The following is a 144,179-nucleotide window of genomic DNA, read 5'->3' as shown; positions in this document are numbered from 1 at the left end:
TATGATAGTGGCCTTTCTTGCACCAAGCAATATTATCAATTACAATTTGTCATAGGTACCGGATGTCTACTTAGTTCATAAATCACAATACATTTAGTTCAATCGTTTTTCATTCTACATGACTGGGACATTTCAGTAAAATTTTCAGTTTTTAATAAGTTTAGGACGTGAAAAACAAATTTAAATATATTCTAAGTATTGTATAATATACATATGCACACTTTTCATGTAGTACTAAACATGAAAAGATTAGTGAATCTCAGAATTTTAATAATAAAATAATATTAATATTAATAATTAATTTCATAGTACATGTTTTTATAATACACGTACCAATAAATTAGTAGTCAACTCAAATAATATAGGTATTCAGTATTGTATTATTTGTATTGAATATAACTTCAAGTAACTTCAATATAACTATTTATTATTTATATAATTATATCATTTCGACACTGTAACGGTGTCAATTCATCATAAATATGTATACACTATTCATTCTTCGTTAGTGCCTATAACTATTATAATATTTTTGTTATTTCAACACCAATTTATTTATTTAGTATCGTTTTATCTACTTAGTTATATAAATATATAATTACTTATTTAATTTGTTATAAAATATTAGTTGTTGTGTTTTTAATTATATATATATATGATCATATTGTATAGGTAATACACTAACACGAGTACACGACTTTATTAATTACTTTTTCATTTTTAAGATAAAATGATTATAGATAACTTATATAACTTAATTGTATATTTGATAAAGATTTCATTATCTACACTTAATACCTACCTATGTATTTATTTTTAAGCCTTGATCAATTATTGATCTAGGTTGTTTGAAATCATATTTCGTGTTAGAAGTTTAAAAACACTAAAAAATCACACGATTTTTTTTTTTTGAAAGATAATATTGGTATTATCAACCCGAACTCAACAGTTGAGTTATTAGTTACTAATAATGATCAGTGGAGTAATTTGGGGGTGGGGGACTGGGGAATTTGCCCCAGTCTAGTATTTACATTAACCTTAAGTCGGCACATTTACCGTGCCAGACTGAACTCTGAAACTACTTATCAGATCTTCTTGATTTTTTTTTTAACGAAAGAGTATTTCACGGCGAATGTTTATATGAAAGAAAATTTTAGGTTGCTATTGGTTAATCGGGCATGTTTGTTGATTTGTATTATTATTTTTTGTCAATATACATATATATAATATACAAGAAGATCTGATAAGTAGTTCTAGAGTTAAGTCTGTATAGTTATAGTCTCTGTATTTATATATATATATATAAATTAATGTTTGTGGGTAGATTAGACCTCTGGGAAGAAGATTAGGTTAATTTATAAAGGGTTAAATTTGTTTTTTTTTATTCATCGGATTTTAGTACTGTTAGGTTAGGATAGGATTTTGTATAAATTGATTAATTAATCCATCGAAGGTGGAATTAAGTAAAAACGACAAACTTGGTATAACTTTGATACTTTAGAGTTAAATCATTCACTTACGTACAAACAGCACATCGGGGTCCGCGATCTCCCGCAGGTAGATTGCCTACCTGATAATGTACTGCTGCGAATCAGAATTTTTATTCCGGGCAACGGAAAAGTTAAGATAAATTTTGACCATACACCGAATATTAAATAACGAATTGAACAAAGTTTGAGTCATATAGAGTTGATACATTTAACGGGCAATGAAGTGCGCGGGATCAGCTAGTAGATAATATATTATATAATATGGCAAACAACGAGCTGGCAAGACATTCATTCACTGATGCTATCATAGTTAATTTTTTCTCTTACCGGACATTAAAAAGATATTTAAATGAACACTCATTACTAATAGGAATAACAATGCTTAAACTATCAACTAAATCTAATGAAGTTAAACGTACCACCAATTCCCACCTATATTGGCCCTTAAGGGAATTTCCTGGCGTATGTAAACAAGAAAACATGGACATCCATTAACCCCCCAGAATAAGACATATATGTGCCTCACATCAACATTAAATAAAAAGAGAAGATCTTCCTATATATGTATCAGATTAAGTACCCTCCTCGGTCCTCTGCAGTCGTCACGACTCACAATGAAACATATCATTACCGAATGCAGGACGCATGGGTCGAGGAAAGAATCAAATCGGTAATTTTCACTACCCACCACCGTTCAGAAACTCTTAAGCCGGGACCTACAGACAACATCCTCAAATACTTGAATAGTTTAATTCAAATCAAGATGACATCAGTAAAATATAATATTATAATGTAAAATATACTTAATAATTTGATATATTACATTTATTTTTTTTGAAAATAGCTACTTTAGGTAATTATAATAATTTGACCCTAACTCTATATATCAAAAACCATTGTTCCGTCCTATCCAATACAATGCCCTTATAGTTGCCACGGATAACTTTTAATAAAGTAATGTAGGTATATATTTGGGTACCTACTTCCAGATCATAAATAACAAAAACAATATCTATAGATAAATGGCTATATCTGAGTCATAAGTAAAACTGGAAGAATACAAACAACGTCATGTGTCCGTGTACCTATTCTCTTTTACACTTTTCACAGCGGCTAATCAAAATGTCTTTAATATAATATTCGCCTATTAAAATCTATACATACATTAATACAGACATAATACCTATATAGTTTCAAACTATTACGTTATCATAAAATATAAAAAAATTTTCATATTCATATTAAATTTGTATATTTATGAGACTACGAAACACGTATACGTAAAGAAGTATGTACAATACACAATATACCTATACATATAATAATATATGTAGAAATTCTATTTTTGTGTATAATAGATATAGGTATATTATAGATACCTTCTAATATACGACAATGCAAAATTGATAAAAAATTGTGTAACTATATATACATGCTTTATAATTTCCCAAAAAGCGTTTGTAGCTTATCCAATATACCCTCCCCCACCCCCTGAAAAGCATATTAGACTAACATATCTACAGCAAAAATTTGGCAGCGCGTACCTATTATATATGAATATGATAAACGTGGACTTATTATATTACAGGTATTATAATTTTACCGTTGGGCGTGAGCAAGTGCCGTTCTGTAGCCCAAAGTACCGCGGCACAAAATATGTTCCTATATTATAATATCTATACTTGCAGTATAAATACTGCACGTGAAAATCAAACTTACCCGAAGACGAGTGTGCGGTACCACCGTGATGATGTGACCCGTTGTTGAAGTTCAACTGCCTCGAGAACAGAGCGGGGAAAATGTTGTGCGGGTGGTGTGGATCACCACCCGACACACCTTTTAGATCAATCGCGGTGCCCGTTACTGTACGCTGGGTCGAAAAACGTCGACGGTGCTCCTCAAGGGTGCAAGCACGCGGTAGTGGTGATGGGTCTGATGCAGTGGTAGCGACGGGGGTACTTACGCGAATGCACTGTGTGACTTGGCGACACGGTCGTAACTTTTATTGAAATTGGTATTATAGGTATTATAGGTATTATATAGATACTCGACTATATATATATATATAGTGGCGGTTGCCGCTTCGTGAACAAACGAATCAAAATACAAAAGCAACGCGTAATTTATTTATTATTTTACGGGCAGTTATAATTATACTTTTATTTATGCAAGCGGTGACATTTCGGGTTGGACAAAAAATTTCAGTATTGAAAAAAAAATAAAAAACTCTAAAATGCTGGTCGGACGGTGATTATGATTTAAATTGAATTGGTTTGGGATGACCGGAGTGTCCGATTAACGAAAGAGCGCGTCATCCGATGCCAAACTAGAAGTGACTAACGAAATTACGGAGTACTAGTGATCGGCTGACTGGAAAACAGGGACCAGCGGCCGGGATGACTGCAAACGGGCTGGCAGGCGGGGGGACCAATGAGAAGGGGGCAGGGTGCGCAGCGCTGCGACGGCATTGGCTCGGCTCCTCGCCGCCCGTGACACGGCTGCCATGGTTGTTCTCGAGGAGACCGCCTTTGTTTTTGTGGATCCCCTAAACGATAATAGATTTTGTGTGATAGTTTTCATGGGACGTGGCAGGACGTGCGTTTTTTTTCACTTCTTTTTTCTTTATTTTCGCAATTTCCCATAAACTATATAGGTATATTATAAGTATATATCAAAGTCCCTATACTCTCACGCACACATAATACATATTACATTTATTATTATTATATTTATATAGGTATAATAAGTATACCGTTCCTACAGCGGGTCCTGTTAATTTTGCGTTCGCTTTGATTATTTTCAACATGGTTTTTTCTTAGTTTATTTATATAGAAACAATCATAATAACAAAGCACAATGCTTATATAATATGTATGTACCATGCATAGATGCACTGTACCTATCAGTACCTTTCTATAATACTAGCTGATCCCGTGCACTTTGTTACCCGTAAAAAATGGCAATACTTAAAAAAATTATGATTGTTAAACTCCTTTTGGATGTAACTCGATGCACTCACAGCCACCCTTTTAAGCAATCCGACTATACGTCATCGGATCGCAGACAAAGTGCAACTCATCCACTTTGGTAGTCAATGAAAGCTTATCTGATCTGCCCGAATAAATAATGGCAACCAATAATAAATAAATACTAATTTATACTAATTTTCTTAGTAGGTACACGGTGAAATTATAATATTAATCGCTACCCTCAACATTTCAAATTGATAGCCCTAATAGGTTCGGCTCTGCGTTTATTATGAATCAGTCACTCAGGACAGTCTCGTATATAATAAAATATACAGATATACCCACCGTGCAAGAAACCGTTACAAACATTACAGAATACTATAGTATACTATATTATTGATTATTTATACTATACCTAAATATAAACGTACGTAGTTTTAACTTAAAATATTATGTTGTATTGTGTACCTACATAGTAAAGTTATAGTGGATATGGCGTAATGCAAGCGTATATGATTTATGATTTATGAACATTTATTTGCATTTTATAAACACGATAAAATTAACAAAATATTTTGATTTGTTTTGAACTGTATAGGAACATTTTCAGTTTCTAATTTTAAAAGTCTTTTTTTCTATGATTGTCAATAAAACTTTATTTTTTGTGTAAAAAAGCTTGACACTTTAATACCTAGCTCCTGCTATATATTGTTACAATGACATTTAAAAAATATTAAAAACCCTTAGCCACAGTTTTTTTTTATAAGCATTTAAAGTTCAAATCTTGACAAAATACGGATAAATCACGAAAATTAGCAAATAATTTTGAGTTGAGAATTTATAAAAATTTTCTTTTTAAATCTAAGATTTGAAAATGTAATACAAGATTATCCATAAGTTTGTCTACCTTTATCAAAAAAAAAAAATATCTACAAGAAAGTCAAATTATTTTATAAATTATATCGTGTATAGAAAATGCTAATATAAACATTCAGTGAAATTTTCAAGTATCTACAGTTATTCGTTTTTTTAATTACAACAAAATAACAAAATCGCTACATGAGAAACCGAGTGAATATCCAATCATGATAAAATATGAACTTCAAACGCTTATAAAAATGTAATTTGATTTACTTGTAGCCTTACATTTTCAAACCTTCGATTTAAAAAAAAAAATTTTTGAATTCTCAACTTAAAATAATTTGCAAATTTTCGTGAACTTAAGTTTTAACGTAACTTAACGTATTTTGACAATATTTTAACTTTTAATGCTTATAAAATAAACTGTGATTTAGGATTTTTAATATTTTTCATCGGTGTTTGAAACAATATATTAGGAGCCTTCTTTTAAATTTTCAAAATGTTTTACCCAACAAATACAATTTTATTGATATTTATAGAATAAAAAACTAAAAAAAATGGAAACTGAAAATATTCGTAAACAGATCAAAATAAGTCAAAATATTTTTTAAATGTTATGATGTATAGAAAATGCTAATATAAACATTCAGTCAACATTTCATCTATGGTAATTTATTAATATTATGTTTATGAAATCCTAAGCCTTAAATAAAGAAATAACTTTACCTTGCTTACTACCTAAGTCTTATTAATCAAATAATAGTATACCTACAGAATATTAGTAATATAAGCCGTTTATTGTATACCTTCAGGTGTCGTTATTGAAAAATCAAATGAAGGTGGTTCGCTTACCACATCAGACGGGTACAAACTATTGTATGACATCTAAAAAAACATGTTTTTTGTATTAGTTTACTAAAAACCAAATATAATTGGATATGATTTTTTTATTTTGAGAGTCAAACATTTAATAATACAATGATTAACTTACCCTAATTTAATTGCAGACTTGTCATATACTCGATGAACGAATAGGAAGAAGAAATAGGTTTATTATTGATTTACTAATAACTGAATATAGTAATCAAGAAAAACAATTAATGTAACAGAAATATTTAAAAAAATAAACCTATTTATTATTTAATGACACAAAATATTATACTGCACATATATTATATAGCTCTTCACGCTCGACTTCAACCAAAGGCATACGAAGAGCGATTGATCATAATATGTATAAAATGTGATATATATATAGCAAGGGTAATGAGTGGCAATTATTACAATTATATTTTGTTCAATATTTTCTTGTAATAATTTTACTAAATTATTATCGACCCCCCTTCCCTCACCACCCGTTAATTTTATTTCGTGAATAGATTAACCTGACCACTTTACAAAATTTGAAATATCAAAACACAAATTATCTATATTTTATAAACGTTTAAGCATGTAGGCTTAATGCGATTAGTTTATATTAGTCATATGAGTTTGTTGTCATATTTATGGCTCGTAGTATATTTATTGTAGAATAATATTTAATTACAAATATAGCCAAATAGGTTATACCTTTGTTCTTTTGTAATATTGTAATCCTATATAATATAGTTATTAATATTATGCCACAAATGATACCACCTAATTATATTTCTGAAATTGTCCACTGGCCTTTTACAATATTACAATTTGTCTGTATACCTATTAACTATATTATTATTATCATATATTAATATACTTGCCCAACGCGTATATGGTATATGCTATGCCGCTATGCTACTTATTATTAAATGTTGTCAAATTAAAGTACGCAGTAGGTATAATAATTAATAACATAATGCTTTATGCAATGTAAATGGACTCAATGTAGTCTGTACCTACCAGCTACCACTTTTTATACTTTATAATAAAATCAGACAATCAGTATTACTGTCAGTGTTGTCTAGTGTTTTAACTATTGCAACTAACTTTTTAGGTTCTGAACGGAGTGATGAATGTATTAATTTTACAATGATGTAAGTGTGTGTGTTTTTTTTGTGTGTCTGTGTACACGATATAAGAAGTCGAAATAATACTTCGATTTTCAACTTCAGTATCTTGTTTGATGGGAAAGGAAATCTAGTTAGTGCATTGGGGAGGTGCAAATTTAAAAATAGTAAATTCAGTAGTTTTCAAAAGTTATAAATTAATATTAATAAATTAAGGAAAAACGGGACTTTATACTCAAAATGTTTATATAGTTTCTATAAATATCAATAAAATTGTATTTGTTAGGTCAAAAAGCTTGAGAATTTAATACTATCCTAATATTATATTGTTACAATAAATTACAGTTGATACAAGGTAATACATGATTCCTCATAAGTTTGTCTACCTTTATTAAAATAAAAATGTATACCGGAAAGTCAAATTAAATTTTCATGATTTTGCCATTTTTGGTATAGAACCTTCTGAGTGAGTTTTTTTAAATCAGTGAAAGTACTTAGATTTAGAATTTGAGTGTCGGTAGATGAGGCTGCGTTGGATGCTTCTTGATCTGCTAGTTCATTTCCGTCTATTCCACAGTATGTCCAGGATGGGCAACGAAGTGCACTAGATCAGCTAGACAGTACAACTGTATATTGAGGAATATAATAAGCGTGTACTTCTCTATTATAATGTTACTACTTTCCTAGGTATAGCACTATAGCCTACAACAGTAATAATCTTTAGCTCATTTACGTTTACATAATATGGGTGACTTTGGGTCTAACATCATATTGGTGCGGTAAACGTTTCCATGTTTTTCGGAGGTTTAGACTTCAGATCATAGGTTAACAAGACCTCAATCAGCTGATCGAGTTTCGCTCCCATATTGTTCTATGTTATTACTTATTTGCGTAGCAATAATCATACCTATATAGTAATATTTTATTATAAATCAACAAAATAACTTTGAACACAGGATAACGACATTTCTCTTTATCTTTGACAGGATAAAAGACTGTCCATGAATGTTTACATTGTTTCCTCGTTTATAATTTGTCATAAGTTATAAATTAAGTGGGAGTGCGTAAAATAGCCAAAAATATTTCAATGTTTATTCATTAATTAATAATGTTAAACAAATAACAAAATCTATACAGACTATACAATTAAAAAAAAAATACAAGAAATTGACTGTTCTACTTCTAGTCCAAATCAACCAAAGTTAAAAATTCTTAATAAAAACTGAATAAAAACAATTGTCATGGCATTATTGATTTGGGAAATTCAGAGAGAAGAGATAGACCACGTTATCCTAAAGTCTGAATTAGCAGTATTTTAAATAATTATAATTTACTGGAGAGAAAAATCATATTAAAATAGTTGTGATCATTTTATTTCTTAATGCAGCGGTGCAGCTTAGGGGCTGCAACCCCCACCCGAAATTCCAGAAAATCTTAAATTATTATTAATAAAATAGAAAATAATAGAAAATACATAGGCACTATATACGGCATAGTATTACGTTATTTCCATAATCAAACAATATCACAAAGACACAACTTGGATAGCTTCTTCAGCAAAAAAAAATTGTTATCACTTATTTTGCAGTTATTATATTTTTTTGTAATTGATCAACCGATCAGCCCCCCCCCCCAAAAAAAAAAAAAAAAATTCGGATACGCCACTGTCTTAATGTGTTACGGTTTCACTCATATTAACAATATTTTCGTACACAAAATCGGACTTAAAAGTACTTAAATATTTTGGTTGTGACTTGTAAGCCATCCAACCAATCTGCTTGCGAGTTCCTTCGTTCCCATCTGCACAATATTTCTGATCGATTGACATCTTATGTATATTATGTTTAGCCGTCTGCCCTGTAGAGCGGGCCGATGAATTAGCTCAAATTAGCACGGTTTTTCAATGGTACAATTCTGGCTCCTGTTAATATACGTTATTAGTGGCTACTCGCTTTTTTTTACTCAGTTTCGCTCCACTACAACTGTAGCGTGTAAGTGATAATAATATAAATATAATATAAAATATCCTAGGCTGACAAATCGTCTCCACTCAGAATCGTTTCTCGAATACAATGATATTATATTATTTGTATTATTATACATCATTGAATTCCAATTTAACACCATCCATTACAGCAGAGGTATGATCAGGAATTTTGGAAGGGGGCTTTAGCATTGTCAATAAATTTAGTCATATCTAAAAAATATTTAAATAGTTTATTAACTAACAACTATAACTACAAACAGTTGACGTGAAAAAATTTGTAATTTTATTTCGAGACATTCAGATACCTACGTTTAATAAAATCACAAGCCTGAAACTTTAAGTATTCAGATTTTTGACTGACAGAATTTGTTTTCACTAATTCTGAATATTTTAATTACTAATTTGTAACTACAATTTTAAATTTTGAAGCACTAATCACTTGATATGAGATCAGATATATCATATCTTTATAAACTATATATATTCCGGTGACGCGGAAGCCGGTGTAAAGTACCTAGTGGTTAGGCAGTTAGGCCTGGTATCATTCGAGGTTACGTGTGATTATAATAGTCACGACACCAATATAAAATAATATAGACCGATAAGGATTATAAGGAGATAAATGATAAAAAGCTACTACCTACCTAATAAAATTATTAAAATAATAAAATTAAAAAAATATCAAATTATCAAATTATCTGATTGAAAATTGAAAAATATAATGATACAATAAATTACTATAATTATATGTAAGTACATGTATATTTGTCAAGTGTCCAAGTGGGGCCCCCCAACCCCCAACCCCTTGAAGACGCCCATGCATTACAGTGACCCACTAAACTTGTAACCTACTGCGGAGCGACACCTATTTATAACTGCATTTTTAAAAATAGTTGTTGTTAAAATTAAAATCGAAGGATATAAAATAAAGCCAATTGTAAAAATTAAATAATTCGTTTATTTACCTACATTTCATTGTTATTATACCAAACATGTAACTAATGATATACATATATGATTAAGTACTAACACTTATTGCAGTTATTGAATTATAATTTATAACTCAAATTTTATTATTTCATTAAAGTTGTGTTTTCGTAAGCTAAATATAGTAAAGTTTTGAACATTTTATTAATGAGAACAACTAAATAATCAACAGAAACTAACGATTTATTTGCAAAACATTGTTCAATTATACTTAACATTGCGTATAAATTTACATTCCTAATTCATTGTGCATTGTTATAATTAAATAAACCTTTGATGTTTAATTCAATATATTACCTCAAATTGACTAGATTTAATGTTAAGCGTGGTTGATATTTTAATTACGACATCTTTCGAGCATTGAAGTTATAACTTCATTGACATTTTCTAGGTAAGAATAGACTACAGGTAATAAAGATTTGGCTATTTATAAACTATTATTTTGCTCGTAATTACAAAGACAACCATAGTTTACAAGAAAAAATCAATTATATTTCGTTTTTCATCAGAACTAAAAAATTAGGAATGTTGTTACTTGTTCTCTACAATGTGTTCCGGGGGGAAGTGACCGGACGACGTCATATAAAAGAATACCCAAAATGATGAAGAAATACCCTTTAAAGAGAAAGTCTAACTTTTTTATTTTTTAAGTTATGGGCAGTTAACTTTTTTTTATCAAAACCAAACATATCACACATTTTTTTATGTATCTTCAAAACTATTAAACATTTTGACGTAATTTTTTTTTTATCCTTAAGCTATTTAAGTGTTCTATCAACCAACATACGCAATTAAACCAGAAATGTGCAAATTATTTTTAATAATTTGAAAAAGTAATTATTTTTTATCAAAATTAATATTTTTAAAAGTAAATCACGTATAACTCCAAAAAATTTAGTATTTACCATGGTTTTTTTTCTTATTTTCTTATTCTATTCTTATTCTTTATTGATATCAATTATTTAATAAGTAAGTTTATTTTTAAAGACAAAATAGAATATGATTAACGTAAAAAAAATTAATTAAACATAACATTTATTTTCTTATTATTTATTTTTATTTTTTAACTACTGTGTAATTATACTGTATTTTTTCGTTAATCATATTCTATTTTGTCTTTAAAAAATAAACTAACCTATTAAATAATTGATATCACCTCTAATGAGTTTATGGCTCATTTAAACTCAATGTTTAATAAAATTAACCATTGGCAATAATTACAATCATAACAGGCGTGTACTGTTTAGCAGCGTATAATTCTGCAATCATGGAAGATACGAAAACCAAACTTTTATTTTATTCTAGGTATTATTCAGTAGAATAATACCTAGAATAAAAAAAACCATAATAAATACTAAAACTTTTGGAGTTATACGCGATTTACTTTTAAAAATATTAATTTTTGATAAAAAATAATTACTTTTTCAAATTAATAAAAATAATTTGCACATTTCTGGTTTAATTGCGTATGTTGGTTAATAGAACACTTAAATAGTTTAAAGATAAAAAAAAAATTACGTCAAAATGTTGAATAGTTTTGAAGATACCTACATAAAAAAAAGTATGGTATATGTTTGGTTTTGATAAAAAAACTAAATGAATATTGCTCGGACATAATTCAAACTCTTGCCAAAAAAGTTGATTGTAATGTTATTATTAATTCAGCAGACAGACTCACCATAAAGAAAAATAACTCAGAAATTCTAATAGCAGAGATTAATTCTTTGGAAATGAAAAATGATCTCCGCAAAATAAAAAAATAAAGTTAAATGCAAACATGCGGTTGCTAATACCTGGTCTTCGGATGTTAAAATATTTCTTAATGAGACACTCACCAAATTTAAAAGATTTTTTTTTTGATCTAGAGCCCGGCAACTAAGGCCATTAGCTATTTTTTGTTTGTAGCATTTTATGTTGGTAGGGGGAGGAACACGTGTGTGTTTGTTAAATATTTTGTTTTGGCAGAATTTTTGATTTGGGCACCTGCAGATATCTGCCGACGCCTTAGACCGCTCGGCCACTCCGTCCCCCATTTAAAAGATTGTTATTTGCGAAAACTAGGACTATATATGCAAAGAAAAACAATACAAATATTTTTGGACCAATAATTCTGAAGTAAGGAAAGAAGATGGCTTAAAAATAATAAAAATTAAATCTGAATTAGATATTAATAAATTGTAAGTATATAATATTATGGTAATTCATTTTATTATTAAAATTGTATTATGAATGTAAAGGCAATAAATGAAATAAACTCGATAAATAATATTAACTCCATAGTTGTAGAAAATAATAATATTACTTAAAATTATATTTATGAAAACCCAATTACATTATAAGCTTTAAATATTAGAAGTATTATTAGAATTATTAATATTAGATTATATATTGATCACAAAAATATGGCTGCCTGTGGCTTGCTTGTGATTTTAAATTTATATTAAATGGTTATCAGACACTTAACTCAATAGGTAAATTTAATAAAAGTGATGGTGTAACTAAATTAATTATAAGTGATTTAGAGTTATAACTTATATCTTATTAATAATACTAATGATAATTTAAATAAATTTATAATAATATGTGGTGATATTAATATAGTTATTAGCAATAATTCTGTTATAGCTACAGAATATCAAAATATTTTATCTTTTAATAGATTCGTTTCATGTATTAATAATTTCACTCGGAGTTTCAATAACTCTGTTTCTAACTCGTGCATAGATCATATTCTTACAAAAAATATAGAAATTAATGACATCAGTTCATATATAATAAAGTGTAACATATTTCCGACCATTATGCCACAGCGCTTTTTATAAAAAATATTTCTAATATTAAATATAGCATTAATGATATACCATTTTTGTTTTTTCTTCCGAGTTAATCGAGGGACGGAGGAGGAATCGCGTTAGCATTACTTCTCTTATTGATGATATACCTAAGACTAAGTATAAAATTGATTTTATCCATTTGAATATGCTTATAAAAACAGAAAATTGGGATACTATCTTTATGGTACAAACATTGATGAATCATTTGATAGGTTTAATGATAAAATTATTGAATTTATTATATATATCTTCTAGTAAATATATTGTAAGCAATTTCAAAAATAAAAATAAAAAGATTTAAGATTGGATTTCTCTAATGGTTCATTTGTCTCTATTAGAAAAAGAAATCAATTAGCTTATACCTTAAAAAAAATACCTTTTGATAAAAATTTTAAAATAAAGTATAATAAAGTTGATATTATTGTGAATAAAGTAATTTATATATTTACCTATTTACGTTGAACCTTGTTTTAAATTTTCAATCCTTAGCTATAAAATTTGAACATTTTATAAATTTTTTACAAAAAAATATTATTAAATTTTAAATTTGATAAATGTTGATGAACATTCAGTAAAATTTTCATGTATCTACAGTTATTCGTTTTTGAATAACAATAAAATATGAAAACCACTACATGAGAAATCGAGTGAAAATATGAATTTAAAACGCTCATAAAAATTTAATTTGACTTTCTTGTAGATATTTTTTTTTGATAAAGGTAGACAAACTTATGGATAATCTTGTATTACATTTTCAAATCTTAGATTTAAAAAGCAAAATTTTTATGAATTCTTAACTCAAAATAATTATGTATTTTTTGTGATTTTTCCGTATTTTGTCTTTGAACAAGATTTGAACTTTGAATGCTTATAAAAAAAAACTGTGACTAAGGATTTTTAATATTTTTCAAATGTCATTGTAACAATATATAGTAAGAGCCTTGTATTCAATTTTCAAATTTTTTTACCCAACAAATAAAGTTTTATTGACATCCATAGAAAAAAATACTAATAAAATTGGAAACTGAAAATGTTCCTAATATTAGTTCAAAACAAATCAAAATATTTTGTTAATTTTATCGTGTTTAGAAAATTCTATTATTAATGACCGGTGAAAATTGCATGTGTATACGTTCATTTGTTTTAGAGTTACACCAAAAACCAAAATCGATTTTGTGGAAAACCGATTTTGCGTAAAAATTCCCGTTTTTTCTTAATTTGTATGTGTTTTTCCCGGCGCTTTTGAAAACTATTGAACATTTTAAATTTTGACCTCCCCAATGCACCAACGATATTCACTTTCCCATCAAAGAAGATACTGAAGTTGAAAATCCAATCATTACTTCGACTACTTATCGTGTACTCATCACAAAAATTAAAAAAAAAAAAAAACACCATTGTAAAATCAATACATTCATCGTTTCACTCAGAATCTAAAATGTTGATTTTACACAAATAGATATATTAAGATTATCGATTCATAACATATTATGTAATTTTGTAAATTTTTTTAGAAATATGTATTAAATTGTCAACAATTGATATATAATACTCCCCATCACAAGCTATGCTTATAGGGGAGTTGCAAATCTTTGTATTTTATCTTATAGATATACCATTTTTACATGTCTCTTTGATTTGCGTAATATAGGTACTATTATTATTATTATTATTATTTATGGTCAATTGTTATAGAGTTACACCGAAAACCAAAATCGATTTTTTCAAAAACTGATTTTGCGTAAAAATTCCTGTTTTTCCTTAATTTTTATTTTGTTTTCTCCTGCGCTTTTGATAACTATTAATAATTTTAAATATTTAATGCACCAACTAGATTCACTTTCCTATCAAACAAGATACTGTCGAAGAAAATCTAAGCAGTTTTACTGCCCCAAAAGGTGATGACAGACACAAAAAACACACACATATCATTATAAAATCAATACATTCATCGCTCCGCTCAGAATCTAATTCATTAATATTGACACGGTATCAGTATTATGTTATTTTGACAAATCCAACAGGAGAATAAATTTAATAATGTATAGTTATTGTATTAGCTAATAATAAAAATATTTATATTAGATGTGGAGGGGGTGTGGGGATTTTTTGATTGTTGAAAAGATCGAAGGGCTTGAGCTCCCGCCAATGTAATTCTCTAATTGCACCTATGCCTATAACTTACAATATTATATCAATCGAGATATTTAAAACAATATTAATTGTATAAACATGGAAAGCATTCATAATAATTTATTCGGACATTGAAATGTATTATTTATGATGAATCTGAAAATCTCTACAATAGTTACGACTTACGTTACATCTTTATGAACACAATCAGACTATAATAATATCGTATATTCATATACCTATATGCTATGATGTTATAAAATATTTTATAGTTAGCCCACTTCAAGCTTTGGGAAGAAAAATGTATTTATATTCTAGAACATTTTATATACGTATGTCGTTTTTTCCGAGACTATACCTACAGCCTCCACAAAATTAAGTATGAAAGACGTGTTAAACATATAATTTCGAACAATGTTTTATACAATGTTTTCCATTTCATTTACAATAGGCACCTAAATAATTTATTATATATACATGTGTAGTATACGCCACACACCGTGTGTGTGTATTATATAATTATATATTATATTATGTAGAGGTGTGTATATTATTGTGTAGTGACAATACAAAAATAAATTCACACTCGGGCCGTCTATTAAGTGGGCTGTGCATGGGGCGCCCGGTAAAAATAATATAGCAAAAATCGCTAAAAAAAAAAAAAAAAAAATGAACGCCTATTATTGCGCGACATCCGACCGGGTGACCGACAGACGCGTGTCGCGACGCAGGTTGTGCCCGTGCGGTTTGACAATTGGCTGGGCGCGTTCGGGCTCGCTATAAACGTGCGGCGGACACGTGCGCGCGGGCGCGATACTGTAAATATTAAGACGGCGAATTTGTTCGGTTTTTATTGCCGGCACGCGCGCTGGGAGGGATGTTGTCGTGTGCGTCAATCCTGCAAATCGAACGGAGGCCCCTTGACTGTTGGTCGAGTGGGGTGCTGCAGCGGCGGGTCTCTTGTCCATCACTTGTCGAGCCCCACACAACAATAACCTACGATAATAATAACATAATAATAATAATAATAATAATAAAATATTATAATATGTACTATATGCGTATAGGTACGTTATAGTAGGTATATATACATCTACCTATAATGCGCACATATATACACCATATAGATATATGCAATGCACGTGTCATTATACGTACCTACGTATACGTTTTGCTGCAGCAACCCCCACGTGTAATAGGTATGCCTATAATATATTATTTACTATAGCTGTAGGGTCTGTCGGCGCTTCATGATTTTCAATTGGCCAATGACCATAATATTAATACCCCGCGGGTACTAGTTGTCGGAGTTGGGCGAGTCATCACTGATCAGTGACGTTGTTATTTTGGGCTGATAATGACAAATTAATCGCTAGCATGCGATGTAAAATATTGTACAAGGTACGTTCACCGAAGTCGTTTTTTTATTGGCGATATAAAATATTACTATTTGAACGTAGCTTACATTTACCTAAAAAGTCCATTATTTTTGAAATGTGTAATGAATAATTATACTTGATGTTAAAATAATTGGCCGGATTATGTATATTATATATATTTTTTTTTTTTATAGGGTAACCCGCGGCAACATAGGCCATTGGGTGTGGGGGAGGGCACTGTAGGTTTTTATATTGGGTAGGTTGGTACACGTGTGTGTTGTGTTTTGGCAGAATTTATAATGGGGCACCCGTAGGTTTCTGCCGTGCCCCGGGTGGGAGGATGGCGGCACTTGTTCTCCGGACACCGGTGGTCGAGGATCGAACTCGGACCGGCTGTGCCGAATCCGTCGCGTTAGACCGCTCGGCCCCCGTATATTATATTGTATATAAATATTCACTGACATTGTGTGAACTGAATATAAACAAAAACCTAACTATTAAAACATTAAACTAATGCCTAATATTTTTTTGTTGTAGTGCTCCACCTATTTTAGTTGGTAATATTATAAAAGCCAAAGCTGCTATGTCCGCACGAATCACGTACAACACGCGTGACGTCGTGTACTCGTGTGGTGTCAACTCCTTTATAGCTACATTGTTTATATATACATATTATATACCTATTACTATATTTACTGCACCCATATTTGTCATAACACATGATATACTAACTGTGTAGGTAATAATATTATGATAGAAATTACAGAGTTTCCAATATTATATGAAACTTGTGGAGAAGAACTCCCAACCACCTACTTACTGTTATTATCTCAATGATGAATAAAGTACCTATATAATGCAGCTTCGATAAAATTAAATTATACGCAGCATATTACATCCCCTTTACACTATTATTTTATAGGCTATTGGTTGTTGTTAGTGAATGCAAAATACACCCATCGTCGTTGGGTTCTCCAGAGAAAAAATATATGTGAGAAGAGAAACAGACTTTACAAGAATTTCACAAATAAAGAGAAAAAATATACCATCACGATTTGTAAGTCGCCAGAGTAGTATATGTTTGTATACCATTCAATATTCTTTGTCCGATTCTCCAACATAAGCATACCTATATATTTATATTCACGCATACTTCAGTGCTACTGTAGAAAAAACACTTCAAACAGTTTGGACATCTGAAGAAAAATAATAAATAAACATATGAGGACCATGTATACAAATATTTATTTACTCAGTAGACCACCACGATGTTTACTCGTTATCTCGCTTTTTATAGTTTAGTGAAAAATACGAAAACAAATATCGCCCAGTCCGGCGAGTAGATATAATAATATTGTATTTTTTTTTTTTTTTTATATAAAACAAAATGAGAACATTTTTACGAATTTGTATATTTTGTTAATTGTTAACAACTATCGTCGTAAAAAGTTTCATTTATACAATTTAATTTGGAGTATAAATACATAATGAAAATTAAATTGGTCATTGAGTAGTAAAAAATCCAAAGTGCAACAACACGATAGGTAGTAAATTGTTTATTTAATTCGTGGTTTACAGATCATAAATTACTTTCCATTGACGTAGGTATATATAACATACATAATAATATTTATGTGTGTAATTTTACAAACACATCTTGAATTTACAAAAGCCTTTATTTAATATATAGTAGGATTTAAAATATTATGCGTGAGTTGTGACACTACAGCGGTGTAAGGATATTGTATTTCACAATATAAAAACACATCAAAAGTTTTGACAAAAAAAAAGTAACAACATGTTGCTAAAACAGTATTTTTTTTTTATTCAACTCTTAAATAAAATATGAAATGGGTTGCTCTGGTTTTCGTCACATGTCTAGGCCCATTATAATGGATTTTTGATAGAGAGAAAAACGCATTCGACGACAATAGAGGAAGTACACTGGCGGGCACTGTGATCAGAGACCCTTTTACGAGAGTGCTGCGGCTTCTAGCAGCAGAAAAACTAATACAGTGGGCGTACATATTCAATTTGGCTTTGTATAACATGAGTAACCAATGTAATAAAAAAAAACCCTTACAAAAGACCCCGTTTCGTCCGTTTTGAAAACATAACATATGACAATGTGTTCTTTTGTGTCACAAAATATAACATATTCGAGTATAATAATATGCAACTGTCAAATTATAGAGTCATTAATTTCAGGGTTCTTGTTTTATAAAATCGAGATCTTTAAAAATAAAACAAATATATTATTGTACTTATAGACGAACTATATGAGCGTGTATAATAAAACATTATAGTTATACTTTTTTTAAATTTCTTTCCGTACAATATATGTAATATTATTTACTTCATTGAGAACAATTTTTTCTCGTCTTAAATAAACATCTACTTGTCATCTTTTTATTTATCTTAGATGAAAACCTCAATTATCCATATTAGATATTAGATATCTAGATATTTTTTTATGTATAGACATTTATTTAATATTATAGTATAATAATATACATTTTTACATATTGTAAAAAATTCAAAACAATTGCATTGTTCGAAAATCATAAATCATAATAATGTAAGTTAATAGAAGATTAAAGTAATTTTAAAAATTCCAAATAATCATAAACTCATAAAATATAAAATATAGGTAATATTGATAGGTAGTCAATACACAGAATAGATTTAATCTATTCTGTGGTCAATATTCCATAATTTACTGTTGGCTGTTGCGTTAATTTTATGTAGCTACGTTTGATCGGTTGTGGCGGCAAAACAACCCGACGCTTTATATAATAATATTAATAATAGTATTATTGTTATACACATTTTATCATAGTGTATTTTAGCGTATTTCTGCGTATACTGCTTTAAACGAATTAATCTTTGTACACAATACCTTTATAATATAATAATCAATCATTATATTGTATAATATACTATTCGTTTAATACAAGTTACGTATAATATTTAGTAGAAATTACCCATGAAAACATTTATGGGTGGTTTATGTTTCGTACGCTGCCCGCACTCGACTACTACAGCTATTAGGTACCTGGTACATATTATTATAAATTATAATAATGTAATATATAGGGCTGCACCATTATCAATGTAAATTGTATTACTAATATGGTACTATATAATACAGACAGTATACATAATTAATATAAATATTAATATTTTAGAATCAGATTATCATAACATACAATACATCCCGTCAAAGCGGCCAGTAAATGTCATTATCATTCTCTTCACTCTTGTGTTCTTGTAACCTAACCAATTTGTTTATTATAATTTATAATATATTTTAATTTCTGGATAATATTTTAAGATATTTTATTTTAACAATTTGAACTAATCTACTTAAGTGTTCTTTAGTTCTTAATGTGTTAAGAGGCATCCAGTACCCGTGCACTCGTTGTCTCCGTTTTACGCACGAACGACATGGCACATTTTCGTTCAATAGTTTCAATAGTGCGCTCATGGCTTGAATATACAAAGTTATTGCAATAGTACTTCCACTATATCATTTTATCACGTTAAAGAATTAAAATGACAGCGTAAGGGGACGATCTATAACCTAATCAGAGGACTTAGTTAATTATTTTGATTCAGTGTATATAAGTGTTCCTTTGCGTAGAATAGGAACTGATGACGATTTAAGTATTCGGTTTCATCGACTTCCTCCTCAATTCCTTCCTCCAAAGTGGAATGTGCACAGAGTACTTTACTGGATAAACCAACAACGTGTATGAGGGATGGAATAATAGGTTCAGTAATTTGCTTAGGCATAAAATTCCATCGATATGGAAATGATTGAAAAATATGAAAAACAAAGTGGGGGCTGATAAAGCTAAGAGCGACCACATAAAAGACATACAATGCAAATTCGATTAAAAAATGTATGTGAAATATTTGGTTGGGGAAATTGAGTGTTGGTGAATTTTCAAAATATTTTGATTTGTTTTGAACTGTATACGGACATTTAAAGTTGTACAGTTATTTTTTTTATGAATGTCAATAAAAATTTATTTGTTGGGTAAAAGAGCTTGAAAAATCACGAAAATTATCAAATTATTTTGAGTTGAGAATTCATAAAAAGTAAAAACTTTTCTTTTTAAATCTAAGATTTGAAAATGTATTACAAGATTATTCATAAGTTTGTCTACCTTTATCAAAAAAAAGTGTCTACAAGCAAATCAAATTAATTTTTATGAGCGTTTAAAGTTCATATTTTTACAACATTGGATATTCACTCGATTTCTCATGTAGCGATTTTCTTATTTTGTTGTTATTCAAAAACGAATAACCGTATAAGCTCTTGAAATGTATATCATATGTTTATTTTATCGATTCCTAAATTTGATATTTAATGAAATAAATTTTCAAAATGTTTTGAGTTATTCACGGACAATTTCAAATTTCAATTTTTCTTTCTATGTATATCAATTATAAGTTTTATTTGTTGGGCCAAAAAGCGTCAAAATTTAATACAAGGCTCCTAGCCGATATATTTTTACAACATCAGTTGAAAAATATTAAAAATACATATGCATAATTTTTTTTTTTAATATTGCTATTGAAGTAATTTATTTTACTAATAGTATTAGGGTTTTCCAAATCGCTGCATTTATTATTATTATTTATTAATATTTAATTATTATAATAGTATATGGGTATATTTATATAGTTTATTATTGTTATTAACTTTTGACTCAATACTTACCGCTTTAAGGTAGAACTTTGTAATTTAATCACACCAGTTCCTTGATATACGTATACCTTTAGGCTACAGCTAATATATGTATAACGTCATAGTCCATGGGTATAGGGTATTTGAGCGCTGTGGCCTACATCAGGAATTTCGTCACGTCTACGATATTATAACACACGTCACATACATGACACATTACCTATATATATAAGGTATAACATATTTTATACGTATATACGTACCTACATTATACATTACACAAATATATATATATGTATACAGTGCGGCTATTAATTAATTTGAACAAATAAGCCGAATCGAGGGTCCAGTCGAACAAACTCTACCGCCATTACATCAGCCAGCACCCTCTGCAATCGAAGTACATTATTAGTGTCGAAAATGTGATGATGACAATAATAATACGGACGTGTATTTATATATATAAATGTTAAATAGGACTTGCAGTGCACATCACAATAATAATAATAATACGTACTTACATATATAGGCATATGTATGCGTATATACAGAAGTGACAAATCGGTGGGGATTTCGCGGGAGTTGTGAAAAGAAAACAGTTTGTGTAAGAGGACACTCGCTATACACGTTATAATGTTATGTAGTTTTGGGGTGTGAACTCTCGGATTAAAACACACACTTATATATGAATATACATACCACACTCTACAGTCCATCTACGCGACGTCGACCCCTCGCCACTGCTGGTCACAGTGGCGTTTGGCGTGCAGCGAGTAAAACAGGTGTAATATATGTACTGTTAGAGAAATATATATATATATACATATTTATAGCTTTACAGTGGGCGACAGATGGGCGACCCTCCCCCCGCGGCACTTTGATCACAATTTAAATATTTCCGATTGATTGTCATCATCGGCAGGGTCACAGTGTGTGTCCGTCGTCGCCACAACCCCTCTAACGAAACACCGCACCCTTCGTACGCGCACTTCATTATTATATTCAATGCACGTATAGTATTATGATATTGGCGAGATAATCAGCCACATTTTCGTTACTATATTCGCATTATATCTAGATCGGATCTACAAAGTATATAATATATTATGTTTATACGTGGTGGCAGGGTGACAATCAATCCTCGTCTGTAGCTATGATATTACCTATATAATATTTTGTGATTGCCATCTCAGATAATAGTTATATTATATGTCGCGGTCGTTTTTATTGAAATCATAATTATTTTCTAGGAGCCATGAGGAAAACGATCACCAATTATCTTACACACAAAAATAAATTGTCAATTATTGTCAATCCATTGAAAGAGATCCAAAAACAAACTTGAAACTGAGGATACAATTTCGGATGACCTAGATTAATTTATGATCGTATGTGTAAAACAAAAAAAAGTTGTTTCGCTGAATATATTTCTGTTTTTAATAAAAAAATGTATGCAACATTCCTCACCATAATTTTGGTTTTATAGTGATACGAGATATAGATATAACGAGTAATTATTATTATACCGTAATAGTATATTGTGAGGCAAGGGCGGGAAGTGAGCCATTTCGCCCAAGACTGAAATGGCCTTCCCGCGTGAGCCACACATACTATTTTTTGTCACGCCCCTGCGTTCATGGAAAAGGTTATGCAGGGATCTATGCAACAATTATAGACTATTCTACAAAAACAATTTCATGGAAGACATTTTATTTTATTTCAAAATTACAATTTTCACTTTGTATATTTTATTATTGTAACTGATAAGATTATTATACAAATTGCGTGAAATAAACTTACTAACGAGGGACGGAGTGGCCGAGCGGACTAAGGCGTCGGCTGCGACGCAGCCGGCCCGAGTTCGATACCTTGGCCGCGGGCGGCATTTTTCTTCGGGCAAGTCACGGTGTCCGGAGAACAAGTGCCGCCATCCCCCACCCGGGCATGGCAGATACCTACGGGTGCCCAATCAAAAATTCTGCCAAACTAAACACATACGTGTTCCTCCCCCTACCAACTTAACAACCTACAAACTAAAAAATAGCTAATGGCCTCAGCTGCCGGGCTCAAGATCAATAAAAAAAAAAAAACTTACTAACGCATCGTTCGACGCACTTATCTACGAACAGTGCAAATTAAATATGTTTAAATGTTTATGCGTCATGCAAGGAGGTTATACTATACATTTAAGATGTAACCAAAAGTTTATGTTTTGTAAGGACCGTGGTAGGTATACATTTTAGTTTCTGGTTGTGCAGGGGATACGCGCCCGGCGGCCGGCACTTTTGGGGATTTCTTCTTTTCCGCCCGGCACTTTTGGGGATTTCCTCTTTTCCGCCCGGCACTTTGGGGATTTCCACTTTATCGCCCGCTAGACGGAAAAAGGACGCTTTCGAACGCTTCAACCGTGGTCGAAAACCAAACTTTCGGTGCAGGCGTGACAAAAAAACAATTTCAGTATTCATATTATAAGCTGATATACCGGCCAAAATAATATTACGAAGAAAAACATTTGGATGCACTTATACTATATATTTTATACTGATTAACAAAAATAATATAGTATAACACATAATTGTATAAGATGTTAAACGATTTATAATTACAAATGTTATCACTTAAGGTAAATTTAAAATTACGAAATAATTTACAAATGTTCGTGGTTTTGAAGAATTTTGCAAAAATTTGAACTTGGAATGCTTAAAAAAATATTGTGAATGGATTTTTGATAAATAATATTGCTTTGAGGACAACTTTCGAAGAACCTTGTATTGAGTTATACAAAATTCCGTTTTTCCCTATTATTTTCAAGTAGGTATACTTACTGTAGAGTACCTACAATTTGTCCCTTTTTAGTTTTGACCCCTCAAAAGTACCAACTAGATCAAATTTTCTACTAGAAACAACGCTCAATGTTCAAGGTTGAAATATTTTTTCTATTGTGTAACATGCAAACATATATACAAATAAAAATATTTTAAAAAGAAGGTGGATACCGCTCTGCTAAACAGTGAGTTACATGTGGGTCACAGTAATGGATGGTAATAAATTTAAATTCAATGATAAATCATTGCATACGAATAACGATTCTGAGCGAAGACGGTCTGTCGACTGTCAGTCATCCCATATTATAATATTATATTTGAAATTACAACAAAATAACTATAAAATTATTATTCTTCGTTTAAATATCTAATTTCATCAAAATTTAAACTTAAAATAGCAATAAAAAAACCGTGTTTAATATTATTTTAGATTTTTTGGTAACAGTATGAACTACTCATTATAGATACTACGTTTTAAATGTTCAATCCTTAGCTATAAAAACATTGCGAAATTTCGAGATTTCAGCGAGTTTTGTCAAAATTCTAACGTCAAACGCTCATAAGAAATTACTGGGAATTTACGCACAACCTTTTTTATAATTTCCATTTACAACAACTTATGACAAACCATGTTTTAAAATTTTAAATATTTTTACTGGCCGAATAATTTTTTTTTGACAACAATTAAAAGAAAAACTAATAAAAATATTCTTATGTCTATAAATAGTGCAACACACCTCCTTGGTTATACGAACCAAGTGACTGTAGATATTCTAATCCTACCCAGTTAAGGAGTAGATGGTTGGCTATTCCTTTTACATCGATTGTTGGACCGATTTAAATAAAGTTTTCTAAGTTATATTTTACAGGTCCTAGAAACTTTTGACCTGCGTTCATAAACTAACATAATCGAACACGACTTAGCAACGTATACAATAGTTTATTAAAATAATGTCTAAAATAGTTATATTATTATTTATTATACAATACACTAAACCTGAGTAACGACTGATGTTGTAGAGGGTATGAATGTAGAGGTTTATTGAATATCATAGGAGTAGTGGAATACGAGTTGAAGCAATATTGCAGATTTATTATGATTTCGCATATAGGTATGACCGCAGACCGATATAGTCTCTACTTCGCGATTCTAACTTGACTGACTGGCTAAACAAATAATGTATAGGTTCGTACTCTACTTTCCTGTGTTCTGTCTATCTAAGCAAATTCGCCGTGTGCGACATAAATGACGAGTTAGTAATCTGTGAATTGTTACAATAGCTCCGGTGAAAATTTTAAGTATATATGGTTATAAGTTTTTTAGTTACACTAAAACACCTAAATTGATTTTGTTCAAAAACGGGTTTTGTGTATAAAAATCCCCATTTTGTTAAAATTTGTTTTTCTTCTTCCCGAGTCCCGACGCTTTTGAAAACTCTTGGGAATTTTCCATTTTGAGAATTTTAAAGCACCAACTAGATTCACTTTCCTGCCAGAAGTAACATAAAAATGTATTCGGCACACAAGTTATGTTGAAAAATAATTGGTAGCCTATCCAAAGGGACTCCTAATCCACTGGTCTAATAAGGTATTTTGTCATTTATTTTTTATTATTTCTATTATTATCATTATTATTATTATTTTAAAGAGCCAAATAATAAAAATAATAATACAAAAATAAGTTTTTCCTGGCGACGTGCTGAATGTCAATTATTTTGAAAACAATTTCGACTTTTCCTTGTCAAATTAAGTCTGTCGTTCCTGCGCGCGTACGAGTTTAAAATGGTTTTGAAAAACGAGCAAGAGCCGAGAATTTTAACGAAATTAACTCGGAGTGATGGCCATCAAGCTTACCTCTTTAAAGTTTGACGATTTTTCGCGTTCTTCATCACTCTTTCTCTCTCACTCTTTTTTATTTTTTCTTCACTCATCTTTTCCCCTCGTAGATTTTACGATATTCTTCCGTTTTCTGCTGCAGGATGCGTCTTTTGTTCAGTTACTACAATCCACTGTTACTGACTACTGTATAGGTTTACAAGTAAAAAGTTCATTCTTTGAGTTCACATACACCTATAATTTATTTAGTATTCTTGCTGTATTCTCGTAATTAGTTTACAATAATTTATATTTATTTTAACATTTAAACTAATATTGATTTCGGTAAATACTGCAAGATTTTAAGTTATAATATAATGTATATATATTGTGTGTATATAATTTTTACAATAAAATACAAGATAAATGAGATAAATGTTTACCTAATTATCTTATTTCTTTTTTAAGCTAGTAATTAAATTTAAATATTGTAGATATTACATGTATGTTAAATATAATATATGTATTACTATTACCTATACTATATAATATATATAGTATGTATGCTATTATAGGCAAAGTTAAGCGTGATTATCTATAGGTTTCAAATTGTGTTATTCCTAGTTACTACATAATATATATTATATATTTTATTGATTATTCAACTTTTAAATATTATTTTTATTATATTTTATTTGAAAATTGTGTACTCCCAATTCCCAGATAGTCATGTAATTTGATTATTAACATTATTTTTGTAATATAACATATCATAGTGATTGATGATAACCTTTTTAACAAGCTTTTATCAAAAATAACAGTCTTTTTTTTGGTACATTTATATAAATGTAATATATTACCTTAGGTATACCTAGGTGGCTATGCATATTAAATATACCTCACAACTAACAATTTTATTATACTATTTATTGCAACATTCGTCATTCATACAATTAAAACGTTTTAACATTGCAACAACGAGCAGTGTAATCAGTATAATAATTACATACATCATACATGTTTATACAAAATATATATGTATTTGTTCATCTTTTGACTTTGAGGCTTTGAGATGCGTCTTAATATTTCAGCCAAATATTATAGGTACCCTGATATTTTGCCCCTTAAATTCACCCTTCTTGCCAACATATTGAATAACAATAATAATTATAATGACTCCATCCCATGGGACTAAGTTTTGGAACGTACCTCCAGATATAATTTTAGACCAATAATATGCACATCATGATCAATTGCGACTGTGCCTATTTATGTGTGTGTGTGTGTAATTTTGAGATATTTTAGATAGGGTTAAAACTTATTAAAATCAGTCTTGTGTTGACATTCCAAAACATACAATCATAAACGCATCTCATTAACACATATTTTTAGAAATATCAACTAAAAATGAACAATATATTATAATGTGTTATGCCTAGTCCAGGAAAATAAAATAGCTCATTCTACTCGAAAAATTCTTAGCTTTTACAAAATATATAAAACCACAAATTAGTTTTTCGGGATTTTGACAAGTTTTGTCTTTTTGATTGACTATAAAATGTATCAATACTAGTCAAAATAAAATTGGAAATAAACCTACACATATTTTGCTAAATTTCTTAGTAATAAATTGAAATTACATGCTACCTACCGGCTACCTTCATAGTCAATTTAATTTTACAAATCATCTACCTGTATGAGGTTTTGTTTTATTATTTTTCCATTAATTGGTTTTTTTTTTAATATTGTCGGAATTATCCACTTTATATTATACATAGGTATAATATTGTAGCAGAGTATGCATTATATCTTATGTATTACATTATTTATTGGTATATAGAAAATAAACACATTATTTAATTATATAGGTAGGTATCTAACTTCACAAACGTATGTGGCTTACCTATTATATAGGCTATATATTGCTATAATAGTGTAATATTATACCATATCGTTTGGACAATTGATTCGACACTTCAATGCACGCTGTAATAGAGATACCTATGTCCTATATACAATAATAATTTATAAACGGTGACTACTGGCTAGGCATTAACTTAATTTGTCATTATATAAATTGAATGATGTTGGCGCCGCCGTAATGCGGTTGCAAATTATGTATCATATTTCGTGCGTGGGTCGTACACTCATATACCTATTATTATACATAATATTTAATATATAAAGATTCATCATCTTCTTGAAGAATAATTAATAAAAACGTTCATAAATTCATAAATATAGGTAAGTACCTACGTATAATCTAATATTAATATATTATTTTATGTGTAAGCTTAACTAATAATTACCTAATAACTAATATCTATTAATTCATAGTGGGTTTAACTTATATTTATATATCTATTAAATGCAACTATATACAATAAACCTACTACAATAACTATAATATCCGTACTTTTAAATGTTAACTAATAAATAATAATTTAATATTTTAACCTAAATAGTTAACTGTACACAGCGTTAATGATAAAATTAATTTTTGTTTAATTAAATTTCATTATTATTTATTGATAAAATAAATGTCTGTTAATTATAATATGATTTGCAATATTTTTTTTACTATTGATTCGTACATATGATATTGTGGGAAATTGTTTCAATTCATGAGACATTGTTATATTGAATTCTGGGGGATGCAATATGCAAAGAATGTAGGTATATATTGGTTTCACAATGTTTTTTGCTTTACTACCTATTTCTTCGCATACCAAAAAATGCTCAAAAAAGATTCAGGATAGATTTTTTAGAGATCGGAATCCAAGTACTACCTATCAATTGACACTTTTAAGAGGTAATTTTTCACGTTCTTATAGTTAATATATTATACAAAACGTAAGGAAAATATTAAGGTAATTATTAACGGTAATTGGTAACGCTAGAAAGCGTTTGAATTAAATGTAGGTACTCCGCTTAGAAACATTTTTTTTTTTTTGATTCGACAATAACCTTTAACTATATTTTATAATAGTACATTAATATTCTGCCTCGAGGTGAGCATCACGAAAAAATTCTCAATATCCGGTTTCAGTAGGTTTATTTTATATATATTATCTCATCTGCCATTGGATTGCTTATAATTATTTATTATGTATATAGGTAGTTTTTAAATTAAAGGTTAGGCCCCCTTTATTAAACCCTCTCCCTCAATGGCTGTTTGTTTACGCACCCGTTTGTTTGATAGCCCCCTACATATGTTCCTAGAAATTATCATTTAATGATAATCATACATTATAACTAAATATAATAGTTATTGCAATTAGCTGGAACTTGGGTTAATATTATGCTTAGGGCCATTGTTACGATGTCCGGTTAAAGTAGTTAACCAACACTTAACCGGCCGAATCCTGCCGATAATAAAACCTGTTATCAGTCGGTTAGCGTTAACCGACACTTTACTGGACATTGTAAAAACGGCCCTTATTAGTCCTGCATTTCACGCTCAACACGCAATATTCCAATTTCCCACTGTGGCTTAGTGTTTTTAAATTATTATACTTTATACCCAGCAGGAAGATACGTAGACTGTCTGCTTTTCATCGTGTTTATGTATAATATACAATTGATATTATAAAATAATATAAAATACATATAGAAGTTAACATTTATCTATATAGAATATGGACTACACGTATAATATGTAAACCTATTATAGTACTATACATAGTTTATTATAAACTTATACCGGCTGCATTTTTGATAACTACATTATTGTTTTCAACCGAATCTAAATGCATTTCGGTTGATCGCTGTTTTAAAATCAAAGTAAAATTAGTTGTCCGCATATAAACTAATGGACTGCGCCTACCACACCTCCTGCCTATAGTTCACGGGAACGACATAGAGAGAGAAAGAACCATGCGTTTGGGCATACCATGGACGACTATTTGCATTATGTTTTTTCAGCCATGTGTTTTACATGTATTCTATATCTATATCATGGCTATTGGCTATAATATTGATAATACGTATGGATGAAAAAACTTAATGTAAATGGTCCTCCACGATATGCCCAAACGCATAGTGTTTTGGTGTATATTCGAGGGTATACGGAGAGTTTACTGATTTAGCGTATATCCTAAAAATACCTTCAAAATTAATCAAAGACTTAAGTTTGGTAGAAAATAATCATTTGTTTAATAATAATAAACCATCATATCAATATAAATAATTTTACAATTATAATCACAGTTATGGATACTATCAATGGTATGGACTTATAGGTGAGGGACTATCGACTTTTTTTTTGAGATGGGGTCTAAGGTTCCAAAGCCTACCCATATACGCCTATGTGCTGACACACCTTAGAAAAAAATTACGAATACATCACGAATGATTAACCATAGGTTTCTAAAAATTATTGTGTATGAGAGTCGTATTTTATTATTGGAAGTTTTATATAGAGCCTATTTATACATAATATACATTACACAGATTACAAGGTAAGTTTACGTGAAAATTGTCTTCGTTTAAATGCGTCTTGCTGCTGCAGACACCTCCGAATGTCTGTCTTCACTATGTAAGCTCGTTTAACATATCTATAATATTATATATTTAATTGTAATATAGGTACCTATATAGCCCATATAAGGTACACATATCTGTTATTATACCTATATATATATATATATATATATATATACACACACGTTTAAACGACTCGTTCGCTATCCCTCCGGACACGCACGCCGCTTCGGCGCACACGCCGTCCAAATAATGTATTATTCATGTTTGAAAATTCGTATTTTGTCACACACGAACGTTATACTACATCTAAACCGTCGTCATCGCAATATTATACAGTACACACGCACACACTAACACATAATATATATTATATACATTACATAATAGATATATATATATGTACACATTATAAAGGTAAATGTGTGTGTGTCTGTGTGTGTGTGTGTGTGTGTGTGTGATGTACCTATATATATATATATATACTTGCGTGTATATATAATATACAGCCTGAGCCAGCAGAGTCGTTATCCGTACCGGTCCCCCTGCAGGTTTTGCTCAGAGCAGTGTCGTGTATATATATACGCTGTGTGTGCACACGCACTACACCGGTACCTTTTCAAATCAATACCCATCTACCCGGCGGAGCGACGGTGTGGCGGCGCACAGTGATGGTATACTGCACTCCGTTCGGGTCGAGTAGTGTAGCCGTGGTTGCCCGGGGTAACCGGTGCCCATCCGGTGACGCCCATTTTCACCCTTACATTCTCCCCCCCCCCCCGGTACCGCCACCTCGTCCACCCCGGAACCGGAGCTTTTCCGTCTCTCGTCTTCCACCTCGTCACCGTCACCGTCGCTCCGAGCGCGTAATAAATGATGATAATAATAATAATAATAATAATGGTGGCCGCCGTTGACTGCAGAGTACGGCGCCCTGCTGCTGTTGCTATATACGCGCGTATATAATATAATATATATGTACAAGGAATACGCGCGAATGTTTCTATAAATTCCGAGTTTCCCCAATGTATATATATTTATCTTTAGAAGGCGAAATTGTATTTTTTTTTTTTACCCTCTATCCTTTTTCTTACCCGTCTCTCGTTTTTCTCTACATCTTTTCACTGAACGTATATATATAACGTATATATACTCTTATATAATATATATATATGACTTATTTTTACCCCCAAGCAACGTGATCGTTATTGTAAGTTGCGACGGCGGCAGCGGGCGACAAATATATATGTATACATGTGGTGTGCGGAGAGGAGAAAAAGAACTCTTACGAAACCTAAAGCTGTGATTTATTTTTTTCCGCCGTAATTATGTTGTTGTATATATAGGTATATTATATAATATAATGTACCTTTACGAAATTGGAACGTCCGTAGCCCATTCTCTTTATTATAGGATTTTTGATTATACAAATAAATTATTTTACTATGATTTTCTCGTTATTATTATAAGGTTTCATAAGGGCTACGCAGGAAAAATTTTATTACATCACAAAGTTGATTATACTGTTTATTTTATAGTTTTATACTATTATTCCAAACTATTATTTTATGGTTATTCCAACTACATCGATTCAACTAATTGATTTTAGTACTCCCAACCATACATTTATTGTGTCACTACATTAACCTGAGATTATGGTTGGCCTAACCATTTAAACAGTTGTATCAACTACAATTTTTTTTCTGTGATTATTGTCGTATTATCGTTCGTAATATTTTTCTGTTTTCTTCAAGACGCTTTTAATACTATATTCTGAATTCCAATATATTATGTATAATTTTTGCTATACATATAGAGTCCTAGAACATACATAATGATAATATACTCAATATATACACTGTTGCGCTTATTGTTGTTTTTTCTCTAAATCACCAAAAAGTAATTTTACACATTAAATAATTCCTATTATAAAACAAGTAGGTAAATATAAATAAACTCTATACAGTATACCTTTACAATATTTACAATTTACAATGTACATTTAACATTTTCAAAATGTTATTGAAATAATATATCACAATATTATGCACAATATAATTGGGTTACAATTAAAAAATTAAATCCACAACTGCATAAATATACTTTAAAATATTTAATTTCTTTAGTCTCTATATTTCTCATGTATAGTCTATAGGTACATTACCTACATGAAAGGTGGATTGCCGTGTTTCCAATACATCGTATCTGAACAGTTAAAACCAATATGCCTATATATAAAACAAAAATATTAATTTGTCCATACGGTAAATATAGGTACGTGTCAGCCACCGACCTAGACACCGAGACTCATTGTGATAAAGAAAAAACTATTTTAACTCACAAAACTCTCCTAATATCAATAAATTATTGAAAGAAAAAAAATCCCTATACTTGACAAAAATGTGTACGTGCAATAGAAATTATTAAGAATCAATTATGGGAAAGGTGCATAGGTACAGTCACCGGCTAACCTGGTAAGCATCTATGAACGCTCTAATTAGTTTTAATAAACTCTGATTGAACCTCAAACTAAGTGATGCATCATTAACATAATAATATTTAATACTCCATAGCGGTGACACGTTTCAATAAACTGATCAATTCTGTACGGTTCTAGGCTTCTAATGATTAATACTTTAGATGTTTAGGTCTATGCTCGGTGCATTTTAAGATCATTAATAATTAATTAATTTTGAATTCAATGAGTAAAATAGGGTTTGTTGAGAACTTGAATACTCAATAATTTAGTAAAATTATTTGATGATGATACCTAATTATAGAAGGTGATTCACCAATCATGTTCACCCCCACTTTTTTCATTTAATAATAAATTTATTCAAATTATGATTATTGGAATTTTTAAATATATTTAGAAATCACATTTTCAAATTTTTGAGAGTTTTTGTACTGCTTAAGGAGTATTTCATGGATATACAAAATTATTATTTTCAAATGCAACCCGACTTTTTCACTGTAAATTATTAAGTAAATTGTTATTTTAAAAATATTGATATAGATACTTAAACCTGATTCAAAATTTTAAAGAGTAGTTTTTAGTTAGGTATCAAAATATTTATATTAAAAATACTATGTATGAGGGTATTGTATGGTCCTTAAAAATGTTTTTTTCAAAAATATAAAATGTATTTTATATTGGATCTAGTATTTATTACACCTAGACCATTTTTATAAGTTATAAAATATATTTATAGATTAAATACAACAATTTTAAAATCACCATAGCTCCTATATTTTATAAACCCATCATTATAGACCTATTATCTTTGGTTAACAAAGTATCAAAACGACTCATTCGAATTTTGATTTTGATACGTCATCATTTTCAAAAACATTGTCCGCTAAATAATTTACAGTACAAAGTTTTCATTTAAAGAAAAAAGGAGATTGTATATTCATCGACCATCACTCCTTAAGTAGTATATAAAATCTCAAGAGTTTGAAAACATGGTCTTTAAGTAGGTATATTTGAAAATTCAAAAAATCAGATTTTTAATAACTTTATAATTGAAGAAAAAAAGGGCGAGCATGCTTAATTAATCTTACATTCACACTACTTATATGGCAGCTATACCTATGTAAAATAAATATGTACTAAGCAAAATAATAAAAAGTGTCTCGGGGGAGGAAAATGCGGTCACCTTTTATCATTACAAAATATGGCAAATATGAATAAATGGAAACATAATTTGTGTCTATATTTTTAATAAAAATTGAACGAATCAAATTTTATTTGTTTTAATTAATAACAAAGTATAGAACATTTTAAATTTAAAACTAAATTGGTTTTCTGATTTTGACTGAATATCATACATTATATCTTAAAAAGTCTATATTTATAGGTAGCTTATAATTAGTAAGCTTGTAAAAATTAATAAATATATGACAAACAACCACAACTATTTGTCTATATAGGTAGGTAATTATAGGTATTATCATTATCGTTATACCCTATCTTTCGTATCGTTTATGAGTTCAATTATTATTATTTTCATTTCTGTATTTTATTATTGTTGTAGGTAAATATTATATAAGATGCCCTCCGTCTCAACCGCAAAGTCATCACCGCCTCATAATATTATAACTTTTAATCTTGATATCAACCATGGTGCCTCCGTTATGAGTTTCTTTTTATCGTGCTTGACCAACATCCGAAGTGCATCCGCATATGTGCTCTTACCTAATTATATCCTAATTAGACACCTATCATGCTTAAAAAAGGTGTGCCAGTTTCTAACTCTTCAAAAATTATTGTGGATTTATCCTAAACTTTTCTATTAAATTAAACTAATAATAACTTATGAGGAACCTTGTATTAAATTATCAAGTTTTTTGACAGAGCAAACATATTTTTATCGTCAATAATTGAATACATATTTGGAGATAATAAATAAATTGCTATAGTATATCTTCGGTTACATTTTGCTTTTAAATTACACAAAACCGATTTTGTCGAAAACTTGTTTTGTGTAAGAACTGTCGTTTATCCTAAATTTTTTATTTAATTTCCTCGACGCTTTTCAAAATTACTGTTAATTTCCTGTTTTGACCTCTTAAAAGTATCAACTAGATTAATCTTCCTACCAGAAAAGATACTGATGTTGAAAATCGAAGCATCATTTCGACTGCTCCTTATCATTAAATACAATATTTTTGGCCTAAAATTAATTTGACCAAAGTACCGAGTTACTATAATAGTAAAATAATTTACTTTAATAGCATTATAAATATATCATAAAATACACTTTGTAATATAGCCACATATAGGCTGACAAACCGTCTTCATTCAGAATTGTTATTCGTATTCAATGATTTATATAATTTTGAATACCGTACTTCAAAAGCGAAAGTGTAAATCTCCCTATAATAAATGGTTATTAAGAATCCTAAAAAAAAATATTTTAAAAATGTTGGTAGTATGTTGAAGTAAGTAGTTAGCTACATAGGTATATATGAAGCCATGAGGGGCCAACATGAATCTGGCACCCTTTCGACCAGTTTATTTTTTATATCAGACTAATTATTTGCAAACGCCCAACCCTGAAAACTAATTTGCAAAATGATTACATAACTTTCAGATCAATTGATCGGGAGAGGGAGGGGTATACTTATTCACGCACGTTCTAGTTAGTATAATAATGAAACGATTCCATTAAATTCTGTCTTGAAGACGGACGATGATTTAAATAGGTACGATTTATGAGTTATGACGATAACAACAAAGTCACAAAGTAATTAATTAATATTGTTGGCGACAGTAAACCTAACGAAGTGTGTAGGTACTAGTATAATACGACACGGATTTAATTAATTTATATTTTACAGTATTTATAAGTCATAATAGCTCCTTGTTGTGTCTTATACTTAAAAATTGCTTACAATACCTACTACGAAAAATATAATATATAACTATATATATATTTTATTAGATTTATAATTTTTCAAATATTTATTTAATTATAAATCTGTCTGCCATAATGTAAAAATATAATACCTACTACAACAGTCAACTAACCAAAAAAACAATCCCACATAGGTACCAATATAATCTTATCTTTTCCTCAGACCAATTCTCATTAATTTTATTTTAAACTTTAATTGTATCTATTACGTTCAACCATGTCTACCACTTAATTTAGAATAGTGTTTTAAAATTTCAAATAAGTTAGGGTTAGGGTAGGGTAAGAATAATATTAAATTATACTTTATACATAATAGATTTGATTAAAACTTTTTTTTCTTTTGGGGATATGCAGTCTGACACTCGGTCTTCCCAATCCCAAGATTCCAACAACAGTCAAGTAGGTCTTTAAAAATTAGACAGTGAAACTTTTGACCCTCCTCCCCCCCACAAATTAAACCACTGTAAACCTAACCTATTCTTAAAATTATAACGTTTTCATTTAACGTAATAAATTAAGCATAGGTACAATAAAATTTTTAATTTTTATGATTAGGTAACATCAAGGATTTTTAAATTTATTTACAAAATAAAATAACTGACAATAATACTTCACGATTTACGGCTTTTCAACATTAAATTGCATCGCTCATAATTAATCTCTCTCTGACTAGAACTATATCAATGCAGAATTGCAGACATAATTACAACTCTTTATAAAAATATATACGTTTGCTTTTCAATTAGACTCGACGACGTTGTACCAAAGTTTTGTAAGTGTATTGAACAATTTATGAAAAGGATAAAAGTTTTTGAACCAAAGTGGTTTATTTTATAATTGAAATAATTTCAAAGAAGAGCTTACTTTTGCTTCATATTCGTAAATGTCTACTAAATACAACACGCAGTACACTTTTAACGAAAACCAGTAATTATCATATTTTCATAGTACCTATAAGTACCTACACATTACATTTTGTTTGTATCATTATTGATGTATTGTACCATTGGGCATTGGATCATCGATATTATCTAGAGTGGGGAGGGTTCATAGATGTTTAATATTTGGTACATCTTAAAGACTTAAGTATAGATAACATATTATTATATTTTATGTAACTATAACAAACCCGTTAGTATACTTAGTTATATTAGACCATGCATTGTGTGATTTCCAAACGTTGTAAAAACTATAGTTTACTAAATTGTAATTTGCACCAAAATGTAATCGATTATTCTTTCGTTAATACCCTACGCACAGGTACAACTTTACAATTATCGCTAGTAGACTATAATATTATATTGAAATATTTATTCCTTATACACTTGTTTATGTTATATATAAATTACATATAAATCAAATAGAAAAATAAATTTCAATAGAATTTATTATAAAATAGTATGATTGTATATTATACATAATACATGATTGTATAAATTCTATCATTAAAGACGTACCTATGTATAGAATAAAGTATAATTTTTCAACAATAAAAACGAAAATTAGTATTCAATGAAGAACTGTAAAAAATTATACAGTGAGGAAAAAAAATAAAAGTAGAGTAAGTAGGTACCTAACAAAGAAAATAAAGTAAATGTATTCACCTATAAATACATAAACCAGATCTCGTTTTCATTTAATTTTAAAAGGAGAAGTTATATGACAGGCTGAACCAAATGTGTTCAAAAGTTTTTTCGATCTGGCTTGGAAAGAATACAGCTAAGTTCTACCCCCAAGACCTAAGGGTACCGAGAAAATAGAACACAGGGGAAATAGAGAATTCGACACCTTAGAAAAGTCCCTTTTCATACTATCTCATACATTAACCATACTCAAAAAATTGGCATCAAATGTTGAATTTGTAACCAAATAATATGCAATGATTATTAAATACATATAAAATATTTGCTAAAACTGCACTACATTAAAATATAATATTTTTCTAAAAAAGTAAATTTTTAACGCTTTTTTATCAACGGCATATTAAAACTAGGTAATCTCGTCAATTAAAAATACCTAATGTTTTTCATTGAAAGACGATTATAAGATGTTTGAATTTTATACATTTATCTATAACAACTTAAAATTATTATTAACTTAAAATATGGCTTTTCGTACTTAAATTATGATATTATTCTGATTGTGTTTAAAATGAGGTTTACTAACTTAACTTCACGGGTATAGAAGTAGGTATTATATGTAACCAGATTATTATTAAAATTGTACACGATTCAATAGATACAAATAATATAAGAACTATAAATATATGAAATGTTATAACTTATAAGTACTGTAGGACGCATGTATTGTATTACCTACGTAGTATAATAATTAATACTAATATAGGTACTATATAATACCTACTATATATATTATAATCGAATGTGTGTATTTGTATTATATGTGTGACGCGCAGGGTAGATAATAAAAACATATTATATAATATAGTATTTTATGGAAAAAAAAGAATAAATGTAAAATGTAACTAAGATTGAATAGACAGGAAAAAGGTTATAGGATCGACTTCAATTGTAAAAAAAAATAAAAAATAAAATAGATAGTAACAGTTAGAACGTATATTGAATGACTGTAGACATATTGTAGAGACGTACACGGGATTGTATTGCAAAAGGATTTGAAAGGAACAGAAACTAAAAAGGAAACTGATGAATGCAATGGCAAAAGGTAGCACTATAATATATATATAGATTAGGTATACGCAATACGCGTTACTTACAAGTGAAAAAAAAAAATCTGTAGATCGGCTAAATAAAGGAATAGACGAGGAAATGTAAAAATTGAATTGAACTATTAACAAGAAAATGTTGTACAAGTTAGACAATGCTCAAAGGCAGTTTTTATTGCAAATAGTATATTCTAAATTATTGAAAATAAAATTCATTATTAAGTATAAAAGCTACAGTTTGTCGTTAAATCAGATTTGAACTTCTATTATTCTTTATTGGAATGAAATACTATTTTATTATGCATACCTATAATATTATAAAAATTATGTACGAATAGTATAATTCAAGAGCTCTAAGAATATAAAATTATTTAAGTACCTATTACCTATAATATAATATTATAATAATGTAGTAGTTGAATTTAAATTGTTATAAAAATGTACCAATCATAAAGGTTATCCACCGTGACATTATCGGTCTCATAGATACTCTAGTCAATTTGTAGGCTTTCTGGTTTCTACTGTTTCTAGTTTCTACCTATTTTTAATACCTAGTTATTATATTATAATATATTATTACAAGTAAAAGTTTTATCAATAATCAATAAATGCTCCTAAAATGATATTGTCATTACTCATTAAAATATAAAATAAATATCAAATTACAACAATAGACTAAAACATGGTGTCAAAGTAATATACTAGTGTAGTCGTGTGTATCTAAAACGCGTAAAGTACTATGTTTCTAATTTCTAAACGTTGTTTATATTAATTATTTTTAGTCAATTTTTCATAGTTAAGTACCAAATTGTTTATTTATTTATTTTTAATTGTACTAATTGAGTTTTTTTATAGAAATGTATATTGAAAATATTAAGGTGATTATTATAAGAACTATAATAAATTTATTTAACGTTAAAAAAAATATGTTACTTATCTGTCACCAATTATGATATTGTCACCAGAGCCAATAATAGTGAGCAAAGCTTAAATAAAAAAATATTCCCACTTCAAACACCCAGTTAAAAATCCTCGAGAATCAAGCATGTCGGGTTAAACGTTGTTTTCTTCTCTATCTAATGCAACATTTTGAAAAAGTGACCGAATGCCCAAATTTAATAAGACACCCACGTATCCGATAAAGTTGCGGAAAGCATAATAAATATTTTCCAGTCAACGGAAACGTTTCAGGGAGCGCAGAAACCCTTTACCCTACCGCCATCTATCGGAATTTAATGCACACGCGAAACCACCCTTTATTTCGGTGTACACATTCTATTGATCCGGCACAACTTGGTGTCCGTATAATAAGTACCTACCACAAGCACCACTCGAATGGATTGTTTTGTTGATAAACCGAACGTTATCACATATCGTGTATAGATAGTATTATATAATCACAGCGCTCGCATTTCTACAGATTCCTACTGCAAAGTATATAGGTACGTATGATTATATTATATTCATAATAAATATAAAATCATTAAATGCTTTTAAATAGTACCTAACAATAATGGATTTATGCCGTGAATACGTAGGTAATGCATATTTTTTATCTACAGCCATATCATTCCCATCATCCTGCCTTTCAGGGAATGTTTTTATTTAGGGTGTGTACCTTTAGAGGGTGTCGAACCCTGTTTGTCCCTGTCAGTATTATTTTTTTCCAATCGATACGATTTTAGACAAACATAACTGTTTACCATGAACTAAGATAATATAATATTATATATCTTGGTTCGTGCTGTATACCAGCTACTACCTATGGATGTCCACAAATCACAAATATTATAATGTTCATTATGCAAGTTTTTGGATTATTAAAAATAAATAGTAATTAAAATGTTTTAAATGAGTATTTTATATATTATATTATAAAACACTATACCTATAACACTTTAGTCTATAACCTATAATGGATTTAGCCAGTTTAGGTATATAACGCGTACTACTACAATACCTTTATGAGGACAAACACAGTTAGACACTCTGTACCTATATATGGCTATTACCTATATAGGTAGTATACATAGGTACTTCTATGCAATTTCGGTTTCGTACAATCTTTATATACAAGTAGGTTATACCTACCTAATGAAACAATATACTGGTAAACAGCAATAACAGCTTTCATTTAATATTTAATCTTATTTAATATCATAAATATATGAAAATATATTATGTTAGTGGCAATAAATATTTGAAATAAATACAATAATTATGAGACAAAAAGATAATACAGTGATACCAATACATTAATAAATTTGAATAGCCCACTTATGTGGTAGGTGCCTCTTATGTAATACTAGCTGATCCCGTGCACTTCGTTGCCCGTTAAATGTACCAACTCTATATGAATCAACTTTGTTCAATTTGTTATTTAATATTCGGTGTATGGTGTTCAAAATGTATCTTAAATTTTCTGTTGCCTGGAATAAAAATTCTGATTCGCAGCAGTAATAATTATCAGGTTGGCAATCCACCTGCGGTAGATCGCGGACCCCGTGCTGTTCGTACGTAACTGTATGATTTAACTCTAAAGTATCAAAGTTATACCAAGTTTGTCGTTTTTACTTAATGCCACCTACGGTGGATTAATATAATCAATTAATACAAAATCCTAACCTAACCGTACTAAAATCCGATGAATAAAAAAAAACCAAATTTAACCCTTTTTAAATTAGCTTATCTTCTTTCCAGAGGTCTAACTACACACAAACATTCATTTTTGTATATATTATATATGACAAAAAATAATCATAATAATCAACAAACATGCCCGATCAGCCAATATAATATAATACACTATTATTATTTTAATCTGCAACAATTAAATAAATTTTTATTTTATTATTTAGTTAGTTTTTTTTCTGGACAGATGTCACCACTGTTGTATTTTTGACATCCAGATTTCCTACTTTTCCTAAAATTTTCCTTCACAATAACCTTCTCTGTGATATACTCTTTCGTTTAAAAAACAAATCAAGAAGATCTAATAAGTAGTTGCAGAGTTTAGCCTGTAGAGAGATTTTCATTTCACATTTATAAAATTAGATATAATATGATGTATTATAAAATATAATAAAATATTATCAACCGGAAATGTATAAAATTCAATCAAACACCGAAATATATTTTATTGGTTAGGTTTACTGTTTCGTTCGCGTACCTATTTCTATACTGCAATTAATGAGCTTGCAATTAATGACCTCGTTCAATCACTATACACAAGAAACTACAGTGTCTGGCCATGGATTAATGAAGACGATGAATAGTTTTCTAGTTGCAACGAAGTGCATGCGAACGTTTCCATTGATTTCAAATGAAAACGTTTTATAGCGCTGCACGTCATCCTGACTAAAATCTGTCAGCTGTATGTATAATAAATAATAATAAATGATTTTAAAACCTGTCGTGCTATTACAATAGTATGTGTGCCGTGGCGTGTACATTCGAAACCGACTATTGTTCAACAACCCTTTTGTGTAGGTTAGGTACCTACCTACCCTACGACCGATCGTCGTCGTGGAACATATTGCAAACAGTTCAACCCTATATATAATGCGGATAATAAAATATATATATATATATATATTATTCTATATTATTATATTATGATTATAATCTCACTTATGGTCTTTAATGCGGATCACTCGCGAAATCGTACAGGTATTTTATTACACATCCTCGGTGACATAACATAATATTATATGTACTTAAAAATACATTTAAATATATAAGCTCATCACGTCAACACTCAGTGCTTTAATGCTTCATATTATACGCGTACAAATTCAGATAATCTGCATAGGAATATATAGAGTTTTGAAAAATAATATATATCTATTATTTTATGTATGAATATATGATACACAAATGGAAAATCCAGAAGCTTAACAATTTAGCTAAAATATTAAACACTCAAACTTTATAACACTTTTTAACACTCAAAAGCCGTTATAAATCAATATACTATTATAAACTGCATGCGGTCTACAAATTACAATACAAAACGAGTATTGTCTATCATATAAAAGACAAATCAACTCGTGTGCAGGGATGTAGATACTGTCGCAAAAATAATATAACTTATGAGTACTATTCTGTACAATCAATGATGTTATCTATATATTCGTCTAGATGATATCATGGTACATTGGTACCTATACAGTATGATTCACCGTGCATGCTTATGCTCGGGGTCCTCCTCCCCATTTTTGTTTAATAATGGATTTATTCAAATTCTGATTTTTTGGAACTTTTAAATATAGTCCATACTTTCAAATACTTGGAATTTTTATAACATATAAAAAGCGTCTTGTGGCGATACTATAACTACTCTTCGATTCTGAGCGAAGTGGAGTATGTATTGATTTTACAATAATGTGTGTTTTTTTTTTGTGTCTGTCATCACCGTTTGGGGCAGTAAGACTGCTCCGATTTTCGTCAACAGTATCTTGTTTGATGGGAAAGTGAATATATAGTTGGTGCATTTGGGAGGTCAAAATTTAAAATTGCCAATACTTTTCAAAAGCGCTGGGAAAAATAAGAAAAAACAGGTAATTTTACACAAAATCGATGTTGGTTTTGGCGTAACTCTAAAACAAATTACCGTATATACATAAAACTTTCACCGATTGTTTATATTCACATTTACTATACACGATAAAATATCCAAAATATTTTAATTTTCAATTATTTTTATAGTTTTTTTTTCTATAAATGTCAATAAAATTGTATTTGTTTGGTAAAAAAGCTTGAAAATGTAATACAAGGCTCTTAATATATTGTTACAATGAAATTTGAAAAATATTAAAAATCCAGTCACAATTTTTTTTATAAGCATATAAAGTTCAAATTTTGACAAAAAGCGTAAAAATCACGAATTTTTTTTTTTTAAATATAAGATTTTAAAATGTAATAATTATTTTTTAGTTAAAAATGTATAAAATGTTCAACTTTTATAGCTAAGGATTGAAAATTTAAAACAAGGTTTCGCGTAAGTAGGTTACCTATTCTGTAACCAAAAAATCTCAAAAATATAAATACACAGTTTTTTATAGTTATTTTATGTTCAAATTTGGTCGACTTTACATATTAAATAACCAAAAATAACGATTTTAGTTATTTTGTTGTAATTTTGTATTATCAATTCAATTTACCGGCTACCGTATAAATAATAAGTAATAACGATATAAATATTATATATTTACAAATATCCACACTGACAACCCGTCTCCACTCAGAATCGTTTTTCGTATAGGTATACATTGATATTATATCATAGAATTCAAAATTTTATATAACCTACTGAAGAGCGACATCCACTTACCCACCTTTTTTTCTTCAAATTAATATCATCCTTGTTCAGTTATTCCCTGTAAATTGTTAGCTAGATGACTATTTTTAAAATGTTGATGTATCAACAAGGACTATCTTTATTAGTATAAAAATATTAATAACTCACAAACTCGTTCAAATTTTGATTTAGATGTGTCTATATTTTCAAGAGAATCATCTACTAGATAATTTACAATAAAAAAGATTGGTTTTCATTTGCAAAAACTAAATTTGAAGCGCCACATGACATCATTTAATTATAATTGGAAATATGGTCCAGACTTAAAAATTCCAAAAATCAGAATTTAACATCAATACTCTATATGAACTCATTATTTAAGAAAAATGGGAAAGAACATGTTTGGTTTATCATCCTTTATAGCCGTATAGGTAGAGTAATCCGTCGTTATTCATGGACCCCGGTTGAGTTTGACCACCCTTAAATAATAACCCATTTGTGTCATTGTTGTATACGATATTTAAAAAAAACTTTATTTTTTCTGTTAAATACTTAATAGTATAACATTATAATATTATACCTATATTGCACTAAAAAATATACTGATAACAAAAGCGAGTTAAACATAATATTATTAAATACAGACTTACATAGAGTCGTCGGTTCTTTCTGTTACGCTCGTATTACCTTGAATCTAGATCATAATAATATATAATATAGGCAACACGTCAACATTTACATAATATATACGCCGCACCGCAAGAATACAGATCAATATTATATTATAATAGTAATAAACCCAATTCGCGGAAAGAGTGGTAGAGTGGTGGGCATAGTATAGTGTTGGAGTGATGGTGGGGAGGGTAAAAGGGTTTTTTCCTCAAAGTGCAGGCAGGACATAGGCCCCCGCCGATTATTGGATTTAACGTTGTCGTCGTCGACGCCACTGGAGACGAGTGGTGATCGGACCACGCTGGGTTCACGTCGGCCGTGAAATAACCGTGGTGCGCTTGCCGAGTAAATCGAATTTGCAGATCGGTGGCTCGCGTACGTGCGGGGCGCGGTGGGCAAGACCGAGCTGCAGCGCATCTGTCGCGCGCGAAAACATTATTCCGTTAAGCGGATAATGAAATGAAATAAAATAGAAATAAAAAAAAAAAAATGCCCCGTCGTATGCACACAGGAAGAGGAGATATAGACTATAGACGACGAGGACGACGAGGACGAGGAGTCGGTGGAGCCGGGGGCGAAGGGATAAACTCGCACTATACATTTTATTATAATATATAACATGAGAGGAGCGGTGCTGGCCGAACTGTTGCTGCTGGGCATCGCCGTCGGGTTCCAACGGGGTCCGCACCATCCGAGGGCCGCCGTGTCTGGCGAACCGAGAATCGAAAGCCACCACCGCGAGCACCAACACCCCAAGCCCATGGGCGACACGAAGTTCACTCAAGACAAACCGATACTGCACGACAAGAGGTCAGTGACTACGAGTGTAAAATACGTATTACAATATAGGCGACACAATATGATAGATATAATAATAAGATACACAATAATAATAATAATAACAATAATAATTATTATTATTATTATTATTACAATAGGTGATTCATGTTGTGTAACGATTGCGCGATCCGCCTTTCATTTTCCACAATCATAATTCATAACACTTATATAGTAAGTTATATGATATACGATGTACCTTAGTAGGCCTTTGTTTAAGGACCCTTGTCATTCAAATTTCACGTTAGGTACACATTTGATGGACATTACACAAAGTTCTTATATATTATGTATTACCTATTGTATTAATTAAAACCCTTATAAAGTTATAAACCTATTCTTAATTTTTTGAATATATAGTCTTATTTTGATTGTTTGATATTTTATTATAATGTTAGTCTTGATACCTATTAGGTACCTACAATTTTTTTCAATTTCGATTAGGTATAGTTTCAAATTTTGATGTTAGCCTTTTTTAAACTGTTTGGTGTTTCTAATTTTGCGTAGTTATATTTAGTTTTGTCCAATTCTTTAAAAATGTTTGGCATGCTTATTTATAAAGTCATAATAAGTCAAGGCCCAAATTTGTATGTAAATTCATATTCTTTAGTATTCTATAAATTGGTAGGTAGGTACTTATCTATAGGTAATTTAATAACCAATAACTTAGAATAATAAATTCTGATTATATATTTATGTCAACATAGATTCTATACCTATAGTTTATTTTTATTTTGCATATTTGAAATAAAAATATACCTATATAAGTTACACATTTTTAAATAATTGCATAAAAATAGCATATTATAAACATTAAATAAATATAAAATAATTTAAATTTGGCTCAATGATTGATTAGGTAGGTAGGTCGTAGACTCGTAGCCCATAGACGGTAGACCGTAAGTACTAACTACTAAGTAGGTAGGTACATAAAAAATTTTTATTATAACTAGCTATATTAACCTATTTTGAGCTTAAGCTAATCGAAATATTGGCTGGATAAATTTATAAATGTTTGAATATCAATACTAAATATTATATAATTTACTATTAGGTACCTAGGTAGGTATTATTAAATTTCTATTTTTCATAATAATCAATAAATTAATAACAATAATTTAAAACACTTTATAAACTATTCTACCTAAATCTGAGCCTAAATCTTTAAAAACTTGAACAGTATCAAAGAATTTTAACTTTTTTTTAATATCCATTTTGTTATACATATTCTTTGCATATTTATGAAATGTGTGCGCATATTCAATTTTTTATTCAGATATACGGTAGGTCGTAGGTAGGTATCTTATATTATAATATAATTACCTTATCTTTATATTATAAATTATAATTGTATAATACATATTATAGAAAGATACAGGCGTACAACAAGAAACAAAGCCATATAAGTATATACTTACATACAATTTATTATTTTTCCAACTGATTTGTATTTACTGGCACACAAGATTTTAAATAACAAATACCTTTGATTATTTTTTTTGATTCATTGAAAAGAGGTTGCATCCTTTGATATTTTTTATTCAATAATATTATATTAAAAATAATTACCTAGTACCAACGGCCTTAACTACCAACGATCAAAGTCTACATTTATAACATAGGTCAGTACACCATCAGACCACGTATATACTTTTAAATTGTATAAATAAAAAAATACACGAATTATGATCAAACAAATTTGAAATATTTTTTGTTAAACATAGATATTTAATGAAATTAACAAACATTTTCACAAAAAAAATTTTATTATTTTAGTAATTTAAAAAAAACGAACAATGTAAAATAAAATATGTTACTATTAGAGTACCAGACAGCACTCAAACAGACCCCAATCAAAATAAACACAAAAAAAGATGACAAAAAAATCACTATAAATAGTATTAAAATAGCAGCAATCTAATTAAGAGTTGATTGTTTTAAGCTACCTCAAACAAAATTCAGTTTAAAATAATGTATAAAAAGTGAATTGAAAACAACTTACGATTTGGTATTGAGGTTATTACTTATTAGTAGAGCGCGGATTTATATGCATTAAAAACCAACCAAATATGCGCTAAAAAACCATAAATATGCATAATAAAATTAGCAAAAAAATTATCGAACCCTACTATAAATACTTATCTACTTTTTTTTTTTTTTTGTAAGTAGTTTCATCTATAAGAAAAAAATAGAAATCAATTGATATCAACAATGTATCCTAAAACAAATTTTAATCTTTAAAATCTATATCTTATTATGTATTTTATTACCCCGATTATTGATCCAAGGTCATAATTGGGAAAACCGTTTATACCTACGAGTATACCTATTAATATATTTTGATATTAATCAAAACAATAAAAATATGATATTAATCGAAACTATATAAATATGATATTTTTTCTTTTATTACCTATAATACTATAATACTACAATACTATATATTTAAAAAATGTCTAAAAAAAAACATCGAAATATGCACTAAAAGATGAAATATGCTATTAAAATTGTAAAATAAGCCCTTAAAATAAAAAAATGTCAAAATATGCGCTAAAAAGTTTCATTTTTTAAATCGTCATGCCATGAAACAAATTGTGTGCTCACTTAGCATATCATACGATCAACCAGAATAAATATGCAAATGCATACAAATCCGCGCTCTAGTTATTTATAGGCCTAGGATTTCTATGCATCTGCATGTTTTTTTCCTTGAGTCCAAATAATTGATTGGTTGTAGATATGTCCAAGGTTTGGGTTATTTTTGACTAAATAGAATAACTTTTTTTTTTGCATATTTTGAACATAATGCATATAATTGCATAATCACATTTTTGAAAATCTTGTGAATTTAAAATGGTATTTATTTAATGAACGTCTATAAGTATTGAGTTATTTGTCGAATTATCGTAAATTTACCATCAAATCTTATCTTGGTCAGACGACCGATATGATTACCTTTACACATAGACCTTATAACTAATGGACAGCGCTTAGAGAGATAGGTCAGGGGTACGATATAGATTATAGAGTAAAAGAGAAAAGAGAACGTGGAGGAAATACAGTATTAGTTTCATACGTCTATGATTATCCCCTTTATGTTCTTTCTTTCTTCGTTTTTCTTCTTTCTTTCTCTTATATGATTCCCGTGCATTGATGACAGGACGGAGTGAAATGCGCTGTCCATTAGTTTATAGGTCTATTATGCCTTTACATTATTTATTTTTGTCATTACCTAGTAAACAAGTTTTAGTCAATATAAATCCATTCTTCGTACTAATCACGATTCACGGGTCATTCGTGTTAGGTTAGTTTTCGAAATTTGAAAGAAAATCTCATTACAGCAATATTCAATGTAATAATAACTAATTAAATTATTAAACAATATTTATAAATGGCCAAAATTCTCTTATCTAATAGATTTATTTAAACAAATCTTTATAAAATAGGTATGTAATATTCACATAGTTAACTACATATGATTCACATGATAAATTGAATAGATACTTATTACATATTTTACATAACTGTTGAATAATTTCGAAGTTAATAATATCTTTATAAATGTTATAAAAATGTAAATATTCACCTCTAAGATAAGAGAATATCGGCCATTTTTTCGGCTTCGAAGTAATTTCCAAGTCGGGCAGTCTAGTATTTTTATATATCTGTGACTTGTACCCATAGACTTACAATAGAATTATAAGTCTATGCTTGTACCTACATAATAAGTAGAGCGCGGATTTGTATGCATTTGCATATTTATTCTGATTGATCGTATGATATGCTAAGTGAGCACACAATTTGTTTTATGACATGACGATTTAAAAAATGAAACCTTTTAGCGCATATTTTGACATTTTTCTATTTTAAGGGCTTATTTTACAATTTAAATAGCATATTTGATCTTTTAGTGCATATTTCGATGTTTTTTTTAGACATTTTTAAAATATATAGTATTATAATATTATAAGAAAAAAATATCATATTTTTATAGTTTCGATTAATATTAAAATATATTAATAGGTATACTTGTAGGTATAAACGGTTTTCCCAAATATGACATTAGATCAATAATCGGGGTAATAAAATACATAAGATAAAGATTTTAAAGACTAAAATTTGTTTTAGGATACATTGTTGATATAAATTGATTCGTATTTTTTTCTTATAGATTAAAACTACGTACAAAAAAAAAACAAAAGTAGATAAGTATTTATAGTAGGGTTCGATAATTTTTTTGATAATTTTATTATGCATATTTTTGTTTTTTGTGCATATATTTATACATATTTATGATTTTTTTGCGCATATTTGGTTGGTTTTTAATGCATATAAATCCGCGATCTAGTCATAAACATGTATAAGGCAATTTAATGAAAATATACCTACAAATTAAGATGTTAAAAATCTTGACCAACCTTTTGTATTTTTTCCTATACGAGCATTGTCTACAATTGTAACAAAAATAAATGGTTTTAAAAATTAAACAGACACATTGAAGAGGATCTTGGACTTCCAGACATAGACGATAGTAATTTAACAGATGAAGAATTAGAATTTAGATATTTCATGTGGGTAACATACACAAATAAAAAATAATATTTTGTATAGAATTAATTAATCAATTTACTAATTATATAGTGCTCATGACTATGATAAAAACACAATGCTTGATGGATTAGAACTAATGTCTGCATTTGCTCATAACATGGAAAATTATGGGGATACGGAAACAAAAATATCAAATTTAGAAAATTATACAGGTAAAGTATTTATTTAGTCACAAATAAAACATACTAAAACTTTTTTTTAGATTTAGTTGATCAAATACTGTATGATGATGATACAAACTATGATGGATTTCTCAGCTACACTGAATATGTGATTGCCAAGAACAAGCATTTACAAAATGCATAAAATATTATAATATATTACTTTCTTAAAATGTATTGTTTATTGTAAGTTAAGTATTATTTCTAACATAAATTTTAATATACACGTTATGTTTCTTTCAATTACTAATTAGACATTGTCGTAATATTTTTTGAAGTAATTAACAATCCTCGTTCCCATAAATCATTCACAAGCTGCATAACCTGAAACATATTTGTATACATAAGTGTTATATCCGTTTAAAAAAATAATTATTATTAAACAATTTGTTTTTTTTTTGTATTTACATTAAAAAAAAATTATACAATTTAAATTTAATGTATAACACTTAACTAGTTTATTATATTAGTCCTTAGATCATATATAATTATATGATCTAGGTATTAGTTTTTGATAAGTCACAATTTGTTATGTTTGTATTTTATATTACTATTATAATATATTATATTATATGTTATGGTATAAGTACAAATAATGTTAAAACCTAAGTTTTACAAAATACTGCTGGTAATTATTCAAATTTTAGACTATTACTGATTAATATTGATTAATTCCAGGACATGATACATTTATACAAAATAGTTTGGTCAAACCCCTAATGATTATTGTAGTTGGGTTATTTCTTTGTTTCCAAGTAAATTTAATATTAGGATAAACAATGTATATAACATAAAAATATAAAAAAAATCTGAGTTATACAATTCGGTCTGTACTTAAATTGAACCAGTAAAAATTGAACATACTAAATATGTACCAAAAAATAAAATGTCTAAATCAGAAGAAAAGTGATATTAGTAAATTGCTCTATAAAGTATAAATTGTATTTTAAAACCATAGATAATGAAGACATAGATAGGACATAACGTATTCATTATTAATAATGCGGTCCAACATAGATGAGCAATTTAAACTGTTTGTTTACATTTTTATACGCATGATTATCTACATAGATAATTGATAATTGATAAAGGTATACTTTTTGGCCTCAATTCGTATAGATTCATTCTTCACGGATAAGATGTAATGTTCTATCTATGTTTAAAACATAATATTATTTCAATAAATACTATTGATGATATAATAAATAGAACTACTGTGTCATACTCAACCATGAATAATGTATTGTTAAAATAAAATCTTTCAATTTAAAAAAAAAACTAAGAAAATAGCATAACTTTAACTTATTATTAGTTAAAATAATTGTAAAAAAATCATATTTAATTTTGTAAGAAGCATCATCAATATTAATATAACTAATAATATGAAAACAAACAAATAACTATCACTCATGTATATAATTTTTATTTTTTGCAACTTAATTAATATTTACCTGTTCGTTGTCATCGCATAAGTCAGATACTTTTATAAAAGATGGATACATATTAAACAGTTTCTTTACAAATAATCCCATTTCATCTGGTATGACAACAAATTGACAATCGTTACCATGTAATTGTTTAGAATTATCAAGGTTATAATATAATCTCAACTCGTTTGTCATTTGATCAGTTTCTTCATCCAACATGCTTTCTTCAACCAGTCTACAATAGTAACGTTTTATTATTATATATTACAATAAATAGCACATGTGAACACAATAAGCTAAAAGATTATTAGATACTTTTCATAATCAAATGTTAAATAAAATATCCAAGCATTTTTATGACTTTCATCACAATGAAAAATAAATGTTTAAATCAATATTAATAATATATTAAACGTAATACATTCACGCCAATAAATTATTATTTAAAAAAAAAAAAAATAGAAACTAAGTCTCTAATACAATAATATAAAAATTAAAAAACATTTTTAATATAACCAATAGATTTGAAATATTTTGTATAGTATGTGTCTTACCTAAAGCAATTTTTACGAATAAGTTTAACTTCAGCAATTTCAAGGTTTACCTCTTCTCCTGTGGTTTTTCCATCAGGTAACATCCTTGTACCATTAGCAACTGTCCGTAGCATTTCAACTATAAACATAATATGTTTGATTTAAATATGACTTAGGTATAACACAAAACAATAAGTGAAAATGTTGGAAGATTTAGAATGTATTGTGTCATAGTTGTGTCTATTTGTATGTAATGTACAAAATAAGGTTTTGTTTGATTATATTTAATTAGCTTTTTAATGGCATACAAAAATTATTTTATTTTATAGTTTCATTGCAACCCAATTATTTAGGTGAATAGATTGGGTTACACTGTAATTTTATTTGACTAGAAATATAGTTAATATGATTCACATTATCAATAAGCCCTTCTCAACTTAAAATAATAAGTAAATTACCATTGCATATTGACGGTGGCAATGAATTTGTGTAATAATTTTTCAATGAAAACATGTCAATAGCATGATCAAGGTCTAAGTGATTTTTTAAGTTTCTTATAAGTTGGTTGATTTGATTTTCAAATTGTTGTCTTTGAACAGTACGGGGAAGTGATTTTTCTGATTCACATAATCCTCCAAAATGTTGGTATCCAACAGGCAATCCAGATCTATAGGATATATCATTCTTCACAGCATTGTTTAAAGAATTATTAACTACCTAAAAATAACAGTTTATTAATTTTTCTAAAAAAATAAGTACCTAATATTAGACAATATTTATTTATTAAAAATTGTAAATATGAAAAAAAGATACAAAATAAATGTAATTAGTTTTAACAAATTCTAAATAATTACTTTAAAAAAAATACAAAAACATAGAGCCCCCAAAAGATATCAATTGTAATTTGTAAGATTATGAACAAAATAAAAATAAATAATTTCCTTTAATTTAATTTGTATAAGTTGATAAGTTTAAATTGAAAATTGAAAATCAAAAACTCAAATCCACGTAAATTTCAAAAGATAAACTCCAATCATATTAATATCAAAAAATGTATTATTTATAAATTAGAAGAAACAATATTATTAAAAAAAAAAAGGTAAGTAATAGGTAGTAAATAATTACAACTTCTTACCACTTGAAGAAAATCATACATAGAATTTTGTTGATATGATGAAAATGTTAAATGTAAAGAATGTGTTTCTGTAAATAAAGTATCAGCTTGATGAATGTATCCTCTAGGCATGTACAAAAAATCTCCAGGTCTTAATATTACATCAAGAATTGGTTCTCCTATTTCATTTTGATGAAAGTTTCGGCTTGAAGTCCTTGGCAGGGTTTCAAACTCACTCCTAAAAATAAAAAAGTATGAAACAAATTATAATCAACTATGAATGTCTAAGATCATTTACCTTGGTTTATAAACCCTCCAATGTTTTTCACCATCTACTTGCACAACAAATGCTTCAATATCATCATAGTGAGGAGCAAAACCTTGAGAAAATGGTGGTGTAAGGTAAACATTACAACCGACTAATGAGCCAAAATATTCTTGTAGATTAGTCATGAATTTATAAATTTCTGGAGCGAATAGCTGAGGGTTCAGTAACCGGACACTACATCCGTTGTTGTAATAATCCCAAACAACATGAGGATGAGCTCGGCCAACTGGATTATGTGTTTCACGTACATTGTCTGTATAAGATGTAATATCTACATTTGTCCCATATTGAAGGTTATTTTCACGAAGAATGGTATCAAGTTCAGTAAGAGAGAACAATTGTGAAAAGTAATTAGAACTGTTTCTTGGCACATGCAGGATGGTTTTTTCCCAATGATCCCTGAGAAAAAATACATTTTAATTCAGTTATTAGATCAAATAATACGATTCTTAAAAATCCAATTGTCAGTGAAACCAAAAAATAGTTAGGTATTATATAAATTTTACATTAGCTAAGTATCATAAAATATTAACACAAATAAGAGGATATATTATTATTATTATTACACATGGATATATTATGATATACATATAATATACATATTATATACATGAAATTACGTACACATCACTTACCTCATAAAATCGTCAATACTGTTAGGATGTATTAGCCATTCCAACAATTTTTGCCCAGTTTTGGAAGAATCTTTTAAGTTAAGGTTATAAATATTATTCAAAACATGGATCTTGGTTTTTTTTGGATTCTCATCACCACTTTCGGTCTTAGTAATTTTAACTGGAGTTTTTTTTAATTTCTTCTTGTTTTTACGTTTACGGTTCACATTGTCCTCAGTAATGCTCTTCTTGGCGTAGTACTCAAATGCAGACATACCTACTGTTCAAAATCACTCAATAACTGATGTTTTTTTTAATTGCAATTACAGTTCTAAAAAATGAATCCTTTATATAATATTATCGAACAATATACAACAATATTATAATATATTATAATCCTCACAAGTAAGTAAGTACGTATTCGTCCAAAAAGTTACGATGGACTACAACTTTTGTATATTATAATGTATCGAAGTATTAAATTATTGTTGCAATTTAGCAGAGGCAGACAACAAACGTATTTGTCATTACTTACTACTGAGTAATGGATGATCGATGAGTTACTTATTAGTAGACTGTTGAGAGTTGACAGAAAAGTTGTTACATTTTGTTCATGTTGTGTGTATCAGCTAACCTATCTTTAGTTCATGCCGCATGTATAGATAATATAATAGTAATGATAAAATACAACAGATTAGTGTTATCATCATTCAATAAAAAATAAATAATATTTTGAACAACATACACGATTTTTAAACTGTATAGCTTCATTTATATTATTTTTATATTTTTATACTTACATTTTACATTTTACATTTATCAATTATCATTATTGTATAATATTATTAACTATTAACGTGTTAGGTGGAGAACTAACATTGATTATTATTGTTAGGATCTATAACTGTAAGTACTATCGTCTGTCTACTATAAGTCTACTATAATACAGTTGTAGTACCTAACAACTTTCTACTTCGTACTTATTCACTATTTTATTTTAAGTAGGTATTGTTTAGTTATTATAAGTTAAAAAACATTAAATATGGAAAACACTATTACCGTGAACGATGTGGATACAGATTTTTTACCATTAATTCACGATATTATAAAAAGGTAAAATAATTCGTCAAATATTTCTTCAAAGTTGTCAACTATCATCTATTTTGTTTGTAGCGGTGAAAGAGAAAATCACGAACCTCAGAAATCAGCCCAAGAAATATCACAAAAAATACAAGATTTACAAAAAAAGATTGATCAAGCGCGAAGTGATGTAAGAGTATTTATTTAATTTTACAACATGTTTCTAACTACAAAATATTTTGTTGAATCTAAAATAGACACTGTACAAAAATATATAAGTGCAACAGTAATTATTAAAATTTATCCTGAACGTGACTAAAATGCCCAAGCTGTGTTCATTACAATTGAATAAAAAACTTAGGCAAATAGGATAGAACTTATGAGATTTAACCAGTGGTATAGTGGAGAGTTCCGCGAGTACATGGCGTTTACCCACCTCCTAATTTTATATGTATGCGTGTACCCTTAACAAAAATTCTGGTATGCAGGTTAGGCGTAGCCCCCCCCCCCTCCCGTTATTTTCTACAATGATTAAAAGTGTATACCCATAAACTTTTTTAGAACTACATCACTGATTATGACGTACAGCAAATGTTAATATATCTCATGGAACTGTACTCCAAAAATCTATTATATGTAAGATCTATAAGAATGCCATTTATTTTACGTTTTTTTAAAATCTTAAATCTAATATATGTTATTAAAAAATGGCTTAAACCTTATTTTTGTACAACATAAAGACATTCGTTTTTTCAATTGTTTAGATTCGAAAATTACCTGGAGTCCAATACAACAGTGAGCAGCAGTTAAAAGCTATGGATGATCTCCGTCAATCTTTACAAATGAAAAGACAACTATTATTAAAATATAGACATATGTATTCATTTGATGTACCAAAGTATTAAGATTACATTTAACAATACAATGAATGTGTTCATGTAATTCATTTTTTTTTAAGAGTTATATAAAATATTGTTTTTGAATACACTTTTTTTTAATAAGCAAAATTTGCTTTTTCATATTTAAATAAACATAACACTATAACAGGATCATAGGCGCCAATTGACTAAATTTTTTGGGGAGACTCAAGCCCCCCTACCCATAGGACATATTGCTTAGTACCACAGAATATAAAAATTAGTACTAATTACTAGATTTTGAACTGGGGGGACTAAGTCCCCCCAAACCGCCCCTATTTGCGCCAATGAACAAGATATAAAAATTATTGTGCCTTTATCAAAATCAGTGGGTGGGTCCCCTATTCAGGATGGTAGGATGCATAAAATTGTAGATCAGTGAAGTTGAGATAATAAACTAATGACGAATAAAAATGTATTACATTTAAGGGGATTCGATACCGTGATTTTCTGTTTTTGTCTAATACACGCGTGTAGCCCAGTCATTGTTTGTAGTTTGTACTCAGTACTGCGCCTAGGTATCGAAATTCATTGACTTTTTCAAAAGCTAAGGCCATATATTAATGCTGACTCCCTTGTCTAGTAGTTCCATTATTTTGGTATTTAAAATTTTTAATAAAAATATATAATTTAAATTAAATAAATATTTTTGTATTACCCATTACAATTTATTTACTGGTTTTTATTTAATTTTTCTAATTTTTATGATTAGTCATGATGTGGCTTGGGAAAGGACACTCTGAGAAAACCTTGGTTCAAATAGGGTGCCGCGAGCCAAAACAGTTTGGGAACTCCAGCCATAGGGCATAGACCTTATATTATTATAGTTTGGCCAGTATTTAGTTGGTATCTACTATTACATAGGTCTTCGTGGACCTATTTAGTCTATATACTATGGCATAACATTTTTGGCAGCAGTGACATTTGGAGGAAAATCACGGGGTAACATTGTAGCAATCATCTTGAATAATATTATTGGTTAAATTACATGGAACCTGGAAAATGTTGGTGGATAAAATAATAAAATTGGTGGATTGGCAAATGCTATTTGCTACCTCATCTCATGATGTTTAATGTTGACATTTTTATTATATTTAGCCCGGGTTTTATACAATTCTACTGAGTATTAAAACAAGTAACTAAAAAACATTATTGTATTATTCAATATTCATAGACCTTACACTACTAGTACAAACTATAATAATATTAAGGTCTATGCCCTATGGCAGGGGTTCCCAAACTGTTTTGGCTCGGGCCACCCTATTTGAACCAAGGTTTTCTCTGAGTGCCCTTTCCCAAGCCACATCATGACTAATCATAAAAATTAGAAAAATTAAATAAAAACCAAAATAATGGAACTACTAGACAAGGGAGTCTGCATTAATATATGGCCTTAGCTTTTGAAAAAGTCAATGAATTTCGATACCTAGGCGCAGTACTCAGTACAAACTACAAACAATGACTGGGCTAAGGAGATAGGTTTACGGACCATTAAAGCTAAAAGAGCATCCTTTGCGCTAAGTTCATGAAATCCAAAGTATTTTCCAAAAAGACCAAAGCAAGACTTTACACGACATTAATAAGGCCTACACTCCCATATGCCATATGGGTGCGAGGCATGGACTACCACTATAGTACTACCATAGAACAATATACTACTGAAAGAAAACTTAGAACCTTTGAGAACAAAATTTGGAGGGCAATATGTGGACTGGTCCAATGATATGATGAAGAAGGAACATGGGTTAAGGACGATGGACCATGGTCTCATCACGATATATCTTAAATCGTGGGTCTCTATGGAGATTGGAGAAGTCGAGAAGAAAGTACAACAAAGAACTAGAAATGGCGGCAGACTTCGATGATAATATAGAAATGATAAGAAAGAGACGGCTATCTATTTTTTTTTATAGGTCTATGGTTGTAGGTGGTTGTAGTTGTTCTATGTCTATGATTCTATGTATTCTTATCACTAAAATTTGATTAAACAAGTTTATTAAAAAACACATTCATTTAAATATAAATTTAAAATGATTTAATTTTTTCTTTTTGCTAACGAGTGATGAACGACTTGAACAAAGACGTTAAAGTTGTATCAAAAATTCAAAATCAAAGTATAACATTCACGTTTTTTAGTAAAATTATTTACACCGTGTAAATGAGATTTTTTAATGCTACTTTATTTCCTACAAAAATAATAAAAATTATGCCTAAAAAAAACACAAAACAGGTTCAAGGAAAACTAGAGACTGTTCAGACTGGACCTATAACAGTAGACAAATCGGGTGATGTTGTTATTAAAATAAACGCCAAACCTGGTGCTAAAAATAATAACATAACAGGTACTTCATGCATTTACTACAATATTAACAAATATTTATAGCCCTTAGAGCAAAAATAATAATTATTACAGAGAATTATTTTTTAACAAAATAATGGTAATTTTGCTCTATTAGTACAAAATAATTTAGCGTCTATTGGTAAGCTCAAAACAAATACTAAAAGCTTCCAACTAATAAGTGGGTGAAATTATGAATACATATTTTGAAATGTTAAAATATTGTATATTATTACATTTTTTAATTTGTATTGTTTTTTATAAAGATATAAGTTCTGATGGCATTGGTGTTCAGATAAATGCACCTCCGACTGATGGTGAAGCTAATGCAGAATTAATAAAATATCTTTCGAAGGTATTGGGTTTGAGAAAAAGCGATTTAAGTTTAGATCGAGTAAGTTTATTTCTTTTGTTTATACTTTTTGTTTGATTCTTTGAACATTTGTTTATGTAAATGGTACCCATATAGCTATAATAGGTAAAAGGACTATTCCCCCTTTTCAGTTAAATAGGACATTTCCCTTCATATTTTTTTTTTAAAACTTGACAATGAAATTAATTTTTTTTTGTCTAATGTCTTATTAGTTATTAAGCGTTAATGTGTTATAAAATACAACATTAAATTTCCAAATATAATTATAAATGTATATTTTAATGTCTATTGTTAGTATTATAATAATAAAAAATATTTTTTCCATTGTCTATTTGATACAATAAAAAGCACTATTGAGGAAAATGTTTACACTAAAAAATGTACTACCTATATGGGGAATTGTCCTACATTAATAGATATTTAATTTTACCATTTTAGCATAAACAAAATTAACTATTAAATGTTAAAACAAATTAATATTACCACTTATATAAGCTATAGGATTATAGATAAATATTTTTACAGTTATAATTATTTATATATTATGTATAAACAATAGCTATTTAACCTTCAAATAAAAATTGTAATAGTTAAAACAATTTTAACATTATTATTAATTATTCAAAATTTTTGCATTCTAGGGTTCAAGATCGAGAAATAAAATTTTAATTGTGCACAATACTTCATTAGGCATAGAAGGGATCACTGAAAAAATTAACGAAGAAATTAACGATAAATAATAAAATATGAAACTTAAAATGGATGGTAAAATAAGTAAGTATTGTAAGTAAATTCATTAATATAGATTATGTTCAAATCCTTTACTATTATTAGCCTTTATTTTTTAGAATATATAATTGAAAAGGGACAAGGTGGCAGACTGGTATAAATGTATTATTATCACAATTATATATAACATCTATAATGAATGTCTAATGGACCAAGTAATATTTATAGCTTATGCATATTTAATATTTATATGTATCGAATGACTAACCACATTATTGTTATTTTAGAATTTTTATATGGAATGCAATCATTTGCCAAATTGTTATCTGTCTTAATTGAAACCAACCAGAACAACATACATAACAGACCAAATTGTTTTCAAATGTACTCACTATGTAAATAAGTATACAATATTTCATCTCAGTTATCCCACAAATTATACTATCAGTTATTAAATTACTTAAAATTAAATATTGTATTATTATAGAAATTATAATTTAATATAATACTTCCTAGTCAAGTGCCACTAATGGGTGCCTTCTTATTCCTATTTTCATCTATTTTTGTTCTGTCACCACATACACTTATCGTGGTAAATAGTAAATATTGTGCATATCTTAATAAGAATAATAATAAAAAAATATATATAATATTTATATTTATTTAATTTTTTTGGTTTAGCCAGTGGCGTCGAACCTATAACCTAAGAGGGGCGACCACCCCCTTTTTTTGGTGGGTGGGGTCGTGGAGGTCCGTAGGTACCCCAACAGATTATTTATGAATTATATTCTTAACTCCTAAGCTATTAATGTATACATATGCAGCAAAATTTTGTAAATAGGGGTGGTGGTCCGTATAACTTTTTACTTCCCCCCCCCCCTAGTTTAGCTATAAATTAATATCATTTTCATGTAATATATTACTATATTTGTTTAATTTAATTATTCTTGGCAATTGTATAGTTTAGATGAGCGGGAGTCGTGCGGAGATGATGAATGTCTTGATGTTAAAATTATGTACCTATTGTTTTTTGTTGTTTGACCATGTATTAGAGCAATGAAAATGCTTCAATTTTCCAATTCAATATTATTTTTGGTATCAAATTGAATCTAGTTGGTATTATGGTGGGGGAGGGTCCAAATGAGTAAAAAATATCTAGTACTTTTCTTAACAATTGAGAAAAACTAAAAATAAATTAGGAAAAACGGGATTTTTAAAACAAATTAATTTTGTTAAATTTGTTGTAATTCTTAAATAGGTACCTACCTGGTACTTGAAATGTAGAGACATTTTAAATTTTTGATTTTTTTCCATCTTGTGAACCCTTTTTTGTATGCAATTATTTATCATCAATTTGAAACATTAATTTAGTACCTAAAGGTGAACATATTATAATTATACTATACAGCAATGTGAGTTCACCGGTTTTTATTTAGTTTAGAAATAGTTTTGAGATATTCACTGTAAACAATAACAATACGTTGTTAAAAATTGTTTACAACCATACAAATAAATTGGAGCTAAAGCATTTCATACATTTTGCGGCATGTTGGCGTCCAATTTTTTTAAAGTTTGATTTCCATTTTTTGGCTTATAAAATTAATGTTTTCTTGGATTCCTTTTTTGGTTGATACTTAACAAGAGTTTTTATGGCCTTAAATCTATTAATGTACATTATTAAATGTATCAACAATAACTTAAGTAACATAGACACATATAATTATGTTTATTGCAATATTTAAATAAAATACAATTGTTGCTTATATTCTGTTGTAATTAAAGATACTTAAAATTTGAATATACTTTTAGGCATATAAAAGTATGTTTTAAATTATATATTATAATGGTCCCTATATAAATTATATGGTCAATGTTGTATATTTGTGTAATAATTTCAAATCTAAAATTATCTGATTACTTTTTAAATATAAAAATAAATAAATAACACATAAAATAAGTGGGGGTATAAACTTAAGAAAAAAAAATAGATAACATGAAGGTAACATAATATAGGTGCATGTGGTTAAGCCAGGTAACTTTGGTAACCGCAACATGTCTTATTTATGTATATTTCGTTTACAATATAAGTATAGGTAATAATTTATCAGTTAATAACAGTTAAAATGCCAAATAGGAATAACAATATAATTATTGGTTTAAAATTGTTAAACCGTCTTTAGTAGGTAAGTAATTCAGGAACTGGAACCTTTTATATAATTTGATTTGCAGATCTGCTCCGATTTCGGATTGGTTATTCTCGCTTCGTTTACTTTTAAAACTGACAATAGACATATTAAAAGTTTGGATTACTTTTAGTTGAAGGGAGTGGATCGGTTTAGGGCCCAGCTTATAGGCGCAATGAGGGGGGCTTAGCACCCCAGTTTTATCTGTAACCCCGCAGTTTTTTAATCATATTTTAGTTTAAAATATAAATTGTCAGAGTCTGTGCTGCTGATACAATTCTAGCCCCCCCCCCCCAAAAAAAAAAACAAATATCTTAGTTGTGCCTATAAGTTATAGCCCAACTGTCTTGTGGGTGCTGGTTAAAGTGTAGGTTCAATCTGTATTGGATCCATATTATATGACGTATAAATCTGTAAGGAACCGGTTAATTTCGGTTCAGTTCCGGTTACCGCGCTAGAAATGGTGGTCATCGATGTAGCGATGAAATTGTTGAAAAAGCAATAATAATGATGAGTATGGGTAATAATAAAATCTATCTGCTCAAATAATCGACACCGTCGGTCGGGTCCACGGATAGTAGTGGTGCCGCGAACCTACACCGTTTCCCGATGGCAATTTGAGCTGTTGGTCATAGTGCGGAGTCGATTGGATCCTCTGCTGTACCGGGTAAGGCGGCGCCGGTATCTGTTTAGGCAGCTCACTAGACGTCACCGACAATTCGGCCAAACTCCAATGGCGGGCGGTCGATGCCGTGGTCGGTGTCCCGGACAGACATTGGCACACGCCCAACAGCGCCAACCAAAAGAACACGGACGTGCGTAGTCCACCGCGGTCTGAAGGAGTAACCAACGATAAAGCCAACGTCATCATTTTAACGACATTCTGGAGAACAAAATAATAAAGCCGTATATTATTAGTTATTACTTATTACACAAATTTGGTAGGTACCTTTAACAATGCGTCTAATGTATAAAGCTATCTAGGTATTGTTAAGCAACATATATTTGTACTATGTATAAACATTAAACACTCTTAAACCTATAATAAGTTAAAGTATAGGTACTAAAAAATAATACCTTCCTAGGTTATTATAGGAATCCTAGCTATTCCTCACTGCCAGACACTACTTATACAGTTACACTGATTTTACATTTATACGCCCATGAAAAATACCTTACTACCTAACTCACATAACTGTACCTACTTATAAAATGTATATATTATTATCCCTCAAACCTCAATTGGCACAGAATCTAAAATGTTTATATTGCCTAGTAGCTAGTAGTTATCATTTATACTATTACTATTATAATACTATAGTATGTCTATATAGACACTAGCTAGAAATAGATACATGCATATCTAGGCGTAAATAGTGTTTGAAATTTGGGGGGGGGGCTGTAGCTCGCAGGTCTATACTTGATACTCTTATGATGCTTTTAAATTATAGTAGTGAAATCATTAGTTTCTTGAGGGAGGCTAAGCCCCCCTATTTGTGCCTATGGATACATGTAGGTACTTATTCAAAGATGTTACTTTTTTAAAGTTTCAATTGTCATATGGCGAGCACACTTAGGTATAGGAACAAAAAGAATAAAGGCTTAAGAGTTAAGGGCTATTACGTACATCCTCTCACCTAGTTCCAGTTTACTAGATTATAGCTTGAACTTTGAAGTACCTACCTACTACATTTTAAATGATATAAATGCAAACAGTTTTAGTAAATCTATTAAAAAGAAAATATAGACTATAGATCTCTGCGTAATTTGAATAAATAATAAATATAGGAAACTGTTAAGGCACCTGGTGCTAATCTAATTTTGTCCTCAAAAATAGGTAGGTACACTCTACATCCTACGAAAATAATGAATGATAATCGTGTAATGTACCTATTAGAAACAACCAAATTTGATTATTTTGAAATATTCAACAGCCTGAACATTTGAACTCCATTTATTAAAATTATAATTTTAAACTTTATAATAATATGCCTTACAAAAAAGACAGTTTTACCTAAGTTTTTTTTATAAATTATTTTACACTACCTATTAAGTATTTGAAATAAAATAAGAAATTGGAGCTATAATGACCATTCGGTTTTGCCCAAAGACATACGGTAACACTTGAACAATGTTAATCACAATATATTAATATATTAATATCAACATAGGTACCTAGGTACATATTATACGATGGGTAGATAATTACAATATAATATATTATTATTTAATGTAGAAATTAACACCTGTAAGCTAATAACCTATGTAGTTGATACTTAACCAATAAAAAAAAAATATATATATAATATAATATTATCTAATACCTATCATTTTAATGTATTCATCCATCTGTATATTTAAAATATCAAAAACCGTTTGTCATTAATTTCTAATATAAAATAACAACTTCTACCTATATAGCTGTATCTCACTTTTTTGTATTATCAATTAGGTATACTATAATTTACAAAGTGTGAAATTGGTGACCGACGACCGTGCGACATTAAATTATGTATGAATAGTCAATAGGTCGTACCTATCCTAAACATTACATTTTAAAACTTGACTATGATGTTAGAAAATTAATGAAAAAATATTAACGGATATTAAACTAATTTTTGCAGATAAAATTGTTTTATGTACAACTATTTTTCATACCTTTTTAACTTTTTAATGTACTTTGAGTTTTCCACCCAAGATTCCGCTGATAACCTAACCTTGGTACCTACTTATAGGCTATAACAACCAGTGTCATTTTACACCAATATTATATCCCTATTATAGTGATGTCATAATGTCATGACAAACCCATTAGATAACAAAATATTGGTATAGGCGTAGGCACCTACTAACAACCTTCTACCAATAGATAGGACATAGGTAGCTACTGAAAAAAAAAGTACCTATATAGGTGTGATCTATTATTCTATTATAGCCGTTATCGCGATTACTGAATTATATCACATATTCTAGACATCTACTTATTATACATAGTTACCACTTACCAGCTACTATGTAATAATAGTAATATAACTAATGAGTTATATGTTATATGCGAGTTTACTAGGTACTTTTAAAATGATTGTCCCAGCAACATCACTAAGTTCTATAGACGTTCTAAAACTGGAGATAAATAATGAATTTAATTTTAAAAAAATGAAGCTGATTTCATTTTTAATTGGTAATCACCTATTGTGAAATTACATTTGATAAAATAATAACCTGAACAATTGTATCATTGTACCAATATTAAATAGATCAAACAGCTGAAGTAATACTTCATAACTACGAACTACCTACCTATTGACAATAATATAAGTACCTAGTTTATTAAAAATACTCTTTAAGTTAAGAGAACAATAGGGAAAAAAATTGGTCGGTAAAATTAATAGATATTTTAATATGAATAAAAAATAAAATAATTATTTTGTATTGTTACTTAAATTTATTGTGTTTTTGTTGAAACGAAAAGAAAGTTTTTGGAACTCAGTTTGATTAGTCACATTAAAGATTATATATACAGTCCCCATTTGTGTAAATATATAAGATATATAGTGCCCTTCTAGGTACCTATATTATAAAATAATTTCGGAGTGAAAAAAAAAATAAAAACACCGTCACTTTCGTTTTAATTTGGTCCTCACACGTACAATTGGTGAAAACGAATCAATAATTTGGTGTAAACTCAACGAAAGACGTCCGAATTTCCCTTTCATGAGTCGAATGCTAAACATAATTGACAATACCTATAATATAAAATAGGAACGATTCAACGATGACAGTATCACACATTCATCATATTACATATACAGCAGTCACCCACACAAACGTAATACTGTTTTCATATATAGGCATATATATATATACATATTACATAGGCAGGTATAAACAATAATACGAGTTGTATTTGTAAGCAGCTTAGCTGCGTATTGTCCTGCATTGTCCACGTACGTCCGTACGTAGTGGCAAGATTTCGATTTTGAACGATTTTATCTATACGCGAATTTATGAATATACATTATATATATATATATATGTATGTGTACGCGCTTGTATGTTTACACTCACGTTTATATGTTACGCCTGAGTAGAATTTAAATGGCAATAGTGTCTGTATATAGAAAAGGTTAGAGAAATTAAAATCAAAATAAGTTTCACGAAAATACACTGTTATACTGTCCCTACTGCACCAGAGCCGAGTCGCAGTAAATAGTTTAAACTGTAATTAGTTTAGTAGAGGAATTTAAAATTTCACAACCGATTTTCTGCGATTTACTAATGTACCACAACGAATTTTCGACGACAATTTCATAGAAAATTATCCTGGTGAACGGATCAGATGACTTGTAGCGGTTCAGCGGTCCAGAACCGCTGAGTCCGAGCGCAAACTATATTATATACCTAGGTATCGAACCATAATATATTATTATTATAAAGAGCTCTTCCGTCCGATGAAATTGAGCCACCGCAGGAAATCGAATCGACCGATGCTGCAGGTGTCGTCGAATGATTAAAATATCTATCGTTGGAAAACAACCACTCCAATATATTATAATATATAATTTATGGTTTCTACTAAAAGGATAGCCGACGCATAGGTATATTGTATTATTCGCAAGTGTAATCTGAAGACTGGAGTCATTTGCAGTGTGTGCTTTTTTATTTTTAGACTATAGGTTAACATAATACCTATCATACTTCTTGACTTTGAAATGTTGAACAGTACAATACTACAATATAATTATACTAAGTATGTAATATAGTATAATATACTAATATACTATTACAATGTATTATGTTAATAATCGGCTATAATATATTTAAGTTATACACACAAATAAACGATGCGTCATTGTACTCATATTAGAAGCACCTAAAATATAAAAATAGTTAGGTATTAATATTAATTTAGCAGTGGGTAATAAATTATTTTGATAAATTTAAAGGTATGACCTAGGTACGTATTATTATAAATATATAGACAATGATAGATATATTATTATTATACCTAACTTATTATAATATATTACCTTTTTGTATCAAACTGTCACTGTGTGTGATTATTCATTTTCTTCATATAGTACAGCTAGTACCTATAGTCGACAATATACAGAGTGCAACAGAAAGACCTGACAGATTAAATAAATTTTGTTCTAATCAATATTTAAACATTTTTTTTACATTTAATTTATAGTTGCTTGCTCTAAAATTATTTTTATTTCTTAATATTGAAAATAAAAAGTTTTAAATTTGATTTAAATTTTTTTGGAATAATTCAAAATAATAGCCAATTTGTAAATCTGATTATGAGAGCAATTTTGATGGTATAAACAATTAACTAAGTCAACTAGGTAGTTAGTTTATTTTTAGAATTTTTTTAAATATGCTTTCGAGTAAATTAATTTAGAACGTAATACCTAACTTTTTTCAAAATATTATTTTTGGGGATTTCTTGGAATGAGTATATTTTTTAAATTATTTATTAACCTCACAATTTTTGTCTTACGTTAAGTAGCATCATTTTTTTCAGGTCTTGTTACACTGTATATGATACGTTTGTATTTTACATTAATACTGTTAACATTTTATTTTTGTAAGTGTAGTATACCTGCTTAGTTATTTAATTATGCAATTTTGTTCATATACTTTCCTTATAATTTTAAAACTTAACATAAAAGTATATATATTTTATTGTACATTTTGAACTAGTGGGCATATTAGGTAGGTACCTATCTTCTTAAATAAATAAATGAATATAATTAAGTAAAGACGTGTTCAATTAATATGGTAGTATTAAGTTAAATTTACAAGTTATCCATATGTATTATATACCTACCTACTTTCCTTTACAATCCAATCTTCTACAATAAATATTTAAATTTAATTTATTATTACTATTATTACTATAATATCTCCATCTATCTGACATATGCAGTATAATCAATGAATGTATGTGCTTCTATAATATTATAATAGCGTGTCTACCTTTTAGGTACATTATCTATATTTTTCCTAACATTACGGAAATATCACTTGTAAATACCTATAGCTTCTTTGGTCCGCTCAGAATCTATTAACGTGAAATTAGATAAAAGATAATAAATATGATAATATATTGTATAGGAACAGATTACATTAAATAATATTATAAAATCTATAGTAATAATAATATTATATTATAATCTGTGATATAGGTAACTATTAACTAAGGCAACCCATCTATTAAAGAATTACCGGATGTATTTATTTTTGGTCACGGCGTTTATAATTATTGTTCAAGTTTACGTGTAATTAAAATATCGGAGTATTGGATACTTTTGGATCTATATTGTATGTGAGCCGTATTATAGCTTTGTACCTAGGTACAACTAACTATATAATATTATATAAACGTGATAAAATTAAATATATAGTAGGTACAAAGTATTATTGTATTATAAATGTACCATTATACAAGAGGTATCCCTGATCCCCTCTTGTTCTTTTTTTTATGCCATTATAAATAAAATAAAAACGCCTTTTGAAATTCATAGGTAATAAGTAGGTATTTTTCCACAGATCTAAACCCCCCTCCACCAACCCCATCGTACAAAATTCATGTATACGCCACTTTTCAACTTGTACTAATTCACAATATTTACATTCATAATATTATATTTATATCCTTTTACCTATGTACATAATAAATAATTAATAATATATAGGGCCTATATGGGTATTCCATAGATCAACAAGTCTTATAGGGTTATCGACGTGACCACGCTGTATATTTTGTGAATAATATTGTTTAAAATATATAATACTTGTTATATTATAGGTAACTAGTAAGTACCTACTACTTACTAGAACACTAGATGAAAAAAAATTTTCATAATTGTTTTTCTATATAACTTGATAACACGAACAACCAATGTACCTAATGATTATTAATAATTCATTTTCAATAATAGGAATATTTTCTTTTAATATACCTACCACATTGATATTGTTATTCAAACGAAAGTCTGAAATTTCATTAGGTAGGTATATAAATTATAAGTTAATAATCAAATATAACCTAACCTAGAGTATACTATATTGTACAATTTAGCAATTTGAACTTTATGATGAAAAAAGTTAAATGTTCTCTGGAGATACACAGATAGACATAATATGTAGGTAATGCGTTAGGTTAATGCAGATATAGCGGTCGACTACCTTGACCAACTAGGTAGCTGATATAAATACAATACCTAAGAACAAAACATTAATATATTTTTTTTTATTATTTAAATACATTTACCGGCTTCAATAACTAAGGTTATTAGCCAATAATAATTTGTGTGTTACGTCATAACATTAATATAAAAACAGTGTCCGATTTATCCGGAGAAAGTTATTATCTCGAATTGTAATATTGAAAAATATTTATGAAATAATGATATTTCTACCAAAAAATATTATTTTTCAAACGAAACCTGTTTATTATTGAACTTAAAGTGACAAAATGTGAATGGTACAAGCATAAGTGCGTACGTGCGAACTTATAATACGATATTACTACCTATACGGATATACCTGGTACTATTGATTAAAAACCATCACAAATCTACGAGACCTGTTTTAAATGCGGTTATAGAAAAGTTATTATATTTATTATAGTGAATTGCATAGCCAAATAATATATTTACTATAGTGGCAGTATAGTCTATAGGTATTTGATTATAATTTGAAAATCAGAAGTTGCTTTATTGTGATGTATAAGGTTATTTGTACAATAGTAAAATAATTAATAAATTTAGGTTATTAATACTCATTACTTTTTAGTTATTAGATAAGTACTTATTTCGGTTTTTATAGTTTTGTTTTGATATTTGAAAATTTTTCACTATATCTTACAATATTGCAATTACTTTAAAATATTAACGATTATCAAAGACTTTTACTTGTCGAAAATGTATAGCTGGTACATGGTTCAATAAAATCTGAAAATACAATAATGCACGTTTCTTTAAATACATTTAATTACGAAAATGAAAGTAAAAAATATATAAAGGAATTAACTAAAAATAATTTATCTTATTTGTTATATTTAAAAAGTTTTTAATATCCATAAAAGGTAAGTTGAAATATAAAATGTACAATGCATAATGTATGTAGATTGTAGGTACCAATTCAAGTTATTATTATCATAGTTCCTATATAATGGGTCATGGTTTTTATTATTTGTACATATACTACATGTCTACATAGTACATATAAACAAGTTAACTACACATGTAATAAAAAAAATTAATTTACTTGTTGCACGATTATTTAAACACAAAATCCTAACATTTTTAATACTTAGAAAGTTCTTTATTATCTAGTTTTTAAAAATAAAATCTTAATTTGCATATTAATCAGATTGTTATATTTTTATTTTTATATATCTACAATATACAGCTGGTATTCAATATTTCAATGTATTTTTTTTTAGTACTAATAATAAAAACTATTTAAAAAGTCAAGTTAAATACTTATTAAGTTAATAAATTGCAATCAATTGGTAAAACCTTTCGCTTAGTCTGTATAAATATAAAAGTAGGTATATAATATTATGTATGTACCTAAGTTTGTGTATATATACAAGATACGAGGTACAAAATAATGTTATAACAGTAAAAACTAATTTTTTTTAATTTTTTTTTTTAATTTAAGTTACATAAGACTATAACAATTTATATTTCCTTTAATTGTTTATCCTTATATTTGTCTATGAAACTACTTAGTAGGTAGGTATTTAGGTACTTACAATTTTTAACAGTCATCCTATATATTTTAAATACATTTGCCAAAATGAAATTTGTGAGATGCAACAATTTATTTACCTGAACTTAAAATACTAATCATCTATTATCCAATAAATAACTTAATAACAAGTTAAAATAAAATAAAAACACATGTATTATAGTTCCATCTACGCTTATCATCAGATGTACCTACTGATTAGTAATTAGGTAGGTGGCTGCAGATACTATGAAGTTGTAATAAGTTAAAACTATTGCTAGATTAATGTAATGTACCTACTTATGTAGTTATGACTTATGTGTACCTGTACGGTAAACGTCTTACTATTTAAATAGTTACAATAATATAATAAATAGGTACGTACCTGCAGATACTTCACAATATAACAAAACATTTAAATATTGACATTTAGGAACTATAGTTATTAACACGTTCCACAATTTACTTATGACAAACCGAAATAATATAAATTTTGATTTAAATGAAAGATGTACTACTGCGTGTCATAGAATATAGATTTATGATCTATACAATCTTTATAATCATTGTACAGTCTAAAGTACGAAATTAAATTGTTTATATATTATTTGGTGTAAGTATCGATATAATATAATATTATTGTATTTTCAAAAAAAAAAAAAAGCGGGCAGTTGCGCGAGGAAAACAAGTCTGTACGAGAACAGCGTTCAAAGCATGACTGATACACGTTAGCGTGGTCACGATGTAGTTCAGAGGCGGTGTTCCTTTTACTCTAGTTCGCGTACACGGTGACTTCCCCCATGTCTATATGCATTATTATTTTTAATACTTTACCCACACACACACACACACACACACGCAAGAAGTATATCACGAGTTTGCAATAATAATTGTTCACGTTTTAGCCACCGCCGCCAATGCCAGCTGGCTGCAGTTATTACATCCTCACGTAACATTTTACCATTAGAATTTAATATAATATATATTAAAATAAAATAGCAGCAAGCACGCTATGTAGATACGCGATATTACAATAAACATAGGTAAGCACCTATATTGGTATTATTATCCGAAAATGACTTGAGGCGAATGTTTAATTCGAAAACGATAAATAAACGGTACGTAAATGTGGATAAAAAATAGTGCCGAGGATTGGTCGTAATTTATTTTTTGTAAAAACATTACTGTGTTGATTGTCTTGTATTTTTTTGGTCGATTTAAATTTATTCTTCACTTCTGCGATTATTAAAATATTATATACATGTCTATAAGTATAATATAACATATTAATTATTATGTATAATATCATATATGTACATAACTACAATAATATTGCAATATGTATATACTATCTGTCTACCTACCCATAGTATCTAACTAACCTTAGTACCAATTTATGTATACGTTGTACGTTTCGAATAGTGTAATTTATTAGCTAGTACCAATATATTATGTATACGTTGTACGTTTCGAATAGTTTAATTAATTTTTATTTCAATATATGTTTAATAATGAAACGTACGTTAACAAGATTTTGAAAACAATTTTTCATCAAAATACCTAACCTATAGGTAATATTATGTATAGAAATTTTAAATTACATTATACTAACTATTAACTAACAAAACTGATTTATATTTACACACATTGTATAGTACTATAATGAAATGTAGGTAGGTATATAGACTATTGGTAGTTGGTACTTACACAGTTTCAGTTCAAAATGTTCCAATCAGTATTAGAACTGGTTAGTCCCTTGTCCTTGTGATCCGGCCACGAAGACCATATTGTGCATAGAGCATAGATAGCATACCATAATAATGTACCTATAATATTGCTGTACCCATGAAGTCACGTAAGGTTTTATAATCTTACTATATTTCACCAACAGTTGCCGAATTCTTTATTTCTTTAAGCCTTTATTTCTTTGGATTCAGATGCATTTGAAAAGCCCCAAGTTCCATCCGATTCTCAGTAGCATTTTTATTTCTATAGGTACCTATAGGCTAACATAATAACGCCATAACGGTGATATTATTTTATAGTACCTACAACGTATTTTTTTATACAATACAAAATGTAATTTAAATATACAATAATATTGTAATTTATGGGATTTAATTTCCATGTAGGTAAACAAAAAATATTTTATTGGTAGGTATACCTACATTATATTTTAGATTTTAACACAATTAACATTGTTAGGTAAATTGTTTTTTTTTCTAAAAAAAAAAGAATTTTGTACAAATATATAACTATACAATTTAATTTATTATAAAAACAAACCCATACCTATGAATGTTTTTCTATTATTGTTGGTTTTTAAATATTAGTTATTAATTTTATGACAATAGACAATATACCGTGTAATATATAGTAGATAGGACAACATGTGAATTATAAATGCGGATATTTGATTTTTTTGTAAATAAATCGTACAGGAATTTCATTGTATTTTGAAGGTTAGTTGAAACATATTATTACATATTATATTGTGTCAAGCTTAATGTGCAGAACTGTAAAAGGTAAGTATTAGAGTAATAATTTACCTATGCATTTTAAATCCTAGATTAAATTAGTTTAGTATAAAATAACATAAAATATAAATATAAATAATGCAAACACAAAAAAACCTGAAACAACAATAATTATTGTCATTGATTTGTTCATTCGTACGTAAATTTAATTACTAACACAATAATTATTTACTTGTGAAAAGCTAGACAGGATACAAATACCGGTTAATGGGTAGTGGGAGCTCGTCTTGCTTCGTTAGACGCAGGATAGTGAATAGTGATGTATATACCTATGTATTATTATTCAGTATTCTGAATTTTAATGAAATATCATAAATCATAATGTTAAAAAATGGTTTTGAGTGAATCTTGATTTACTATAGTATTATGATAGTATGTAATAACTAATAGAAAGTGTTTACATTTTTAAGAAACTCGTAGAATATTGTGCCTATGTATTCTTAATATTTTTCAACTGCTATAGTGACAATATATCAGGAACCTTGTGGCTTGTATTCAATTTTCACATTTTTTTACCCAACAAATAAAATTTATTGACATTTATAGAAAAATAAACTAAAAAAATTAAAAATTGAAAATATTTGTAAACAGTTCAAAAAGAGTCAAAATATTTTGAACATTTTATCAAGTAAAGGAATTTATAAAATAAACATATTATATACATTTCAAGTGTCTACAGTTATTTATTTTTGAATTACATCAAAATAAGAAAATCTATACATGAGAAATCGAGTGAATATCCAACCTTGTGAACTTCAAACGTTCATAAAAATTTAATTTGACTTTCAGGTAGACATTTTTTTTTGTTGATAAACGTAGATAAACTTACAAGGAATCTTGAACTAAATTTTAAAATCTTAGATTGAAAAAGAATTTTTCGGGAATTTCTTAATCAAAATAATTTGCACATATTTGTGATTTTGACGTATTTTGTCAAAACTCAAACATTAAATGCTTATAAAAAAAATTATGACTGTGTATTTTAATATTTTTCAACTACCATTGTAACGATAATATTAGGAGCATATTATCATCGATTGTAAATACTAGGTATTTCTCTAATGCTATTATATTACGTTTTCAAGCGATTTGACCAAACAAATAAAATTGTATTGACATTTAAAGAAAAAAAAACTAAACAATTTGGAAACTGAAAATGTCCGTAAACCACTCAAAACAATCCAAAATATTTTGAAAATTGTAATGTGTTTAGAAATTGTTATATAAACATTCAGTGAAAATGTCATGTATCTACGGTTATTTTTTTTAGAATTTCGCCAAAAACCAAAATCGATTATGTTGAAAACAGAATTTGCGTAAAATTTACCATTTTTCATTAATTTTTGTAATGTTTTTCCCTGTGATTTTGAAAATTATTGAGAATTTCAAATGTTGACCTACCGAATGCTCTAACTTGATCCACTTTACCGTCGAACGAGATACTGTTGAAGAAAACCGAAGCAGTGTTACTGCCCAAAACGGTGATAACAGACACAAAAAAAAATATAAAAATAAATAAAAAAAACAGACATTATTGTAAAATCAATACATTCATCGCTCCGCTCAAAATCTAAAACTATTGCATTTCTAACATAAATATAATTAAAACTGTAGTTTAGTGAATAGTTAATAGATTGTATTAATTGTCGAAGAAAGCATATTTATATACCTACTTTTAAACATATCAACACTGGACATAAATATAAAATCAATCACTTAACTTTTAAATTGCTTTATAATTTTGTTTAAAAATGATTAGCAATTTTTAAGGAATAACATTACTTTAACTCAAATACTTGACCCACAATATCTTCTCTATCGTAAGGTTATAAGTTATAAATTATACAAGATTGATCTACATTGATTCATCATCATATTATGTCCCCATTACAAAAAACTAGTGAAATCATATTTATTTTTTGTTTATTTACAAAGTAGCGGATTTAGAATGATGTTAGGTGGTTGGTGCATTATTGTACAAATGATAAATATACATTGTAAGTATACCTACCTACCAACTACAGTATTACATAATTTCGGTCGATTAAAACATTTACAAATGTAAATCAAAACTAAAACTAAAATAAAGCAATGTAGATAGACTGATAAGTTTATTCGTATGATGATCTTTAAAACTACCTATATAATTTAAATATTGCAGTATCCTTGAGTTTAATATTTGTGTGGTCATTTAATATTATGCGGGTGCGGTTCGTTTAGTAAATATATATTTAAATTAAATTTGAAGGAACTGTGTATAATATTGTAGGCGTTCATTACATCACAAGAACCATTACTTACATATTATAATATGCTATGCTGCACGTATATATGTAATATGTATATGTATATTGTATGCCATATACACAATATTGAATATACACAATATTGAATATACACATATAATTTTTTAACGCTACCATTATTTAAATATACTTCATAAGGCATAAAAAAATCTATTATATACGTATGGTAGTATATAGATAGATAATTTATAGTCAATCCTAGATAAACTGTACAGTATTATATTATATTATATTATATGTTTAGGATGACTATAACGAATGTAGGTTATACTATTATTATTTTATAGGAATATATAGGTTTATTATCGTTGTTCAAAATGCATGATAATAATATATACCTAGGTAGGTACCCGAAATTTTATCAGTGTGTCAATCATCTGACATATATTTTCAAACATGCAAATTATAATCATCATATTATATTTTAGTTTGTACAATTCAAAATATTATAGAGGATTTGCATATAGATAATTATATAAACTCATTGCAGAGAACATAATATCTAACTCTATAACACGATTTTATGTTAAACTTTTAAATTAAATTAATTTCTCGTAATTTTTGAAACAATAATGCAATTATTCTGTCTTAAACTGCGAGAACCTACTACTCTAATCATCTTCCAACGTATCGTATTTTTGTATACATTTTCTCGTTGTCAATATATTAATTATATTGTTTTCATATTACAAACTTGATATACATTATATATGTAATATTATATATTCAATTACGAGTGTTTATTTTTTATTATATATACTATTGAATTCATGTTTATATTTATATATTATGTTATGCTGTGACATAGCGTGTGTTAAGACTTGAAATCCGTTTCATTGGGTTTTTGGCATTGTTTAGCTGTACGATCGATAATAATTATTGTTCGATTACAATCGATCGCTGTTGTTTAGGTATAATTAATTAATAGTTATTATTGTCTTTATAACTGTGACGAAAACTAGTTGTTAAATATAGTCGTATACTTTGACGTTAATGTACAATATTCAATATTAATACTTTAATGTTAGCGTCTTATTGTAGTACGAACTGCATGTCTGCATCATGAGTTGTAGGTAGTAGGTACTAGGTACTCGTAGTAGCCTATATGTATTAACGTAATGTTAGGTTCAATTTAAATGCAGATCACGATATTTTTACCCTATAATGATAGTTGCGAAAATGACGAAAACAAACAATGAACTGAAACTGGAGCAAACACAATTGGACGGACGGACAGATAGTGCGGGAGAGAGTGCATAAACGAAATAATAATTGGACTACGTTTGTATACATTGTGTGAAACTAGTAATTTCCCCTTCTATCGGCCAGAGAACAACAGAGTTTAAAACGCACGATGACGGTTTATACGAGTGTACGGAAATTTAAATGGCATTTGCTTATAATTTGATGTCTCAAAACGATTTATAATAAATAATACGTATAACAATACACATAATGTACCTATTACCTACATTATACGCATTATATACCTATATAAATATAATATAATACATGGTAGGTATCGTATCTGTACATAATTTCGCGTTCGAGATATATAATACCTACGTCAAAAATAAATATAACAATATATAATATAGATGTATATTGTGTATTATATACATTCGTTTAAGTATTATATTATTATAACATAATGTATATAATATAACTGTTTAAGTCAATCCAGTTCTGTTCATATATTATATCTATGATATGTAACTATACCAGCTATATCTACTGTACAATGATATAACGTTGGGAAGATAAAACACTTTAGAGTTGTATTATAGGTACACATAATATTATATTATATTATATTTATATTATATGTACCTACTTACTATTTTATAATGTGAACTGCGTTTGACTGTCATAGAAAATGTTCACACGTTCACTTTTATTTCGCCTGACACGCATTCTTGTTTCTTATAACATTAGGTATAGTTTGGTAGCATAGCCAAAAATCACGCATTAATTCACTCGCGTCGCCAAGAATCGTGATCCGTAGATTGCATAATAATAGGAAAAATAAGCTGAACAAAAATAAATTAAATATTTTTTTTTTATTTACGATATAAGAAACGTGAAAGAAGTCAATTTATTATACACCAACTTTGTAATATATATATAGGACATGTATTCTAGAGTCAAAATACTTGATTTTAATTTCATTTTTTTTACAAGCCACACATCATACTAGATACTGGACTTATTATACATAATATAATATAATAGATTGTATTATTATACGTATGAAAACTTGCTACATTTTGCGTTTTTCGTTGGTTTCGGTTGCCACAGTTGATCTTGGGATAAGTCTTGATGTTTCTCGGCCCCGTACTACTAATTCCTGCGACATGGACGGATCCGCGATTACTGATCTTGACCTAGAGTAAGATAGTGATGGAGGATCTCGGTCTACGTAATCAGCTGGGTAATAAGTAGTCCTCGGCGCCGAAACCATATTAATCCTAGTTCTCCGAGGAATATCGACCAAACTATTCCTATATCTATGGTTAGAACCCCTAAAAAAATTCTTATAATTAGAATGATATATTGTGTGCAAAATGTTTCTTTAATTATTTTTAATATGAACTAGAAAAAAATCGGGTAAGTGGATGTCGCTCTGCTGTACAGTAGGTTAAGAGTGGGTCAATGTATAATGGATTGTATTAAACTTGAATTCAATGATATAATATCATTGTATAAGAATAACGATTCTGAGCGGAGACGGTGTGTCAGTCTGGATTTTTTGTATTGTTATTATTAATTATTATATCCTAGCTGTTAGTTGAATTAATATTATTATTTTTTATTCGTTTCTGTGGCGATAAGCAAAGCGTTAGAAATTAAAACCCCATTTTTAGCCGGTTTTCGTAATTTGTCGGTAGTTTTTCCTGTGGCATTAAATAACTATTGATAAAATCGAAAAATGACCTCTTTAAAGTACCATCTTGATCCAATTTGCTAAAAGATAAGGTACTATATGTTGAAATCGAAGCACTCCTTTTGGTAGAAATCTTGTATACAGGGTATAAAAAAAAAATAAACACCATTGTAAAACCACAAGCTTCCTCGCTCCGCTCAGAATCTAAAATATGTAGTACCTATAATACATTTATATGAAAAATAACAAATATTTATAAATTATAATAAATTTACCCATATTATTAGGTTCGTTTAATAACATTATTTTATTTAAGTCGTTTTAATCGTGTATAATTTATAACCTTAAATGTGGGAAAAAGTATGTAGTTCAATGAGAAAATGAATTGCTATAGGTATACAGTCTACAGAACATAATATTGACTAAGTAGGTAGAAATCATATTAAAATAATGCATTGTATTGAAATGAAAAGGTTTATTTTCTTTACCTCTCTCCTAAATAAAATTATTGTGACTAATATTTTTTAATAATGTATTTTTTATTATTTAAATATTTTTCAATAGTAATGAAATGATTTGACAAAATCATATGTCTCACTATGTCAAATGGAAAGTGGACACAAATAGGTACACAATAGGTTATTTTTACAAATTGTCAAACCTTTTCGAGTAAAATATGAAACGAAAAATTTTTGTTGAGTTGTTAGTAAAAAGTTGTTCATATTTCTTTTTTTTAATTAAGTACCTACAAACTATGTATTATAAAGGTACTGCATTTTAAAATAAACATGTAGGTAGTTTTACACATCATAGATTTTCATACCTATTTAATTTTGTTATATATTTGCAGAAGCGACTTGATTGTTTTTTTGATTAAAATACATTTTACATTACATATTTACATTTATAGGATTCATATTAATTAGAAAAAAATATTTACGAAAACAAACATGGTTTTTAAGTATAACCACCTTTTTAGTATTTTCCAGCATTATTTTTTTCTGATTTTTAAAAACTATATCAATATTGAATTTGAATATCCAAATTTGATTTAAATTCTCCTTGAAGTGAGGTAGAGAAATTTATAATTATATTTCTATAAAATAATCTACTAAGCATATTAATTTTAAAATAACCAAAATACACCAGAAGACATATATTTTGCCTACATTTTCTTGGTAGTTATATATTCAGTACTTTTTCGTATTTATAGCCTTTACAAGTAGATGGGTATAGCCGTATAGGTACTCTATAAAGTCTATGTAGTAAGTACCTATATATAATAAGGTTAAAAATATAACCTACACACAACATGATGTTTCGTTGAAAATTGACAACGTATATATTGTCATAAATCAAATATAAGATAAAATTAAAATATTAAGTTACCTGATTGTGTTGTCCACATAATCATAATTACGATCAACGTATTCCTGAGTTAATGAAGGATCTGAGTCGTATGCATTGTTCAAATTGTTTATAATTCGGTTTCTTGGATAAGATCTCCCGTAACCATTCCGATCAAGAACGGATGATCTAAGCCGTGAAGGTCCATAACTATCTCCTAAACCGTAAGCTTGAAGAATTTGACTTATTACTTCGCCACCAGGATAGTATTCACTGTTAGCATCCATTTCCAGCCAGGCAGGATTTATGTAACGGTTTATCTGTCCATCAGCAGTTAAGACCATTGCAGTTATAACGAGCTAAAACAATATTATTAAATAATACATATTAACAGTATGTATTAATAAAATATTGATTCAATTTGAATTGTTAGTGAACAGTAAAACAAAATTTAATTACACATGTAAGTATCATATTATATATTCTATTCTAAGAAATGTTACCATATAAAACATTGGGAATGAGTACATCATAATAATTGTCTTTAGAGCAAACTAATTCTTCGAATAAAACTACATGAATGCCTGTCATTACATCGTCACCCACCTCTATATATAAAATGAAATAAAATATAAATTATTGTGATCATTTACCTGTGACAAAACGTGATGTATTAAATTAGTTTAGATATATATGATCATCGATCACTGATTAACCATAAGGTCATGTTGTGGTTTTATATGCGTATGATGATAACGTCAACGATGAAAACTGTTTGAAAATTGGCCTATATAAATTATTTAATTTAGATGTTATCGTTATGTGTTTTGTTTGCATTTCACTTCTTATAAAATGCTTTAAGCCACCATGCAACCTTCGGTTAAAGGACAGCGTTTATTTTAATTATTGACCATCGAATATAAAAAAATGAAAATATACCAATACTAAAAAAACTTAAATATAACTTATATTTAACATAACAATTCTATGTTATTATATTGAAATTTAAATTATATTAAATATTTTTAACTTTGAATGTCACATTTATGTTCTCTATAAATTGTAATATGATCAAGAAATGATTTATTAATTATATTACGATGATGATATAGTTAATATTATTAAATTTTATTTAAATATATATTATATATACGTTATAGGGACATGTACTTATACAAATGGTAAACTTGTAAATTATAATATGTTATAACTTCATAAATATCTAATAATGCAATTTTTTTTATACCTAATTTTATATATTCTTATATAAAATTTTATATAAATTATATTATATTTTTATATATATATATAAGAACAGGGCTTTTTTATTTTTCAATTTTCCGACGATACAATTGAACTTTTTTCCAATTTTTTTTTCACAGAGTTGCTCCAAATACTTTCCTGAGCGTCAACACGTCGACTGATTATTTATTTTTTTGGCTGAGGGGGAAGGAGGAGGTGTGCTGTATTTAAAGGTTCCGGTTTTTTAGCGTGTCATTTAAATAATTTAATATATTGTACATGTATCACAACTTTGTTCCAAATATTCCTCCGAGTGATTTATTACTTCCAATTTAATTGTTACTTAAGAAAATGCAAAACCTATTGTTTAAGAAGCCGCGATTTTATTTGTCATTTCAGTAACTGAGCTGTAAATTGCAATCCGTTTTTATACTTGAAATATATCTTTAATGTATGTTGTTTGCGATAAATTTAGTACGCATGCATATTATATGCATTAGATGTACACTCTGTCGTAAATAAAGACTGGCTGAAATTATAAATTACAAATTAATATAAATTTTGTAACATAAATAGTTTTAATAATAAATTTTGAAGTAGGATCATTGGACCCCCCTCCCCTTCTTTCACGCTGTCCCGTCTTGTATACTTGTATCCCCCATATTACCCATTGTATAGATTATTACAGATTGTATATATATTCTTGTTTTATAATAAAAAAAAATAAATTAAAAATTAAAAAAAAAATAATAAATATTAAATACATTAGAGTTGTATGAAAAACACCGATCTCTTTATTTTTATACCACGACTAACTAAATTTTATAAATTGCGTTTGCAAAAATATTGAATTTCAACTTTTACATTACCATAACAATTAGCAAAAATGTATTGTCTTAATGACTTTATATCTATTATCGAGATACACCGATATATACGTAGCACCGAATTTTAGATGTGTTCATTTTTTCCCGGGCAAAGTCTGATGATACAGCTAGTATTATATAAATATATAAATAACATATTAGTGTATTAAACCATTTGCAACTATACTATAGTTAGAAATAAAAATATTAGGTACAAAACTACAAAAGTAAATTAACAAATTGTAAATATTATTATATATAAACACGTGACAAATATTAATTACCAACTACAAGTTACAACTTTTTACAAGACAACGTTACTATAATAAAATTCCTTAAACTTTTCAAAAACTTTTGAATATCTAGTGATATTGTAATTTAAATAGAACTTTAGGTATACAACCATAAGTCGTAATTTTTTGTTGACTTTGACAAAATAAATGTTTTACTTAATTTAATAAAAATAAATAAAGTATAATAGTTTTTTGGGTAGCGGCGGTGTAACACAGAATATAATATACCTACAAAACAAATAAAGATATTATATTTTAAGTTAGGTTGGAAAAAAACAAAATACTTTAGGCTATAGAGCGTTTACAATGTTCAGTGTTCACTGTTCACATTGTATTCGTTGTAGCCCTGAAACGACGGAACTAACTATGTATTTGTACCTACCTCTATAAAATCAATAAAAAAAACCACAAAAGTTATTAATTATTTTACGGTCGAAAGTATTTTAAATTCTAAACAGAGCGAAGAAGCTATTGATTTTCCGGTAATGTATTTTTGTTTTTTTTTTTTATATACCTATATAGGCTACCTATTATAATATTACTAGCATTATATTTTGAATTGTGGTAACAATATTACCTACTAATGTGGTTTTTCTGTTACCAACCGCTATGTTAGCAGTTATCTGTCTATGAAAACATAATTCTTGACGCCAAAAATGAAAAAAGTAAATAGAAATTGATAAATTGATGCACTATCAAAATCAAGGTTTTTCCAAACAACTTCTTAAATATCCTCAATATATAAATTTCTTAAAATTCCTGCTTATTGCACATTTAGAGCATTAGAGGAACCACTAGGTATGCTAAATTTCAAGTTTTTACGTTGTGTCGTTTTTAAAAAATAGCGACGAGTGAGTGGAATTTATACATAGGTATTGTAAATTGAAAAAATGTGTTGTAAAATAATGTGTGAAATGTAAAATGTACCTTAAAATACGCAATATAAACTATTTTATTATGTAGATTGAACAGAGGTGTACTAAAAAAAAAACAAAGCTTTATGGTAGAAGATCAGAACTATGTTTTTCGTCATTCGTAACTAAAAATTATATATTTCACCTTATAATAATGTCATAATGTTTCTTGAATTGATTTAAAATTACCTATAATTTTCTGTGTAAGGTAAACTTACAGGTTTATTTATAGTTATTTGAGTGCTATACCTCATATATGAAAATATTATAAATTATAATCGGTTGTTTCAATTATACTTACCTATTTTATCATATGACTATATGAGAGCAGTTGACTACATTGGTTGATAACCATTTTATTTTTTATCATTCTTTACGCATGTTAGTGGTTGTTGTCTTTTAACCCCCCCCCCCCCCCTCCCACACACCTTAGGTTAGAGAATAGGTTAAAGAATATAAAATTGATGAATTGGTGATTTGTATTAGCTTAATATATAATATTAAATATACACTATAGCTTGAACAATAATTATATACTTTATATTAATATAAATAATAATACTGCTATTGTAAGTAGATGTCTCGCGATGTTCGTCAAAATTTCGTTTGTGGTCTTGTGAACGCAGAGTAACAAACACATGGGTACATTCCTCGCTACGCTCAGAACTTTAAGGTCTTGATTTCCATCTTCCAAGGAATAGGTAAAGACATTTTTTAAGCGGGAATTTATTTAAAAACTATAGGCCTCTAACTCAACTTATCGGCAAATTTCTATGCCACTGCAATTGATATAAGTACATTTTATAGTCCACACCATTAAAAAAAATATATATGTATCATGGAGCACCCTGTAAATATACACTAAAACTAATATCACAATTAATGTATATTAAATCTAAGAAAAATTATTAAACTCTTGTAAGATTTTTTTAATATGAATTATTTGGCGTGGATGGCATCAATGTCTTGTTTATATGAGGTTCGATATTACTATATTTATCATCAACCTGTAAACAAAATCAAATATAAAATATTTAAATATGTATCATGTATGTGTAATTGGAAATTTCAAATTTAGAATTACTTAAATATATTACGTTAACAGTAAAATAGAACTTAAACTACCTAATGAAATACTTGAACATAAAACTTTTTTAAAAAAACAGCTTTGATCGGTAGGTATTTTAAAAAATCAAAACAGTAAAATTACTATTCCTTTTACATACGTCATCAAGCCTGGATTAAGATAATTTTGGGTCAGGGGAAAAATAGTAACGATGTATCCATTATCCATTTATTATAGGAACATACTACTGGCAGTGGCCTCCACCATTGTTTGATATCCCTTGTGGGCTGCCCGGGCCCCTTTTCCCCGCTTTATTATGGGCTTGTACGTGATAGATAAATAAATAAACAATACTTGAAAAATCCTAATTAACACTTTAAATACCTATCAACTATGTTTCATTACATAATAATATACATAAATGCATTACACATTATACATATGTAGCCACACAGGTTTAGTGCATATTATACATTGTTATTAATTATTATACATAGGTATAGAAACTATTTAGCATTACCATCTGTGAATACGTTTGTATTTCATGAAAATCGCAAATAAGTTGTATTGAGCACTTTAATTTTGCATCGATATTTTGTCCCGTGATTGGTACAATCAAATTAAACTTAATCATAGGGTTGTTTATTGAATCCACGGTATTCACTAATCCTGCAGCCACTACTGGAGACGATTTTCCCGTTACCAAGTGTACATTGATAAATAAGCCATGCTGTAGTGACAAAAGATTTTACGATATTTTTTTAGATTTATTTTTAAGAAATTAGATTAGTATTATATTACCTTTGCAACAAAATGTAAAAGTTCTACGCTACTATTGCTGCGGTAGAAACAACTGCAGTTGAAATCAGCAGACCAAGCTAGACGACTAGGTGAATAAGCAACATCTTCTTGGTCTTTAAAACCCCATGTGAGAAAAATATTTGGTTCCGACTGTAACGATCTGATAAATAAACAAAATAATATAAGTTTATTGTAGAATAAAACGAATGCTGCAAATATTTATTTCAAAGTATGTATGAAAATCAAAACACGTACTTTAAATGTTGTATACTTTCCGTAGAAAAGTTTATACTGTTTATATTGATTTCTAGTTGTGCAGAATTTTCTTGAATTCTAGGTGTGTTCTAAAAATTTTTAAAAATTATTTTTATTACATTTTAATATTAAAGTTATAAATATAAATTAATTAAAGAATACACCTAATTATATTATAATTAATTTAGCAACATTAAAATTATATAAGTTATTAATATTATTTATTTAAATTATAAAATACCTACATAAGTGACGTATTACTTATTAAGTAACTATTAATTATTGGCGAGTTATAAATTTAAAAACAATAGATATAAACTCAATCATATTTTTTGTCAGTTACCTACCGGCTACTATAGCAGGTAGGTATTACAATTAAAACAAATTAAATTGTATTTGTTAGTTATTACTTCTATAAATCTAAAATCATCCAATTACGCTTTTATACATGGGTGTCATAGTCATTTCAGTTATTCTTAGAGGAGGAGTGCAAGGTTAATTCGTTTTAAAAAATAGTTATATTTCAAATAGCTGATGCTATAAATAGGTAGATTATTAACCTATTGTTTTGATTTTTAACCTAATAAACTATATGAAGTCCATTTTTAAATCAATACATTTACCATGAAATAAATTAAAAACGTAATAGTTTATCTGTTTAGCAATCTTTAATGAGAAGGAAAAATTATTAATAAAGTTAAATAAATAATATAAGAAATAATAATACCTAAATTAATATAATTATTAATTATAATATTATAGTACCCACTACCCACATAATAATATATAATTATCATCATTTATAATTGATTAACCCGCCTTAACATTTAAAATTTACTAAATAATACAACCTAATATAACATATAAATATATAATGTATCATAATCGTACAATTAACCATTGTTTTTGCAGCTTTCATCAAATAAAAAATAAATAAAAATTTAATAAAACAGAAAATATGCAATTAGCACTTAATGGTTATCTACCTGAAACTTGATCGTACCAATCATATCAATCAGCTGTCAAAGTGTCGTTTTTATAATACTTTTAGCTACGGTGGTATGTTGTATGTTCAATTTAAAAATGCCTATGATTTACGAATATGACCCCCCTCCCTACACACACGTACACACGCACACACACTATGACGTCACTGCTTCTAAAATATAATGAATATTAAATATAACCTAGATATTGGATTATTATTAAATATTAATCCTGTTTTATTATTTATCGTGTTACGAATTGACCTTCTCGTTGTGTACGGAAAACTATACAAAATAAAAATACTTTTATACACATACCTCACTTTTAGCTATGGTGTCTGTAATTAAATTAACTATTGGTTTTTTGGCCCACTGTTCTTGATTTAAGATAGTTCGTCTTTTAACCATCTGATCTCTGAACATTACCAACACTTCTAGGATATCATTCACTAGTTCTTCGAACTCCTTGTTTTCAACATTAATTTCGTTAGTTTTCTTAATAGAACAAACTGCTTTTTCTATCATTTCTAAGGTGGCCATAAGAGGTTCAGTTAGATCCAATGATGTAATATCCTTAAACAGGTTCATACATATTTTGATAAACTGTACAGCCGTTTTTATATCACGTTCTGCCTGATCTACCTAAAATTAATAAACACCGTTAATTAATACCATATCTTTAAGTAATTTCCAATCACTAATAACCAAGTTAATTAAAGGAACACTTGTACCTTATCTTTTAGCATTGTGTTTAAATAAGACTGAGAGTTCAACGTTTGATTAATTTTTAATTGTTCTTGTTGAAGCTCTTGAATTTGACTTTTCAGCCTACGAAAAAAAATATTACTACCAATGTACTTGTTATTATTACTAAGATACTTTGAGGAAATTTGAGAAGGATTCACAGAAATGTATTTAAATATGAATTATGTATACTACTACATGATACTCCGTTAGCAAATGCATAATATATTACATGATATCAATTAATTAAATATAACTTTGTGAATTATTATTATAACTTTCAGCTTTATTTTAAACTTAAATATTTACCTTTTTTCTTCTGACTCCAAATGTTGATGTATTGTGATTACTTCACTTTCATTTCCTTTTGACGTTGTAATATTTGTCTATTGAATAATAAATAATAACGTCATGTAAAGTAAAATAATTTAAACCAGAAAGTAGAAATTAAATAATATCTAGATGTAGTTATCCATTGATTTACTTTGATTTTTTTTTTTAAATCCTCATTCTCTTGCAGAATATTATCAATTTCTTTATGTCTATTTATTATTTCATTCTCTTTGATTTCCAATATTTTGGATAGTTCCAAGTGTTGATTCTGTAAATCAACGTATAGGTAAGTAATACCTATCAAATTTAAAGCTCGATTTATATTTAATTAAACCTTCAAGCATTTATTCTCATCTGCATAATTAGACAGTTTTACTTCATTTTCATGAATTGTCCCTTTTAACTCTGCGATGTATTTACTATTTTCTTCCATTTGTTTTAAAAGTCCCGCTCGAGTGTCGGAAAAATTTTCCTCTAATTCTTTCAACTAAAATTAATATAAATAATTATTGTTTATATAAGTGCTTATCAATTTATAAAGTTATAAAATTTATATAATTATACATTAATGTACATATTGTTCAATATGATACAGCGATTATATAAATATATGATATTGTGCAAAGGCTGTAGTTGTTCCGAAACAACAGACGGTGAGATTATAAAAAAAATACCATTACAGTATTTATATTTTATTATTATAATGTACATAATATGTATATTGTATACTATAGTATTTATTATATATTATGATAGGTATTTAGTATTTCACATAATTACACTGTATAAAATCTTAGTCATAAGCTTATAGCTCTTAAGTTGTTTCGGGGCAACATTTTTACATTAATTTATTGAAGAATCAACCTTTAGTCCGTTATTTTGATGATGTGGTTTGGAAGTAAGTTGTAGCAGTTTCTGGTTGTGTTCTCTGAGCGATAACTTTTCTCGCTAATTAAATAGTTATCAACATATTAAAAATATTAACTCATTACAATCAATACATAATAATTATATACTAAACAATTTATGATTTAAAATACTTGTAAGTCACGAATTTGTTCTTCTAATGCTTTATTTGTTTCTTTATAAGCATTATATTTTGGCTTTAGTTCACTTAAATTATGTCTTTCATTAATTAATTTTTCTTTCAATATGTCTAAATGGACAAATTTAAAATAAAATAATAATTTATCCAACTATAACTTAGTTAGAACTTATAAGACCATACCATGTTCTTCACGTTCTTTATCATACAATTCATTAATATCCATTACATTTTGTTCAAAAGCTTTACACTGAGCTTGTAAAGTTTCCATTTGAATCTCCATACTTTTAATAACTCTGTGAGATTGTATTAGTTCAATATTCCCTTTAAATTTACTTTTATTTTCTACTAAGCTACTTTCACTATCAAATGATTCTGTGCTTTCAAATTTCTAAAATACACACATAATAAATATAAATACATTATTGTATATATACCTACTTAATATATTAGTTTTTTAATTATTATTTCCAATGAAAAAATACACACTCTTTCAGGAAGTTTAATAGTCTTTTCATTTTCATCAAAACCTACTCTAGACAATCTTGAAATTTTTTGTAATTTTACTGGCGTTGACCTATACAATTTAACTGAATATTTACCACCTTTAATTGTAATTATTAACTATATTAAAACTTATACAAACCTTTGTGAATGTCTTGATAAAGGTTTCTCTGGTCTTTGATGAATATTATTGTATAAATTAGATGATGTTTTCAGTTGAAATTTTAATACTTTAATCTATAATAACAGTATTTATTGAAATATTGTATCTTTTAATATATAAATTATCAGGAAATTAGATAGGTATCAATGAAGAGGTAATGAACTGCGTATGATAATTTTATGTAAATGTACACATACCTTTGAAACAAGGCGGGCGTTTTGTTTTTCTAATTCCTCGATTTTATCATGACATTGCCCAATTGTTTTGTATGATAAATGTCTTGAATGAACAGGGCATGATTTATTGTGCACGAGACTCTTATTAGAACAACTGCTTGGTCGGTCTGTCAAAGAACCCTTACTTGGATGCGACGAAGACATTATATTTGATCTACTTGGTGACACGTTAGTAGTCATTTTATATTGGAAATTTTAATTTTAATTTACAATATTTGTAAAACTTGAAAATAAATTACATTAAACACTTAATAGGTACAATACCATTAATGATTTTTCATGACTACAACTACCCCAATTTTATTTAAAATTACACAAACATAAACGTAATTACTGATTAAATATTAAATCTAAATAATCTAAATCACTAACATCATAAACACAGAGAAACATAACAATCACAACAAAAATACAAAAGTAAACGTTGCCTCATATGTTGTTGGGTGGTATTGTTGTACTGTTTGTTGCCATGGTGTCGTAACACTGCAGCTATTATACAACACCTATTCATCACCTTAGCTGTAAAAACATTATTGAAATTAGAAAACATTCAATTTGATTGATGGATACTTCCAGCTAGCAGCTACAGGATAACTTTGAAATTATACAATATGCATGAACTTAAAATAATTCCAATGTTTTTTTTATTTCAAATACAATAAAATTATAACCAGCTGTAATAGATAAAAATGCTTCAGTATAGATCAATACAAACATAGTTACATTGGTCTACCGAAGTATTGATAGAATTACTATTAATAATTAATACCTACGCTTACGTCCTACAGGACGTATCTAACCTAACCTACTATATCCCCATCGTTATCTAAATCCCCCGTGGTAAACTAGATCCCTGTGGTCACCTTCCGGTTAAAATCTGAAATATCCCTCGACTATATATTGTTATGTAAAATAGCCTTAGTGGCAACTAGCTCTATGGTTAACCCGGTTGTCATTTGGATCATGATTCATGGGGATCTAGGTGGCCGTTCACTAGTATAAGGTCTATGGATTTATCATATTATAATATATTTATATCATCTATGTCAATCGCCAATTATTGAAATTTGCCGGAGTCGATTAACGATTCCAATAATTTCATTGAACGAAAAAAAATATCCTTAAGCGGTATAAAATTATTATAATATAATACGAATTCGCATATTTCGTTACGTTCGAAATATTTTGATAATTTAAAGTTTCAGTTTGGAGCGAGATGTAGATAGAATGGTAGACGGATGAACATATCTGTTTATTCGGTGGCGGCGTACAGGTAGGTCTCGCCAGTAGAGTAGATGTTTACGCGTAAATTTGTTTTAATATCATTTTAAGGCTTAAATTTACTTTTTAGACTTAAATTAATTATTTATTTCCACAGACAATTTGACAGCTGGGTGACGTAGAAATAACAACCATATATGTACGTTTACTTCCAAAAGCGCAATGTATAAATTACGCGAGCCCGAACAATCCAAACCCCGTCTTCGCCTCACTACGAGTCACGACAAGTTTAATACGTACCTTATTTGCCTATATTATACGCCGGATAACACTCTAAGTTTGCGCGAAGTATTTAAAACAATATATTATTTATATTCATATTTTACATATTATATATTGTACACCTCATATTTATTAGTATTTACACATATTTTAGCGTAGTTTATAAAATCATATATTTTTTTAGGGATAATATTATTATTGTTGATTATTTTTATCAAGACTCACAGTTTTAAACGTACTGTTTTCTGGACGTTTTCATAAACGGATTACAATGGAAATCTTATCGTGTATAGAAAATGCAAACATAAACGACCAGTAGAAATTACATGTATATACGTTAATTTGTTTTAGAGTTACTCCAAAAACCAAAATCGATTTTGTGGAAAACTGATTTTGCGTAAAAATTCACGTTTTTCTTTAATTTTTATGTTGTTTTCCCGTCGCTTTTGAAAACTATAGGAAATTTTAAATTTTGACCTCCCAATGCACCAACAATATTCACTTTCCCATCGAACGAGATACTGAAGTTGAAAATCAGAGCATTATTTCAACTACTTATCGTGTAGACAAACACAAAAAAAATAAATTTTAAAATTTTAAAAAAACACACATCATTGTAAAATTAATACATTCATCGTTCCACTCAGAATCTTAAATTTCAAAAATACTAAAATGCAAAAAACGACCTTAAAATTTAAAATCGTTAAAAAATGCAAAATTAAAACTTTTATTTGTGTATGTTATAAAACGGGTATCTTGTAGCTAGATTCGGGAAAAATTCAAAGTACAATCCCAACATAAATCTTTACCTATGTAATATTAAATATCGCAACATAAATATTTTTAAAATTGAATTTTTTTTTACAGAGTGATTTTCATTACTCTCGATTATGAATGTCAGAAATAAGAACGTTGCTGTTATAGATTTATGACATAGGTATGTAATAAAAAATTACATAACAATTAATTAAAATTAATGCTGTACAATTAAGTTGTAACTAATTATCTACGTAGGTATAATTCATAAATATTTTTTACATTCCCTGCCTATATGCAAAAAAAATATGTCACAAACAATAGGTACTTTATCACTAATAGGATAATGAAACAAAAAAATTAAAAAGGAAAATATTTTGCCCTTCTCTAGACCCCTCGTATCAATTTTATAATATTATGGGTACGGTGACTGGCGCAAGGTGGCAGAATGCATTTTAAAAATTAAAAACATAAAATATAATATAATTTTGTAGTAGAAGTAGGAAACTGCAGTCTATTCTAATTTATAATCCCATTAATTTAATAATTAATAATTGAAGGGGTCCGTGCAAGAACGAGATAACTCCATTTTTCAAAACTTTTCAGGATACGATAATGTTATTTTAAAAATATTTAAATAAAGATAAATATAATTTGGAAATTAATTTAGATACATTAGACCACGATAAAAAAGATGCCGTAGTAATTGATTTGATTTTCTTAATTTCTTTGAGATGATAGTTAATATTAACCTACATTTTTGGAGTTATCTTGTTTTTTGACCAGAACCATGTATTTATTATTTATTCATAATTTGTTTTAATACAAAAAAAATATTATTATTCATTCTATGTTTTAGAAATTTGTAAAAAATAAAAAAAAAAAATATAAATATAATTGTATGTACCTACCACTCCGGAGTTATCTGGTTTTTCAACGGAAAAAATAACCAGACAACTCCATTTACTTTATATCTCCTATACGAATGATCGGAGTTGTCTCGTTCTTGCACGGACCCCTTCAATTATTAATTTCATCATTGAATAATGATTACTCAGCGATCACTCGGGGGGATAAATCATAAATGCCAAAAGTATAAAAGTAGATTAAATTGAGAATAATGAAAAAAAACCAATTTGTGGAGACAACACTGTGAGAGAACTTCTAATATTAAAGTCTAAATCATTATTAACAAATAAACTCAAATAATGAACATTTTAATAGTTTTTAACAATTAACATCACTAAAGAACTCTAATTATTTGGTTTTATTTCCGTGGTCTTTTATTCCTTTGGTTTTTTTTTTCGTTATTAATTTTATTATATAGTTATATTATATTATTAGGTAACAATAAAAATAATTTAGTAAAATACATAAATAATAAGTAAGTTGGTACCTAATAACTGAAATAACAATAAGTAATTTGTCATTTAAAAATTAAAATATAATACAATATTGGTAGGTAATGCACATATAGACCTTATTATACTATAGTAAGTAGGTACCTTATATTAGTTATACTATAGTATAAGATCTATGGCAATACACATATTCTAAACTAATGTCTAATACCAATGTCCAAAATATTGAATTGCCAATTTCAATAGTAGCCACGATTTAAGATATGCCATTGCAATGGCGATGCTTTATAAACAAAACATTAATATGATCATAGTAACAAGATTGAGCGCATTAGAACCGGCATACTATTTGGAACGAAATGAACGAAAAAAACGTAAATTGATAAGAATGTTGTTTACTGTGTTTACTGTTTTACTGTTTTATGAATAGAGAAGACTGTCTATAAAAAAATAGACAGCCGAATAGCATAAATGCATAATGTTATTGTTCTGTGAAATACCCATATAAGCATAGGCACTACTGTACTCTAGCGACTATGTAGTTGTGACTTGAGTGGTTAAGTCAGCTGTGTTATAGCACGATTTAAGATATATCTACGATGTATACTATCTTAAATTATGGGCACTAGCTATTGCCTATTAGCTGTACTCGCTATTCACTACTAAGTAGGTTAGTAATCACCAATCACTAAATCTTTGATCATTATTCAATATTCATTACTGTTTTTCATTTTTCTTTAATATTTATTATACCATTATGGCATTTTAGTATTATACTTTATCGGGTTTATTGGGAACGATGAACCAACCAATTTCTCATTAGTTAGTAATACTTGTTAATACGTCCTATTGCAGTATTACTCATAACTTGTTGGCGCTTACTAATGTAGATAACGAGAATTTAGTATTTTAAATTTAGTCGATTGACATGCTTCAATGGCTCAATAAGCTCACTGAATAAAATAACTTCAACATTTTGGTATATAGTATTTATTATTATTTAAGTACCCCATGTCTAGTTGTTGCTGTTGGTATGTTTTCATATGTTAACCGAGTTTATTTCTTAATAGCGATACGTATGCGTGTTCACATTCACACAATGGATTCCAAGTATAAAGAGCTGCATAGAGAAGCCATTTCCAACCAAACAGGCTCATCATTACTTGAAATTTACACATCTCTGTTTCCATTGCCAATTCATATAATCATATTTATTTGGATGTCAATTGGTACAGACTACAGCAAAAAAATCAACTCTCCGACAGTTTGGATGTTTCTTTTTGAATTTATTATAATGGTACTACCGACCGTGTTTAATTTCACGTTGCTTTCAGATTATTCAGTTGACCAGTTCTTAATTTACATTACAATCTTTGGTGTTGCATTTACTTGGATGTTGTTGAACCACAATTATCTATCATCAAGTACTATTAAAACAAAAAAAAATCCTTACATGACTGTTTATAGATTTATGCTCAATACATATACAGTGTTTTGTATATTGGCAGTAGATTTCAATGTGTTTCCACGGCGGTTTGCCAAAACCGAAACGTATGGACACGGTGTAATGGATATAGGTGTAGGATGTTATGTTTGTTCTAATGCATTATTGTTTAGAATTCCTAACACACAGAATATAAGTAAAAATGTACTCAAAGTTTTCAAACAAGTCTTACCATTACTTGTGTTGGGAATTGGCCGTACTTATTTTGTAACGAAAGCAGATTATCATCATTATGTATTTGAGTATGGTGTACATTGGAATTTTTTCATGACTTTAGCATTCCTAAAAATAATTAATCTATTTATTTTACCATTTGTTAGTACTTGTTGTCTATCTGGTATTGCCACAATTCTGGTCATTATTTATGAGTTATCATTAAATTTTGGTCTAGCTGATTGGATTATGAGTGATGCTCCTAGAGACACACTGTTCTCAGCAAACCGTGAAGGCATATTATCATTGATAGGCTATGAAGCAATATTTTTATATTCCTTGTCAATGAAATCACGGTTGTCTGTTTTTATGAATAAAAATCATTTATTAAACAATATGTTCCTTTTAATAGTAACGGCTTCTTTATCTATTGTTTTATTTTTATTGACATTCGCCATAAGTTTTGTTTTTGGCGTTTCTAGAAGATTAGCTAATGCTGGTTATGTTTACTGGGTATTATCTATATCTTCATATCTATTATTCATGTCGATTATGATTGAAAACTTCATAACTGTTCTTTTACATAAGAAAGGACGAATAGGTGAATTCAATAGAATTTCACTCATTATAGATAGTATTAATGATAATTTATTATTTTTCTTTTTATTTGCCAATGTTGTAACTGGAGTTATAAATATGTGTTTATACACTTTAGTAATGAATACCGTCTCTAGTTTAATTATTCTGTCTCTTTATATGTTTGTTATTTATTTCACAATTTATATTTTACAGCGTTATAAAATTAAAATTTATGTTTAATTTTAAAATATTTTTTTTACTGTTTATATCATGGCAAATTATGTACAAGTTATCTGTTTAAATTAAAAATAAAAATGTTTAAAAATCAATGGTATCATTTTTTACAGGCATATAATTGTATGATTATCAGATCAAAAAGAGAATTTATAAAATAATCCCATGAAAAATGTATTTTCTTCTAACTTCAAAGAACTAATTAAATGATGATGGTCAATACAAAATTAGAGATTAAAAATTATAAAAATTACACACTAATGATAGATTATTTACATCTTTGATAACATTGATTTTACTATTTTAGTCATAACAATAATTTTTCATCAAAATGTTGAGAAGAGTCAAGGATTCAGTACAAGTTTAATAGACATAAATGTTTGGTAGGTATTAATGATAAAAATGTTAATCCTGAAATCTGAATAAAATATTGGTGAAATGTAATACATTGGTTTGTAACCAGTAATAATATTTGTCTTTTAAAATTATTTTACAGATCAAAACAAAGATTTAAATAAATAGTGTATTTTAATTTTGAATGACCAAACAATTTACTAAATATTTTACATAATATATAACTTTTATTTAATTTTATTTACAATAATTTATTCTGGACTTGACGATGGATTAATAGATGGTTGAGATATGTATACTGGCGTAGGTCCATTAGCTTGTGAGGCCACCTTAAAAAAAACATTTTAATATTAAGTCGATGATTAAAAAAATTTAAATATTTTAAGTATCTTACTTGTATGATTTGAGGTTGGGACTGAACCACTTGAACTTGTTGAGATTGAGGAGAATTTTGAATTTGCATGCGAAGCATTTGCAGTTGATGGGAGTTAATTTGTATCTAAAAAAAAATTTAAAAAATACTGTTATTATTTTCAAAAGCATCTTTATCTAAATAATAGAAAAATTTAGACCATGAGTAATTGTCAGTAAGGATTATAGAAAATATATTCATACAAATTAATTCAGACTATTCAAATTGAATAGTTAGTTGAGCACTATTATTATTTATTCGTTAATCAAACCATTGGTTATAAATACTATAGATTGCTCATTGGACAGTTTTTTGGAGGCACAAAATATTTACTGCTGGTAGATGGTGAGACGAAAAAAGTACTAGCGATTACAATGGTACTGTCCATTACTAACCACGCTCCCATGCTTTAGTTGTGAAGGTGTAGACAGTACCATTTTAATCGCTAATACTTTTTTTCGTCTCACCATTGGCAGTAAATATTTCAAACCACCGAAAAACTGTCCAATGAGCAATCTTAAATATTTATAATCAATGATCAAACAAATAAATTGGTTAGATAGGACCTATCTATGGGGTTATATTCATTATTTAATAGAGGTATTATAGGTAATAATATTATATATTTATATACTATAGCCTTATTTAAAAGTAAACAAATTTGTAAACATTTAAAAATTCTTATCAGTGGCGCCGAAGTACAAAATTAAATGTATGGCAAGAATCTCCGACAACCACCCACCCCACCCCACAAAACCCACCAAAAAAATTTGAAACCTCCTCACAGTTTTACAAACAATTTGCCATCCACTTTTGTTTTATTTTTGATCAGATTTCTCTTCTTTTTTCAACCAATACGTATGTAATAATATTAAAATAATAATTAATTACCTGCAACGGCTGCAACGATAGTACAAAATACAAAAATATAAACAAAATGCAACCTTTTATATTACATTGTAATATTATGTATACAATATTAATATTGTTATTACTCTCGATGGGCAATATTACTTAATAATTAGTGATCCTATTCCTATTAATTTTCATAATTTTATTCTCCTATGAACCCACCCCCCAGCTAAATGTTTATATGTATGGCAGCCGCCATATATAAACATGGACTTCGGCGCCACTGATTCTTATTATATAATTAGTTGGCGATCTTTTGACATGAGGTCAACCAATGAACTGTGGTTTGCTGAAATATTAATAAAAGTAGTGTGGCGGTCAAACATCCAAATTTTATTAAATTCCGTTATTTTACAATTAAAATGAAAATTAAATAATAAAAATAATATTTAAAAAACCAGGAATGTTCTTAACTGTATAGTATACCACATAATTTAGTAGGTCACTATAATGGACGTGTTAAATTTTAATAAAAGATAATTTTATTTAAAGATAAATCATTGCATACAAAACACATTCTGAACAACCGTTGAAATTGTTAGGGTTATTTTACTAATAAGCGTTGGTACTACAGGTTAAATTCATTTTTGCCAAAAAATTGCATTTAAAAATGTCAGTGTGTGTATAAAATATTATATACTTTAAAAGTTTCAATTACCTACAAATAATATTTTTAAATATTACAACAAAATACCTAATTTTGTCCAAATTTAAACTTAAAATATCCAAAAAAAAAAACTGTGTTGACATATTTTTTTAGATATGTTGGATATAATTTAAACCACTTATGAGAATCCTTATTTTAAATGTTTAATCATTAGCTATAAAAATTGAACATTTATTAACTACAAAATAATTTGTACATTTCTGAGATGTTGATGAATTTTGTAGAATTTAAACTTTTAATACTTAAAAACTTGCAAATAAACGTGCTTAAATATCTTTAATATTTCTCAACTGGATATCAACTTATGAAGAACCTTGTTTTCAATTTTCAAGCATTTCACAAAAAAAAAAAAATTGTTGACATTTATATGAATAAATTAAAATGTCAAATGCTTATAAAATATACAAACATCAAGTATCTAGTGTCATTTTTTAAAGTTGAACCAAAAATAAAAATAAATGTTGTCAAAAACTGGTGTGGAGTAAAAATCTTGTTTTCTTGACGCTATTAAAAACTATTGTAAATTTTTTTTTTTTGACCCCTTAAGTACTAACTATTTTTACTTTCTTACCAGAGAAGATGCTGAAGTAAATCAAAGCATTTTCACTATCCCAAAATGTGATGACAGACAGGAAAAAAAAAAAAGTCATTGTAAAATCAATACATTCTTTCATTCCACTCAGAATTTAAAAATGATATACAGTAAAACTTTGGTAAGGCAGAATGTAACACTGAGTCAATTTATTTAGTCCAGATTCAAATACTACTTAATGAAAGTGAACCCCGTCAAGTCGGAAACTTTGTTAAGACGGAAAAATTGAACAGCCCCAAGCGATTCCGTCTTGGCAAATATTTACTGTATAATGTTACCCAATATTTAAAATGTAAAGTGGCTGTATGAACATTTTATGAAGGACTTTTTGTTTTATTTTTAAGTCATAGCTACTTATAAAATTTGAAAATCGTATAAATATTAACTACAAATTAATTTTATAATATACGTGATTGTAATTTTGAGGAAATCTGTCAACACATAAAAACTTGGAACGCATATAATAAAAAAAAAACTATGCTTATGAGATTTTAAAATTTTAAAACCATTGCAATTAAAACTTACGAGAACTCATTTTAATTATTCAAGCTTTTTGACCGCACATCAAATTTATTATCAGACCATAATATGAAAAAAAAACTAAAAATTACATATGCTTATACATTTTTAAAAGTTGATTTTAATTGATTACTATTAATCTACTATAATAGTTGGAGTAATCCACTATAAAAACCACAAATGAACTAAGCCATATTCACCTATATATTATATAGCATTGGTTTTATACTACATATTATTAATACTAAAAAGATGTGAATATGTATATAGTAGTTTAAAATAATAAATAATACGATAATCATGATATGAATATCCTAGTTACCTTAGAACATAAATCATTGTTAGAATGCATACAACACTGATTTATTTAGATAACTATACTAAATTTAACCACTTGACCTATGAAAACTGGTCGTGTTCACATATCCCAACTCAGAAATGATCTCAATGACAAGATGTTGAAAATGACATACTACGAGATATATAAGTAGTAAGCTATATTGTCACACCCTTTTCACAACACTAGGCTACTTAAAATTGTTTTAAAAGTGTAAATTATACAAATCAGGTTTTTTGACCCATAAGAATTTTTTTGAGTATCATGATCAATATTACTTTAAAAATATATACTTCTGCGTAGTTAACGATTATCTACACTTACAGGTATATGTTGTATTTCTCCAGTTGGAGTAATAACCTGTTGTACTAATTGAAGTACGCCATTTGAGTTTGTATTTAATGCCTGAGTATTGCCTTGTAACTGTATAACTTGTGGCTGACTTCCTGTTACAGTGGTTGAAGTACTTGTAATATTTGATGTATTATTTGGAATCTAAGTAAAAAAATAATACAAATTAAAAAATATATTATTCCATAAAAATAAAATAGTTATACAATAGTACTAAGGCTGAGGACTTCTAGTACTTAAAAACCTCAAAATATAAATTCTAAATTAAATTAATGCAAAATAAAAAAAAATGTATTTTAATTAATTGATAAAAACTTGAAAAATTAATTGCACGATATTCAAACAACAGTAGTGGCGTCATTTGGGGGGACAAGGTGGGAATTTGTCACTGTCTGATTTTAAAGAAGTCCGGTTAACCGTAAAACCATTATTGGTGAAAATGAGCATGCCTATATTTTGAGAAAATATTATATTAAGTAAGTACCTAATAAGAAATTATTGTGACAATGATAAATAGGTTATTACTAGGGCCCAGATTTCAATGCAAAGTGCATATCTTCAGTTTATCTAAGACAATGCTTTCCATGTACATGATTTGTTTCACGAGTGCTTCAAAGCTAAAAATTTTACTTTGCATATTTCAAAGTTTTTTATTTTTAGAGCATTTTAAGCATTATTGGGTCATTTTTGCTGGTTTTAATGCATATTTGTTCAATATACTATAAAAATTTAGTCTATTAATAATATTATCTTAAGATAAATTGCTTTCTTGATATTTAAGTTGTTTTTGTTTAATAGGTTTATCGGGTTTTTCCATACACATTGTTAATCATTCGATTCAATTTTTTTTTTATTGTAATTATTGACTGGAGTGTCACCCATACTCGGATAAACAACAAATAATTAGGGAGTTTGTGTCACATCACTGTCGTATTTTGTATGTTTTTATTTCATGTTTGTAAATTTAATAGGGTTAAATATTGTGTTAAATAATGCCCCAAAAAAATAATGTCATATTTAAGATAATTTTTGTAGTAAAATGCATTGATTAAAGGAAGAGAGTGTCATGTGGCGATACAAACTTCTATTTTTTTCAAATGAGAACCTCTTTTTATACTGCTAATTATTTAGCAGATGATTTTCTTGAACATTTAGATGTATCTAAATCAACATTTTTATGAGTAATTTCTGAGTTATTAAAATGTTTTTAATAATAATCCTTAAAAATGGTTTTACAGAAATAAAATATACTATATGTAATATTAGATGTAGTATATTTGATATCATACTTAGATTATTTTTATTGATAGATCAATAATAATTACTAACATTTTTAAAAAATATATCTGCTGAATAACTAAAAGTGAAAAAGAGGGGATTCTCATTTGAAAAATAGAAGTTTGAACTGCCATAGAATCATTCTTCATTCATAAAAGACATTACAACACTATTTTTTTTTTAATTTTAAGTTTATCGGGGTATTATTGCAGTCAAAATAATGAAAAATGTTTTGGTAAAAATCTGAAGTTAATAAAAAGATAATGACAGTTGATGAATAACCCCGTGACATCATAGAGCTGACAAGTGACAAGTGAGCAACTGCCCATATTTTACGTGTAATAGTAGTTTGATTTACACAATAATTATAAAACTTACGATAGTATTTCAGATTATTTTTTTTCATAATCCTAAGTACATGTTTGTGCATAAGATAATGGTGTGATTTAAAATATAATATATCTTGTTATTGTATACATATTAAAAATTATAATTAAGTAAAATTGTTGAGTTTACAACTCATGTCGTAGGTATTGCCATATAAATCAAATTTTACTAAAATAGTTTTATCTACTATGAAAAAACTAGAAATTATATTAAAATCATTATCATACCAGTGTTATTAGAACAAAAAAGCACTTAAAGTTACATAAAAAAAAAATTATCTTTAACGATTGAAATCATTTGTATTAATTTAGACACTTTTACACGTAAAACATACACCGCTGACTACTTTGGCTCTATGACGTCACATGCATATTTTCAAACCTCTGTATCTCATTGAATAATTAGTGTTAAAGTGTGAGAGCCACACCATAAATCTTAGATAATGACATACTTTAAATCCAAGCAAACTTGTTTTTAGTGTTGTGATGTCCTTCAAATAGTACAAAAATCTCAAGCATTTGAAACATTTCAAGTGTATTTTAAAAATTCCAAGAAGCAGAATTTGAATATATCCATAATTCAAGCATAAAAATAGGATGAGCATATTAAAAAAATCAACCTGTATATGCCTTAAGTTGTCAAATATACTCAAATATGCAATTTATAAGACTTGAGACATGTCAAACATATTTTATAAGATAAAAATATTAAATTAACCTAACCAAAGGTAAGCTTATTTAATTATACAACCCTATAATTTAATAATTGGTTATAATACAACGTACATTTTCTATATTTACTTGATCTTGAGTACCATTCCCTAAAGATACTACTTGATTGTTCACTGGTTGTAAGATTTGTATTGTCTGTCCAGCACTTGACCCTGATGCATTATTTGTTTGTTGTTGTTGTTGATGTTGTTGCTGTTGTTGCTGTTGTTGCTGCTGTTGTTGAGCAAGTTGAAAATAATACTGAACCTAGAATTTAAAAATCAAGTAAAATATTAAGTTTATTTTCTTCATCAATATTTTATTCAATTTAATAACATATTTGAAAAAACTAATTAATGAAAATGCATGATAATGTTAACGTAGAATGTTAATTATACTTCATAATTAAACAATTTCAAATCACCATGTAATCAGATTAAGTAGCTATTCCTTAATTTTAACATAAATATGTTTTTGCACTGGAAACAAAATAAAATATTTCTGACCAATTTTTCTTAAGGTTTTTGTTGTCACAGTTACTTATTAACGAAAACTTATTTATGATTCATAGTTTTTCCTCGTAGAAGAAAAATATAGAGTAGCGTTTTTTTTATTTTTTACATAAAATAAGCTGCTTAAAAAAAATTTAAATGACATGAAAAGTTAATATTTTAAATTGTTTATTCTATAATAAATTATTGGTGAAATACTTTACAGAATTGTAGATAAAATAAATACAGGCACTTAATATCAATAAGTGATAATTACTTGTTCGGGATTCAGTGATGTCTTAACTTCTTTTGTGACAATTTTTGCTTCTTCTCTAGGCACTATGTCAATAAGAAAATCAAATTGGTCATACTTGGTGATCGCCATAGCAATATCATTTCTTTGCAACGTCCGTCGACGGTTATCTTCGGTATGAATCCAAGCGCGAAGAGTCAATTCATTGATAAATATTTCCGCAGCTTTTGAGAACAACATTGGAGCCTCTGCACTGATCATTTTTACATTGTCATCTAATTTCATCACTTTTTTTATTCTAGCTAGTGGTAACGCTTGTGTTTTTAAGTCTAACTAAACAAAATTCGAAAAAAAAACTGCTCCGTCACAACCAAACATAATTTATAGAACGAACAAACTTACTGTTCCAATCTTTCTAATTTCCTCGATTGCTTTGGGCCAAAATTGGTTTAGGGCAGCCACATTGCATGTTTGATTGTTATCTTCTACGGATATTGTAATAGCGTTGGGATCATCTTCGGTCGGATTGTCTTCCTCTTCTTCTTCTGTGGACCTGCAATTAGTACACGCTTATTATAAAAACATACAATATTCAACAGTCGACCATTAATACTTACGGATTCACCAAGAAAACGGACATGGTTGTATTATGCTCACGATTCGGATTCAATCCAAACGAATAAATTTGCCGCTCAAATTAGCGCATCCAACCAAAATTGGCGTATCGTTAGTTCTCAACAGAACAAAAGCAGATGTCCAATAGCTGTTCAACGACACAAATGACGCCCAATCATTTTTTCGCCCTCATGCTCGTATTGATACTAGCCGTAAGCGCAAGGAATCCCAAAACTTTTATTAACAAACTTTATTTAACTAATTATAAGAATTATTTGTGGAACGACGGATGATTCGTTTTTTAAGCTATTAATTATTATTTACTTGTCACTTTTAATTAATCCGTTAAAAACGATCACTATGTGCATTTAGATATTTGACATTTGTTCGTTAAATGAGCATTGTTATATTTGATCATTTTTTGGGAACCACTGATAACATTATCTTGTGTGTCGTGAATACTTGTGATAGTCACTAGTCAGTGCACACAGTTGTTGACTGCTGTATTTATCTATGGTGCACACAGCACACTGCACAACGCCACTACTTATGCCACTACTGCAGCTCTGCAGTGCTCACGACGTTGAGTAGCCTCACTGGGCTTACTGGCCACTGCCTCAGTGCGATGGCTAGAATATGAATTATGAATGCATTATTATTTATTTAGTCATGGCGTCATGCTTACTGCTTAGTCGCTCGGCGCTCACTGCTCAGACGCTCAGTGCCTCGGAAGCACCATGACAAAATTATTTTGTCGTGGGGAAGCACTAGTAGCGCGAAATATGAGTTATTATAATATTTATATCTCCATTCGTAATCAGTCACTGCTCACTTCGGGCTTTATGAACAGATTCCCAACTTTTTTTTTTACTCAGGGCAGTACACGGTATTAAAAACATTTTCTAAATATCCGGAAGCACCCTATTGAAGTACATCGTGTGTTTATATTTATAATTTATAACTTGGGTTTTCTTTAGCTAGGTTTGACTGAACATATAATTATTATAGTATTATACTATTTATACCCGCGCTCCGTGGCTTTCAAACGTTATAATAAAGTTGCATTTGTAAACATAGTTATAACGGAAAACGATAAACAAAAATAATTAAATACCATAAAAAAAAAAATAACGATTAACAAAATATATGAAATATCATTAAACAAAATATAACCAAAAACGTTATTCATAGAAAATCATTAAACGAAAAATAACCCAAAACAAAACAATTTAAAATCCATTTATTTAAGAGATATAATATTGGGTTCATCTTATCCCAATGGCCAAGTTGCCGAGGGTTTTTCTTAAATAAAAATAAAAAAAATATATTGGTTTCATAGAAATATTTATTTCATGCACTTTATTTTTGTCTTATAATCAGTGGTAGCGTCAACCTACCGAAAAATATTATATACCTATTATAGGTACTTGTCGGCTGTCGTACGTACTCTTATAAAATATGCTATATTTTTATTTCATTTTATTACGGGAAAGTACCTAGGACTGTAGAAGAGTTATTAAGATAGACAACACATCATAACGTAGTATTGTATCAAAAGTTAATGTGTTAAGTTATGGTGCCTATAAATTTATTATTTTATTGCTAATATAAACATTCGTTGACAATTTCATATACTTATATTCAGTTATTTTTTTAGAGTGACACTAAAAAACTAAATCCATTTTTCGAAAACAGGTTGTAGGTACGTAAAAATCTAAGTTTTTTCTTAATTTTTTGTTTGTTTTTCTAGACAGTTTTTTACTTTTAAACCACCAATGTACTACTTACAAAATGTACAAAATACCACTTTCTTACAGGAAAATATGCCGTTGAAGGAAATTTAAGCGGTTTTACTGTCCCAAATGGTGATAACAGAAATAAAAGAAAAATTTTAATTAAAAAGTAACGATCCTACTGTTTAATTTTTTCTAATTTTTTTTTTGTTTTCTAAAATGCATTTACCTGTGCCCACACCTTCCTTTCATTTTTTTTTTTTATGAATTTAATTCTATTTTATTTTTTCGTATAGATTTCTTAAATATTGATAACCTTGTGCCCTTTGTGCTTTGAACAATAATTCTTTAAAGAACTATAATATTGATCTCTGTCTTCTGATATTTTCCTATGCATTCATCATATTGTATTTAGTCTTTTTAATTTGTAATTCCAAATTGACTTCAGTCCCACCTTGAAAGGCAATATTATTTTAAGTTAAACATTATTTTATGACTATAAATTGCAATCACATACATTAGTCCGATCAGGAGTATTTAATTTAATTTTTTTTATCTTTAATAAATTTCATTAATGTATTTATACATTTTCTAATCCTTAAACAACAGGGATAAACTGCTGATCATAATTATTCGATTATTTTAATGTAAACAATACCAGCTAGTATATGCGATATAATAGTAAAAATGTACTGCTGTATTTAGCTTTCAGATAGTTCAGTACCTATCATTTTTTTTTTGCTTCTTTAAATCCGTTTGCCTTCAAGCGCCCACATGCCCCTTCCAATTTGTTTTTCTTTATTTTTACTTTATTTCATTTTTTATATGCCTAAATAATTTTACATGGGCCAGCTATCAGGTATATCTAACCAGCTATACCTGAGAGTACTCTGAATACCTTTGTACCTTTCATATAATTTAAAAATCTGGTGATCGTAAATCACGCAGTCTCTTCAGAGAATACCTACATACTATTTAATTTTATAAGATTTTCCTAAGAAGATACTGCGATAAGTATTGGACATATACCTGTCGTTAAACTACTTCAACTTTCCAAAAAAAGAAATAATGTAGATAATCATCAACAAAATTTGAAGTGTGGGGGGAATGGAAATAATAGGTAATAAGAGGGGGGAAAGTATACAGGACTGGGCGGCTTGATGGATCCAATTGCCTTAAATACTTCATAATTATAGGCTGCTAAAAGTTAATGTAAAAACTGTTAAACAAAATAAATAAATGTCTAGTGTAGTAGTGTTAAATGCTTCAATCTTAAATCTTCATCGACACCAATGAATTAAGAAAATTGGAAGTTTTTTATAATAATTTAAAACCACCCACAAAACCCATTAACAAAAATTGAAATTTGACATTTGCAAACTATTTTATCATTGTTTTGTGGTTACTTCATTTTGGAGGACTATAATATTATAGTCCGAACTAGTGAACTCTGATAACTACCATGCAACAATTATATTTTAATATGGATTTTGTAAAATATTTGCAACCTTTATATTTTTTATGTATACTTTTTGAAATAGTAAAAACTAAAAACTAACAATCTTCAACTTCGATGTATTTTCTGATAGCAAAAAACTGGAAAATTTACAAAAGACCAACTATTGACAAAATCGATTTTAATATCATGTTGTAATTCAAAAACAAATTACCCTAAATACTTAAAATGTTCAATAAATGTGCTAGACAGGCCAGGGCGAAAATCACGGATAGTATCAGGACAGCTGCGCTGAAAACTATAAAGAGGAAATGAGAGAAGAACAAATTCGATTATTAGATTAAAAGCTTGACTAATATCAGTGCGTTTTAAAATTACTATCAAACTTCTATCCTTCTGGATCTGTTAGTGAAGTCTGTGAGTGTTGATAAACAACCAATTTATATTGATTATAACTTATAAGTCTATTATTATATATTTATATTATAATCAAAAATATGGTAAAATGTATTATAATAGGGACCTAGGTATTTGTCTTGTATATATAATATATATATATACATATAGATATTATATTGTTATCTTTGATCACTATTTGAATTTATGCCTCTCATCACTTTATTAAAATTAAAGATTGTAAGATATTTTGTAATTCTTAAAATCTTATTAAAATAACACTTTTATTTTTTTATTTTTTTTATACCAAAAAAAATGTATAATTTTATAAAATGGTCAAGGGTCAGTTGAATACTTCTACGGGCGACGGGCCACGGGTTGGGTGCACCTGATCTAGGTTACAGACTACGCTAATATTGTTAGCGTAAATACTAAATGCTAATAAAAATGTGGCTTGTCTAATGCCTATATAAAATACTAATAATAATATATTGTTGTACAAACTTCGCGCAAACATAAAGTGTTGCACGGCGTATAGTTTAGGCAAAATAGGTACATTATTGCAGAGTTAAATATTGTCCATAATATTACATTTTAGCTAATCGCAACTTCGTCCGCCGAGAGAATGTGGTAGTGCAACCACACAAATACACACTTCTCGTCTCCTTTCGTATACTCACATGCCTGAAGTAACCATATTTCCTTGGCGAACGGGGTATAGTCTGTATAGATATGATACAAGTATCCGATAACGTGGCGATATTGTGTTTACAGTCAAATACGATGAATATAATATGAATACAATAAAAATCAATTAGTTATCCAGGGTAAATGTATGAAAACGTTTTAAATGACAAAATTTACAATAAATCATCACAATAATTCCAATTTCCAAGCAAGCCCGGATTAAGGATCAATTGGGGCAATTGGGCCCAGGGACTTCATATATTTATTATTTATAGTGGGCCCACTTTCAACTTTAGCTTCAAAATAATTGCATCACTACATTTTCACGACTGTGTATGATTGTATAATTTTGTACTATACAAAATATTTATATATAAGACTGATAAATAAATTATTATGCAATGATGCGTTAGTGGTTAGTGTACCACAAACTCCAATCCGCGCGTGGTCTGTAACCGCATCCTTCAACCAATACGATTGTCCGAAAACGCTGCAGTTACAACTTACAACACTGTCACATCTGCCACTTAGGTGTTAGGTGATAGTATACTGTATTATTTCATTACTATTTCATAGAAATCTACATTTAGGTGTACACACATATTGAATACATTGTCATATCGTGTTCGATTGAGTTAGTTTGGACTAAGATTATACGTTTATAGGAATTAAAAAATAGAAAATAGAAAACTGTGTTTATATAGGTTAATTCTACAGCAGATCAACTTTTTTTTAAATTTTAGTTCAATACACCCGCGTGTATTTATGTACTATTACTTTATTTATTTAAAGCAATAAGTATAATTTAACTAAATTAAAATTTGGTCAGAAATAAATCAATAATTATCATTCATTATGATTTATGTTATAGGTAACTCTCAAATTTAACAATTGTATTAGCTATGGAGATTTCACGCATTTATCCTACCTACAATTTATAAATATTTACCTATATAATTATTTATTTAATAATATATATATATAGTTTTTATTTATTGATACATACGTCATGCAGTTCAGTGGCGTAATTAGGAATTTGTCCTGGGGGGGGATATACATATTTTTACACACAAAATATTAAATTTTCAAGTACATTGGTGAGTATATAATATAAAATATAATATTATGAAGGCTCTGGGGGGGGATCTATCCCCCCCCCCTCATTAAGCCTCTGATGCAGTTGCAACATTAATTATTATACTTCTAGTTTTCACAAGAAAATAATTAGAACAAAATGTGTATTGTGTAAATAATACTATATCAATTATACCATACTTATTTATAATAAATAATAAAATAGGATATATTAAAATATCAATCAAGTAGTTATTATATCTAATAAGCAAAAAGAAAAATTTAATAACATAAATATCTATAAATATTATATTATATTGTACGTATTTGGAGACACATAAAAAAAAATAAGTCTTGAGTTGTCAAATAAGTTTAGAACATTAAGATGTGTTTTTACAATGATATAATACAATGTTTATAATAAAACATTATAATTTAAAATGTAAAAATAAAATATAAAATATCTGACAATTTATTTTAATTTACTCTGTTCTATACCAGATGGAATCATTTCGTCATCTAATTCTTTGTTAGTAATATTTAGACCCATAGAATTATATCTTATTGGATACGTTAGCAAATTTCCTTGATCCCAAGTAAATAGTTCTTTATTGTGTGGATTGTATTGGATTAGTGTAGTGTGTGCAAATGGATTAGTGAATGGTAAATCAACATCATTTAATCGTACGTTTTTGTATAAATCCAGTGCAAATCTAAATTAAAATCATAACAATTTAATACATCGTAGAATAGGAAATAAAATCCTTTTATTTATTTTGAATTATTAGTATGCAATATGTTATATGTATCACCTAATGGTTGTACTCCTTTCAGTTACACTATGGACTGCATATAATACACCGCAAACGATAAACATATCTCCTGCTCGATCATGTTTGACGCTAATATTCCAAGCATACTCGATTTCCAAAGTCACCGGATCTACATGTAGAACAGCTGTATTATTTGAATCCTCCAGACCATAAATTACCCATAATCCATTTTCTTCGACTGCCAAATCTACATAATTCATTCTAAATATACATATAAAAACTACTGTACCCAGATCTAAACATTATACAGTTTAATTTGGTTTAAATTCAAAATTTATCGTTAATTTTATTACTTGGTTGTATACAAACGACTTTTGAGGTTAGTAGTATTTAAGTATGGGATCGTCATAAAATTAGTACATTTTTCTTGTAGAATGTCAAACTTCCGAATTATTGGTTTGTCTTTTTCGTGAAAATAAAAAGAGTCCTTATACATCGCATGACTATTTCCCTAAAATACATTTTTATAAGAATTTATTACATATTAATATAATAGTATGCAATTTAATTTAATAACTATTAGTAATTCTTACAAACCAACTTCACATTAAGTATGCCATTTATATATAAACAATAATAAAAGGTGGGTAAGTGGATTTCGCTCTGCTGTACAGTATGTTACAAGTGGGTCACTGTAATGGATGGTGTTCAATTTGAATTCAATGATATAATATCATTGTATAAGAAAAACGATTCTGAGCGAAAACGGTCCGTCAGCCTACGATATTACCAGTGCCGCATTAAGCCAAATTGCCGCCCCGGGCAATATAAAATTTGCCGCCTCTATATATTTAAAAAAAATATCATATGATTTTCACCACTCTTTTTTCGCTATCATAAACACTGTGAGTTGATCTCGTGTTGTTACATCAGGAGTCGATTCTACTATAAGTGAAAAATATTTAAATAATTTTTAGTTTTTTTTTCTATAAATATCAATACAATTTTATCTGTTGAGTAAAAAAGCTTGAAAATTTAATAGAAGGCGCCTAGGTTATTGTTTCAAAGGCAGATGAAAAAAATTAAAAATCTTTAGTCACAGTTTTTATTTATAAGCATTTAAAGTTCAAATTTTGACAAAATACGGAAAAATCAAGAAAATTAGCAAATAATTTTGAGTTGAGAATTCATAAAAATTTTTTTTTTTAAATCTAAGATTTGAAAATGTAATATAAGATTATTCATAAGTTTGTCTACCTATATCAAAAAAAAAAAATGTCTACAAGAAACTTAAATTAAATTTTTATGAGCGTCTGAAATTTATATTTTTACAACATTTGATATTTTCTCGATTTCTCATGTAACAATTTTCTTATTTTATTGTAATTAAAAAACGAATGACTGTAGATACTTGAAAAATTCATTGAATGTTTATATTAGCATTTTCTATACACCATAAAATTTTAAAAATATTTTGACTCTTTTTGAGCTGTTTACAGACATTGTCAGTTTTCAATTTTTTTAGTTTTTTTTTCTATAAATATCAATAAAATTTTATTTGTTGGGTAAAAAAGTGTGAATATTTAATATAAAGCTCCTGATATATCGTTCTAATAACAGTTGAAAAATATTAAAAATACATAGGCAACATTTTTTTTATAAGCATTTAAAGTTCAAATTTTGACAACATTTATCAAATTTATAATTTATTAACTATTTTGTAGTTAAAAATGTATAAAATGTTTAACTTTTATGGCTAAGGATTGAAAATTTAAAACAAGGCTCCACGTAAATAGGTTATATATAAATTACTTTATTCACAATAATATCTTCAAATATACTTGGTAATATCATAGGCTGACTGACCGTTTTCGCTCAGAATCGTTTTTCTTATACAATGATATTATATCATTGAATTCAAATTTAACACCATCCATTACAGTGACCCACTTGTAACCTACTGTACAGCAGAGCGACTTCCACTTATCCACCTTTTTTCTTTTGCTGCTTTTTGGTAAGCTGCACCACTTAATTTAATTCGCTTACCAGAAATAGTATAGTATAGTATTCAATAACATAAATTTAACAAACACAACACTGTTGTCTACCGAAATTGCGTCGAGACTGTGGTCGTCAACAGACGACAGTCGATGATAAGATTACTAAAATGATCGTCAAATACGTATTTTTGCGATTATTATTATATCATACAGCCCGCATTGCCCGCAACTGCAAACAGGCGACAGCTCTTCGATGTGATTGAGTCACTCGCCGAAAATTAAAAGCTATAAATAACACAGACACACAACTGTGATGCATTTAGTTATTATTGAATCGTTGATAGATAAAATTATTGTTGGTATTAATATTTTTAATATAATAATAATTATTTTAATAATTTAATACGAAATTCGTAACGGAGAACGTATAATATTATAATATGATATATTTTCTAAAAATCTGTCGCCCCTCAAATCACCTTAAAATTGCCGCCCCGGGGCAATTGCCCCCCCTTGCCCCCCGTTAAATGCGGCTCTGGATATTACCAAGTATATTTGATGATATTATTGTGAATAAAGTAATTTATATATTTACCTATTTACGTTGAACCTTGTTTTAAATTTTCAATCTTTAGCTATAAAAGTTGAACATTTTATACATTTTTAACTACGAAATAATTATTAAATTTTAAATTTTATTAAATTTGTCAAAATTCGAAATTAAAATGCTTATAAAAAAAAATTGTGCCTATGTCTTTTTAATATTTTTCAACTGCTATTGTAACAATATATCAGGAGCCTTGCATTAAATTGTCACGCTTTTTACCCAATAAATAAAATTTTATTGATATTTATAGAAAAAAAAACTAAAAAAATTGAAAACTGACAATGTCCGTAAACAGCACAAAAAGAGTAGAAATATTTTCAAAATGTTATGATGTATATAGAAAATGCTAATATAAACATTCAGTGAAATTTTCAAGTATCTACAGTCATACGTTTTTTAATTACAACAAAATAAGAAAATCGTTACATGAGAAATCGAGTGAATATCAAATGTTGTAAAAATATGAATTTCAAACGCTCATAAAAATGTAATTTGATTTGCTTTTTAGACATTTTTTTTTATAAAGGTAGACAAACTTATAAATAATCTTGTATTACATTTTCAAATCTTAGATTTAAAAAGAAAAATTTTTATGAATTCTCAACTCAAAATAATTTGCTTATTTTCGTGATTTTTCCGTATTTTGTCAATATTTTAACTTTAAATGCTTATAAATAAAAACTATGACTAAGGATTTTTAATATTTTTTAAATGTCATTGTAACAATATAGTAGGAGCCTCTCATTAAATGTTCAAGCTTTTTTAGCCAACAAATAAAGTTTTATTTACATTCATAATAAAATTGGAAACTTTAAATGTTCCTAAACAGTTTAAAACAAATCAAAATATTTTGAAAATTTTATCGTGTTTAGAAAATGCAAATATAAAAAACCAGTGAAAATGTCTCGTATATATCTTCATTTGTTTTAATGTTACACCAAAAACCAAAACCGATTTTGCATAAAAATTCCCGTTTTTCTTAATTTGTATGTTGATTTTAAAAATATTGAGAATTTTAAAATTTGACCTCCTGAATGCACTATCTAGATTCACTTTCCCATCGAACAAGATACTGTTGAAGAAAATCGAAGCAGTTTTACTGCCCCAAACCGTGATGACAGACAAAAAAAAAACACACATTATTGTAAAATCAATACATTCATCGCTCCACTCAGAATCTAAAATCACAATATGAAATTGACTTGCTTAAGCTTAAGAACAAAGATTTATTTTAGGTTAGATAAGAAAATTGGAAGATTTGAAAACAGTTATAAATTATTACATTATAGGTAATTAAAACTATAAAGACTATTTTAATACTTAAATTATTGTATGTGATAAATTAATGGTGTTATCTATTTGTAAAACTGCTGCTTCAAGCTAACAAATAAAGTACCTAGTCCCTAGTACCTAATAGTAAATGATAAAATAGTTGTATATTTCACTCACGTGGAACGGGTAACTTAAGGTATATGTTTTTGTCGGTTTATTATCTTTAAACATTGATTTATTAGAAAATTGAAAAAGTGAATTTATCTCATTTGTTGTCATCCAAATTGTTTCGTTTGATTCACGTGACATTGGATCTTTCATCCAACTTCCAAACGAAGCATTTGAAACCCTATTGAAGACTGGTTTACCCACCGCATATACTTGACAGTCTGAAATAAATATCATTGTGTTAGGTAAGTAAGTTGTAAGTGTAACTAATTAATACAAACCTATTATTATACTTTTAATTTAGTATTTACCTAAACTTCGATTAGCATGACCCTTATTGGTGACTTTGTGTAATTGTTGTATAGCTAATGGCTGATGGCCCAGCAAATCATCAATCGTAAATTCTTCTTTACACTCCTTTGTTTCTTTTGATTTTGGACAAGTAGGACAAATTACAGGTGGTTGGCATATATCGTATTCTCCAATTAACTCTGGGGGTCCTGTACCGAACTTAATTTTGTTATTAGGGTCAACATAAGGCGGAGGTGTTACCAAAGTTGGATCTACTACTGCAATGTACAAAATAGTATGTTATTGAATATATAGGTAATATTAACAATTATTTAAAAATATTTACTGTATAAAGTGATGTTCCCAGCTACGATGGCTTCGTCATTTTTGCTCACACAGTAATATGTGCCATTGTCAGTATCAATAACCGATGTTATATTCAGTTGCATTATGAACTTATAATTGGAAACATCTATTCTGGTTATACTATATTTATCACTGTTATCTAGAATGTCTCCTTCTCGTTCCCAGTAGTGAATCGCGTATGGAAAAGCTTCTACTTCGCATTCAAATGATGTTGAACGATTAACTGCAGCGGCCACATGTTGATTTTGTACAGAAATAAGTGGAGGGACTAAAAATAATAATAATTATACATTATGATTATGATAACATCAAATTCAAACTTTAATTTGTTATTGATTAGGGGGTAAAAATTTCCAATATCAAAATAAATGTTTATATTTCTTTTAAAACATATAAAATATAATTGTTAAATATTATATAAAATGTTACAAATAATATAAAATATAATATGTGAACTTGCCGAAAAAGTAATTTATTTTTTTAATTTTTCCCTGATAATGACTAAATTTACTGTTAATTATGTAATACTATTTTTTAACCACAGTAACAAAATATGTATGTAATTATAGGTAGGTACTTACAATGCGTTTCAATTGAATAATATTGTATTGCAGATGGAGCTATACCATTATCAGCTATACATTTATATCGACCCATATGAAGTCTATTAACTTTAGTGATATTTATAGCATGGCCGGTGACTGACTCCTCTAAAATAAAAAATAATAACTATATGAATTTCATAATGAAATGACTTATAAAAAAATGTAATACTTTTAAAAATAATTACCTCTCCACGACCCCATTGGTACTGTAGTAGTATCTAGTTTTTGCCATACAATTGTAGGTTTAGGGGATCCTGTTGCTACACACCGTAACCTTAAATTATCACCCTCTTTTACAGTGATATTCTTTAATTCAGATTGTCCAATAATACTAGGAGCTGTTAAAAAATCTGAGGTTGGAGTTCCATTCACCGTGTAATTATAAGCACTTAATCCTGGTCTTCCAGGAGTACCATCAACTCCTGGTTTACCTGGACGACCTTTCGGTCCAGTTAAACCTAATTCATTAAATTTTAAATATAATTTCATTATTTTTATTTATATAAAAAAATCGATAATTACTAACCTTTTGGACCAATGGGACCAGGTGGTCCAAAGGGTCCCATTTCACCAGGCTTTCCATCGGTTCCATTAAAGCATGTTGCATCCTTTCCGGGTAAACCATTAGTACCAGGAAAACCTAAAGTTAGTTATTAAATACTAACACATTTAAGGACTCTTTTAAAATAATAAATGTAGGATAATAGTATTAAATAATTTAAGTTAAGTATATATAAATTATTAAAATTATACTTTAAGTAAAATACACTTAAAAGTTACTACATCGATAAACGATAGGTGTATACGGTATATTATAAATTATAAAACTAATAGAATACCTTTATACTACGTTTTAGTCTAACCGTCACTGCACGATGAACGCACGGTCATTACACTAGTTCCATTATCGGTTTTTTATACGCAATTATATCTGTTGTTATAATGATCCAATCGTCCAATAATCGTGGTGTAACAAATAAAAATTCAACTCCAAGCAAAAGAAATATATCGTCATCTTCGCTTTCACCCAGGGTAATGGATAAGAACAATTAATTTTCAATAAGTCCAAATTGATAAGTACTCAGTTCTTGCTACACAAAATGACTCAAATGAAAGCACACTTCCAAACAAGACCCAAACTCATACGCATATTATTTCACCAAAACCACCACCAGTCGATATCAAAGGCTAGAGGTGTGAGTAATTTTTCCAGTTTTACCTCAAACTTTATGTAAATTATTAACATTACAGAATTTATCTGTAAAACCACACCTTCATATCTGATCATCCACACTAGTTTTAATAATTATTACAGACTACTTTTTTAATATTATCTAATCGAGAACAGTAACAGTTTTCATTCTTACCAGCAATATGAGAAACGTGGAGCATAATCTCCACCCTTTTACTTCGAGTGAAGATATTATTTCCACTCTATGTCTCTATCACAGTTGGAACCCACCACCCACGTTCATACTATTAAGCGCTTTTCCGATAAATCATCTTTGCCTCTTTTTTTGTCGACCTAAAAAAGCCACCAACAACTTGGTCTTATATAAAATTAAATTTCTACCTCACACCAAAATAGTTAACAAAAAACCTTATCCACGCAAAAGCACACCTCAAAAATATTCTTACTTATCTTAATATAAATTAAGTTGTAAACTATAATTTGTATAAAATTTATTACAAACCATCAAGACCATATTTTCCAGGCATTCCATCCAATCCGGGTTCTCCAGGAATACCATCACGTCCATCTAAACCTAGTTTATTAAATAAAAATATTTTATATAGGTATTTATTTCATAAAATGAAACTTCATTAAATTTATTTTTAAACATTAATTATTATCTTAATAAAACTAGAATAGGTTCAAGAAGTTTTAATTAAATTTGATATAATTCTATACAAAACAAAATTGTTATTTAAAATAAATTATACATAATTGAAATATATGGTACCTTCGTAAGTATTTTGATATTTTACATAAATCAAAATTAAAAAGGTGTTAGTGCAGTGCGCACTATTTGTTTTGATTCTCTAGCCCATGTAGGCCATATTATGCAACATAGAAAATCTGCATTAAGCGGATCCAATCTTGTGTAGTGTTTGTACATTGGTTTCCTTACGAGTTACGATATTTAAATTTTCAAGCGATGTATAAATATTTTAAAATTGTAATACCTATTTTACATATAGGTACTTATTACTTATATACAAATTGAAATATCGTAAAAAAGACAACATATAAACACAGATAATCTGATAATGTTCTAAGCTTATTCAGTTTGATAATAGGTAAATTCGAATTTCACTCTAAATTAAAGTTAACAACATAAGATTGCATGATGGTTCTGCTTAAATCAAGTTTTGCAATGTTTCGTATCGTCAGAAAGAGTAAACAAATAATGCTCTGACAGTCTCACATTGTAGGTATAACTTATTTACAAAATTATTTAATGTTATTGTTATTATTGTAAAATAATTTTAACCTACTAACTGATGTACAGTATAGATAAATCATAAATATATAAATAGGTGTGTTTAATACAGTACTGCCTATACAGCTATACCTTTATGCGTCTATACAGATATACATATATTGATATATTATGTACTAGACTCAAGGGTGTCCCCAGGATTTTGTCATGGGGATGAGGAAGCGAAATATTTTCAATTTTTTGTGTTTCACTATCCGATTTAGTGACAGGGGTGTATTTAAGGGCGGAACAAGCGAGTCATGCTCCCTCCCCCCTTTCGCCGTAATACTACTTTTTTAGTACTGCAGTGAGACGAGAGTAAATTTATGAATTAAGGGGCCTGCTTGTGTGTCTTTAATAAGGAGCAATATTTAGGAAGGTAATATTCAATACAATAATAATGCCAGATGAGGTGGTTATCGGTGAACTGAGCATCCAAAAAATTAGAAAACTGGATTTTTTATTATAACTATTTTTTTTTGTTACTCGTATTAAACACGGGATTGGCGCTAGTATGAATTTATAATAATTGCTATTAAGTATTAGGTACTATACAGTTTGTGTTAATTCTTATTTCGCCTTGATCCTGCACACTTACTTCAATAGGTAACAAGTTAGGGGATTTCAAAAATGTATATTATGTACGTATTTTTATGGGTGTATTATTATATATTTCATCCCCTCCCTAGCAAAATTCCTAAATACGCCACTGTATATAATATTTAACTATTTAGCCTAAAGGCTAAAATTAAGTAGACACCCGTATTACCTAAGCTAAATGAAACGTATAATTAGAACTTTAAACAAAAATAAGTAGTTATATTTAAAAAAATAGCTGTATGTATTTTTATGATTAACTATATTAGTTTGTATTCTTATATGAATTATCCTTACCAGGTGCTCCTGGAAAACCAGTCATCCCTCTTTCTCCTTTTGGTCCCACCTATAATTAAAAAAGTTTTAATACGTAATAAGGCTAAGAATTTTGTATGACTCCAATTTAGATAGTATGGCACCTATACGAACCGGCCCTGGTAGTCCCGTAGGTCCTTTTCGACCTTCAATACCCATAGGGCCATCCTGACCGGGTTCACCTAAAATATAAATTATCAAGGGAATTATTATTTTATAGTTAAACATTTTATAAATATAGGTTTATTATTTTATTAAACATTGTATTAGACAAGTAACCTTTTAAAGAAATATTTACCCAACGCTTATAATTGTACGCAATATATAGTATTATATTGTAATAATTAATAAACATATAGTTAAAAGAGTGATTTATTAGGTTAAATTAAAAACTAATAGGTTTAATAAGTCTAAGTAAAAGGACAGCATATCTAGTTATTCAATTATTATTTTTTCACGGTACACAAATAACACAATATAAATACATATAAATGTGTCCTTGTATTAAAGTATAGGTATCTATGACCTAACTTATTGGCTATTCGACATCAAATTATATTTATATACCTACTACAAAAATAACATTATCATTTTACGATTTAAATATAGTATTATTAAATAAAAACGTATTATATTATGCATTTGTTTTTATGATCAATAAAAATAATCCATGTTTAGGGTAGTTATAATTTTTTAATAAATCGTATACCTTTGTTGCCTGGTAGTCCTCCCGGACCAAGCTCTCCTCGAGGACCTATTGGTCCTTCTTTCCCGGGTGGACAATAGTCTCTGGTAGACGAGCAGAAACCCTGAAGAGCAGCTACCTAAACATTTTTACCGTTTATACATTAGTATAATATTTATAATAATAACCATAAGCACTGTGTATTTTACGTATTGTATGTGCAATATGCCCTCTCTCACTCTCTCTGTCTCTTACTGGTATCCTCGAATAGGCGTTGAGCCAATACCATTCCTCTTTGGTGCCGTTAGGTGGTTCACCCTTAGCGTTGGTTTCTTTTTCGATAATGGGTCGGAAATTCGGATTGATGAATTCCACTTTTTCCCCGCCACCATCGGTTTTCGAAGATACCGAGTTCTCAGCAATATTCACATCCCGACGAGGCCGATGGCTCGCCGCTGCTTCCAATGCCGAACACTTGATGTCCACTTCGCGTATATACTCGTACAGTCCATACAACAGTACGTATTGGACCGTTATGACCGCGACTAAGCACACATTCGGGAAGTACTGCATGATTGAACGTACAATTTTAGGTCAGCAGCATAGACGCAGTTAACATTATAAGTATTTGAAGAATAACGAAGTCCCCCCAATTCGGTGAAACCGTATTCGGCACGCCCGAACGCACACAGCGACTTAATTAGACACTTCAATATATTAATCTCCCCCATGCGCTACACAGCATGCAGCAGTCAACGATCCCGTTTTAATCAGACTCAATTAACGGTATGCTTTTTCAATTGAAATTAATTATTAGAAGAATCGATGAATGATTAAAATCTCAATACTCGACCGCTGTATCAACCGTAATGTGCAGCATATTAAATATGCAATATTTTAATTATATATATATTTGAAGACGTGCTTAAATAATTGAAGGAAAAACATGTCATTATCAGGGCTCGGAACTTTATGCGCTAAAAAACAATGAAATATGTGCATACGTATGCACTAAAAAAATGCATATATGCAGTACAATATGCATATATTATTTTATAAAAAATATATATTTTAAGGTATAATTAAAAAAAAAAAATAATTTTAAATCATAAATATTTTATTTATATTTTTTTTTTTTGATGATTTGGAGTTATTATACTATTCCCGGAATCCTAAATTTAAAAAAAAATAGAATTTATCGAATACACCGATTATTAAAATATAATGTTAGGTATTAATTAGTATTTATCCAACATATTTACATCATCACAAATTTTTTCATAGTATTTACAATAATAAAGTACTGCATTGATGCAGGTACCCCAACGGGTTATGATTGGTTCAGGAAGTAAAGAGATCTCCGGTGCGTAATTTTTGAAAATGTGTATACGTGAACATAACCTAACCTAAAATATGCAACATAAATTGTTGTATTTCAATAGTATGGTTCATGAAACGAATTTATATTGAATCAGATTTGACATATGCAGCTTCCTGAGAAAGATGCAAATGCATAAAGTTCGGAGTCCGGGTCATTATACATTTTAATACTGCAGCACAAAATCTAATATATAAACATGATTGTAACTAAAAATAATTATTTATATTATATAATATAGCTTGTAGATACAGTTATACATTGTGCATATATTAGATAGTTCATACTTCATTGTGTCATATATTATTCAAAATATATTATATTATCTTATAAAATTGTTTGTAATAAACGAGTACAAAAATTCCAACTTTAAAACCTAACTTTTTAGTTTTTATACTAAATTCTGATTTAATCTGCAAAAGTTGCAGGAAACTTGCTTATAAAAATAAAATGCATTAAAACAAAAATAGTAAAATGTAAATCAATGAATACATACTTACGTAGAATAAACACGACTTATAAAGATAATTTTATTAACTATTATAATAAATTAGGTAGATACTATAAAAATAACTAATAATTTTAAATTAAAGAAAAAATGGTGAAAAATTGCTCTAGGTACTATGTGCCGATTTCAACTCGTAATTGCGAAGGTGTCTGTATTTTTTGTATAAACGTCGTGACTTAGACTTTTTTTTAACTGTACTATATTTTTTAAACTAATACCTATAATGACTCAATATAAAACAATTTATAGTTATAACTATTATAACACAATATATCATGTGTTTTATTTTAGTGAATTTTATGAACCACATAATACATATTAACACATTCGTGGACAGTTGAAATTCCCGGAGCGGAAATAAACTACTTATAAAAACGCACTTAATTATTACTGCTATAGCAGTAGTAATTTGGGTACTGCTATAGCAGCACTGTCCCACTACATTGTTGTTTACAACTACGTACATCACTGCGCTGCTATAGCAGTATGATTATATTTTTAAAATAATATAATAAAAATAATGATTCAACTCAACCTGGTTTATTTTGTGTAATACATTTTGAAAAAGAATATTGTGACATAAAAAATAAACATAAAAATGTAGTCTTATATAAATTCATATTATCATAACATATTCAGACACCTATTACGTACGATGTTTATAATCGAACTGAATACTTACACGGACAACAATGCATTTCTATCGGTTATGGTTCGAATATATGGTGTAGACATTTATATATTGTGTTGTATCATTATAAAGCAATAATGATATAGCTAAATTATAAATAATAATAATGATATCGAATATAGGGTTCATGGAAATACCAAAAAAAAAAAACGATAAATAAAGCTAAAAATAACACATATATAATACAGTGCCCAATGCTCTGAAGTATTGCAGTGGGACAGTAAAACATGCTCTTTCATATGAGACTATTGAAATTATTACTGCTATACCAGTACTGTGTTAATTTGAATGGTTTATATTCTACTGCTATAACAGTAGTGATATAATATGTACATCAACTTTTGAAATTACTGCTATAGCAGTAGCTGCCCACGAATGTGTTAATATTATAATTGGACCATAATATATTAAATTACCAAATATTTTTTTATTAATTAATTATTATATTATTCTTTTTAATATAGTTGTGTACCTATTGGCTATTATATTATGTATAAATGTATATACCTAATATATATATGATATACCTAAGACTGATATTTTTTAATAATCATAAAATATTTTTTTATGAAGTTTTTCCTAAACTTAAATTAAACTATGATGCGTATTATGATAAAATAGAAAAATATCTATGTGTCTATAATAATATAATATCTACGATAATATTATTATAATATATCGTATTATATTAAATTATTAAACATAAATTATAATGTTACTGTAAACTTAATTTTTATAATCATAAACATATTATGTGTACCTACTTACGTAATTGCATGGTGTATTATAGTGCAGTTTATGAACCACTATACTTATACCTATACGGGAGGCAACTCGTATGTAATTACGCACTACCTGATCATCGGAGGCAACTAGTGTACATTAACATTTTTATTTACGATAATGATGGAAAGGCAATTCGTATAATTATTTTGGGAGGCAACTAGACACAGTTGCACCGGAAAATAATTAATCTGCTTAAATGTTAGGACCTTTATTACAGGGGCAACTAGGATTACAATTCTAGGGAGACTATAGCCTACCTAACAAAATTGTTTGTTTAAAACACGGTATATTATAGCTATACTAAAATATACCGTGGTTTAAAATAACCAATTGAGGGCTTATATATCTAAATCAATGAGGGATATTTTTAGGGGGGGCTAAATTGTAATCAGAGGGGGCTAAGCCCTCCTAGAAACCCCCCTAGTTTTGCCACTGACCCCTGTTTAAAAACTCAAATGTCTTCACTGAGCAAAAAAAGATAATTTTAAGATACAAGCCCTGCCTATTATATAATGTCAAAAACTTTTTATATCCGCGTACCACTTGTCTAAATAACCTTTTTTTGGCTTATCAAAAATGTATACGTTAGGTACTTTAGGTACTTAACATGTATAGAATGTTATGTTATTAGAAACTACAAAGTTATGACAAAATAAACTTCTAATGCAAAAAGATAAAATTAAATATTTACAATTATTATTTATTTTATTATTAATATCAAATAAACCAAATAATATTCAGGTTACCTATGTGAATAATAATTCAATATTTTTTTATTATAAAGGGAGATTTTCATCATGTACCATCTATGAGCTTCCCACGTACTACAGGTTGAAAAACCCTGGTCCATGTAGTAAGTATAAAAAAATTAAAAAAAATTGAAAAATTAAAAAATTAAAATTAAAAAACACACATAATTGTAAAATCAATACATTGCTCCGCTCAGAATCTAAAATGATTTTGTAGTTCAAAATTTATAAAATGTTCAACTTTTCGAGGCAAGGATTGAAAATTTAAAACAAGGTTCCACGTAAGTCGGTTATTCTTTGATCAAAAAATATAAAAACACAGTTTTTTGTTAGTTGTTTTATTTAAAAATTTGGACGAAATTAGATATTTAAAGGAATAAGAACGATTTTAGTTTTGTGTTATATCTAAAAAATATTATTCGTGGGTTCTTGAAACTTCTTAAGTACCCATTATTAATTACATAATTATCTATTATTATACACAATTATGATAGTAAATAAATAATAAAAATTCTACTTAGGTAAATTGCTTTTCGTTTCAATAATATTAAATCATTGAATTCAAATGTAACACCATCCAATACAGTCACCCACTTGTAACCTACTGTATAGCAGAGCAACACCCACGTACCAGATTTTTTTATGATTATTATTTACATTGGTACTATCACAGAGTTCGCTATTGCTTATTCAAAACATTTAAATGTACACGCACACAGGGCCCAACCAAAAAAAAAAATAAATACATTTTGTGTGAAGTAAATGGGAGGAGGGTACAGGTGAAATCTCTCATGAGTTGGTCTAATGTAATCGGAGTAATCGGTAGTAACTTTTTTTCATTGTGCCCATTTCATAAATTTTCTGGTAACAATAATTTAGCCTACTATCCACCCCTGGCCTTGGCCCTTACTTATATTTAATTTTACTATGCGGCTCGTGGGCGAGTCTCTAATCGCTGGATACCCCTGCCATAGAATATATGGTAGATTCAAATATTTAATCATTAATATTATATAACATAATATGGGACCAATTAGGAATCAATGGTATAATAATACCTAAATAGGTATTATAATAAATTAAAAATACAAATCTCACACATTATACATTTACACACATTGGTATTGTTCTATACTTCTATGGTATTAGTGACGTATTAGTCATATATCGTAGTCATGTACTATAATATTATGTCGTATACGGTATACTCGTATCATGACGACGTGTATGACGTATATAATATTTTCAGGAATTTTAGCACACATTGTTGTTAGGAATATTTACGCATGATTGTATCATGTGACGATTTTACAATAAAAAATTGTGTTACCCTAATTGGTACAAGTGTTGTATACCCGTAAACAAAGACAAGCGTTTGACAACTTACTTACTTTGCAGTGTTGACTACTTGAATGCAACAACAGAATACTGAAATCTGAATAGATGATTACAGTTGACTACAACCATTAGGGTTTATCTTACAAACGTAAAGTAAATACGAAATAGACAGCGGTAAACAGGACGTACCATAACACTGTATGTAACATTTTTATTTATTTATCCAAATTTGTATGTTATTTGTGATACATTTGTTATTTTAATTAGTTGTTGATGGTAATGACATTAAACCAACAGTGTGTGAAACGGAATATGTTTGCGTGTGACTAGAATCACTTGGAATTGATCAGTTGGGTAAATGATTTATTGTTTCTTATGTAGCAGTTTTAGCGCGAAATTTAACTTTAGACCAGTGTTTAAAATTGTGTACACAAATGTAATAAATATAAGGTATAGTACTATAGTGTATTGTTTGTTGTTAGTTTGTGTTTTGAACATCATTAGTATTTTACATGAAGTGCTTTTCGTGAAGTTAAAATATACCTATTCAACTATTGTATTATGTAGGTATTTTAACATTTAAGAAATCTGAAAATTGTATTTTACTCGAGTAATTCTTTTATAGACATCTTAATATAATATTATACAATAAATAATAATTCTTTTCACATCAAAGCAACATATTGGTTATAACTTTATATGATACACTAAATAAGTAATAATTGTATTTATTTCCATTGAAATTTAGTGTAACCTACTTAAACATTAAAATATAAGATTCGATAAATGATATTAGATAATAATAATGATAAGGTTATTATTTAATATTTTTTCTTCACATAGGCAAATACAAATATAATATGATAGGTACATGTTTTACTGTTGTATAGTTTTTAGTAATGTTGATTATTTATTATTACGGGCAATAGCCAATAGAGACAAGAAATACCAAATAACGACTGTCGCTACTTCGCCAACTCAATGATTATAATGATAAAATAACATACATAATTTTTGCGACCAAACAATTTTAACCTCTGTTTTTGTTGGTAACTTATATAATTTATTTCTATCTAGACACATCTCTTCTTTTAAACCCGAATCTATCTATATAGGTACTTACATTAATTTTAACATTAAATTTACGTTATTACATTTATATTAGATAGTAATTACAAACATATTAAAAATAAACATATGCAGAAGAAAAACATTAAGTTCATTACATAACATTGTTATAATCAATTATTTATATTTTACAGATAAAAAAGTAAAAATGCATCGAAGTATAGGTAAACGAATTCGCATGGATGATCCTCCTCCAATGGAGTATGATGTTCCATCTACACCAGGGAGTTCTATTCATCCAAGCCCTATGACACCTAGTAGATCAGATTATCAAGAACATTACAACCCTTATGCAAATTATCATAATTATCAAACACCAAGGTAAAACATAATTAAAGAAAAAAATATCATATAATTATGATGGCAAATTTCTAGATCTGAGGTCTTCAACATGGACCATTATCAAGAACCTGGAGTATCAGATAATAATTATGAACAAATGCCGGTTATTCAGCCACTTCAACAATCACAAACTATAATGACATATGAAACACCTCCTCCTCATGTTTCTCCATCAATTCATGAAGAAATAAATACACAAGAACGTCAATCCCCCCAAATGCCAGTTCATGATGCTATGTCTAATTTACATTTAGACAATCAAATTCCATCTACAAGTAGTGGTATTATTGATTCACCTAGTGGTGGTATTGTTGATTCACCTAGTGGTGGTATTGCTGATTCACCTAGTGGTGGTCGAGTGACTAGAGCAAGAACTAGAGGTTTAATATACATGATTTAATATAACATGCTAAATTAACACACTTTTATATTTTATGTTTTTTTGTCACAGGAGCACAATATCCACCTCAAAGATCTACTATGTCACCATCTCCACCTCCAGAAAAAAAACCAGAAAAACGTAAGCCTGGAAGACCTCCTGGCAGACCTGCAGGATCAAAAAAGCAACATGTTCAAATACAACCTGTCGATTTGCAATTAGAAAATGATGGAACTTTGTATGGTTCAATTAGAAATGGTCGTGTTTCTTTACAGGTAAATTACATTAGCTTGTGTAATTCTTTAGTTATATAAATTAGAATGATCATAATTTTTAATTATTATACAAATGTTTATAATAATAAAATACCAGGAAACTTTTTTGAATAGTTAGTTTAAGCTTGAAAGTGTACCTAATCATTGGGTACGTCACTGTGATAAATGTGTTAAATTTTAAATTAATGATAAATTATTATACTATTATAGTTTATTAAAACTGATATTGATTAAATATTCCCCTTTTTACATTGTTTTTTTTAGTTTTTCCCATTATTCAGAAAAATACTGTACATTTTCTGTCTTTAACCTCACAATGTACCTACTATATTATTTTTCACGAGAGAACAGGACCGTTTCGCGCATGTAAAATAATTCGATTGGCGCGTAGAGAACCACGTGATGCCTACAACAGATAGTTGGTGGGGGGATGCGCGGCGGCGAACCAGTTTTGGTCGGCCGCCGGTTCCGTTCTCTCATGAAAAATAGTATAGAACAAATTTAAAAACACCTTGCATTTTGAAGATAACAGTATTTTTTCAACTTCAAAAAGTGTCATAGTGTCATCACTCATAGACGTCATACATCAATTTATAACCAATTTTTTCCTGGCTCTGCTCAGAATCTTAAATGTATATAATATTTAATTATATTTAATCTTTTTATGTTAGGTCACTGTTGATGATTGGATCGAACAATATAAAATAAATAGAGATGAAGCACTTTTGGTTTTGATGCAGTTCTTTATCAATGCTGCTGGTTGTAAAGGTGTCATAACACCAGCAATGTCTGAAAATATGGAGCATGCAGCTATTATTAGAAAAATGACGGAAGAATTTGATGAAGTAAAATAATTTTCATAATTTTTATTATTTTTTTATATTTATACATTCTTATATTGCTTGTTTCTTTTTTAGGAAAGTGGAGAATACCCTCTTATTATGAGTGGAATTCAATGGAAAAAATTTCGATCAAATTTTTGTGATTTTGTTGGTCACCTTGTAAAACAGTGCCAATATTCTATTATATATGATCAATATTTAATGGATAACATGATATCACTTTTAACAGGTTTATCAGATTCTCAAGTTCGAGCATTTAGACATACAGCTACACTTGCAGGTAAATTATTGTCTACTCCAATTAATTTAAAAATATATTATACTCAATTTTCATTAAATTTCAGCCATGAAATTAATGACGGCTCTAGTTGATGTCGCATTAATTGTGTCTGTCAATTTGGATAATACTCAACGTCAATATGAAGCTGAGCGTCAAAAAGCTCGAGATAAAAGAGCAAGTGATCGTTTAGAATCATTAATGGCTAAACGACAAGAACTTGAAGAAAATATGGATGAAATTAAAAATATGTTGACATATATGTTCAAATCTGTATTTGTTCACAGATACAGGCTAGTAAAAATAAAATAAAGTTCAAACAAGTTTGCTAAAATATAAAATTACAGGGATACCTTACCAGAAATTAGAGCAATATGTATGGCAGAAATAGGAGTTTGGATGAAAAAATTCCATCAAAATTTTTTGGATGACTCGTATTTAAAGTATATTGGTTGGACTTTGCATGATAAAGTTGGTGAAGTACGGTTAAAATGTTTACAGGTAATATTATATAATTCTATATCTCAAACACAAACATTACCTATAAGAGATAGATAAATGATTTATTTTGTAAATTTAAAACATTAATATGTTCTACATTTATGTTCATTCAATAAACAAAAAAAAAAAAAGCTAGGATGTTTATAAAAATTTAAAACTGACTAAAATGTTATTCTTTTGTTTTTGTAGGCCTTGCAACCTTTATATGCTTCTGAAGAATTAAAAAGTAAATTGGAACTTTTCACAAGTAAATTTAAGGATAGAATCGTGGCAATGACATTGGATAAAGAATACGATGTTGCAGTTCAAGCTGTCAGATTAGTCATCAGTATTTTAAAGTAAATAAAATATTTAGTTTTTTCCTTTTACTTTTATTTTAATTATCTTACATTTAATAAGTAAACATTTTTTTTTTGTAATATAGACATCATCGCGATATTTTATCAGATAAAGACTGTGAACATGTTTATGAACTTGTTTACTCCTCACATCGTGCAGTTGCTCAAGCTGCTGGAGAGTTTTTAAATGAACGTTTATTTAAACCAGAAGAAGATACAAAAACTGTTAGAACAAAACGAGGAAAAAAACGTTTACCAAATACACCTTTGATACGAGATTTAGTTCAGTTCTTCATTGAATCAGAAGTAAGATTTGGTGAAAATTCAAAATTATTTTATATATGTTTTAATGTTTAACATTTATAGTTGCATGAACATGGAGCCTATTTGGTTGATTCACTGATTGATTCTAATGAAATGATGAAAGATTGGGAATGTATGACTGATTTATTGTTAGAAGAGCCTGGTTTAAGTGAAGAGCGAATGGATGATAGACAAGAAACGAGTTTAATTGAATTGATGGTGTGTTGTATTAAACAAGCGGCAACTGGAGAAGCACCTGTTGGGCGAGGACCAAATAGAAAGGTAGATAGTTTATTATTTAAAAAATTATTAAATCTTTTTTCTATGTTTTTATATTCAAACACTCCATCAAATAAAATATATTTTTATTACAATTAAAATTACTTCAATTTGTCATATTATAAAGTAAAAACATATTTTATTAAATGTATATCATTAAAAGTTTAAAATATAATATTTAAATCTATTTTAATAAATTATAAATGTTTATGTATTGAAACTATATTTTTAATTAATATATTATTTTAAATAGATGATGTCAGTAAAAGAAATTAAACAAGTTCAAGATGATAAGCAGCGATTGACTGAACATTTTATAAAAGTGTTACCCCCATTAATTGATAAATATAGAGCAGATGCTGACAAACTTATTAATTTGTTATCTATACCTCAATATTTTGATTTGGATATTTATACAACATCAAGACAAGAATCTGTAAGTAAATTTATATGAATAACTTTTTTTCCTAAAATCTTCATAATATATGTGAACTTAAGTGTTTTCTACATTTTATTGTTACTTCAGAATTTAGATTTATTGCTTAAAAAAATACACTTGGTAACTGACAAACATCAAAACGACGAAGTCCTTGAAACTTGTGCCAAAACTTTAGAAATTCTTTGTTCAAAAAACAATTCTACATTAGCTACCAGGTGCAGTGTTCAAAAAAGTACACTAATGGACACCATTACTAATAAACACAGAGAAGCTATGGATGATTGGAACAATCTAATTGAAGGAGTAAATAAATAAACAGATTATTATTTTCATAAAATATTGAACCATTATTTATAATGATATTTATTCTAAAACAAACATTATTTTAGAATGAAAAACCTGACGATGATGAAATCTACAATGTGGTAAACAGTATGAAAAAGATTTCTATATTTTATTCATGTCATAACTTAGGGCCTTGGAATTTGTGGGATATAATTTTCAAAGACTTAAAAATGGCCCATGAAGGTTCAAAACCACTACCAGAAGAAGTAATTTAATATTTTTACAAATTTTAAATTTAATTATTTATTATATGATTTTTTTACTTGTTATGAAAGGCTATCAAATATAGCATTGCTGCGTGTATGTTTGCTACAATGTGGGAATTACACAGTGTTGAAAATGTTTTGGAAAATGGACGTAATGAAGATATAGAAGAACAAGTTGCACAAGTTAAAACTAAGCTCTTTGATTTCATGGATGTTCTTCGTGGAATTTTGGCACATTCTACTAATCCTTTATTCAAGGAAGAGGTATTTTTCTTCTATTCTCTTCTGTGAATTATAGAACATTCATTTTTAATAAATATTGTTTAAATAGGCTTATATATCAATATGTGACTTACTTGTCGTTTTTTGTAATCAATTGGGTGTTAAACATTATCCAGTCCTGGGAAATCTAATTTATGATTCTGACAAAGAACTTCAAGATTTATTGAATAATTTTATTCAAAAAAATGTATTTGTTTATGAAGAAGAAGGTGATTTATATATTAGATGATCTTAAATGTATTGAATATTTAACTATATACTTAGACTAATAAATCCAAATTAATAAACAGGTGTTCAAGATGAACATTCAAAAATTGAAGAACTACATAAAAGAAGAAACTTTTTAGCATCTTATTGTAAATTAATTGTATATGGGATGATTCCGGTTACTTGCGCAGCAGATATCTTTAAGCATTATGTCAAAGTATGAATTAAAATGTTATGAAATTAATAAATATGAACTGATTATTAATAATCTTTTTTTTTAATACTTAGTCATATAATGAATATGGAGATATTATTAAAACTACAATTGGAAAGGCCCGTGAAATTAATAAAGTAATTTGTGCCAGAACTATGGTTGTTAGTTTAATCACATCATTTAGAGAACAACAAATCAACTGTGGCACGTTCCGTATCTCAAGATCTTCTCAAGAGTTCAGCAGTTTAAAGGTATAGTTTAACTAGAATTAACATTACTAAATCAAGTTGACTGAACACTATAATTTTTTTATATCAGGAATTGGCCAAAAGATTTGCATTATCATTTGGGTTGGATGCATTAAAAAATCGTGAAGCTATGGCAGCTTTACATCGTGAAGGTGTTTTATTCGCTGTAGGTACTGATGAAGGAATTGCTCAAGATGATCCATCGGTACCACCTCCACATGTTGCATTTTTGGAGATATTAGCAGAATTCACCAACAAACTACTTAAACAAGATAAACGCATTGTGTATGTATATTTTGAATTTGTACAATTCAATAATTACTTATCCTAACTGTTGTTTATTTTTATAGTCTTAACTATTTGGATAAACACATAACATCAGCAGTTCCCTCAAGTCGCAGTGAAGATTGGCAGCCTTGGGTCATTTATAGAAACAGCTTAATGCATGGTGATGCTGAACCTGGACCAGTAACTTCACGGCGAGCATACACACGTAGAAACAAAAAAGAAACTTGTAAATAAACCATTTAAATATATAAAATAAAAAAGAATTCATAACTACTATTTTCAAAATTTATTTTTTAGATGATGACGAAGATGATGAAGGGTCAGATCAAGATTTTGGGTAATAAAAAAATTACTGTTTTAATTAAGTTGTAAATGTTATATACTTGGATAACATTCATTTTTATTGCTTTTGCATCTATGCAGAGAATTATTTTATTTGTAATATTTTTGCAGTCAAAGTATGCTTTTATTATTTTTAATTTATTAAATTTTCAATGCTAAATTTTTTGTTTTTTTTTCAGTTACTAAATTTAAGCTGTTATCACCAATGTCATCTTGGAATTTTTGTATGCACTGTTGTGTTCCTATCGTGTAATAAAATATATTTTGCTATTCAATTTGTGTTTATTTTGATTTTTGAAACTAGTTGATTTGAATCTTTTAATTTAATTTAATGTAATGTATATCAATTACTTTTAAATGTATATAAACAATGCATGCATTTTTGATAAATGTGATTGATAATAATTATAATAATTTATATTTTGGCTATGTGTTTTAGTTATTTTTTATTAAATTAAATGTATGGAAAATATTATTTTCATTATGCATGAAATTTAGTTTGGGATTTTAAGATATATATATATATTTTTAAATATTTTATTTCGACAATATCTTAATTTAATCAACATTATGGAGAAAAACGTTTACCTATATTATAATAATTTATATGAATAGTTAATTTGTAAGATGTAGTACCTTAAATTATAATATGGTAAGTAGTAAAATAATGATTTTTATGTAATTCAAATATTTCATAATTAATCAGTAATTCATATTATTATGAAAATATAAAATGTTGAATATTAATTTTTTTTAGTTTTGTCTACTTATTTATTTAGTTTATCGAACTTTGTTAAATAATTTCTAATTGAGTACAAAATATTTTTGAATGCTAATTTTTTATCAGATAATTACATGCAAAAACTTAAATTCATATCAATAAACTTACTAGGTAGTTTGAATCATAAAATTGATTAAACCTTTTATTTTATCAATGTTTACTACTTTTTAATACTCACAGAACTCCAAGTATACAGAATGAGGCACCATTAAAGAAAAGGAGATCAAAGATTATTAAGTAAGATTATATGAACCCATATCCTCTTCAGTACTTGTTATTTAAAATATATGTTTTTATTCTTCATTTAGATCAACAAGATCACAAGATAGCCGCTCTGAATTGAACTCTGATGAAACTAATTGGTCGGACAGTACTGTAGCTGGTGGCTCTCGCCCAACACGTCAGTGCATTAATCGTTCAATACCCTATCGTTATATTCAAGAAGATGATGATGACGATGAATAATGAAGCATAATAGTTAAATAATTATTAACTCCACTTACCTTTTTATTTAAGATGATTTATTTGTTTTACTGAAATCTTAACAATATAATGTATGAAACAAGCTATCTATACTTAATTTTATTGCAATTAATAATTTTTTCAAACTACATTTTTTATTCTTATATTAAATGGTACTGTCTATTCTTGGTAAGAGGTACTGTTTATTATACATTAATTTCCTCAATAAAATGCTAACGAATGTCATAAATGTAATAAAAAATTATATATTTTGACATTTTGTAGATGAACAACATATCATTTTTAAATCAATCAACTGTGTCCTACACTAAAGTTTTTTAGATAGACAAAAATTTTTTTCAAATTAAAATAGGTAAATAACTACTCGTTATTTAAAAAACTATTCATTTTTTTTTAAATAAAAAGTTAAGAACAGTCAGTGTTTTGCATAATTTAATTATTTTAATCTTAGGTTATACATGGTTATACACAGGGTATTTATATTCTACCATATTATGTAACACTTTTTTTAGTCACTCAATATATAAATGACCTTTTATAACCTATAGTTTTTTTTTTTTTTTATTGGTCATTAAGCCGGCAACTATGGCCATTAGCTGTTTGTTTGTTTATTTGTAGGGGAGGATACTGTTGGTTGGAAAACACGTGTGTGTAGTTTTTGGCAGATTTTCAAGTGGGCACCCGTAGGTATCTGCCATACCCGGGTGGGGGATAGCGGCACTTGTTCTCCGGACACCGTGACTTGTCCGAAGAAAAATGCTGCCCATGGCCGAGGAATCAAACTCGGGTCGACTGCGTCGCAGCCGACGCCTTAGTCCGCTCGGCCACTCCGTTAACCAAATATAACCTATAGTATTTTTCATTTATTATAACTTATGGGTTCCAAAAAAAAATCTTACCTATAAGATTATATGATTTAATTACTAATAATTAATTTTTATAGATAAATGAATTTGTTTTTTTTCCTAGATACGAGACGTTAATAATTCTTTAAGTAACTATTTGAATAATATAATAAGGCTTGTTACATAAGCAGATAATTTGGAATACTGGAAATTTATTAATAGTATATGGAATGTCAATGTAATATACATAAATATTAGTGTGAGAAAGCTAAAATCACTTCAGAATGGTTACATTCATATTAATTCACTTATGTTCACTTAAGTATATAGTATATTATATTGTTGTAACATTTAGGTACTGTTAATATTTTATAATTGTTTAGTAATTCTCAACAGTTGATATTAGTTTTGTACTTAAAATAAATAATAATATATAGCAACAGAAAGTATAATATAATGCTATGAAGTGTATTTATCTATAATTTCAATAATTTTTATAGTTGCATTCATATGTTTTTGAGCAGCATACAAAGTAATATGTTGTTACATTAACTTAATTACAAATTAACAAATAAAATATTAAAATATAATATTCATTTGGTTCAATTACATAAAATGTAAAGTATAAATTATATTAATTTTATTTATTTACTAAAATTGGTTTCTACTAATTACAAATAGTTACTCCTAATTTTTTCCTTATATCTTCAACCAAAATTGCATTCTCAATACTTAGCGACCATGGAACTATACTGCTCTCATTTATACCTGGAATAACATACATAAAATTCACTTAAGCAATTTAGTTAGGACTTTGAACTATTTATATTATAAATTATAATATATTTTATTGACATTTCTATGAACATTGTTATGATTTATGCAAAACAGCAAAATTAATATTTTTTAAAATTATATTACCTTTCAGAAGACAATTTCTAACTTCTTGAATCTCGTAAATTAGTTGCACGCTATTACCATATCTTGTTGCTTTTTTTGTTTCAGGCACGTCTATATTAATGTCTGTTCCATTTATGGAAATTTTAGTCGCTGACCAGAATGGATCGTATAACTAACAAAATCATTTTACTATAACATAGTTTTATCATAGGTCATTTTTAATTTAATTTTACTTTAATATTTCCTGTAGTGCCAAATACAGTAGCCTCATTGGGTAGGTTAACTTTGAAATGGCTTAAAAATGTAGAAATTCTACCATTGCTATACTTTAAAATTATACTTGCATCCTTATCAAACCCAAGTTCTGTTAACTGTCCACAAGTGCCATAGATTTGTGGCTTTTCAGGGCCAAACAGGAATTGGCTCATGTAAACTGAGAATACAGCCAATTCTAATATTGATCCACCACTATTTCGTCTATCAAATTTTTCAAATAATTATTAATGAACATTTATTTGAACTAACTATAAGATAGGTACTGAGTTGTTCATTACTGTTGAATTAGTGATTCAGACATTGGTGTACCAAATGAAGAAATTATTTGCAATGGTTCACCAATAGTACCTTTGTTGATTTCTTCTCCTAAAATAGTGAAAGCTGGAGTGAAAAACATCCACATGGCTTCCATAAGAAACAAATTTTTAGACCTCGCAAGCTGAAAAAGTAAAAAAAAAAATTTGTTTTCTTATCAACTGAATATTGAAATAGGTAAACTTACATTTAGCTATTAAACCAGAAATGTTAAAAAAAAAAAAAGTATGAGATATAATTACTTCAACGAGCTGTTGGACTTGGTTAGCATTTTGACAGAATGGTTCTTCGCATAAAACATTCTTCCCGTGTTCCAACATTAAGCGGCTGACAGAGTAATGGTGTTCATTAAGGGTGCCCACATAAACAACGTCTGTTACAAAATAAATTACACATCACATAATAATTATTAATTATTAATAAATATCATATAGGTATTGACTATTATGATAGTTATATATATATATATATATATCCAATAAATTTAAAAATTAAATCATCTTACCTACTTCGGTGTCGTTTGCCATGAGGGAATAAGAATCATAAGCATTGGGAATGTCAAACTGTTGGGCGAATTCTCGAGACCTCACCTTGTCTTTGGACGCCACTGCTGTGATCAAGTGTTCTGTCCGTGGCAATGTACCCATGGCCACAGCAAAATCATGTGATATATTGCTGGTTCCTATTATTCCCCATCTGGTCGCCATCTCTACAGGATGATGTACCTTGGTACAACTGAAATATTCGCGTCTGTCGCGTGCACCAAACTGGCCTATAATAATATACTTAAATTTTAACCTGCTTGCACGAGTAATAGAAATCTGTCAACAGTGGATCACCAAAATATGATGCACAAACAAGTGACAACCTGTTAACTGTGCACATATACAAAATGAATCACTACATCAGTTGTACGACAGTACCTCGTACATATAGCTATTAATTATTGTTATTATTATTATTATTATTATGATTATGTATACTGTATAGGTTAAAAATATTAATACACTCACAGGCACGGGTCACAGAAGATTATCAATGTTAATACTGTCAATTATAGAAATATAGAGTTATATAACTTAAGTTATAATTATAAAAAGCAACATATTTGTTATTAACTAATCTGATTACACAATTATGTATGATTATGTAATCTTAATCGCTTCTAACGTAAGTACCTCCACATCACTGAGCAATCTGCAATGCAATTCGACATTTTAAAATCTAAGCGGTCCATCTGATACAATATAGGTACATAATTAATTGATTATTAGGTACCATACACTGATGTGTTTTTCTTCAGGATCAGTAAAATGCTTCCATCTTTGACTTTAAGGGTGGTTTCTGATGCAAATTGAATCTAGTTAGTAGTTAGTAATTTAAGGTTGAGACTTGAGGATGAAAAGTAAGAAACATATTTTTCTTGACATGATATTACTTTCAATAGTATATTCACAGGCAAGGGCGAGAAGTGAGCTATTTCAGTCGCAGGCGTGTTCAGGGTATACACGCTCATCACTTTTTGGGATTTCCATTTTACCATCCGGCACTATTGGGATTCCCACTTTACCACCTGTTGGACAGAAAAAGGACGCTTTCCAGCGCTTCAACCGCTATCAAAAACCGAACTTTCGGTGCAGGCGTGAGAAAATAGTATATATTGTGTGGCAAGGGCGGGAAGTGAGCTATACGTGTGCGGCGAGGGCCGCATTTCGCCCAGGACTGAAATTGCCATCCCGCACGAGCCACACATACTATTTTTTGTATTATATAACGCCTCTGCATTCATATCGATCACGGCAAAGGTAATGCAGGGATCTATGCAACAACTAGACTATAATTCTACGACAACAATATTTCATGAAAGAAACGATTTGGTTTTGTTTATTTTAAGCATGGAGGTTATAATATAATTATAAGATGTAATCAAAAGTTTATGTTTTGTAAGGACCGTGGTATGGATTTCAGTGTCTGTTTGTGCAGGGTATACGCGCGTGAAATGTGCGCGCAGCAATTTTAGGGATTTCCACTTTACCGCCCGCTGGACGGAAAAAGGACGCTTTCCAGAGCTTCAACAGCTATCGAAAACCAAACTTTCGGTGCAGGCGTGACAAAATAGTATATTGTGTGGCAAGGAAGTGAGCTACTTCAGTCGCGGGCGAGGGCCGCATTTCGCCCAAGACTAAAATTGCCTTCCCGCACGAGCCACACATACTATTTTTTGTCACGCCTCTGCGTTCATTGATCGCGCCATCACGGTAAAGGTAATTCAGACTAGGATCTATGCACCAACCAGACTATTCTACGAAAACAATATTTCATGAAAGAAACGATTTGGTTTTATTTATTTCAAGCGTCATGCATGGATGTTATAATATGAATATATAAGATGTAACCAGAAGTTTATGTTTTGTAAGGACCGTGGTATAGATTTCAGTATAAATAATAATTATTATATTAAAATAAAATAAGAATAAAAAAATGTAATCAAGATAAAGGTAATGCATTATGCGGGGATCTATGCAACAAACGAACCCGGCTACTCCAGGTACTATTTGCACAGTACTGATTATATCATATTATGGAGTATTTTGTGTATGATGCATTCGATATTTCGATTATACACGAATCGGGAACATGAAATTATGTGAGTTTTCCTTACGTTGACTTTTAATTTCTCCGTTTAATTGTAATTATTCTACCTTGATTACATGAACTTTCTACGCAACGCCAATATATTTTGTCATTTTTTTTTCTATCTTCAGAATGTAAATAGTCACTATATACACAAATAAATCTTTATTTTTATAACTTTTTACAAATTCCAATGAAAATAATATCAAATATGTTTTTTTTTACTGCACATTGTATTAACTTTTCTCAGCTCGAAAGGAATACAATTGATAATCTTATATATATATCCAAATTTCAATATTAAAATACTATATCGAAGTTCAATAGCAATTAAGATAGCACATTGACGACGAACCGACCCGAAAAAGTTAGTTGTTAATAATTATATTTTAGGAAAATACTAGCCAATTCACAAACTTATTGTAAAACTAGTTGTGGACCTCAGGCATTGCATAACTAGTAATATATATAAGCCCCCGCGGGTTTGACTGAATTAACATGTTTCCTTCTCCAAAATTTAATGCCAGAACCGCCACTGGTACAATCCACTAGTAATTGTATGACACTTTCACTTATTTATGTATTTTATTCTATTTAATAATTTTGTTTGTTATTTGAAATAGACTGCAGTCTCAGACTTCGAATACAACATACATTTATAATTAATTTAGTTTTTTGCTTTTTAAAACGAATTTACCTATGGAAACACCTTCTGAATTCTGACAGTAATTTTGAATCTAACAGCCAGTCTAAATAACAACCAATTTATATTGAAGTTTATTTTTATATTAAAATCAAAACTCAAAAGTATAAGAAAATATAAAATTGTAAAATATGTAATATCTATCATGTAGGTTATACCTAGGCTACGCTAACAATTGTCGTAAATACCGATGATGAGTATTTCGCGCAAACATAATGTGTTGTCCGGCGTATTGTATAGGCAAAATAGGTACATTACTATTATCTGCAGTGTTCAATATTGTCCGATAATAATTATGGGGGGGGGGGGGGGGGGGGGAAACCAATACATTTTTTGTACACCAGACTTCCGAATATGTTTAATTCAGGGCATGAACCGTTTATGAAAAAATCGGTTACCGGATCCGGTAGGACCCGAAAAAATTTTCGTAAGTGGTTACCGGTTTTAGGGGTTTTTAGAATTAGTGGTAATTGATTAACGGTTACCAAAACGATCCCTAAAAATGTGATTACTGGTTATCGGTTTGGAAGCGGTTTTAATTCTTCAAGATTACCAGTAACCACTTCGGAAAACAGGGTTTTTCGGAAAATTTTAGTTTTACTTTAATTTACACAAAACAAATATCCACTTTATAAAACGATTTAAGGCCAAGCTAAATTAAAAAATCAATATGCTTCTAAACATTTGGTTTTTTTTTTTTCATTTGCTTATAAAAAATGATTGGATAGTGCTATTGAAAAAAGCGTGAAAATGTTTGAAAAAAAAACACGAAAAATGAATTTCACTAAATTTACGATTATACAAGATTTTATGTGGTTTTTTTAATGAATTTGTAATTTTGTACACATACAAGTTAATTTAAAAAAAAACATCCAGAAAGTAGTATTGATAAGTTAAAAACGCGGTGTTTTTTTATAACTTCAGATAGGTACCATTGATTTAGTGCTTAGTAAAAAAAACAAAATTTATTAAGTTATTTTGTTAGTTAATATTAATTAATAAGTATTTCTTAAATTTTTTTTATCATTTTATTCGAAACATTATTTTTAAATATTGGGGTTAATAAAACTATTTTTATTTATTTATTATTTTATATAAATTAGAATTTGTTAATAAATGAAGTAACAAATAAATGGTTACCAAGTAACAAACCGTTATCTATCATAAATTTGAATTAAATTTACTGCATTTAGTAGAAACAAATAAATGTTTTTTAAAGATAATGTGAAAATATCCATCATCCATCGGTTAGGACGATTATAGGTTATAATATTACAAATAATCTATGGCAAATGACAATCGTTTGAGACGAACAGCGAATTCAATACGTACTAACATATTTCGTTCCATTCTGGTTATTAAGCTTGGTACCTATTTTTACAAATGTCATTAATCTCAATACTTCCAGACTGAACTTTTGGATCGGAGATATGAAGACGTGCGGATTTTCCTTGTCGGAGATGCACAGCTCTGACACTAGACAATATTATACACTCGAAGGGAACGCGTTTCGCTGGAAGAATAAATAATTACGTAAGTTTTGTCCTACTCTTTTGACGTGGTAGACCTAATGTAAATATTTATTGTCAGACAAACTTATATACCCGCCAGACGTAGAAGAGTTTTAAAAAATCCAGTTGTTATAGGTGTACAAAAATTAGGATATTATGAGAATACTTTAAATTATAATACTCCACCTACAGCTAATTCAGTGTTATAGTGGAATAATTTTTAAAATTTAAAATCAATGATTACTGATTAGGCAATGCTTTTATAAGCAGGAAGGTAGGTATTTATGGCCTACCTATTAAAATAAGAAAATACATAATGATTAATGTGATTTAATATGATTTGTAAGTAGGTACATAGCAGTTTATACCTACCACTCGGTGACGAATATTTTTGTCTTATATGTTCTTCGTAATTCCGTCTAGGGCCACCGGCAGGAGAATGCATTATATAGAATGTATATAAACTTGAGGTCTAGTATATATGGTTAAAATTGGCATGCGACCAAGGGGGCTTGTTCTGGAAAATTTAAATGATTTAATAAAGTTCATCTAATTATTTGAATTAAACTAATTTATAAGCGATTGTTGTGAAAATAAATTTTTAATTTATTTCATTCAACACGCTCATCTTAGTTTTCTAGTACCTCTAGATTTCTCACGAAATTCATACCGAACATCTCAGAGCTTTCATATTCAAAACCATAAACATATGCATTTTTATCTTATTTCAATCTTTTTCATCGTATTCACTTTTCCAGAACAACCCCCCTGAAATAGAAAACCAGAATATATTACAGATCACAAAGTTTTCTGTAAAGAACATACGATATTTTATCAATAGACCATATTATACAGAATGTAACAGAAAGATCTGTCAAAAAAAAAAAAAAAATTATGCTACTTAAACGTATCACAAAAATTGTTAATATTATGTGATATTAGTAAATAATTTAAGAAATATACTCATGTCAGCAAATTCCCAAAAATAATATTTTTAAAAAAGTTATTACGTTCCAAAATAATTTAATAAACAAATTAAAGATATTTAAAAAAATTCTAAAAAATAAACTACTTGACTTATATAAATGTTTTTACCATCAAAATTGTTATTATAATCAGATTCACAAATTGGCTATTTTGAATTTATCTAAAAAAATTTAAATCAAATTTTAAATTTTTTATTTTCACTAATAAAAAATAAAAATAATTTTTTGCATATTATACGTGTAGCGCAATTGACAATAAATTATATATAAAAAAAAAACTTTAAAATTTTGTATATAGCAAAAGTTATGGCATTTGTCAGATCTTGGTGGGACATCCTGTATATACTGGGGATAAGTTCTATGGATTTATCATATTATAATATATTTATGTCATCTATGGCAATCGCCAATTATCCGACATTCGGCGGAGACGATTCACTATTCTTATAATTGCAGTGAACAAAAAAATAAAATAAGCCAACAATTCACGGACAGTTCGTTAAGCAGTATAATATTATAATATAACACGAACTTCCACATTTTGTAACGTTTAGGTTATTTTCATAAAATATTTCCATACTTTCCAATTTCAATTCGGAGGATGATGTAGGCGGATGAATATAGCTGTTTCTTGGGCGGCAGCGTGTGCTGCAGTACAGCTAGGTTTTACTGGAAGAGTCGATGTTTACGCGTAAGTTTGTTCTCATATTATTTTGGGGCTTAAATTTAATTTTAGATTCTGAGCGAAACGATGAATGTATTGATTTTACAATGATGTGTGTTTTTTTTTGTGTCTGTCATCACCTTTTAGGACAGTAAAAGTGCTTGGATTTTCTTCAACAGTAACTTTTCTGATAGGAAAGTGAATATAGTTGGTACTTTGGGGGTCAAAAGTAAAAATTTCACTGTAGTTTTCAAAAGCGACGTGAAAAACAAAAGAAAAATTAAGGAAAAAACGGGAATTTTTACGCAAAATCTGTTTTCAAGAAAATCGATTTTGGTTTTTGGTGTAACTTTAAAACAAATGACCGTAGGGACATGAAATTTTGACTGAATGTTTATATTATCATTTTATATACACCATAACATTTTCAAAATATTTTGACTTATTTTAAGCTATTTACGGACATTTTCAATCTTTAATTTTTTTAGTTTTTTTTTCTATAAATATCAATAAAATTTTATCTGTTGAGTAAAAAAGCTGGACAATTTAATATAAGGCTCCTAAGTTATTGTTTCAAAGTCAGATGAAAAAAATTAAAAATCCTTAGTCACAGTTTTTATTTATAAGCATTTAAAGTTCAAATTTTGAAAAAATACGGAAAAATCACGAAAATTAGCAAATTATTTTGAGTTGAGAATTCATAAAAATTTTTCTTTTTAAATCAAAGATTTAAAAATGTAATATAAGATTACTCATGAGTTTGTCTACCTTTATCAAAAAAAAAAATGTCTACAAGAAACTTAAATTACATTTTTATGAGCGTCTGAAATTTATATTTTTACATTTGATATTCACTCGATATCTCATGTAAAGATTTTCTTATTTTATTGTAATTAAAAAACGAATGACTGTAGATACTTGAAAATTTCACTGAATGTTTATATTAGCGTTTTCTATACACCATAACATTTTGACTCTTTTTGAGCTTTTTACGGACATTGTCAGTTTTCAATTTTTTTAGTTTTTTTTTTCTATAAATATCCATAAAATTTTATTTGTTGGGTAGAAAAGCGTGAAAATTTAATGCAAGGCTCCTGATATATTGTTATAATAGCAGTTGAAAAATATTGATAATATATAGGCACAATTTTTTTTATAAGTATTTAAAGTTCAAATTCTGAAACAATTTATCAAATTTAAAATGTAATAATTATTTTGTAGTTAAAAATTTATAAAATGTTCAACTTTTGTAGCTAAGGATTAAAAATTTAAACCAAGGTTCGACGTAAATAGGTTATATATAAATTACTTTATTCACAATAATATCATCAAATATACTTGGTAATATCATAGGCTGACGGACCGTTTTCGCTCAGAATCGTTTTTCTTATACAATGATATTATATCATTGAATTCAAATTGAACACCATCCATTACAGTGACCCACTTGTAACATACTGTACAGCAGAGCGACATCCACTTACCCACATTTTTAGACTTGAATTAAATATTTACTGTCACGAAAAATCTGTTACCTCTGTAACGTAGAAGTATACGTTTACTACGTACCAAAGGCGCAATGTATATAATAGTAATAAATTATTCGCCAGTTCCAACAATCCAAACGCTGTCTTGGTTTTACCACGACCGGTTTATTACGCGTACCTTATTTGCCTATACTATTCGCCGGGTAACACTTTAGGTTTGCGCGAAGTATTTATAACAATATAATGTTAATATTCTTTATATTTTATATACATTATACACCCAATTTATTAATATTTACACCCATTTTAGACTTTAGCGTAGTTTGTACCCTAGATAAAGGTATTCAATATTTTACAATTATATATTTTAGTATTTTACCATAATTATTATTTTAGATTATAATATTATATGACGGTATAGGTATGCTTAAATATTTAATGCCATAATCATTTATTACTGGTAAATTTTTTTTCCAAACCTGATGTTTAATTTAAGCATTGAGGGTATGTCACTTAACATACGTAACTTTTATTTTTCCACTTAATATCCATATCATTGGCACCTACGTATACTGTTGCACACCTAAAATACAAAAGTTTTCTTTTTATTATTGTTAATTGGTCAGGGGATGTATTGCTTGAAACTTTTCAATTATTTGTATTGTAACTATACTGGTATAACACTATTCTAAATATCAATAAAGCCGTGATAAAAATTAGAAAATTGGTCAGGTATGATATTTTTTGTAAGTAATTCTTTTGAGTAAGGGATTCGCTCAATAATATTTAAATATTTTCACCTATAATCAAGTACGATGACTTGTAGGTAACTAGAGACTGAGTGAATGGGAAGTGTGTGATATGGCGAAGATAAGGAAAGAGGTCAACAGGATTTCAGAATGTTTGGCGTATGAAAGGGAAAGACGAAAAAGAAATGTAAGGTTAGGTTAGTGAAGTGTGTAGCAGATATGAGAATGTTAAGTTGGGTGTGTAAGGGACAAAGGAAGATATAATAGGAAATTTATTAATTAAAGGTGGTGTAGGAGTGGTACATATTATAGTGAAGACAAGAGAGAATATGTTGAGGTGGTTCGGTCACTGTATGATAAGAGATAGTGAGAGTGGTTGTATAAGTTAATTTAGGGGTAAAATAAGGGGCGAGAAGACTGAAGAAGAGATGGATAGACAGAATACCGATCATATTATGGAGGTGTGGAATGAAAGAGGCTGAACCTGTATATAGCTGTGAGAGACGGGGAAAGAAAAAGTGTAAAGGTAGAATAGTTATGTTAACAATGCCGAATACGTAGGAAAGGATCTTGAACTGCAAAGGCCACTTGACTCTTTGGCTGAAACTACCGTTATCAGTTGATATAGGTTTACAACCTTGACTTATAG

At 28.4% G+C, this 144,179-nt stretch overlaps 13 protein-coding genes across 26 annotated transcripts in view; 5 read left to right on the top strand and 8 right to left on the bottom strand.

The window, feature by feature from the left end:
- The window catches only part of LOC132949413 (homeobox protein unc-42-like), a 20,145-nt gene extending 16,305 nt beyond the window's left edge, over positions 1-3,840 (bottom strand). The window contains exon 1 of the mRNA XM_061020288.1: positions 3,210-3,840. The gene's annotated coding sequence lies outside the window, so the exon portion shown is untranslated. The remainder of the gene's footprint in view (positions 1-3,209) is intronic.
- Positions 3,841-43,466: 39,626 nt separating this feature from the next.
- Positions 43,467-50,379, top strand: LOC132948087 (multiple coagulation factor deficiency protein 2 homolog). Its single transcript, XM_061018390.1, has 4 exons — positions 43,467-45,330; positions 49,848-49,928; positions 49,999-50,120; positions 50,171-50,379. Exons 1-4 carry the CDS (start codon positions 45,140-45,142, stop codon positions 50,272-50,274), a joined length of 498 nt encoding a protein of 165 aa, XP_060874373.1. The 5' UTR covers positions 43,467-45,139; the 3' UTR covers positions 50,275-50,379.
- LOC132948086 (ribosomal oxygenase 1) lies at positions 50,112-54,797 on the bottom strand. 4 transcript variants are annotated; one of them, XM_061018389.1, is made up of 8 exons: positions 54,681-54,797; positions 54,167-54,422; positions 53,502-53,930; positions 53,225-53,441; positions 52,548-52,806; positions 52,111-52,228; positions 51,581-51,791; positions 50,112-50,453 (listed from the first exon to the last, which is right to left on the bottom strand). In XM_061018389.1, the coding sequence occupies exons 2-8, from the start codon at positions 54,418-54,420 to the stop codon at positions 50,376-50,378; spliced, it is 1,566 nt and encodes a 521-aa protein (XP_060874372.1). In that variant the 5' UTR covers positions 54,421-54,422; positions 54,681-54,797; the 3' UTR covers positions 50,112-50,375. The 4 variants fall into 4 exon arrangements, with proteins under 4 accessions (XP_060874372.1, XP_060874370.1, XP_060874368.1 ...); XM_061018387.1 differs by having other exon boundaries at positions 54,167-54,425; positions 54,681-54,787; XM_061018385.1 differs by having other exon boundaries at positions 54,167-54,476; positions 54,549-54,744.
- Positions 54,798-54,875: 78 nt separating this feature from the next.
- On the top strand, positions 54,876-56,274 carry LOC132948091 (mediator of RNA polymerase II transcription subunit 9). 2 transcript variants are annotated; one of them, XM_061018396.1, is made up of 4 exons: positions 54,876-55,051; positions 55,148-55,258; positions 55,319-55,415; positions 55,990-56,274. In XM_061018396.1, the coding sequence occupies exons 2-4, from the start codon at positions 55,188-55,190 to the stop codon at positions 56,128-56,130; spliced, it is 309 nt and encodes a 102-aa protein (XP_060874379.1). In that variant the 5' UTR covers positions 54,876-55,051; positions 55,148-55,187; the 3' UTR covers positions 56,131-56,274. The 2 variants fall into 2 exon arrangements, with proteins under 2 accessions (XP_060874379.1, XP_060874378.1); XM_061018395.1 differs by having other exon boundaries at positions 54,877-55,051; positions 55,151-55,258.
- A 1,294-nt stretch (positions 56,275-57,568) lies between these two features.
- Positions 57,569-61,297, top strand: LOC132948088 (UPF0235 protein C15orf40 homolog). 2 transcript variants are annotated; one of them, XM_061018391.1, is made up of 5 exons: positions 57,569-58,484; positions 58,747-58,874; positions 59,495-59,636; positions 59,702-59,797; positions 59,870-61,297. In XM_061018391.1, the coding sequence occupies exons 1-3, from the start codon at positions 58,301-58,303 to the stop codon at positions 59,591-59,593; spliced, it is 411 nt and encodes a 136-aa protein (XP_060874374.1). In that variant the 5' UTR covers positions 57,569-58,300; the 3' UTR covers positions 59,594-59,636; positions 59,702-59,797; positions 59,870-61,297. The 2 variants fall into 2 exon arrangements, with proteins under 2 accessions (XP_060874374.1, XP_060874375.1); XM_061018392.1 differs by having other exon boundaries at positions 57,570-58,484; positions 59,495-59,627.
- On the bottom strand, positions 61,285-71,227 carry LOC132948089 (uncharacterized). Of its 2 annotated transcripts, XM_061018393.1 has the most exons (3): positions 70,899-71,227; positions 69,691-69,729; positions 61,285-62,648 (listed from the first exon to the last, which is right to left on the bottom strand). In XM_061018393.1, exons 1-3 carry the CDS (start codon positions 70,926-70,928, stop codon positions 62,307-62,309), a joined length of 411 nt encoding a protein of 136 aa, XP_060874376.1. In that variant the 5' UTR covers positions 70,929-71,227; the 3' UTR covers positions 61,285-62,306. The 2 variants fall into 2 exon arrangements, with proteins under 2 accessions (XP_060874376.1, XP_060874377.1); XM_061018394.1 differs by lacking the exon at positions 69,691-69,729.
- A 6,048-nt stretch (positions 71,228-77,275) lies between these two features.
- Positions 77,276-80,228, bottom strand: LOC132949085 (uncharacterized). Its single transcript, XM_061019860.1, has 3 exons — positions 80,091-80,228; positions 79,630-79,946; positions 77,276-77,878 (listed from the first exon to the last, which is right to left on the bottom strand). Exons 1-3 carry the CDS (start codon positions 80,118-80,120, stop codon positions 77,617-77,619), a joined length of 609 nt encoding a protein of 202 aa, XP_060875843.1. The 5' UTR covers positions 80,121-80,228; the 3' UTR covers positions 77,276-77,616.
- Positions 80,229-83,367: 3,139 nt separating this feature from the next.
- On the bottom strand, positions 83,368-89,420 carry LOC132948855 (interaptin-like). Its single transcript, XM_061019529.1, has 15 exons — positions 88,997-89,420; positions 88,779-88,873; positions 88,622-88,709; positions 88,316-88,523; positions 88,128-88,243; positions 87,952-88,035; positions 87,422-87,574; positions 87,239-87,355; positions 87,064-87,140; positions 86,742-86,838; positions 86,329-86,652; positions 85,025-85,113; positions 84,770-84,929; positions 84,489-84,698; positions 83,368-83,909 (listed from the first exon to the last, which is right to left on the bottom strand). The coding sequence occupies exons 1-15, from the start codon at positions 89,213-89,215 to the stop codon at positions 83,832-83,834; spliced, it is 2,115 nt and encodes a 704-aa protein (XP_060875512.1). The 5' UTR covers positions 89,216-89,420; the 3' UTR covers positions 83,368-83,831.
- A 3,649-nt stretch (positions 89,421-93,069) lies between these two features.
- LOC132948896 (uncharacterized) lies at positions 93,070-95,607 on the top strand. 2 transcript variants are annotated; one of them, XM_061019582.1, is made up of 2 exons: positions 93,070-93,325; positions 93,726-95,607. In XM_061019582.1, the coding sequence occupies exon 2, from the start codon at positions 93,734-93,736 to the stop codon at positions 95,129-95,131; it is 1,398 nt and encodes a 465-aa protein (XP_060875565.1). In that variant the 5' UTR covers positions 93,070-93,325; positions 93,726-93,733; the 3' UTR covers positions 95,132-95,607. The 2 variants fall into 2 exon arrangements, with proteins under 2 accessions (XP_060875565.1, XP_060875564.1); XM_061019581.1 differs by lacking the exon at positions 93,070-93,325 and adding an exon at positions 93,336-93,634.
- Positions 95,608-95,626: 19 nt separating this feature from the next.
- Positions 95,627-103,444, bottom strand: LOC132948897 (nuclear transcription factor Y subunit gamma-like). The gene is made up of 7 exons (XM_061019583.1): positions 103,006-103,444; positions 102,791-102,941; positions 102,413-102,721; positions 101,720-101,911; positions 99,243-99,413; positions 95,874-95,978; positions 95,627-95,808 (listed from the first exon to the last, which is right to left on the bottom strand). Exons 1-7 carry the CDS (start codon positions 103,026-103,028, stop codon positions 95,731-95,733), a joined length of 1,029 nt encoding a protein of 342 aa, XP_060875566.1. The 5' UTR covers positions 103,029-103,444; the 3' UTR covers positions 95,627-95,730.
- Positions 103,445-108,756: 5,312 nt separating this feature from the next.
- On the bottom strand, positions 108,757-119,191 carry LOC132949338 (uncharacterized). Of its 2 annotated transcripts, none has more exons than XM_061020186.1 (14): positions 118,767-119,191; positions 118,536-118,650; positions 117,941-118,008; positions 117,809-117,857; positions 116,126-116,197; positions 114,958-115,071; positions 114,617-114,889; positions 114,408-114,536; positions 113,807-114,094; positions 113,481-113,738; positions 113,179-113,390; positions 109,476-109,633; positions 109,162-109,383; positions 108,757-109,062 (listed from the first exon to the last, which is right to left on the bottom strand). In XM_061020186.1, exons 1-14 carry the CDS (start codon positions 119,082-119,084, stop codon positions 108,822-108,824), a joined length of 2,517 nt encoding a protein of 838 aa, XP_060876169.1. In that variant the 5' UTR covers positions 119,085-119,191; the 3' UTR covers positions 108,757-108,821. The 2 variants fall into 2 exon arrangements, with proteins under 2 accessions (XP_060876169.1, XP_060876170.1); XM_061020187.1 differs by having other exon boundaries at positions 118,721-118,858.
- A 4,823-nt stretch (positions 119,192-124,014) lies between these two features.
- On the top strand, positions 124,015-132,544 carry LOC132948642 (cohesin subunit SA-2). Of its 6 annotated transcripts, none has more exons than XM_061019199.1 (24): positions 124,015-124,159; positions 124,229-124,315; positions 125,224-125,410; positions 125,465-125,811; positions 125,883-126,085; positions 126,757-126,930; positions 127,003-127,207; positions 127,272-127,497; positions 127,552-127,705; positions 127,895-128,043; positions 128,130-128,349; positions 128,410-128,628; positions 128,879-129,061; positions 129,152-129,367; positions 129,454-129,615; positions 129,685-129,879; positions 129,947-130,106; positions 130,188-130,321; positions 130,393-130,569; positions 130,637-130,851; positions 130,917-131,080; positions 131,152-131,191; positions 132,158-132,214; positions 132,286-132,544. In XM_061019199.1, the coding sequence occupies exons 3-24, from the start codon at positions 125,238-125,240 to the stop codon at positions 132,440-132,442; spliced, it is 3,930 nt and encodes a 1,309-aa protein (XP_060875182.1). In that variant the 5' UTR covers positions 124,015-124,159; positions 124,229-124,315; positions 125,224-125,237; the 3' UTR covers positions 132,443-132,544. The 6 variants fall into 6 exon arrangements, with proteins under 6 accessions (XP_060875182.1, XP_060875188.1, XP_060875187.1 ...); XM_061019202.1 differs by having other exon boundaries at positions 124,031-124,163; XM_061019205.1 differs by lacking the exons at positions 132,158-132,214; positions 132,286-132,544 and adding an exon at positions 131,376-131,677.
- A 1,208-nt stretch (positions 132,545-133,752) lies between these two features.
- Positions 133,753-135,956, bottom strand: LOC132948643 (trans-1,2-dihydrobenzene-1,2-diol dehydrogenase-like). The gene is made up of 7 exons (XM_061019206.1): positions 135,810-135,956; positions 135,302-135,568; positions 135,039-135,169; positions 134,760-134,920; positions 134,439-134,682; positions 134,227-134,377; positions 133,753-134,073 (listed from the first exon to the last, which is right to left on the bottom strand). The coding sequence occupies exons 2-7, from the start codon at positions 135,501-135,503 to the stop codon at positions 133,973-133,975; spliced, it is 990 nt and encodes a 329-aa protein (XP_060875189.1). The 5' UTR covers positions 135,504-135,568; positions 135,810-135,956; the 3' UTR covers positions 133,753-133,972.
- Between the last annotated feature and the right edge of the window lie 8,223 nt (positions 135,957-144,179).

Source organism: Metopolophium dirhodum, chromosome 7 (genome assembly GCF_019925205.1).
Source record: "Metopolophium dirhodum isolate CAU chromosome 7, ASM1992520v1, whole genome shotgun sequence".
In the NCBI taxonomy this organism is placed as follows: Eukaryota; Metazoa; Arthropoda; class Insecta; order Hemiptera; family Aphididae; genus Metopolophium; species Metopolophium dirhodum.
The sequence above is the reverse complement of the archived record's forward strand: the minus strand, read 5'-3'. Positions and strand labels throughout refer to the sequence as shown.

Excerpts from the sequence above, each read along its gene's own strand:
- LOC132948086 (XM_061018389.1), bottom strand. The coding sequence starts at position 54,420 with ATGTCTGCATTTGAGTACTACGCCAAGAAGAGCATTACTGAGGACAAT. Across the intron at positions 53,931-54,166 it reads AGTATTGACGATTTTATGAG|GGATCATTGGGAAAAAACCA; the intron begins GTAAGTGATGTG and ends ATTTTTTCTCAG. Across the intron at positions 52,229-52,547 it reads GCCACCGTCAATATGCAATG|TTGAAATGCTACGGACAGTT; the intron begins GTAATTTACTTA and ends TTATGTTTATAG.
- LOC132948855 (XM_061019529.1), bottom strand. The coding sequence starts at position 89,215 with ATGACTACTAACGTGTCACCAAGTAGATCAAATATAATGTCTTCGTCG. Across the intron at positions 88,874-88,996 it reads ACGCCCGCCTTGTTTCAAAG|ATTAAAGTATTAAAATTTCA; the intron begins GTATGTGTACAT and ends CTGTTATTATAG. Across the intron at positions 84,930-85,024 it reads GAAAGTATACAACATTTAAA|ATCGTTACAGTCGGAACCAA; the intron begins GTACGTGTTTTG and ends TTTATTTATCAG.
- LOC132948643 (XM_061019206.1), bottom strand. The coding sequence starts at position 135,503 with ATGGCGACCAGATGGGGAATAATAGGAACCAGCAATATATCACATGAT. Across the intron at positions 135,170-135,301 it reads GGCAAACGACACCGAAGTAG|ACGTTGTTTATGTGGGCACC; the intron begins GTAAGATGATTT and ends ATTTTGTAACAG. Across the intron at positions 134,378-134,438 it reads GCACTACAGGAAATATTAAA|TTATACGATCCATTCTGGTC; the intron begins GTAAAATTAAAT and ends TGATTTTGTTAG.
- LOC132948087 (XM_061018390.1), top strand. The coding sequence starts at position 45,140 with ATGAGAGGAGCGGTGCTGGCCGAACTGTTGCTGCTGGGCATCGCCGTC. Across the intron at positions 45,331-49,847 it reads CCGATACTGCACGACAAGAG|ACACATTGAAGAGGATCTTG; the intron begins GTCAGTGACTAC and ends AAAATTAAACAG. Across the intron at positions 50,121-50,170 it reads AAATTTAGAAAATTATACAG|ATTTAGTTGATCAAATACTG; the intron begins GTAAAGTATTTA and ends ACTTTTTTTTAG.
- LOC132948896 (XM_061019582.1), top strand. The coding sequence starts at position 93,734 with ATGCGTGTTCACATTCACACAATGGATTCCAAGTATAAAGAGCTGCAT.
- LOC132949338 (XM_061020186.1), bottom strand. The coding sequence starts at position 119,084 with ATGCAGTACTTCCCGAATGTGTGCTTAGTCGCGGTCATAACGGTCCAA. Across the intron at positions 118,009-118,535 it reads AGGACTACCAGGCAACAAAG|GTGAACCCGGTCAGGATGGC; the intron begins GTATACGATTTA and ends TTTATATTTTAG. Across the intron at positions 117,858-117,940 it reads CTACGGGACTACCAGGGCCG|GTGGGACCAAAAGGAGAAAG; the intron begins GTTCGTATAGGT and ends TTTTAATTATAG.
- LOC132949085 (XM_061019860.1), bottom strand. The coding sequence starts at position 80,120 with ATGATGTACTCATTCCCAATGTTTTATATG. Across the intron at positions 79,947-80,090 it reads CATTCCCAATGTTTTATATG|CTCGTTATAACTGCAATGGT; the intron begins GTAACATTTCTT and ends ATATTGTTTTAG. Across the intron at positions 77,879-79,629 it reads TATGTGGACAACACAATCAG|GGGTTCTAACCATAGATATA; the intron begins GTAACTTAATAT and ends GAATTTTTTTAG.
- LOC132948642 (XM_061019199.1), top strand. The coding sequence starts at position 125,238 with ATGCATCGAAGTATAGGTAAACGAATTCGCATGGATGATCCTCCTCCA. Across the intron at positions 129,062-129,151 it reads CAACATCAAGACAAGAATCT|AATTTAGATTTATTGCTTAA; the intron begins GTAAGTAAATTT and ends TTGTTACTTCAG. Across the intron at positions 129,880-129,946 it reads ATCCTTTATTCAAGGAAGAG|GCTTATATATCAATATGTGA; the intron begins GTATTTTTCTTC and ends TTGTTTAAATAG.
- LOC132948091 (XM_061018396.1), top strand. The coding sequence starts at position 55,188 with ATGGAAAACACTATTACCGTGAACGATGTGGATACAGATTTTTTACCA. Across the intron at positions 55,259-55,318 it reads ATTCACGATATTATAAAAAG|CGGTGAAAGAGAAAATCACG; the intron begins GTAAAATAATTC and ends TTTTGTTTGTAG. Across the intron at positions 55,416-55,989 it reads TTGATCAAGCGCGAAGTGAT|ATTCGAAAATTACCTGGAGT; the intron begins GTAAGAGTATTT and ends TCAATTGTTTAG.
- LOC132948088 (XM_061018391.1), top strand. The coding sequence starts at position 58,301 with ATGAGATTTTTTAATGCTACTTTATTTCCTACAAAAATAATAAAAATT. Across the intron at positions 58,485-58,746 it reads TAAAAATAATAACATAACAG|ATATAAGTTCTGATGGCATT; the intron begins GTACTTCATGCA and ends TTTTTTATAAAG. Across the intron at positions 58,875-59,494 it reads GCGATTTAAGTTTAGATCGA|GGTTCAAGATCGAGAAATAA; the intron begins GTAAGTTTATTT and ends TTTGCATTCTAG.
- LOC132948089 (XM_061018393.1), bottom strand. The coding sequence starts at position 70,928 with ATGTTTTGTTATATTGTGAAGTATCTGCAG. Across the intron at positions 69,730-70,898 it reads ATATTGTGAAGTATCTGCAG|ATTTTATTGAACCATGTACC; the intron begins GTACGTACCTAT and ends TTGTATTTTCAG. Across the intron at positions 62,649-69,690 it reads CAGCTATACATTTTCGACAA|AATGTCGTTAAAATGATGAC; the intron begins GTAAAAGTCTTT and ends TTTGTTCTCCAG.
- LOC132948897 (XM_061019583.1), bottom strand. The coding sequence starts at position 103,028 with ATGTCCGTTTTCTTGGTGAATCC. Across the intron at positions 102,942-103,005 it reads TCCGTTTTCTTGGTGAATCC|GTCCACAGAAGAAGAAGAGG; the intron begins GTAAGTATTAAT and ends TACTAATTGCAG. Across the intron at positions 95,809-95,873 it reads CCCAACCTCAAATCATACAA|GTGGCCTCACAAGCTAATGG; the intron begins GTAAGATACTTA and ends GTTTTTTTTAAG.